Here is a 144179-nt window from a genome sequence, read left to right as displayed (position 1 = left end):
TTTATTCTGATGTTTGTGGTCCTATGAAGACAAAAACCTTGGGTGGGGCATTGTATTTTGTCACTTTTATAGATGATGCATCTAGGAGGGTTTGAGTTTATACTTTGAAATCCAAGGATGAGGTATTTGGTGTGTTTAAATTGTTTCATGATATGGTTGAGAGAGAGAGACAGGTAGATCACTGAAGTGCATCCGCACTGACAATGGTAGTGAATACATCGGTGACTTTCATGAGTATTGCAAGTCCCCGGGTATACGGCATGAACAGACGGTTTCTAAGATCCCCCAGCATAATGGTGTGGTTGAGCGAATGAATCGCACCATTATAGAGAGAATCAGATACATGTTATCCCATGTGAAGTTGCCCAAGACGTTATGAGGAGAAGCAATGTACACGGTAGTGTATTTGATAAACAGGTCTCCATCAGCCCCGTTGAATGGAGGACCTGAGAAGGTGTGGACTGGACATGATTCATCGTACAGTCATCTCAGGGTGTTTGGATGCAGGGCATCCGTTCACATACCAAAGGATGAGAGGTCTAAGCTCGATATAAAGATCAGGCAGTGTGTGTTCTTGGGGTACGGTGATGAAAAATTCAGTTATAGATTGTGGGATCTGACTGAGAGGAAGCTCGTCAGGAGCAGAGATATGGTTTTCTTTGAATATAAGTGTATAAAAGACATTGGTAAGCTAGAGAAGAACTAGCCTAATTCAGGTAAGCTAAAAGACATGAATCCAGTTATTCCTCCCGTAGTACCTGATGACGGGGAGTACAGTAAGGTGCAGAGGACGGGGAGTTCTTACAGAAGATGGACCAGGAGAGCAGCCCCCACTTGATCCACCTGTTGAGCCACAAGTGAGGAGGTCATCTAGGGACAGACAACCGTCCAAGAGGTACTCACTTCATGAGTACATTATGTTGACTGATGGGGGAGAGTTAGAAGATTATTCTAAGGCCCTAGCCGACGAGCGTAAGGGGGAGTGGTTGAAAGCTTTGCAAGAGGAGATGAAATCTTTGCATAAGAACTATACCTATGATATGATGAAATTGCCTAAGGACAAGAAAGTTTTGAGAAACAAGTGGGTGTTCAGAAAGAAGGTTGAGTAGAAGAATTCACAGACGAGGTTTAAGGCCAGACTTGTGGTGAAAGGGTTTAGTCAGAGGAAAGGCATAGACTTCGAGGAGATATTCTCACCAGTGGTGAAGATGATATCCATACGGGTGTTGCTTGGGTTGGCGGCTAGTATGGATCTGGAGATAGAACAGTTAGATGTTAAAACTGCCTTTCTCCATGGTGACCTGGAAGAAGAGATCTACATACACTAACCAGAGGGGTTCGAAGTCAAGGGCAATGAGCATATAGTGTGTAGGTTGAGGAAGAGCTTGTATGGGCTGAAACATGCTCCACGACAATGGTACAAGAAGTTCGACTCGTTTATTTTGAAGCATGGGTATGACAGAATGGAGTCGGACCACTGTGTGTTCACGCGCAAGTTCTCAGATAGTGATTTCTTGGTTCTGCTGTTATACGTTGATGACATGTTCATCATGGGAAAAGACATCAAGAAGATCGACAGGCTGAAACAGGAGTTGGGCAAGTTGTTTGCGATAAAAGACTTGGGCCGACTAAACAGATCCTATGAATAGATAACCCGTGACAGAAGCAGTAAGAAGCTTTGACTGTCACAAGAGTGGTATATTAGAAAGTCCTAGAGCGGTTCAATATGAATGCAGCGAAGCCGGTCAGTACTCCACTGGATAGTCACTTCAGATTGAGCAACAGGCAGTGTCCCAAGACGCAGGCAGAGGTGAAAGAGATGCAGAAGATACCCTACGCGTCAGCTGAAGGAAGTTTGATGTATGCTATGGTATGTACATGCCCAGACATAGCATATAAGGTTGGTATTGTCAACCGGTATCTTGCCAATCTTGGCAAAGAGCATTGGGGCAGCGGTAAAATGGATACTGCGGTATGTAGGAAGCTCATCCAAGTTGAGCCTATCCTATGGTGAAGGAAAATCTTTGTTAGAGGGCTACACAAATGCAGATATGGCAGGCGACATAGACTCCAGGAAGTCTACATCGGGGTTCATGTTCACATTTGAAGGGGGAGCGGTTTCTTTGCAAAGCAAGCTACAGAAGGTCGTAGCATTGTAAACGACAGAGGCCGAGTATATTGCAGTCATAGATGCATGTAAAGAGATGCTTTGGATAAAAAGGTTCATACAGAAACTTAGCCTGAAGTAGGAGCAGCACGTGGTCTATTGCGATAGTCAAAGTACTATACACTTGAGCAAGAATCCAAGTCAGCACTCCAAGTCGAAGCACATAAAGATTCGGTATCACTGGATCAGGGATACTTTGGAATAGAAGGTGTTACAGCTTGAGAAGGTCCACATAGACGATAATGGGTCAGACATGATGACTAAGGCTTTGGTCAAGGGCAAGTTTGAGGTTTGTAGAAACTGGGGTGACTTGAAGATGGCGGATTTCTCCTGTGTCAAAAAGGGAGAGATTTGATAGGTTTTTTCCCCAGGCTCGACCGGTTGTGAGCTTCACTCGACCGGTCGAGGGCTGGTGCACGACCAGTCATGGACTGGTTCGACTCGTTGTCCAGCGAGTTGTGGTTTTAGATTTCTGAGGTGCTCGACCAGTCGAGGGAGGTGCTTGACCGGTTGAGTGGGCCGCTCGACCGGTTGAGGACCCTTCTCGACCAGTCAAGCTTACGCAGATTTGAGTCCGGATCTTGTGCGGACTAAGGAAATTTGAGGCGATTTTACAAGATGTGCGAAAGGGAGTTGCCTAAACTATAAATATGGGTCCCTAGGGCTTTTTTAGAGTATGCAAGAGGTAATTCAAGAGGGTTTCCTAAAGTTTTACAAGGGTTTGCTAAAGGGTTTAGGGCTATCAAAGGTGTGAGAGAGAGGAAAAGCTTGTAGAAGGGAGGTTATGCTCGTAGAGGTGATTTACTATGCAATTAACATCTCAGTATTTCTACGTCCTCGTGATCCGTGAGATCTCTCTATTTTTCTTTTATTATTTATCCACTCCTACGTGAGTGAAGAAGGTTGTAACGTTCTACTTCATAGTGGATTGTTGATCTAGATGAGGTCCCATGGTTTTTACCTCATTGAGGGTTTTCCACGTAAAAATCTCTTGTGTGGTGTGGTTTATGCTTTGATTTATTTCATTGCTTTATTATCTCATAATTCTGGTTCGTTTTGAGAGGTTAGATCCTCAGGTTTTGTACAAGGCCCCCAACACAACCGTCTTAACGAAGCTGGTCGATCGAAGTTGGACCGAGCATAGGGGTGCACACGAGTCAGTTTGGTCTGGTTCTAGGGTGAAACCGGAACCGAACCGTTCGTAACGGTTTTACGATTTTCGGAACCGGAACTGGACCGTTAGCACCCTAGAACTGAACCGGAACCGGACTATGAAAAACGGTTCGGTTCCAGATCAGTTCCACGATTCCAGATAAAGACAACGAGAGAGAGAGAGAGAGAGAGAGAGAGAGAGAGAGAGATGGTGTCTTCATCGCTGGTGGTGAATACATACCCTCTGTCAAGCTATACCTTCGGAACGAAGGAGCCGAAGATGGAAAAAGAAACTTCTGTTGTAGATCGTCTTGCTCGAATGAAAGTCAAGTAAGCTTTTGTCTCTTTTGAGAGAGAGAGAGAGAGAGAGAGAGAGAGAGAGAATCCCGACCGTCAATTCTTCTTTTGAAGACGTAGCGCTCCATCTGGAAATCGCAGTTCTTGGTAGAGCTGGGCATTGGACCGAGTCAGATCGGATTGGGTCCAACTCGATCCTATCCGAAATCTCATTGGCTTGACCGAACTCAATCCGTTCCAGGACCGAGTTTGAGCCACCTAAGTCAAACCGTTCCGAATTGTACATGGCCTGATCCGATTCGAGTCGGATCGGATTGGGCACAGTATGGATCGGTCTAGATTTAAATTTTTTGTCGATAACTCTCCTTGTTATCTCTCGGGTTTCGCATGTGGCCCACACGGCATGCAGGACATCGGACGAATATTGATTTGCTGGGTTAATCACAGCCACTCAATCGATGGATTTTTCTGTACATACATTAGGTTTCGGTGCTCCCGAGGAGCACATGAGATCTAGGCTAAAAACCGCTTTTGAAGAGAAACCTGTGGGCGGTATTTATTACTGAAGACACGTTGGATTGAGAAATGATCAAGATACAATGGCTGTATCGTAACCTAAGATACATCCATCTTTTCGTCGTCAACTGATTACTGATATAAATATCAAATCTGTACAAAAAATGGGAAACAATACGATGATTTTCTCCTCGGAAAATCAGAACTATATATGTATTGGGTACACCTCATCAGTACATGAAATGATATCAATGGTCTGCACTAATAATGTGTTCCACCGTAACTTTCTATCAGATTACTGTACAATGGACTAACGATGATAATGTGGCCCGCCTTTTATACGAATAGGATAGTCTGTATATAAGACATATTGGCAAAAAATAATGGCTTTATCATATCTTATGGTACAGTCACTGCACCTGCTAGATTTGGGGGACGGTGCTGGACACGAATTTCCTGCGAAAGCCTTCCGCAAGAAGTTCCTGCGCAAGGAATCTAGGTGGGGACCACTGCGATGTTTGTGAGAAAGCCACACCGTCCATCCGTTTTTAGAGATCATTTTAGGATATGTAGCAAAAAATAAGGTATATTCAAAACTCGAATCGACGACACGAGAGGAAACAATAGAGATTTAGTTACCACCGTTAAAACATTTATATGGCCACAAAGGTTCTGTCTCAGTCTAATTTTTGGTATTTTCACTTCATCCCAGTGAAAATGACCTTGTAAACGGCTTGGATGGAATATAAACATCAAGGTGGAGCCTAGGAAGGTTTCAATGGTGGGCATTCCTTTCCCATTGTTTCATCTCGTATGGCCCACTTAAGTCTTATATCCTCCTAATTTTTAGTCGTATTTACTAAAATGAGCTAAAAAAATGGATGGATGGGTTAGATTTCTCATAAACATCACAGTGGCCCCCACCATGCATCCCGGCGCAGGAACTTCCTGCGAAAGACTTTCGCTTAGATCCTCGTCCGACGGTGCTGCTTCCGCAGTTGGAGCTTCCGAATTTAAGTAGAGAGATAAAAGGTCCTTACAAAAGCTCTTTTCAACGGATCGTCGTCGATGCGAGGATAGAGAATGAGATCGAACATCCTAGATGACGACATGTAGCCGATTCTCGGGTTTGGAGTTTTGGGAGGAATTGGCGCGAGATATCGACAAAATCGCGACACGGCTAAGAGACACAGCCAGAAGAGGAGAGGAAGAAGATCAGGTAGGCAGGGCAGCATTCGATCGTCCGGCACGAGAGAGGGTAGGGTAAGAAAAGAGGGAGGGGTAAAAACGATTTGAGTGGGTTAGGGTTTAGGGTAAAAATAATATTTACACTACCCAACTACTTGCTTCGGGTCAGGTCAGGTCAGATCAGTCCAGATCATTTCGGTTCAGGTTTTTGGATCGGATCTGTCCGAATTGACCACTATCCGAACCCGACCCGAAAAACGATTGGATCTGGATGGACAGACTCGATCAGGCCCGATCTAGGCCGTCGGTTCTATTCGGAAAGGGTCAGATCCACCTGATTGGGTCAGACATGCCCACCTCTAGTTCTTGGTGCCCAGATGCACGTCCACCGGGAGCATCATCTGTATATCTGCCTCTGTTTACGACAATCCCTTCTCAGCCATCTCTCTCTCTCTCTCTCTCTCTCTCTCTCTCTCTCTCTCTCTCACAAACCCTAGCCGCAGCGAGAGAGAGGGCAGAGGCAAGGGTGGCAGTCAGCGAGAGAGACGACAGGGGCAGGGCAAGGGCGGGGGTAGCAGCACAACAGTCGGGTTTTAGATATTTAGTTTTTTTTTTTTTAAGTGAAGGTTCGGATCCACGGTTCGGATCAACGGTTCAAATCAATGGTTCGGTTCACGGTTCGGTTCGGTTTTACAGGGCCCTAAATTGGAACCGGTCTGTATCCAACGTTCTCGAACTTTTGGAACTGGAACCGGTCTGTATCCAACGTTCTCGAACTTTTGGAACCGGAACCGGTCCTATCTAGAACCAGACCAAACCGGACTGATCCAACGGTTCCGGTCCAGTTACACGGTTCCACCTGTTCGATGTGCACCCCTAACCGAGCATAGTGTCGAGCAAAGCTCTCTTCAGTCAGGCTTAGACTATGTCGAGTTGGCTGTGGGTAGCCCAACGTTGGGGTCGGCAAGGCTAATTACTTAAGAACGGTTTGGATTGATTCGTCCGAGCTCGTACCTTTCCATGCTACAGTTCAGACCTATCTTGCTTGTTGGTCCTATTCGATGAAGTATCCCTGAAGCTGCCGCTTGTCTGATTAAGTCGACCTTGAAGGAAGTTCGGCTGATATGTCCGGAGACGTGACTGGGCTGAGCTGACCTTAATTATGGTTGGATTATGTTTTCTCACGACAGTTGTCCTATATTTTAGCTTCTTTGTTTAGAAAAACTAACTTTTTTTTTTATGATAAATAAACACACACACACACATATATAATAAAATTTTAGGTACAAAAAATAGGACACGCGTTGAAAATATAATAAACTAATGTAATAACGAAAATATTAGCATATATTTACTAACCAATTGACTGAGCCCACTTGGGTTGAGAATTCCCAACCCAAGGTTGGGTTTGAGTTGATTAGAGTTGGGGTACAGGAACTTTGGATTGGGCTAGGGTTATGCACCAGATCTCCTGACTTTCGACCCTACGGCTTACAATAAGGGATATTTAACATATTTAGCTGTCAACTACTGGAAAGTCAAGTAACCTTTGTTGACTGTAGATATTACTTGCCTCCACTTGTTTTAGCCGCTTCTTCAATTATATGAATGTCATTACGTGAGACACATATGTGTTGCCATAAGGAAAACTCCCTTTAGTTCTTAAAAGCTATGAGCAGTTCCCAGAAATAGTTTAAAATCTAAAGGTTTACGTCCTATAACCGGAAAGATCTGCGGCATACGGAAAAATCATTTATGTTTTTTAATACATTACAGCCGGCATTGTAACAGTAATTCGGTCGCCGTTACTGTTATGACACGTACCTTGTCTAACCTGATAGACAACTTGAATGTCATAGACGTGCCAGGTTGGCAGATGTAGCCGCACGTAAAAGTATAGGTTGGCCTACTGATGTAGATTGTGCCACCTCCTTGTGGCGTGTTGACGTGGTAAACTTCTATGGCCCCCACCATGATGTATGTGTTATATCTACACCGTCCATCCATTTTTCGAGATCATTTTAGGGCATGACCACGTGAGCCCAAAAATAAAGCAGATCAAGACCTCAAGTGGACCACACCACAGAAAGCAGTGGGGATAGAACACCTACCACTGATATAACGCACGTCATGGTGCGGCTCACCACTTAATCTGCTTCCGGGGCAATCAACCTCAAAACAAAATAGCAAATACGTTCTACACGTACGAGTCATGCTGAGTTTTTCTTTCAACGGGTAATGCATTTTCAAGGGACCCACAAATCAGGAAAAGCTTTGTCAGGGAAATGATTCAAAGAGCCATGGCTTTCATTAGGGAGACTCTCAATCCAATAATCCAGTCATGTTCTTTGCCTTGATTTGATGGCTCTTGCACATTTATTTCTTACTACTGTTAGTAACTAAGGTCCAACCATCCATTCCTTGGACAAAGGGTCTAAATGGGCAAGGCCCAGTTGGGCCTAAGCTTGTCAAAGGCCAGTCTGTGAGATAAATTCCTTTACAGGCCTGGCCCACTAGATAATCATTTATGCAAAGTCCATCTCGCTTGCAAGCCAGGCCTGGCCACTATTTAATGGGCCTCAAAGCTCGTGCCTGACCCAGCTGTAGGCTTTTTGCCTCAGCCCAAATCCAGCCCAGAGCGGGACATGGACCAGGCCGAGGCCACACCACATCACTTTCACCACTACGTACGACTTGGATATTTAAGGGTCTATCTAATCTTTGATCTGAGGATATCCATAGAATCTTTGGGTATTCCGCCAGAGCTCGGATTCGGCAGTGATCCATTCAGTACGTCGGTGCGGGAAAAAACCATGTGGACCCCACCATGATGTATGTGCTTTATCCATGCCGTCCATCCATTTTTCCAGATCATTTTAGTACATGATACAAAAATAACGCCCGATCAAAATCTCATATGGACCACACCATAAGATGCAGTGGTGTTTGAATGCCCCCCATTGAAAATTTATCGGGGACCACAAAAGTTTTGGACCAAGCTGATATTTGTGTTTTCCCTTCATCCAGGTATGTGTAACCTAATTAACGTGTTGGTTGCCAAATAAACATTACAGTGGGCCCTAGGAAGATTTTAATGGTGAGTATTCAATCACCACTGTTTCCTGTGGTGTGGTCCACCTGAAATTTGTATCTGCCTCATTTTTGGGATCGTGCCCTAAAATGAGCTGGGAAAATGGATGAACGGCACATATAAAATACGCATAAATCAAGGTGGGGCTCATAGAGCTTTTCCACCACCAAGGGGTCACTACCGAAGCTGAGTCGTCAGCCATGGTGCAGCTGTCTAGAGATTGATGTGATGGGCTCCACTGGATGGACCATGCCCCAAAATATCTCCTGGATTGGAAGATCCTAGCCATTCAATCCTTCACTTCTTTTTTCTGTTTAAACGTGGATAATTGATGTGTTTCTTTCCTTGACTGCTTACTCGCATTAAAATAATCAAAGGGTTAGAATTTTCCCAGTTCTTCGAACATCATCCATCCAATGGAACCATCAGATCAACAGTCCAGATCATCGAACTGTGGCCCCACTGATACTTGAGGAGCGGTCCTAGGGACCATCTTATGCTTTAGTATAAGGAAGAAGAGAGAGATATCTTTGACTGGAAAAACGAGGCGTCTAAGTAAGATAAAAGCAGAGACGATGATGCTGACTTATTCAATTTGCTAGCCGTGTGAAGTTTGAAGAATACGTGCCTTGATAGAGATGTTGCTTCTGTGACTTTTCAATATGTCTAGAAGGACTTTTCCTCCTTTTGAAAGTTTATGGGCAGCCTGAGCATTTGAATGTAAATATTTTATAAGGTGGACCTAATTGATCAACGCTCTACATCTATTTAAGGGTTGGATATTATAATCGGGCATACTAGTGGGCCTTAATAAAGTTGTGATTAGTCTCAAATTCGTGTAGGGATGGTATGCTTGACTTATGGTATATGCATGCACGTTCTCATTTGATGGATTTGAAGTGTTGGCAAACCTAGCTATTCTAATTTCTATCCACGTGCTTCTTCAATATCTTTTCAACTTGGCATTATTTTAATTTAGATTATTAAATCCTCATGACTGATGCACCAAAGCAGGTTATGAAGAGCTACAAAATCAAGATATTTTTGAAGGGCATGGGAAAGTCTGCTGTAATGACTGGGGACTTTGAACACATTAAAACCAAGTGGAAATTAGTGAAAATCTACTGCTAGGATGATACATGGGTCTTCAAGAATTACAATGGTATATGCAGATCTAATGATTTCATAACAAATCTCCATTGTTTCACTATCAGCGCAGTAGATGGTGTCCAATCCCAAAAACAAAAAATAAAAAATAATAAAAATCACTACAAAAGCTTGTCATTGATTCATTATGGATGGATTCAGCTTATGCAGCGGCTGAGTTGGAAAAACCGTAAATACAGCATGATAAGTGATACACTAGAACTATGTAATTGTGAAATAGATCTAAACCCACTCTTGTCGTGTTACATAGATGAATACAGACCTGCCATATAAGAATACTTAGAATTAATTTTACTAAAGATTAAGTTCTTAGAGATCTAGTTGAATTGAATTGAAGGTCTGACCTTCAATTCATTGGGATAAGGCTTACCTGATAATAATGAAAGAAAGAAGAAAGAAGTGAAGAAAACTGGTTAGGCAATTGGGGCAAGAGACGGAAGAGGAAACATGCCAAGGCCCAAAAGGATCTAGTAGGTAGATGGCATGTGACCCATGAGACTGTTGCTCAACCTTCTTTCAACTGTCCATTTTTCTCATACTAGTGCAGCCCCTGAATAAACTAAGTTCACAGGCCTGATTCTTGGCCAGGCATGTTGACAGTGGGCCACACCTGATAAATGACATGGATCTATAATTCAAGTGCCAATTGGACAAGTGTACTGAAAATTGCCTCTTCAATATCTCCTTGCACGAGTCATAGCACTTCTCTAGAATGGATGGTAAAAAACAGAAGAAGGAAGATAGATGGTACTAACTAAAAGAACTACATAAAAAAGGCTTGGATGACTGGGATCTTTGAATCCGGACAACTTTAAGGCCACAAAGGTGGGGCTCATCAGATCAATGGTCAAGTATAAGGAACCATGGCCCACCTGTGCAAACTAAGGACATGAGGATACCATGCGTAATTCAATATCTTCAGGTCTAAGATTGTATAGTTCCTTTGTAAGCCTGGTAAAAGGTCAGGCCTGGCCTTGGATTTTGAACTGGTGGGCTGGCCCTGAAATTTTGATTTTGCTTAGCCTAGGCTCAGCCCATTGCCAGACTCACTCTTCTATTCAAAATTGCATACCAAATGTTTAAGTAAGAGTCCTTGTAGGGTCAGGCTCAAGCCCTCAAACTTGGCCCAAGCTGTACCAGTCTGATGAATGGACCGGATGGTCCAATTATCAAGCGAGTCACTGTTATACAAAAGGAATAAATGATTTAAAGTCACATGTGGGCAATTTCCACTGTGACATATATACAGGAATGATCACATGCGCACCTTCCTACTTGAACACCCGTGAGCACCTTTTCACACGTGTCATGGACACAGAATCTGAATAGTCCACATGATGCGGCACCCCTGGAAACCTTGTAAGAGTTTTGTATCGGGCTGAAAATTGGGCCCATAAAATTTCAAGGACTGCTGCATCACGTGTACTGTTCAGATTCTGTGTCCATGACACGTGTACAAAGGTGTGTATGGGTGCTCACGTAAGAAAGTACGCAGATATATATATATATATATATATATATATATATATATATATATATATATATATATATATATATATATATATATATATATATAAAGCACTTTTGGATTTGGGCCAATGTTTTTACAGACAAAATCACATGAAACTTATCATAGATGAAAGGGGTGTCCTAAAACTTTTGGATTTGGGCTAAATGTTTTTATAGACAAAATCACATGAAACTTATCATAGATGGAAGGGATGTCTTAAAAAATTTCCTAAATTTGAACCGTTAGATGATTGAATCTCTTACTAAAAAAGGTGAGCCTTGGCCCGGTCTTATCTCGAGCCAGGCCCAGTACCTTTTTACCACGATTAGAGCTGGGTCCAAACTTTGGCACCAACCTGACCTGGGCCATCTGCTAAAAACATTGTGCATGATTGACACCTCAATTTGTTTATTCCAGTGTAATTTCTTGTACCACCTATGCATATTGGCACCTTCAGGGTACTATAATGCTGGGTTGGATACTATCCAATAAGTAACTTTACAACTTAATTTTAACTTAACTAAGTTAATAATTTTTTTCTCTAAGTTAGTTTGGTAAATAGTAAAGTAACTTACCTGATGAAAGTTACTTACGATGGACAATTCACATGGAAGGTTAAAGGTGGGGCCACACAATGGACGGTCCACATCAAAGGTAGACCTCACATGATAGATGACCCATATATAAGGTGGGCCTACATAATATAATTTCCATGTCAAAAGTCGGCTCCTAATAATGAATGGCCGGCATCTGAGATGAGCTGTGCATGATGAACAACTCACATGAAGGTAGGCTCAAACGATGACGGTACACATCAAAGGTGGGTTCCATGAAATGGGGCAGTGGACATTGAAGTGGGCCCCACCTGATGGATGACCCACATCAAGGTGACCCCATATGATGAACAATCCACATCAAACGTTGGCCTCTCATGATCAATGGCACGCATGCAAGGTGGGCCCATATGATTAAAAACTGACATCAAAGGTGGGGCCCACACGATGTACGGTCCACATCAAAGGTGGGTTCCACGTGAGAAGTTTTTAATGGTGGGTATTCAATCACAACTATTTCTTGTGGCATGGTCCACCTAATATTTGAATTGATGTAGCGTGGGTTGCGGATACTTTCTTGTCCAGGAAGGACCAGAGAAGGCCCGATCGGAGGTAGAGGCTATTCAAATGGTCAGAACCTTACATCAGACATCTCGCAAATCAGAATAAGTTATTCAACGTACCATATATGATTTTGGGTAAATAGAAGCTACTTTAGCCAACAAACTAACCCTGCTATACCGGGTTGTCCACGCTGAATTTGAGGGATTTCATCATATTGACGGTCAAAAATTCATTTTATTTTCGTTTTTATTATTTATATAGTAAGTTTTAGTTTGATTATAACTATTCATCCTTTAAGCTTTGGGAGTTGTGTCCAAATATGAAAAGTGCTTAGAAAAATTAGGAGAATAATGTGTTTAAGTCAAATAGAATACTTACTATAAATAATAAATTTACTATTTAGATTAAATTATGAATTTTAGGAAGTTTAAGTTGGAGTTTGATTCTGATTCAAGCTTTGAATTCGCAATCCCACTAGGGAGTGTGTTAAAAAAAAAAAAGCTTTAGTATAACTATTTAAAAGATTGTAAATTCATTTTTATTATCTATCCATAAAATTCTAAATTTATTAGAATTTATTTATATTTTTTACTATTTTTCTTTATAAATTCGAGATACCTTTACGAGGAGTCCAGCTCAATGAATTCGGAGTACTTATCCTTTGACCAGGATGGTCTTCAACCTCATCACGCCCATCCTGGCGTCATGAATCTGCTTCAATTTTTTGTGACCTTGCGGATGGACGGCGTGGATGTAAGTCGCATAAGCAGCGCACAGCGCCGGGTTTCCGTTAGCTCTGAGGAGTTGCGGACAAGCGTGCCATCAAACCATTGCCACTTGGGACATGTGCAAGTTATGGCATACGTTCATCCAACGGGCCCCAACGCTTATTATAGCATACTTTCATCCAGCGGCCCCCAACGCTTATTTCCATCTGGCCCGAAATAAACGGTCCACTTAACAGCCAAGCACATGCGTTTGGGAAAAATGAATAGCGTGGAGTTGAACAACTGTCTAAGCAGTAGTAAAAGTGTGGTCAGCCTGATTAGTGGAACCGCCTCCTTTTTTTTTTTTTTACAGTGCGAGGCCGGTCTATGAAATGGCAGAATTTCTCATACGTGTGAAATACTGACGTGTTATGCCTGCTGGTTGCCTAAAATACATCTGGACGTATTGCTGTCGGATAGGTAGGGACTTTAGCTTTTGGATCTTGCGGTTATCTTTAAATGATCCAAATCGTTTTATATGATGGGCCTCACCTTAGTTGGGGCACAAAAAATAAAAATAAATAAATAAGGGACCTGTTAGATTGGAATATTTAAACTATTTAGTCTTTCCTGCACATAGGATGATTTTTTAAAGTAGAATGATCTTTTAAAGCCTTAGATTATTCAAAGGGATGAAATATTTCAATCTCAGAGTTACTCTAGGTATCCCCCATTCAAAGGGTTATTACTCAGAATTAAGGCTGTACATCAAGCCGAGTCGAGATGAGCCAAGATTAGCTTGACTCGTCTGTGCTCTCATCGAGCTCAAATTTACCATTGGAGCTTGGCTTGTTTGCCAAACCTTTCGAGTTGAGGACGAAGTGAACTTAACTCGAATTGAGTTGAGCTTGCTCCCAACCCGACCTAACCTAGCAACCCGATGCAACCCACACTCGATTAACCGAGCCACTAGACCCAACTTCCAAATCAAATATTATATATATATATATTAGATAAAGCCATAGAGGTACCTTATCGTTAGTGCTGAAAGAGAGAGAGAGAGAGAGAGAGAGAGAGAGAGACTGTGAAGCTTGGTCGTGGTGAGTTAGGTAATTAAGGAAGGGAAATGGTAAGGAAGAGATGGATGGATATAATTTAAGTTTTAACTTTTTTATTTTTAAATATAATATATATTCGAGTCGAGTCAAGTGGAGTTCAAGTCGAGTCGAGTCAAGATCTACAATGATTAAACTCGGCTTGTTTTTAAAGCGAGCAGGGTTACAAAAAGCTCAGCTTGCCTTAAGTCGTCGTTCAAGCCAAGCCAGATCGAGTCAAGTTGAGCAAACTTTTCAAGATAGCTTGGCTCGCTCAACTCAAAAGCTTGAACTATTAGAGTATGACGAATTAATCCATTTATCTCATAGCCCAGGCCCCACATCTCATGGGTTAGGACGTCAGCCGAACCCTCTTCGTGGGCCCCAAATCACATAGGCCGCCCACCCCGAGTGTGTCCCCGCATCCCACGGGCTACCCTACTCAAGCCCGACATAAAATGCGCATTAATCACCCCTGGTAATGAGTCTCAAATACGAGACCTCCCCCATGGGCCCTAAATCGCATGGATCACCCACTCCGAGTGTGCACCCACATCCAACAGACGATCCCACTCGAGCCTAATGTGAAAATGCCCATACATCAAATTTTATACTGAAAGTACAATCCTAACTAAGAATAGACGGTAGAAAGGAAAAGCAAGTAATGGTCCAAAATCAACACAAAAATTTCCATTGATCAGAGATAATAATGGTCACCAATCGGAAATGGGTCCCACTCTTTGGACGGTTCGGAGTTGAACTGTCTCCTAGCTCCAGCGCGATGGACGGCGCCCTATCAAGAAAGGAGGAGCGGCGAGTCCAGTCGCTCGTATGCGATGGACGCAGCGCTACCTGCACACTCATAATTGAAATCGTACACCAGATCTGGGACATTCACGAAATGAGGCCCACCATGAACCTTCTATTTTCAAAACTCAAGATACTTAGATCATATGGTGGGCTAATCGTATGTGTTGGATAATGTCGGTGAGATTCTTCTAAGCGTTAATCTCTTTTGCAAACGTGTGACCCTTATAATACACATAAATGACTGAAGATAGGGCCAAGGAATTAAAAAAGTGGGACTCACCTGATGAACAGCTTGGATTTCTGTAAAGCATATCATGTTGCCACGTGCTGGGGGCTAGTGCTAAAATGTGAACTCGCTAGAATCACTTGGCATCGTTGAAGAGGGGAAAAGAAAATGGAGTTATTTGGTGGGCTATGCGGAGGTGGTAAACGTTTCAGAGATATGGGCTGAGGGCACACGTGTTGAGATCTGCACCATTCATCATTTAAGGTACACTGAACAATCGATGGACAATAAATAATATTAGTTCCATTTTGTACGGCATTGATATGATGGCCAAGTTCCTCTAGAAGTGTGATTTTTCATCTTATGAAAAATGGCGCGGAAGTAATGGACCATCCAAATTGGTAAGCACCACCCAAATAGGACGTGAATCAACTACTGAAGCTGATAGTGCTATGTGGGCGCCACCATGATATATGTGTTTTATCCGCATTGTTCATATATTTTAAGAACTAAGACAAAAAATGAGATAGATCCAGATCTAAAGTGAATCACTTCACAAGAAAACAATGTTGATTGAAAGCCCATCATTAAAAACTTAATAGGGCCCACTGAAATATTTACTTGCTATCGAACGGGCTGATTAAATTACACAAACCTGAATGAAGGAAAATAAAAAATCAAAAACTATCTTCATCTAAAACTCTTGTGTCTCCAAAGTTTTTAATGGTGGCCATTCAAACACCATTATTTCCTGTTGATGCAAAAAACTTGGTGTGCCCTCTTCCCACATCCTACCACCTGCACAAGAGGGAGACCCTAGCTCAAGCCAGGAAAATTCTGATGGTTAAGTCAGTGACTGGACAAGAAAGGTTTTTTTGAGGTGTTTTCTGCGTACTTTTGATCCTGGAGACGTCCTTCTTTTATAGGAGTGAGAGATCCCGACGTGCAGGAATTCTCTTCCCAATTTTTAGGAGATTTGATTTGATTTGTTTACGGGTTTCACCCGATCTCGAGATTCTTGGGATCGGAGATCCTTATACTGGATTTTCGGAACGGTACTTTAAGTTCACACCGTCTCCTCCTTGCTCGGCTCAGCCTTAACCGACTCCAGTAAAAGATGAGTCTCGGCTGGCTGCAAGAATATGGCTTTTTGCCTTTTGTCGGATGAAATAGAGTCGGTTTGTAACCGATTCCCCTTCTTACTCCGATAGCTGATACTATAACCAACCTATTATGAATCGGTTTTATGGTCGGTCAGGTGACTTCTAGCCTTCGGACCTTAATTGGTCCTCTTTAAACGTTGCTGGCTCGTAATCCGAGTCAACTTTATGTGTCTTATATATTATGTCTATAGCTCTTGACTCTTTAAGTCTCGGTCGGGATTCATTTCCTGCAATCCGAACTAAGTCTCTCCTTTAGGCTTCATCTTGTCTCAGTCCGACCTATTGCCCCAGACCCTCGGGCAGTGTCAGTAGAGTTAGTCCATTCTATAATTGGGTCTCTGGACTTGTCATATTTTCCCCTAATAGTAAGCCCCCTTACTCCTTGTGTTAACCGTGTTGACGCTGAGGAGTAACAAATCTCTATGTTGGTTTGCACTGGAGACCGAGGTTATGATGGAGCATTTAATACTCTTTAAGTCATCCTTAACGCGCGTCGGTCCGTTGCTCAAGGTCGCACGAGTGAACAATCGTCAGAGCATTTTTTCCGTTTATCAGCGCTGGACGCGTGGCAAGAGCAATGATGGCGTCAGTCGGCATGCAACACGTATCGGGTGGGGGAGTCGAAACAAGGGTCGATTCGACTCTTCCTTAAATGCCTCTGCCACGTGGCGGGGCTATAAAAGGAGGAGAGGGACGCCTCTTCCCCATTTTCACGCATTAGCTCCTTCATTTTCAATTTCTCTTCTTCGCTGTCGCCATTTTCCCCACTGTTTTCGTCTTTCTTTTCCTTTTTTGTTTCCCCGTCTGTGTACTTTTCGCCTCTCCGGTGAGTTTTCTCTCACTCCCTTTCCTTTTCAATCTTAATAGCAATGCATTCTTCAAGTCCCCGGGAGGGGATTTCCAGTGATGAGGACGAAACGAGACATCTCTAGAATGTCTCGGAATCGCCCTCATTGTTGACAGAGATGGCGATCGGCGCTAATAAAGCTTTACAGTTCTCTGAAAGAGTGTCTGGGACTTCAGCGGAACGTCCTGCTTCGACAGGTCCTTCTGGGGGTGGCGTGTCACTAACGACTGCCCCTAGGAGGCCTAACCCTCCTGGGGAAGACTTAGAGGAAGAGGATGAGGAGTTTGAAGAAATTACTGAGTCGGTTCCTCTTAGAAGATCGGCACGGGCCGTTGAATCGGCAGATGAGGAAGGGGAGGCTACCAAGGGAGGGGAGGCCGGAGATGAGCAGAGGGGTCCGGTCCCTTCGGTCTTGACTAAGGCGGACTTGGAGAGAATTCGAGTCGGGTAGCATGTCCCCGACTCAATTATTCTTCGTCTCCCCCTCCTGAGTGAATTACCCGACCATCCTCCTGCTGAGATGGTCGTGATTTTCCAAGTTACTATGCAATGTGGCTTGCGTCTGCCCCTTCAACCCGTTACTCAAATTTTCTTTCCCGACTCTGAATCGCTCCCAAGCAAATAGTTTCAAATGGGTGGAGGAACTTGTTCGGATGTTCAGTGTTGTGGGTTGAGACAGAGCAACCCCCACTGACTATTGACGAATTCCTCTATCTGTACCAAGTACAACCAAACCCTCAACAGCCCGGCTGGTACTTCTTGTGCGCTTGGCGGAACAAGGGCGGTCCTTTGATAACCGACCCCCTACCTCCAACAAATACTAGAGAAAGAGAGAGATGGTTCTAGGCTTGTGGTCGCTGGGAGCTGCCGAGTCTGGGCTCTTCGAACCTCGTGTTCCTCGGGCGTTCTCTGAAGCAGGTGACTCAGTGTGTCCTTTCTCTATATTTTCTTGCTATGATATTTCTAAGCATGACTGAATGTGTTTTGCAGATACTCCCAAGAAAAGGTGAAAGCTAGAAGCCAGTGCTCTAGCTCGGATCAAGGATCTGAAGGCGCTAAGTCCGGAGGATCGGTCTTGGAAGACACTTCTTTAGCCAGAGCGTCTTTTTCTCTCCGGCTTAGACTCGGCCATGACAGGTATCCCCTGGTTGTTCTGACGCATTCTTCCTGGATTTTATTTAACTCTGTGCCTTGTCTGATACAGAGATGGCTGAAGCTCAGCCCCTTCTGAAACCAGCTTCTAAGATGAAGGATCCTCCGAGGTCAGCGCTTCTGTCGTAGACTCGGTCTTTGAAGAAGCCGAAGACGGCTCCAAAGGCTAAGGGACCATCCGCCCCGGTCGCCCCTGCCCTGGTCATCCCGACCATAGTCGTACTCTCTGACCCAGAAGAGAGGGCGGAAGAGGTGGACACGGTTCTTGCCGAGGCCCAGGTGGCTCCTGAGCAAGGACCCGTTGCAAAGCAGGTCTTGGAGCAGAGGGAGGAGCAGCGAGGGGAGACCTCTAGAGGGGAGATGACTCAACAAGAGTCTTCACTCTTCCAACGGGCTGTGTCGGACATGGTCCCCTGGGTCATCTCTTATGGGGGTGAGAAAGACTTCGCTGGCCTCTTCACCACCCCCTCGAGGTGGACTCTCGCTCATGTGGTGAAGGTGCTACTCGAGGTAATTTTTTTGATCTCGTGCTTCATCTTGAGCTTTGCACTTGTCTCGGCGATCAAATTCTGACCTCAAATTTTTCTTTCGCAGTTTGCCCCTTGTATGCTTAGGGGTAGCTCAGACCTTGCCGACACTGAGAAGCAGGTTGCGGAATTGGAGGCGCAGCTCGAAACTTCCATGGCTCGGGTTAGCTTGCTATCGAGTAACTTGGGGCTCGCCAGGAAGGCCGCTGATGATGCCAAGGCCGAGTGCGCCCATGTAGCCTCGCTGATGAAAGAGGCCTAGGAAGAGAGTCGGCAGAATCATTTGGCTTGTACCTCTTCTGAGGAAAAACTGGCTCAGCTTAAGGCCGAGAAAGCCAAAGAAGATGCCAATGACCAAGCCAAGAATGCTTTCCTTGAGTCCCGAGAGTTCTCGGAAGAGAGGGATCGCTTGTATCAGGAAGGGTACGCCAAATGTATCCGAGTGATGAAGCAATCCTTTCCCTACCTTGATCTATCGGGATTCGATGATGATGCTGCTGGTTCTGAGGCCTCGGGGGCTGAAGCTATCGGGTCTGCTGATGTTGCAGCTGGTATCGAGGTCGAGTCCAAGGCAGCTCCAGAGGTTGCTCCAAGTGGTGGTAGTAGCGGAGTCTGAGCCACCTCCTGAGTTAGCTCCTGATGAACCTTGGAGCTTGATTTTTGGCACTCACACCAGCACTTTAAGCAGACCAAACTTCAGGGGCAGGCTCGAGAGTATCTATAGCTGAGGGAGAAGCTCGCACGTCACGGTCAATCCTTCTTTTGCCTTTAACCCTTTTACTCCATCAATGTAATGTCGAAGCAAGATGTAACTCGATGTAACAAGCGTACTGATGAATGAATATACTTTGGTTTCCTTTTATTCATTTTGACTCAGTTTACATGCTTGTCATCTTTGAGTCTTCTTACATATTCAATTGGTTAACCTAAGGATAATATATCTTTAAATTCCTAGCATTCCAAGGGTGAGGTAGCAATCGCCCGGTTAGGTCTTCAAATTGATACGTTCCAGGTCGGATAGTGCTTGAGACGACATAGGGTCCTTCCCAATTGGGTCCCAGTGTGCCCGCGCCAACTTCCTTGGTATTGAGGAACGTTTTTCGGAGGACTATGTCCCCGACTTGAAAACTCATAACCTTGACTCGGGCATTGTAGAACCGAGCTACTTGTTACTGCCGAGCCACCATTCGTAGCCGAGCTCTTTCCCTTTGTTCGTCCACAAGATTGAGTCTTAGGGCTAAGAGTTCTTCATTATCCTTTTCATTAAACGAACTGACTCGGGCTGAAGGCAACCTGATCTCTCGACTGGGGTGACGGCTTCCGAGACATAAGCTCTGGAGAAAGGAGTTTCTCCCATAGCGGTTCGAACTGTGGTTCGATATGCCCACAGTATCTTCGGGAGTTCTTCATCTCATGCTCCTTTGGCTCAATCGAGCTTGGTTCGAAGATGCTGTTTAATGATCTTATTGACCTCCTCAACCAGTCCGTTCATCTGAGGATAATGGGGCGATGAGTACACATTTCTGATCCCGAGATTATCGCACATTTTTCGATAACACCTATTGTCGAACTACTTTCCATTGCCAGTAATAATAGTTCAGGGTATCCCGAATCGACAGACAATATTTTTCCATATAAAGTCCGTGATTTTCTGTTCGGTTATCTTCACCAATGGCTCTGCCTCGACCCATTTTGTGAAGTAGTCCACTGCTACGACAGCAAACTTGGTTTGGCCTTTCCTCATATGGAGCGATCCAATGATGTCAATTCCTCATTGCGCAAAGGGCCAAAGACCGGTCATAGGAGTCATCTCCTCCAGGGGTTACCTCGGAATGGCCGCGAACCGTTGGCATTTGTCGCATCTTTGGACGACCTTACGAGCGTCGTGCTGGAAGGTCGGCCAGTAGTATTTTTGATGTAAGACCTTGTGCGCGAGTGATTGCCCTCCTGAGTGGTTTCCACAGATCCCTTCATGGATCTCTCGTAGTACGTAGTTGGCTTCATCGGGATTTAGGCATCGTAATAACAGAGCATAGAAACCTTTTTTATATAGCATCCCGTTAAGAATGGTGTAGCAGAAAGCTCGGATCTTCAATCGTCGAGCCTCGACACGATCTTCGGGCAACTCTCTATTGTCGAGATATCGGACGATCGGGTCGAGCCAAGTAGGTTCCGAATCAATTGTGTGTACGATCGAGTTAACCAGGTCAGTGATACCCGGCTTAGCGATGTATTTGATTGGAACTGACTTGGGTATGTCGTCTTCGTCGACAGAAGTGAGTTTTGCTAGTAGATCGGCTTTGGCATTTTCTATCTGAGGGATCCGAGTAACCATACACTGTTGAAATCCATCGATTAACTCTTTGACTTTCTCCATGTATGCTTTCAATTGTTCTTTACGTGTCTGATACACACCGGTGACTTGATTGACGACCAATTATGAATCGTTGAAGACGTTGAGATGAGTCACACCCAAACTGGCTAAGAGTCGAAGGCCCAGCAATAAAGCTTCATATTCCAATATATTGTTCGATGCTTGAAATCCAAGTCTTAAGGCATACTGTATGTAGGTTTGATCGGGAGTTTCCAGGATGACTCCTGCCCCACTTGCCTTAGAGTTAGAGGAGCCGTCGACATACAGCTTCCAGGGGATTGGGTCGGGCGCTGACTCAAGAGAAGCGGTCGTCGATTCCTCAATAGGCTCGGTAGCATGCTCAGCTATTGGATCGGCTTGTGGTGTTACTTCAGCAATGAAGTTGGCCGTGGCTTGCCCTTTGATTGCTGCTCTCAGCTTATATTGAATGTCGAATTCGCTGAGTTCGATTGCCCACTTTGTAAGTCGGCCAGATGCTTCTGGTTTCTGAAGGATCTGACGCAATGGGAGGTCGGTCATAACAACAATGGCATGAGCTTGAAAGTATGGCCAAAGTCGTCGTGAAGAGACTGCCAAGACTAGGGCCACTTTTTCCAGGAGTGGATATCTTGTCTCTACCGGTAAAAGTGTTTTGCTGACGTAATAGACCGACAGTTGCTTTCCTTCATGCTGTCGTATCAGAGCCGAGCTAACCGTTGCGTCGGACACAGCAAGATACAACAGCAAATCTTTCCCTTACTCAGGTTTCAATAAGAGAGGTAGAGATCCAAGATAAGACTTTGATTGCTGGAACACTGCTTAGCACTCTTCCGTCCAATCCACCACTTGTCGTCCTTTCAGTTGTTTAAAGAATGGGAGACATTTATCAGTAGCTCGGGAGATGAAGCGGTTGAGTGCGGCTACTCGTCCGGTTTGCCTTTGTATGTCTTAGATTGTTTTCGGAGACTCCATGTCGAGCAATGCCTTGATCTTCTCCGGATTTACCTCGATCCCTCGTTGGCTAACCAGGAATCCGAGGAACTTTCCTGAGCTCACGCCAAAGGCACACTTGTTCAAATTCAACTCATTTGGAACTTGCGTAAGATCATGAACATTTCTTCTAGGTCGGATATATGGTCGGTCGCATGTATGTTTTTTACGAGCATGTCGTCAATGTATACTTCCATGGTTCGGCCAATTTGCCGAGCAAATATTTTGTTCACTAATCTTTGATAAGTCGCCCCAGCATTTTTCAAACTAAATGGTATCACACGGTAACAATAAAGACCTTTGTCGGTGACAAAGGTGATCTTAGATTTATCAGATTGATGAATTACAATTTGATTGTATCCTAAATAAGTATCCATAAAGCTAAGGAGTTCATGCTCTGTCATGCTATCCACTAGCTGATCAATTCTCGGAAGAGGGAAACTATCCTTCGGGCAGGCTTTATTTAGGTCAGTATAATTAATGCAAACTCGCCACTTTTCGTTGGCCTTTTTTACAAGTACGACATTAGCTACCTATTCCGGGTAGTATTCTTTTCTATGAATTTGGCCTTAAGGAGCTTGCTGACCTCTTCTTCAATGATAGCATACCTTTCAGAGTCGAGCGGGCGTCACTTCTGTCGAATTGGCCGATAGGTCAGATCGATGTGGAGTCGGTGCGTTATCACTGAAGGATCAATCTCTGGCATATCCTCATGACTTCATGCAAATACATCAACGTATCGTCGGAGCAAGGCTACCAATTGTCTTTTAGGAGTGATTGCAGAGACAAGCCAATTTGCACCATTTTGGATTCATTTGTCTTGACCAAAGGTATCGAGATAAGGTCTTCCACCGGTTGTCCTCGTTCATGAGTTTCGACCTGAGGATCCAGTGACTCGATCATGGATACCTCGGTTGGAGCTTTTACGGATGTCGCATAGCAACGTCTTGCGTCTTGTTGATCTCTTTTGACGACTCCTATTCGCGACTCAGTCGGAAATTTTATGGAGATGTGGTAAGTAGATACAACGGCTTGGAGGAGACTCAGAGAGGGTTGGCCAAGTATAGCATTGTAAACTAATGACTGATCGACTATCAGAAAGTCGACCATTACTGTCATCTGATACGGAGGGTTGCCGACAGTAAGAGGCAACAAGATGACTCCTTCGGGGAGCGTCTGTCTACCTGAGAATCCGATCAATGGGGTACGAACCGGACGTAATGCCGATCGTTCAACTCCCATTTTGTCGAACACTTGAGTAAATAACACGTCAGCAGACGATCCTGTGTTGACGAGTATGCGGAATACCTTTCGGTTCACAATGGTGAGAGTGATGACTAATGCATCATCATGGGGATGGTGAATGCCTCGAGCATCTTCATCGGTAAACGAGATACAGTATCTTTCTCTTTTCATTTCTTTTGAAGGCCGAGCTATGATCAGGATCTCGGACTCGGGTCGACTGATACTCCTGGAGTGATTTTTTCAAGCATCGTTTGAGTCGCCTCTGCCTCGGGGACCACCGACAATTGTTCGAATCTCTTACATGGGTCAATTATCACCCGGGTGTTCTTCTACTGTCCCGGTTCTTTCAATGTGTTCTCTAAGTCGGCCTTCTCGGATGAGCCTTTCGATCTCTTCTCTCAGATGAAAACAATCACTTGTATTATGCTCATGATCGCGATGATAGTGACAATACTTGTTCTTACTCCATCGGTTGGGATTGCCTCGGAGGTTATCTGGCCAGTTGACGAATCCCTCACTTTTAATCTCCATCAGCACATGCTCTTGGGGTTTATTAACCGGGGTGTATGTAAAAAACTTTCGGTTGGGTCGCTTACCTGACTTGCGCTCATCACACGTTCGGTCGTCCTTGCACTTTTTCCCTTCAGCCGAGTCAACTTCCTTTTTGGCTGACTCTTTGGCTGGGGCTTATGCGTTCTGGGTGGCCTCGTGCATAATTCACGTTTCCCCGGCATCCGCGTACTTATTCGATCTAGTCATAAACTCAGCCAGAGTCATAGGCGGATTCTTGTCCAGGGATACCAGAAACGGCTTATCCCTAACACCTTGCATGATTGAATTAAGTGTTCTCTCCTCTGAATGTTTCTGAACTTGGAGTGACTCAAAATTAAAACGCTTAATGTAATCTTTTAGTAGCTCTCTCTTTCTGAACTATGTTGTTCAGATGTGCAGGGGGCTTCAACTTCTTCTTCCCACCAATGAAGTTAGTGAGGAACGCATCATTGAGCTCCGCAAATGAGCTAATGAACTTTGGTTTCAGCTGCTTGAATCAAAGTCGATTTACGTCGGCTAAGGTGAGGGAGAAAGCTTGGCATATCACGGCATCCCAGGCATCGTGTAATTCTATATATGTTCGAAAGCATTCGATGTGTTCAGTTGGTCAGTTTTACTAGTGAAAGGTGTAATCTGTGGAAGACAAAACCGTTCCGATAGCCGAGCCTGCATTACCTCCTCCACAAATGGGGATGCCTTTGTTTCGGGCTTGTTTTGATGTGCATCCCGACTTTACTTCATGTTCGCAATCTCTTCCCGTACTTCTTTCCTGAAGTCCTAGAAGTCGGCTTTCCAGGGATCGTCGCTTTCTGTCATTCCCTCAACCGGAGGCCGGCTGCGCTTCTGCCGATCTATCTCATGTCGGAGATCAGTGGGGGGCAGCACGACAGTTGCAAAATGAGTGGGCGCTAGTTCGGATGGACCGTGGGGCTAACTTCGCTGAGGGACCGATCGCGGAGCGATAGGCTCAGGGTCGGCGACCTGTCGTTGGACGTTCGTTGCCTGACCATAGGGCTGAACTTGCTGCCGATGTATCTACTTCAACATTTGTTTCATGACGTTTATGTCGAATCTGAGTTCCTATACCTCTTTATCCAATCGCTCATTGTCTCGATTCCACTAGGTATTTCTTGTCGCAGTAGAGGCTGCTGGACGAGCAGCGAAATCCTGGTGATTGTCGGGTTGATTTTGAGCTCCTTAGGCTACGCTCGCACCCGGTGGTCCAGTGACAGCGGCCTCATTCGGCTATTCTTGGATCGTTCTTCCAATTCTCGCCATTAGAACACGTTTACAGCTTTTGGATAGAGCGTAGGAAATGACTTTTTGTACCGTTTTCCACAGACGGCACAATCTGTTGATGCAAAAAACCTGGTGCGCCCTCTTCCCACGTCCTACTACCACAAGAGGGAGACAAGGGAGACCCTAGCTCAAGCCGGGGAACCTCCGATGGTTAAGTCAGTGACAGGACAAGAAAGAAGGTCTTTTTGAGGTGTTTTCTGTGTACCTTTGATCTTGGAGATGTCCTTCTTTTATAAGAGTGAGAGGTCCCGACGTGCAGGAATTCTCTTCCCAATTTTTAGGAGATTTGATTTGATTTGTTTACGGGTTTCACCTGATACCGAGATTCTTGGGATCGGAGATCCTTATACTGGATTTTCGGAACGGTTTTTTAAGTTCACACCGTCTCCTCCTTACTCGGCTCGGCCTTAACCGACTCCAGTAAAAGATGAGTCTCAGCTGGCTGCAAGGATAGGGCTTTTTGCCTTTTGTCGAATGAAACAGAGTCGGTTTGTAACCGATTCCCCTTCTTACTCCAATAGCCGATACTATAACTGACCTAATATGAGTCGGTTTTACGGTCGGTCAGGTGACTTCTAGCCTTCGAACCTTAATTGGTCCCCTTTAGACGTTGCTGGCTCGTAATCCGAGTCAACTTTATGCGTCTTATATATTTTGTCAATGGCTCTTGACTCTTTAAGTCTCGGTCAAAATTCATTTCCTGCAATCCGAGCTAAGTCTCTCCTTTAGGCTTTGTCTTGTCTCGGTCCAACCTGTTGTCCCAAACCCTTGAGCAGTGTCAGTAGAGTTGGTCCATTCCATAACCGGATCTCCAAACTTGTCATATTTTTCCCCAACATTTCCTTTGGTGTGGTTCACATGTGATTTGGATCTACCTTTTTTTAAGGTTTGTTGTGTAAATTGAGATATCAAAATGAATCACAGGCATGCATGAAACACACACATTATGCTGGAACCCACAAAGTACTGCCCAATAGCTACTAGCTACTCAGGTGCTAATAGCAGCCACGTCCACCTGGACATATATTACGTGAAAGAAAAACTGTTCCCTTCTTATGAACCCATTAATCCAAACATGACTTCATGGTATGAGACAGATTCTCTCATGGAATGCATCTAATGCTTAAAAAGTATAATTGAAAAAGTACCACTTGCGTTGTCAAAAAAATTATGACTGTGCTCATCAATCAAACTCATGTTGGGGAAAGAAGATTCACCTCTTCATTCAAGAATCTCTTCCCATGCCATACAGTACTTTTTCATTGGTGCTGAATGGGATGGGTTACTTATCCTTGTGATATAAGTATTAAGAGTTTTGTGCATGCATTTGGGATGAAAAAGTGGACCATCTAAATCGATAATCTGCTCCCCCAAAAATGGATAACCTCATAGGGAAACCTTACCCTTTTCATGAAAACCGTCTATCCAAATATAGCCTCGTGGTGTGAGACATAAATTGCCTCTGGCATAGCATCCAAGGCTAACTCATGATAAAGAAAGAAAGATTCAACTTTCCACGGAGAGAATCTTTCTTTCTGAATCCCATTCGGTACGATGGTTTTTCATTGGTGCTGAATGAGATGGGATACTTTCACCCAGATGAAGCCATCCGTGTCCTTATATATATATATATATATATATATATATATATATATATATATATATATATATATATATATATATATAAACACACACACACACACACACAGAGTTTGGTGCATGCATCAGGGCTGCATCTCTGGTTAAGTTAGATTGGGTCAAACGCCAATCTAAGCCGGCCCAACCTCAAGATGAGTCAGCCCAAGGCCAAACTCAATCAGCTACCCAACTTGAGTCATTGGATATTTTAACCAAAACACAACTTGAATTGGGTAAAAACTGCCCTTTTATTAGCCCACTAAGGGCATGTTTGGTTACTCTTCTTTTTTTTTTTTTTTTTTACACACACTCACTGGCACCCACACACCACATGAGTTCATGAACCCATGTTTGAATTTAGGATTTTCGGCCAACACCCATTGAACTTGAATCCAACTCAACATCATCCAACTTGGATAGATTGAGTAAACTGTGTGGGCCCACCGTGATGTATGTGTCTTATTCACATGGTCCATCCATTTTGCCAACTTATTCTAGGGCAGAAGCCCAAAATTGAAGTATAGCCAAAGCTCAAGTTTGCTAGGCCATAAAAAAATTGTCGAAAATGAAAAGCCTACTGTTGAAAACTTCTTGGCACCACAGAAGTTCCGGATCAAGTTAATATATTTGTTTTTTGTTTTTTCCTTTATTCACGTCCATGTGACCTTATAAATAGGTTGGATGACAAATAAACATCCATATGGGCCCTAGCAAGGTTTTAGCCACGGATGTTATTATCACCACCGTTCCTCCAGTGTGGTGTGAGCGCAGAATGAGCTGATAAAATGGATGGACGGTGTGGATAAGATATATACATCATAGTGGGTCCTGTAGAGTTTACTCAGTACACTAGGCAATCAACGTCCCAACCGGCCTAAGGCTCAGGTTGGGCTAGTTGGGGTCGGACCGAGACCGACCCACGCTGCAAACCCCGGCATGTGTACCATCATCTACACGGTGGGCATCCAGCAATCATTTCAAAGTGGGAATCTTAAAAGATTAGATTTTGAAATGCATGTTACGACTCCAGCCCACTATGATTGGATGGTTGGAGATAAGTGCGCACCTAATTCTCTGCGCACGGTGCGCACACAAGCTCTCTCAATATTTTGAACATTGTTGTTCTATATTATACTTTCTCAAGTTTAAATCAAGGGTGCGTTTGGTTATACAAAATATTACTATCCGCCTAATTTGGTGCAAAAGTAGATAGTTTTTATGATCTTTGGTTCAACCGAACACACCCAAAACTAAAATGACATGAGTTATTGTTAAAATATCTTTCCAAAATGTCACTAAAATCTGCTGATAGTTTTGCTTATACTTTGATGAGGTTTGCTACGTCCACACGTGTGTCTGATCGTCGCCATCCACAGGTATGCACATGTGGCAGTATGGCACATGTGTGTCTGATCAGAGTTTTTTTTTTTTTTTTTGTTAGCTTGTTAGTACACCCACTGTCAGATCACACTTCACTGTTAGCGACCCCCACTAGGGAATCGATGCCAAGACCTCGCTGTTGAAACAAGGTTTCTTTCACTCAGTCTACTACTTGAGCTATGCATCTGGGTGTTATTAACACGTATACCTGTGTGTAGATGATGGTACACATGCCGGGGTTTGCAGCGTGGGTCGGTCCAAGAACAAGCCCATGTCCAGGAACCAGGACCGTCCATTCATCAAGTGTGTCACCCGTGTTCCAGAGGAAAAAAAAGACCAACAACGTGCATGTTAGATGGGTTGTACCACTGATTAAAGAGGTAGGCAATTTGAACCACAGCGGCCCACCTGATGAATGGCCCAGATCTTAACACGTGTGCTGCGTGGGCACTTGAAATGCAAGTCGCCGTTGAGAGATCCTTACTCTTCAAGAAAACAAGAAAAAAGATGCACGACTGAGGAAAGCATATCACGTGAGCATAACCCATGCCACAGAATCTAAGGTTGTCTGTAAGCGGTCGATCTTTTCCGTTTGGACACATCTGATCATCCCTATTCGGCATTTTCTGTGCTTTTCCAACACTATAAGCATGTCTCTTCAACTAATAACATACAAAAAAGAAAAAGAAAAAAAAGAGTATTTATCTAACTCTAACCTTAGGTTTTGACCTGAACCTTCCAATCCATGTCAAACCCTAACTCCAATAGATGTCTTCTTCCCTTCCTTCAAAACCCACATAAATATCAGAAATGCTTATATCCAACCGTTAGGATGGCTAATTTACCATCCAACCATTGGATTATTTTTCATCCTATCATCTTTCTATGGCATCCAACCCGTCTACAAGGTTGGCCTACTGTAAGAATCATCATATGCAAAAAATTATCCTGATCACCCATTAGGTGGGCCATATCAATATTTTTTATCACAAAAACATGTATCTCTACAGTGTGGCCCACCTAATGATTTAATAGTTTATTTTAGCATTGATTTATCCCTCTGGTGGTCCAAACATATTGGATGGGTTAGATTTAACATAGACATAAAAGGTTCGAAATTATCCACTAGTGGACGGTAGTTTATGTTCCAAGCAGTTGGATTGTGAGAATTTGCCTGTAAATAAAAACCATATGCCCGTACAAGTTTGCAAACTCCCTCGCATTCACATGCAGCAAATGAGATTGTAATAATATGGAACACGTGTGCAATATCTGATCTTTTCATCAGGTGGCCTACCTGTTTAGATATCTGATATAAAAATAGAGACCATTTCCAATATCAGACAGGCCACGGCTTAGAAAACAAATGGATGGCAAGGAATCATTTTAGCTGTCGGTTTACTTAGTACATCGTGGCCCGCATGAGGAAATGGCCTGATTTTTTATGCAGAGAAGATCGTTGCATTGCTTCCAACTAGATGGAAAGCTAGGATCTACTACACAGGTTCTATATTAGCACGTGTACGTGCGTACCATGAGAGGGGACCCACACGCGTGTGGAATTAACAAACCTCTCTTTATATATATATACACACCTTAGACTTTTGCACTTATTTTAACGTATGAAGACAGCAAGTTAATGACATGGGCACATAAAATATGTGCACTAGTTGGCCGTGAGATCAGTTTCTAAAGAAGCCATTTGTCATGCCCACGTTTGAAGATTTCATCTCAGCCTTGGAAACGGATTGGCTACTCCCCCTGCCACCAGCCATTGGCTGGTGGTCGGTGCTCTGTGGGCCCCACCATGATGTATGTGTTTCATCCATGCTGTTCATCTATTTTTGTAGATCATTTTATGCTATGAAAGAAAAAATGAGTTATATATCAATCTCAAGTGGACCACATTACAGGAAACAGTGTTGAATGAACATTGACCATTAAAAACGTTTTGGGAGCCATAAAAGTTTTGGATCAAGTTGAAATTTATTTTTCCTTCATCTGGGTCTTTATGACCTAATCAACGGATTGGATGTCAAATAAACAGCAGTGGGCCATAGAGGATTTTAACGGTGGAAATCCAATCATTATCGTTTTCCTGTGGTGTGGTCCACCTAAGATTTATATCCCTATCATTTTTTGTTTCAATCTCTAAAAAAGATCTGTAAAAATGGATGAAATGCATACATCATGGTGGGCCCCAGAGCACCGACCACCAGCCACGGGTGTCGGGGTGAGTAGCCAATCCGTCTCCCTCAGCCTTTGTTTTAGTACACCTGCTCACCCCTCCCGAACGTGTCTTCACATGCCACCGTGGAAGGCCTAGACGACATCCGAGCCGTCCATCACGTAGGCCCCACTTCGTAGAGGCCTCGTCTCGAAAATTGGGCCTCTACTATTCCGATGGTGGACACATGCATGAAACAAACAAACGGCTAAACTAAGTTCTTTTAACCATCTGTTTGTTCGGAGTGCTGTTGCACATCTGGCGGGTGGACCACCCCAATTTTGCGCCGGGCATATAAATACGACGGGTCCACCTGAGGTACCGGTCGGATGCCCTGTTCGTATGCTGTTGCTTCATGTACGGGGCAAGATTACGCACGTGCATGATTAACTGTCCTCTTGTTTCGGATTGACGGTGATTTTAAAACGAGTACTTGGAGGTAGTTGTAGCGTTCCACCCATCTCCTAATGAGCTTTGCTAGGCGCTCACGCGTGTACAATAAAGATCATGCATAAGCCACACGTGCCAGCATGGCATATTATTACGAGATCCAGTCCATCCATCCATCAGGTCGGTCCGTCCTTACACATGTTTTCCAGTGAATCTAGTCCACTTTTAGCATCTGAGCTCCAATAAAAATGAACAAAGTGGAAGGGTTAGAAAACTCCAGAAAAGTCTTTCAGAGTCTTTCAATTGTTTTGCAAGGTATGGCCCATCTGAAAAGTGGACCAACCTGATTCTTGGGTTAGTGAATCAATACAGTGGTGCCGTTATGACAGATGGATTGGATCTTGGACTTATGATGCAATGTTGGTACGTGTGGCGTGTACATGAGCTTTATCATACACGCGTATGGGCTAAGCAAAGATACTGAGATTGATATTCTTTTGTTTCATGGATGTGATGGAGAGAATCATGGAGAGACGGAACAAGCAAAAGGAGAGGGTGATAGGCATCTTCGCCGCCTCCTTTTTCTGCCCTTTTATAATTGTTGAAGATACCTTTGTTGGTTTGCATCCTTTCATGAAAATGGACGGTTTAGATTAATAGAGATCAATGCACTTAAAACTCGCATCAGATCCACAACAATTCTACACCATTAAACATGGTCTGAAGGCCTTTGAGCCAGATATTCAGACCAGGTGTTGACCCAAGCTTAACTCGGTCAGTGACTGAGCTGACTCGGCGAGTTTACCGAGTTTTTAAAAATGACGGAGTGTAAGACTAGCAGCTGTTGGGATACGCATATATATCATATACCGGTTATGAGTGAGGCCCACTTTTAAAAAATAAAAAATAAATTATTTTTTGTGGGCCCATCCAAGTGGGCTCCATTTGGAGCAGGTGGAAGGTCGTACTCTTCATCCGTTGGTGAATAATATGCACTGAACATCACTGCACCATCTTTGAGCCAACATGCCACTCGTGTAGGACATCAGTACCATGAAAATTTTGGCCTACGTACCATGAAGGTCAGAAGGCGAAAAATCAATCCAGTCTGCTCATCCGGTGGACCACACCATTGAATCAATGTACAAGTGACAGTCTGACTGATCAACATAGAGCTATGGCCCACCTAGTGTGTGGATCAACCTAACTCCAGAGAAGGGTTATCTTCATGGTGAGGTGTATGGTTTTCATAGTACTGATTTTATAAACGAGGGCATGTAGGCAATAACGATGGTATGGCACCACTAGTTGTGGTGTGGATGCCTGCAGGTGATCAGTTCTCTAATTAAGGGCGACCCAAGTGGGAATACCACCAAACACGCAAATGAAGCTGGTCCACTCATCAGGTGGGTCACACCTGGTACCAATCTTTGGATGATTTAAATAGAATTGCCAACAGTCAACAATCAAAGTCAATGTGTGGCCTGCCTAGTAAGTGAACGGTCCTGATTTTTGTATATGGCATTGTTCACTGTAATGGCCTCCTTAAGCACCATGCAGCTGTGACGGACGCTTGCGAGGTTGACACGTGCTGCGTGTGGAGAAGGGTGAAATTTGGGTAGTAAACTTCAATTTTCAAATCCTGGTCATTTAGTGGCGATACAAGCTGTTGATTTCCCTTCCTCAACTTCGAGTCTCTGACTCAATACGACTCGGCGTGCTAACCCGCTCCCTCGTCGAGTCAACGGTTTTTGAAGCACGCTCTTGACTTTTGACCAAATGCGTATAATGGTAATTTAGGGACTATTTCAGGACTGTGGCCACCTCTCTCTCTCTAATATTCCAAGAAGTAAATGCAACTTCATTAGCAACGGTTCTTGTAATTAGAAAGCGATTATCTATTGTATTATGTCTCCATCAAACCGTCTTTCCATCTCTCTCTCTCTCTCTCTCTCTCTCTCTCTCTCTCTCTCTCTCTCTCTCTCTCTCCACACATACACACACCTTATAAACTCAACCCTCTTGCAGTACGCAATACCATCTTCTCTTACATTTTCTTCTCTTATCTTCTCCTTCCTCCATACGCTCCCCACCTCCATGACTGGAAGAAGGCATCAAATCAGCCCGGTGGGGACCCCACCCTCCGACAACGAGTCTGGTGCAATTGCCGGGACAGGCGCTGATGCCTCTACCAAAGAGCAAGACCGGTTCCTCCCCATCGCCAACGTAAGCCGAATCATGAAGAAATCCCTCCCTGCGAACGCAAAGATATCAAAGGAAGCCAAGGAGACCGTCCAAGAGTGCGTGTCAGAGTTCATCAGCTTCATCACAGGCGAGGCATCTGACAAGTGCCAGCGAGAGAAGAGGAAGACCATCAACGGTGATGATCTCTTGTGGGCCATGACGACCCTGGGGTTTGAGAACTATGTGGGCCCCCTCAAAGTCTATCTGAACAAGTATAGAGAGACTGAGGGGGAGAAGAACTCCATGGCTAGACAAGGAGACCAATCACCTAAAGAAGAAAGTAATAACAACACTAATCATGCTGTTAATCCAATCACTAATCACAGCACGAATAACGTGGGGTTATCGACTTTTAACAGTGGGTTTTATTCGGTAGTCCCACAGAACTTCGGAGGGGAAGGAGGAAGGGTTATGAGCTACGGCGGGAACTCAAAAACAGGCGGTTTTCACATGGGTGGGATGAGTGAGAATGGAGATGGGAATGGTGTTAGGAGTATAGCTAATCATCATCATGGAATTCAATGGCAGTAGTAACAGATGAGGATAATGGTTTTTTTTTTTCGTAATTTTCTTGAATTCTTTGACTTTTTATTAATAGACTAGAACTTGAAATTCTCTATCTTATAGTGTGAAAATGTCATCTTGATGGAATGCATGGAGAGTTCAATGGTGGTAGGATTATTGCTGATCATCATTATCATAATGGATTAATGCTAATCATCATCGTAATGGAGTTTTAATCTTTTATTATACTCTCTCTCTCTCTCTCTCTCTCTCTCTCTCTCTCTCTCTCTCTCTCTCTCTCTCTCTCTCTCTCTCTCTCTCTCTCTCTCTCTCTCTCTCTCTCGGTATACCGGTGTGCCCCACTAAATAGTGGACCTGCCTGATATTTGTTCCAGGTGATCTTGGTGATGGGGCCTACCATTTGCATGGTATTGATGTTCTACACAAGTAGTATGTTGGCGGGAAAGATGTCCTAGTATGCAAATGTAATAAATACGGCCATCTAAGCTGATTGGTATTACGGGAAAAAACTTCAAAAACCCTACACACCAGTGCTTCTTTTCCCAAAAAAAAACCCAACACATCTGGCAATCACCGGCCTCACGGCGACAAGCCATAACGATCGGCAATAGCTTCTTTTCGGGCCTACACTCCAAACAGACAGCAGAGGGAGATTTTGTAGTAGAGATTGATTTTATTTTATGTTAATGCATTGAGGATGATATTTCGGGTCTGGATGGTGCCGCCCTTACCGTCGGGCCCACCTTGATGTATGTACATGCTGTCCATCCGTTTCTCCGGGTCATTTGAGGCTATGATCACAAAAATGAAGCAGATCCAAATCTCAGGTGGACCATACTATAGGAAACAGTGGTGATTGAATGCACCACCATTAAAAACTTCATAAGGACCAACCTAATGTTTCTTTAATGTTTATTTGCCATCAAACCTGTTGATAAGGTCACAAAAACCTTGATGAAAGGTAAAAACAAATAACAGCTTATTTTTAACGGTCAATTGCCGCTGTTTCTGATGGTATGGTACACCTAAGATTTGGGTCTGGTTCATTTTTAGGCTCATGCCCTAAAATGATTTAAAAAAGAGGATGGACGGTTGGATATAGAATAAATACATCAAGGTGGGCCCCACGTAAGTAGGGTACCTAATCCGCCCCCTACCTAGTGCCCCCATTCACAGCTACCAAGTGAGGCCTCTTTTAGCTTGTGCCAACTGTGAGCCTGCCCTGGACCCAAAAATATATAATATCGGTTCGCTGATAATACATATAACATTTGAATGAAGAAAGTGGAGGGTTAGACAGAATCCAACGTACATAGATGAGTTGGTGGACGAGTATACTGCCTTTATTTTTGTCTCATTTAAGGAGTATACTGTCCTGCTATTTGTACGCGGAATGTTCAAAGTGAGCACTACCCCAGCACTACTAGATGCACTTCCTCTAGAGCCACTGAAAAAGCGCTTTATCTATCGTGCACCGGTACGCGGATTTCCTGCCAAGCCTTTCGCACGAATTTACTTGCTGGAAACTTAGGTTGAGCTCACCGTGATGTTTGTTAGAAATCCAACACGTCCATCCGTTTATTTAGATCATTTTAATACTTGAGACCAAAATTGAGAAGGATCTAAGACTCAAGTTGGCCACATTAAAGGAAAAGGTGGGCAGGGAAATTCCTACAGTTAAAACCTCTCTATTGTCGACAGTGACGTTTACATGCCATACATACTATTGTGATGAACTAAAAACACAGATACTATCCTCATTCAAATCTTCCTTGGCACCATGAATGTTTCAATTGTAAATGTTCAATCCTCACATTTATAGCTCACTTGAGTATTACATTCCGTTACTGTTGTCTTTGCGTTCTGAAATGAGCTCACATAATGAATGGACAGGGTAAATTTCTCAAAAACCTCACGGTGGCCCCACCTAAGTTTCCAGCAACTTCCTAGCTTTCACAGTAAATCCGCGTGCCGTGCACTATGGAAAAAATGCGTCATGGGGCAATCATGTGTGAAACGAACGGTGAAAAAGTAAAGATTCTTCGCATAAAATAACAATTTTACCATTTTCAGTGCGGGTTCCGCGTTTATACAACCGTTCAGTGTACTTCTTCTTCTTCTTTTTTTTTGTCTTTTAACGAAAAGGATTTATAACCGTTCATTGTACTTTTTCACTAGCGGTGGATGGAGTTGTATCCGGATGCCATTTGCCTTGCACCAGCCATGGGAAGTTCTTGGGGAGTGGATTATGTGAGACCCCGGATCCACCTATGTGGGTGGGACTCCATACCGTGGGGCTCAAAGAGTGATGTATGTGCCTTAAATCCACACTGTCCAAACATTTTGAAAGCTCATTTTAAGGCCTGATCCTAAAAATAAATCTGACTAAAATCTTAGGTGGACCACTCCACAGGAAATAGTCGTGATTAAATACCCACCATTAAAAGCTTCATAGATTCCACTGGAATATTTATTTACCATCTAACCTGTTGATAAGGTCACAAAAACCTATATGAAGAGACCACACAAATATCATCTTGATCCAAAGCTTTTGTGGCCCATAAGAAGTATTTAATGGTCAATCACCACTGTTTTCTATACCATGGTTCATGTGGGATTTGGAACTGCTTTAATTTTTGGATCATGCCCTAAAATGAGCTTTCAATACGGATGGACGGAGTGGATATCGTCACATACATCACAGTGGGCCCCACATGGGTCCCACCCACCTGGGTGGATCCGGGGTCTCACGATCCACCCAATCCATCAGCTTCTTTATCTTATCTTAGGGCATGATTCACCGGCTCACCATGGAAACCTTTATGAGGCAAAGAACTTTTGTATAAGGCTAATGTCTGTGTTTTACGCTCATCCCAATCAGATTGATCACCTTGTGAACGGTTTGGATGGCATATAAACATCATGGTCGGCCGTGGGCGTTCCATTTTCCTGTAGTGTGGTCCACTTGAGTTTTGAATCTAAGATTTCAAGTGGGCCACAAGTGGGAGAAACTGATGGATGGGTAAATTTCTCACTGGCATCTCAGTGGACAGCATATTTTCCTTGCCATGCACGGGTGAAGTTCATGTGGACGGAAGCAATATGCGGCCACTGTGATGTTTGTGAGAAATTTATCTCGTATATTTGTTTCACCAACTTATGTTAGGATATAAGCCCAAAAATAATGTAAATCCAAAATTCAGGTGGGCCAACGACATGAAACAGTGGGAAAGGCATGTCTACCATTGCAACTTTCCTAAGGTCCATCTTGATGTTCATATACCATCTAAACCCTTCGTAAGGTCATTCCCACTGGGTTGAAATGAAAACACAATACATTAGCCTAATTCAAAACTTTTGAAGCCTTAGAATTGTTTCAATTGTGGTGTTTAATATCTGTTGTTTTTTATGTTAAGGTTTATTTATTTTGGATCTGCTTTATTTTTGGGCTCATTTCCTAACATAAGTAGATGAAATGAATTTTACTCAAAAAATAAATTTTATAAAATGATATCTTTTCTTTCATCTATGTGCATGATCTTTACAACGGATTTGCAATTATAAAGCACCTCAGCATTGATTGTTACTTCATTTGTCAATCCTAATTAGCATCCATTAGCTATGGTATTATAACCATTACTACTATATTATAATCTAATCCATTCTTAAATCTACCACATAGTCATTCATGGAGTATAATTTATACACCAGATGCACGTGCTTTGATTAACCATTGTCCTAACTGTTGAGAACTCTGAAGAAGTCGGTTGCAGGCCAGTCTTCCGCCTCCTCTATGTACATCTATATACGTTCTCCAATGGGAAGAAAGATGCCCATATCAAGTGTAAGGATTTATGGACCGAATGCACTTTATATAGTTGGAGTAGCTATGGGAGAAAGTCAACTCATTATAGGACTCTTCCACTTGCCTACGACTCCATAATCCTTCACATCTTAGGAGAGAAGTCATTTTCCAATACAACTTGATCATAAATTGTTTACAATACTTTATGCTTATAAAACTGTGTACACCCATCAACTCTATGGGTCCCACCTTGATGGTCATGTGATTAATTTAAAGCGATCATTACATTGCCAAATGGAATTATGCTACACATAACCCACAATTCCAATATTCTCTCACTTGTGACATTTATAGTAATATTTAACATGCAATATATTATTTAATATTTTCTTAATGAACTCGAGACTTTACTAGATAACTTAATAGATCATGTGAAGTACCGTGAATTATCTGGTCTATTGGAACCACTGACATTGGACCATGACAGTCATCACCTCATTTATCGAAGCACGACAATGCTTAATCACAATGCTAGTATTCCCAACAACATGGATATCCTAAATAGTAAAAGTCACAACTTACTACAAATAATAAATTTTATCTTAAAACTCAAAATTAAGCCCTAAAAAGAACTTTATTTAAAAAAAAAAAAAAAACCATTCACAATGCCATATTATACATATGAAACGGATAACCATTCACAAAGTTATGGTCGTGTCGGAAACTATAGTGTGCGCTAGACTCTTGTATCATAGTTTCTAACCCAACCATCTATGAGATTGACCTTTATATTGTCCATCATTAAGCTATGTTAGAGATAAGTCGATCAGATAGGTCCAAGTCATGGGTGACTCATGGTATCATTCACTATTGAAACTATACCAACTCACCCTAGTGGTAGATGAGTCGTTGAACCATACTATCACATCATTGAATACATACTTGAATTGCATAAGAGAGGTGAAGTAAGCATTTAAGTTCACAAGTTTTTTTTCCTAGATGGTGAAATTGAAATTGAGATTTTTTTTAAAAACAAAATCTTGTTGAAAATAATTGTGGAAAATACCCTTTCATTTCTCATTATTTTCTAGAAATGGCATTTTTCAAAAAAAAAAAAATCATTTTAAAAATTCCATGAATCGAAACTGGTCCTAAATATTAAGTATAGAAAGTGTTAGCTAAGAACTCACATGTGCCTAGCATTTCATCTACCATATGATTAACAATGCAAATGTCCAATCCATCCATTAGGTGGGTCTACCTAATTAGATGTTATTATTGGGCTCGAAAGCAACCTTAGATCAAATCAAAGAAGCAATAGAAAATGAAAAGTTCAAGTAAATACAGAACACATGTGATTACATTGAAAACCCTTACGAGAAAAAACCACGGCCCAAAACAACAATCAATCCACTATAATCAAAAGAAGTTTACAAGAGATGGAACAACTTAAGGTAGAAACTATAGCTTTCTCTTTGCTACGCACCAAACCCCTTGTTTCTATAGGCAAACTCTCTAGCCCTTTTTTTTACTAACCCTAATCACAACTAAGAGTTTTTATATGCACTCCCATGCAAGATTAGGAAATAAAATCTGCACTTGCACATTCCATTAGTCAAACTAATGGGACCTTCGGGTTGATCAAAAGGAACTAACTCACACACATTCGGTCAAACCAAAAACGTGTGAAAGTGGACAGCGTGGAACCCGAGAATCCACCTCTAATTTGGTTGGTTCGAAGAAGACACCAGTCAAACCGAGATAGGGCTTCTCTGCACCAGGTTAAAGGCACTCGATGATCAATATTCTCTACCGTGGCTTTAATCCTCCATCTTCACTACTCGAAGCTACTAACACCATCTTTAATCATCTTCAAAGTAACGTCATCATCACTTCTTCGTGCACATTCTGTCTTCATTTCTTCTTTGCCAAGCCTAGAGAAGTTGAGTAAAACTTAAACTTCTTTATAATAACAACTTTCGTAAGTATGTCTGTCAGATTACTACTAGTGTGAATCTTTTCAAGAGTGATACTTCCTTACCTCAGCAACTACCGGATAAAATGATAACAAACATCAATATGTTCAATCCGGGAATAATACACCAAGTTATTTTTCAAATTGATTGAACTTTTGCTATCACAATGCACGGGCACAGCTTCCTGTTGAAGCCCAAACTCATCCATCATCCCTTTTAACTAAATAACTTCTTTGAATGTTTTCATCATTGCCATATATTCAACTTCAGTTCTGAAAAGTGCAACCATATACTTAAGCTTCAACATCTAATTAATAGCTCCACCCACTAACACAAAAAAATAACTAGAAGTCAACATTTTATTATTCATATTCTATACATAATCTGCATCCACATAACCTACGAGTTTCTCCTCAAATTTTTTGAAAACCAAAACATGATCCGTCATACCTCATATGTACCTAAGTTTCATTGTTTCCCAACATTGCTTACTGTGATTTGACATATATTTGCTACCAAGCCCCTATGCTTTCCCTAGGTCCAGGCTTGAAATCTAGGTCTAGTTCTATGGCAAATGAAAAATGGTCTAGCTGCCCTAGAATCATAGTAATCCTTATAATGGGATTCCAACTCAACCTCTTGTGATCTTTTGTGAAAGTGTACAATCATGAAGTGGGCAACTATCATGCAAACCAATCGACCATCTAATGACACTTGTTCTAATCATGCACGTGTAATTTAAAAGCACTTTTAGATTCAAGGTTATATTGCAATAAACAAAACCATTTATACAATGTGATTCACTGCGGATGGAGGGAATTTAACAAAAATAAATTAATTAAAAAATCTAAATTTAAACCATATTTCAAACCTCTAATCATATCACTTTTTTCATTACAAGGCCAAGTTGGCCTAGTGAGCCCTTTAGGGCCAGGGCCAGGACCCAGTCCTTTTTAGCCCAATTAGGCCTAGGGCTATTGCAAAAGCCTTTTAAGCCCAGTTGGGCTAATTCTGACATCCCACGGAGTATAAAATAAAAGAGTATGACATTTTTTGTCAATATGAGTGAGCCTGAGTGGCCCAGCCCGTTTAAAATTTCAACGGCATTTTTGTTAAAACCGTGGATTTTTTTTTAATCCTCACTTTTCATTTATTATTATTATTATTTAAAATGCATCACGCAAAGTCCCATTGAGTAATGGCATTTGAGTTTGAGAACGAAACGTGGACCACATTTCAGGTAATGAAATCACGGCTGCAATGTATCAAGAGGGGTTTTAAGACAGCAACAGCTAGGGCTGTCAACGGACCGAGTTGGGAATGGGTTGAGGTCCTGTCGAAGCCCATCCCGCAAACTAAAACCTACGCCTAAAGCCCGGTAACACCACGTGGTGGGTGAAAAGAAATGGGACCGAGCCTGGCCATCCTCTTTCGTGCAAGATCTGCGGTGGATCAACCCAAGATGGTGCGGCCCTTAACGTGGGGCCAACTTGATGTATCTATTCTATATCCATGTCATCCATTCGTTTTACCGGATCATTTTGGGGCATGAGATCAAAATCGAAACAGATCCAAATCTCATACCTGTAGCCCACCTGATGACTGGATCAGCATGAACTATAGCAGATGGGCCCACCAGAAGAACGGCCCAAGATCGCATGTACATGACACATTGGCACGTTTGGGTAAGATTCGGATGCTCTCACGTGTACCACGCCTCGTTGGTAATTTATCAGATATGGCATTTTCTGTAAAAAGAAAAAGGTGGAAAAAAAAAAAACTCAATCGTAGTTTCTAACAATTGCAAACACCTACCTTCTCCGGTTAGAATTAGTGCAAGTGCCACCCCTGTGGTTTTTAGAATTTAGATTCACTGCAAATTTCCTACGGGTCCATTAGCATCGCTTTCTTTTGAGAAATTGACCATCTTACCCCCGTCAGGTAAGTAATTAGTTGAGGACGTCTGGGCTTGCCATATTACACGAGTGTCGTACAGCCCATTTAGTGTGGTGTGGTCACTCCACCCCCTGAAATTCAGGTTGATCCAACCATCAGGTGGCCCACCCACTTGGATTTTTACGGTCTGTATTGCTCACCCGATCCTGATTCTTGGGGTAACAACTTAGTGGGCGTCACCGTTACCGTGGGGCCCACCTCGATGATGTGTCGGGTATCCATGCTGTCCATCCGTTCTCCAGCTCATTTTAGGACGTGGTCTCAAAAATTAAGCAGATCCAAATCTCAGGTGGACCACGCCAAGGAAACAGTGCTGATTCATCGCTCACCATTAAAAACTTTCCGGAGCCAACCGTAAAGTTTATTTTCCATCCAACCCGTTGATAAGGTCAAACAGAACTGGATGGAGCGAAAATAAAACGAACGACTTGATGCAAAACTTCTGAAGCCTTTAAAAAAAAAAATGGTCATTCACCACTATTTCCAGTGGTGTGTTCCACATGAGATTTGGATATGCTTATGTATTGGAATGACGTCCTAAGATGAGCTTAAAAGACAGATGGACGGTGTGGATACACAACACATTCATCAAGGTGGGCCCTGCATCCACCAACATGGGTGGGATCCCCGACCATAGGTCCACCGTGATGTATATGCTTTATATCCACGCCATCCATCCATTTTGAAAACTCATTTTAAGTCATGATCCAAAATATAAGCAGATGCATATATCACGTGTATATTGATATAGGAAACAAAGGTAATCAATTATTAAAAACTTCTCATTGGCTACAAAAGTTTTGGATCAAGCTGATATCATGTGTAGTCTCTCCATCCAAGTCTTTGTTATTTAATCATCAAGTTGGATGGCAAATAAAAATCCTGCATCAAGTTTTTAGTGGTAGGAATTTGATCAAAACTGTGAGTTACTGGTCCATTTAAATTTCGACCAGTTTTATTTTTGAAATAATGCTCTAAAATTATCTCTAAAAATAGATAGGCATTCATCTATTAGAACATATATCCATTAAATATTCATTTATTCTAACATTCATCACATTCATCCATTATAATATTCTTCCACACCCTCCTCCCTTTCATAATCTCTGATTATCATTTATATTATAATTTAAAAATAAAAAATAAAAAATACAAAGCTAACCATCACGCCCTCTTTCCTTTCATAAATTCCCACCATTCATACAAAATAAAAATAAAAACAAACAAAATATATAAACAAATCTACCTTTGGCCGCCATAACTTCTACGTTAAATAGTGTGGATATTATAAAACTTTGAAAAAAAAAAAAGAAAAAAACAAACAAACCCTCGTTTTCGACCCAAAGAGTGTATTAAGTTTCATCAAAATTTCATCGAAGATTTTCGTGGTCTCCCAAAGAGTGTGTTGCTATGGTCCCATCCCATTAAAAGAAAATTAATAATAATAATCAAATGGCTTTCTTACTGCCAAGGCCCCACCTTAAGAACTCATCTCACATCTTATGTAGGGCTTATTGGCTTGTCGTAAAACAAATCTAACCCATCCGTATAAAATAAGTTTTAATTGTGTGAGCCCGTATCCTAGCCCGTACTATTTCGGAGGCTTCCGCAGTCCTCCCGGTCGAATTCCGGTGACTCGCGATCTATAATCGGAATTTGCGCGCAACCCTGAGTTGCATCCTATCAATCTGAGTCGGCTCAGCCCAAGACTTGTATCATTACGACCGTGTCATCGCTGCGATTCCGATGCCGCATCTCGTGTGCCGAGACGATACACAGGCCAGGAGATGTGGGTCTGCGTTCATTACGAGAAAATACTGTGCATTTGCTAACCCGAGAGAACATGTCCCATCAGTCACATTAATCATGTCAAGTACCTATCCCATCCCCAAGTACAACCACCCTCCTCAAAAGTCAACTCTCTCTTACAACCAAGTACACATCCATTACCCATTACCCATATCACCCCATCACTCACCCATCCCTCTCTCTCTCTTACAACCCCTCTCTCTCTTTCATCTCTCTCTCACTTCACTTCCAAGCAACCCCATGAGAGGAGCAAACGTCCAAGCTCCATGAGAAAGCTAGGTGTGGCCCACCTTCCCACCACCCAATCTCACCATCCAAAACCAATCTCAACCGTTGAATCTCATCCATTGGAGCTCTAGAATGCATTGATGGAAGGAGAAGTTTAAGATCTAATGGTGAGTGTTTATAGCGTTTGAATTTGAGGTAGGGTCCACATGATTGGGACCTACTTGATGTATGTATTGTATAGGAAGGGCCCATAGTGGCGGGGTTCCTCCCCTCCACGTTTCTCCCTCTCTTTTTCTCTCTCTCTCTCTTTCTTTTATGGTAAAGATGAGGTTTGTGGCCCACATGTGGACCCACCTTAGCATGTATATTTGATCCACATCGTCCATTTGCATGGACCCCACAGGCTGTGTAGGCTAGCATGATGTATGTGAGACCCACACCGCCCAACATTTTTTTTTGGACGGTGGAGCCCACTGCCACGTGTGACCTGCACACCGTCCAGATCAGGTGGGGTGTGATATATCCCAGCCGCCCCTCTGATGGATGGCCCTGCACCAGCAGTAGCGTGCTGCAATGCTTGGCGTCAACAAACGGTGGGACCCACTGCTCTATTGGCGTCAGCAGGACCGTGGGTCCGGGCATGAGGTATGTGTTTTATCCTTACCGTCCAGATAAGCTGGACGGTGAGGCCCGCTGATATGTATCTATGGCATCCACCTGCCACGTGTGTAGGGACCACCATGATATATGTGATATCTCCACCGTCCGTTGACTAGACGATGGACACCACCAGATGTACGTATATGTTTATCTCCACCGTCCAGCCTATTGGACGGTGGGCACCAGCCCTTTAGGTGCCGACTGACGTCATCAAGATAGGTGGGCCACCTTAATGTATCTGTTTCTCCACGCCGTCCATCTGCCAAGGATGTGGGGCCCCCTGATGTATTTGTTGCATCAACACCGTCCGTCTATTTTGGCGGCGGATGGGGCCACCTGGTTTGTATGTATTCTATATCCATACCATCCATTCAGCTTCATCAGGCGTGTGGGGCCCACCCACACGTGTTGCATGTGTGGCATGGGACCCACCTTGCTGTGTGTATTCTAACATCCACACCGTCCATATCTGGACGGTGTAGAGAGAGGTTTGCCATGATCTATGTATTCTATACACTGACCATCTAAGGGACCCACCTGACGTATGTGATTCATCCACATCGTCTAACATTTTCAAACGGTGGGACCCACCTTGATGAATCTACTATATATCCAACACCGTCCAGCACACGGATGGTGCTGGAAGCACCTTAATACATGTGTTTTCCATCCAGGCCGTTCGTTCAGGCCTGGATGCTGGTCATTGTTTTCAAATAAAAATATAAAATATGATATATATATTATTATATTATATAACACACACACACACAAACACATATGGATGGCAGGTCCCACATGGGACCGACCTTAATGCATGTATTTCTTTTTATCCCAGCCGTCCATCTCTTTCTAGATGCTAGAGACGAGATATATATATATATGGTGGACCACGTGTGTGGACACCACCACGATGCTATGTCATATCTACACCGTCCATTCATTAATGGGACAGGCAGGAGCTTTGAGGAGCCACTCTGATGTGTGGTTTACATCCGCACCGTCCAGAGGTCTGGAAAGTGGGGCCCACCTGGATATTCATGTTTTACCTTGCTATCCACCTCTAGCGGATGGGACCCACCTCAGAGGTAAGTGTTCTATCCAAGCTGTCCACTCGTTTTGCTAGCGTGGACACGACCATGATATATTTATTTCATCCACACCGTCCAGATTGAGCTGGACGATGTCAGACAATGTTTGGATGGTGCTGATTTACCTTGGCAATGCTTGGACAGTACCGATCATCATTAGTAGGCCATGTGCCCCATGGAATGACAGTGTACAGTGATACACATGTTACACCTACAATTAGCGAAATGATTTTTTTGGTGTAGTCTAAGCCCATTTGAGGCCCACCTGTGATGTATATTTAAGGCCCACCTGTAATGTATATTTGAGGCCCATGTGATAAGGCCCACCTGTCTTGTATTTAAGGCCCATATGATGGGACCCACCGACTTGAATCTAAGGCCCATGAGCAAACCCATTATGATGTATTCTTGGCCTATGGGCAAGGCCCATTGTGATATGTATTAGGCCCATATGTAAGGCCCACCTATTGTGTGTTTGAAGCCCATGGGTTGTGACCCATTGTGATGTATTCGAGACCCATGGGCAAGGCCTGATGTGATGAACTTATGGCTCAGGTGTCGAGGCCCATTATGATGTATTTCCAGCCCATGGATGTGGCTCATTGTGATGTATTTCCAACCCATTGTAATGTGTGTGGTAATATATATCAGGTCCGATGTAATGTATATGTGGCCCCTTGAGTGAGGCCCATTGTGATATATGTGGCCCTTGTGTATGGCCATGGACCTACTATATATGTTTGGTTTGGCCCTATGAGAGCCACTCCTTGGGGATAATGTTGGTTAAATGTCCATATTGATGGGCAATGATGGCTAAATGACCACATTATGACCTTCCCTTAGGCTTTGTTCGGCCGATTCCGATTATCGATTTCGATTATCGAGGCCGAGTCCAATTGACGAGGCCGATTCTGTTTGTCGAGACTGATTCGGATTGTCGATTCCGATTGTCGAGGCTAAGTCCGATTGACGAGGCCGATTCCGTTAGTTGATGCCGATTCTGATTATCGAGGCCGATTCCGATTGTCGATTTTGATTATCGAGGCCGATTGTCGAGGCCGATTCCGATTATCGAAACCGATTCCGAATGTCGATTCTGATTGTCGAGACCGATTGTATAGGCCGATTATCGAGGCCAATTCTGATTGTCGAGGCCAATTCTGATTGTCGAAGCCTAATGTGATGTATATGCGGTCCGTATTTGAGGCACATTGTGATATGTATTCAAGCCCGTGTTTAAGGCATAATGTGATGTATATTAGGCCTATGTGATGAGGCCCATTGTGGTGCATTTGAGGGCCAGGCAATGGAGCTCATTGTGATATATTTTAAACCCATATGAGAGGCCCATCGTAATGTGTATTGAGCTCTCGAGGAAGGCCCATGGTGTTGTATATTAGGCCCTTGTGCGAAGCCATGGGTCCACTATATGTTAGGCTCTATGTGGGCCATTCTTTGGGGCAATGTTGGTTAAATGTCCACAATGTCGAGACCGATTGTTGATGTCGATTATTGATACCGATTATGAGTATGTGACAGCATAGCATCATGATACATGCCTATACACATCATCTGCATGTTTGTTATGAGATGTAGTTGACCATTGCATATGTCATTGGGCAGGTTGTTATGAGACTCCCTGATAGGTGGAGGTTATCTTACGTGAGCGCACGGTATGCGCAGGATTGATGCATGACTGGATTGTATGACTCACGCATCTTGCATTGTATATTGTGACTATTGTACGCCCTAGCGATATCAGGGCCATAGCCTCCACGGGCATATCGTGGATGGCCAGATGGGACACCGGCAATGTTTGATTCTAGCATACGGGCGTCATATATATCCCTGGGTGAAAATCCCTAAACCTCCGTAGCTAGGAGACACCTCAACGTCGAGACCGAATGGATATATATGAGCGCATGAGAGTCGAATACTAGGAGGTCACATCTCTCACTGTGTTGTGTTCGGTTGGGAGGGGGTGTGGCCTTACCCGCCCAAGGGTAGGGGGCATTGCTAGGCTGAGTTTAACCAGCTCGTGAATGGGTCCGCTATCAACGTGCCAGGTAGATATTGGCTAACTACTGACCAGGCGGATGGTGAGGTCTCTTATACTTGCATGATCGTGCGCCAGTGGGCGGCATTTGCATGTAGAGTGTACTAGACCCCGGTGATGATCCCAAAGATGAACAGTACTGATATTTGGACTTATTAAGAAGGAGTTGCATACTCATTCATTCATTCATTCACTATCCACTCGGGCTGATGGTGCGCAACTATTTGTTACATGTACCTTTGCAATAGCCAGGATTTCGGTTGGGGCGCGTGACTAACCTGAGATCAAGAGTCTACTATATTGAGTCTGGTTATCCAAATTTAGGTATGGGACTGGTTTGGATAGAAGACTCTTGTGATGGACCTCATAGCCTGCGATACTACATACTATCATCCCGACTTCACTCCAGCTTAGTCATTTCATTCGCACCGCATATTGCATTGCATCATCAGCATCTGATATTTGGCTTATTGTCCTCACATTGCATAACTGATCTACATTGCTTCATCAGTATATGATATTATTTTTATTATATTTTTGCATCGCATAGCCTAAATAAGGCTGATGGTATTTATGGGCCTATCAGTATGTTTTCGCATTACTCTGATATCGTATGATTTATGATCTTGCCAGTATTTCTGAATTTGTATGATTTATGGGCTTATCAATATTTTCGCTTACTCTGATTACTCTGATATTGCTTATTTGGCACTTACCTTGTGTACACATTTTCACCACCCTCTAAGCTTTTTATAAGCTTATGCACGATAGATACGTGCAGGTGGCGTTAGGTTACAGCAGCGTTGAGCTTGGAGCGTGCAGCAGACTTCTGGAGCTTTGGTTTTAACATATGTATTTCTCTTTCAGCTATGTACTCAAATATTTATATTAGTGGATATGTGATGATGATGTTGCCTTTGTGATTTAGGCATACTTGTGGTTATACTTCTTACGAGATAAATGTACGTTGGAAAATCCTCCTTATAGCATTTTAGGATCGGAACCTGGCGTATAAGCGCTAGGAGCCGAGAATGGAGTACTATGAAGGTTGTCAGCACCGGATTTGGTGATCGGGATTCATATGAGTCCGATTTCCGAATTTGAAGCGTGACAAATTGTGTCATCGTTCCAAGTTTGAGGGCAAAAATCATCATAAATGAAACATGTTGAAGAAAACAATTCAGAATTTATGAAAAACGTTAATGCCATTATGAGTTATAGAGAGCTTTTCAGAAACTAAAAAATATTATTTTGTGGTTCATGGCTAACCAATCAAAATGAACGGCTCAAATCGACAAAGAGGTAAGCTTATTCATGGTTTAATGCAACTAATCATCTCTTTTTTAAAAAGCCATTTCATCTTCTAAGTCAATTTAACATAGTATGAAGCAGCAAGCATGGGAGCAGTTTTGTCCCGCAAAAAGGTAAAAATTAATCTCTACAACTTGCAAAAAAACCTAAGTTTCAAAGAGTGGAGGCTGAAGCCTTAATTACCTCCTTCCATGAGGCCATTGTTCTAAAAAAAAATAAAAAATTTAATCTCTACGACTTGAAAAAAAAAACTAAGCTTCAAAGAGTGGAGGCTGAAGCCTTAATTACCTCATGGAGGAGGCCATTGTTCTAAAAAAAAAAATTTAATAATAATAATAATAATAATAAAACCACCCCACCTCAACGTAAGCGTGGGGCTCACAACACTCAGCTCCATAGCTCAAGCGGTAGACTGAGGGAAAGATACCACGTTTTAACAATGAGGTTTTGGTATCGATTCTCCGGTGGGCCGTGGCTAACAGTGATGTGTGAACTGACCATCGGTGTACTACAAAGCTAACAAAAAAAAAAGGTGCAGGGCTTACAATGTTACATGTGCCTTAAATTCACAGTCCAACTAATTTGAAAGTTAATTTCAGGGCATGAATCCAAATCTCATGTGGGCCGTACCACAGGAAATAGTAGTGATTGAATCCCCACCATTAAAAACTTCATAGGGCCACTGGGTTGTTTATTTGCCATCCAGTCTCTTAATAAGGTTACTAAGATCTGGACGAAGAGACCACACAAATATCAGCTTGATCCAAAAATTTTGTGGCCCACGAGAGGTTTTTAATGGTAGATTACCATTGTATTCTGTATTATAGTTTACCTGAGATTTAGATCTGCTTCATTTTTTTTTAATATGTTTTAAAATAAGCTTTCAATACGGATGGACGGTGTGGATGTAGTCACATACATCACAGCAGCCCAACAGTAAGGGGTCCTACCTACCTTGGTGGATCCGGGGTCGCACAAAATCCGGTCCATTTATTCTGAAAAATCTACGGTGATATCGGCGTGACGAGTAAGTAAATGCGGACGCGGCTTCGGTGGATCCCCGATCCACCAAGATCGGTGAACCCTGAGAGTGGTAGCCACCTAAATATACATGACTTACATCCATGCGGTCCATACGTTTTCAAAGATCAGTTTAGGACATGATGTCAAAAATGAAGCAGATCTAAATCTTAGGTCGACCATAACACACGAAACAGAGGTGATTGTCCATTAAAAACTTCCTGTGAGATACAAGATTATTGGATCAAGCTCATATTTATGTGGTCTCTTCATCCAGGTCTTTCTTACCTTATTAACAAGTTCGATGGCAGATAAACATTCCGTTGGCATCCATGAAGTTTTCAATGGCGTAGTTATTCAATCACCACTGTTTCCAGTGGTGTGGCAACATTAGATTTGCATCTACATCATTTTAGGATCTTGCTTAAATGAGCTGTCAAACGGATGGACGGCGTGAATGTAAGGTACATACATCAAGGTGCCCTCTTTGCGCGAATCTCTTTCCAACTCCATCACGTACGCGACTTTCTTGTAGCCCCAGCCTACAGAAAGCCCCGCTCGGCGGAGGAAGCGGATTGGCTGGTGTACCCGACACCAACTATCTAACTGATGTATTGATGTCAGCAAGTTCTGTGGGTCCCATCATGAGGTATGCGTCATATCCAAACCGTTCATACATTTTTTGAACTCGTCGTAAGGCTTGAGATGAAAAATAAAACAAATATAACAATCAATGGACCACACTGAAAAAACAAGTGGGAGATTGAACGTCTGCCATTGAAACCCTTTTGGGGTTCACAGAAGTTTTGGATCAATATGAAATTTGCTTGTGCTCTTCATTCAGATCTTTGTGACGTTGGGAACAGATTGGATGGAAAATAAACATTATGGTGGGCCCTACAAAATTTTTAACGGTGAAAATCATTATCTCAGATGTTATTTGTAGTGTGGTCCAGTTGATCTTTGTATATGATTCATTTTTTAGATATATTCTAAAATTATCTCGAAAAATGAACGAACAGTGTGGATATAATAAATACATCATCGTGGGGTCATAAAACTTTGATCTCCTTTGAACCGTCCGTACAACTCGGCGCTCCAGGAGTGTCGGTGCTCGTCTCGGCGGGCGCGGATTGGATACCCACAAGGTCAGTAGCCAAATCGCTGATGAAGCCACGTCACCAAGCTCCGTAGACCCTTCCATGATGCGTGTGTCGTATTGCTACCATACAATCATTTGTAGAGATCATTTTACGGTATTACAAAGAAAACGAGGTAGATCTAAATTTCAAGTGGACCCACCACAGAAAACCGTGGAAGCCGTCACACCCACCGTTGAAACATTTATAGGGCTTACAATAATATATTTTTGAAATCCACCTTATTCATAAGTTAACATAGAGATAGATGAAGTGAAAACAAAAATATCAGCTTCATTGGAAACTGCTATAGCCCATAAAAAGTTTTGAACGTTGGATGTCACCATCCCCACTATTTTCTATGGATGGATCCACTTGAACTTTAGATCTATCCCATTGTCTTTGTAATGTCGTAAAATGATTGCTAAAAATAGTTGGACGGCATGAATATAACACATGCATCACGGTGAGTCAACGAAGCTTGGTAACGTGACGTCACTTCAGTAGCGATTTGGCTACTGACCTTGTCAGTATCCAACCCACGCCCCGTCTTGGCACAACACGTACCTACACCGGCTATAGCTGATGTGTGGTACACCAGCCAATCCGCTTCCCTCGGGGGAAGCTCTATGTGGTCCACCGCAATGTCCGTGAGAAATCCACACTATCCATCGGTTTCTCCAGCTCCCTTTAGGGCATCATCGCAACAATGAGGTAGACTCAAACCTCAAGTGGACCATTCGACAGGAATCAGTGGGGATGGAAAAGCCCACCGATAAAACCTCCCCAGTGCCTACCGTGACATTTATGTGCCAACCGGTAAGTTCATTCAAACTGGGATGAATTGAAAAACACAAATATTAGCCAAATACAAAACTACTGTGGCCCCACAAAGGTTTCAATGGTGATTATTCAATCCCCACTGTTTCATGTGGCATGCCTCACTTGAGTACTGCGTCTGCCACATTTTTGGATTCATGACCTAACATGACCCGGAGAAACTGATGAACGGATCGGATATCACACAGACATCTCGGTGGGCCCTACAAAGCTTCTCCCTACAGTAACTTCCTGTTGGCGGGGCACAAGCCAATTCGCGTCCCTTCCTAACTCACGTGCGCTGCACGTGCAATGCCCCATGTCCTCTCTATATGTATACAAAACCTATGAGCGGAAAATATACAATATCATTAGCATTTTAAGCTAGCCGTTGCTATAAGTGATTTTTATTTGAATTAAGGAATATAGGTGTAATGGAAATCCTCCCTTCCGGCTTAGTTAGTGTCACCAACATTTCAAACATTTCATCGTCTCCCGACAGTGGGCAGATCCCCGCCGTTGGATCCCAGAAGCTCTCCTTCTTTGATCACTTCTATGTCCTCGCTCCGCCGTCCAAACAGCTACTATTCTACCGCACCGAGGCAGCCCACCTCCCAGACGTAGTAGAGAAGCTTAAAAGCGCACTGTCATTGACTCTACACCATTTTTACCCACTCACTGGGATGCTCACATGGTCACCAGAATCGTCAGTGTTGGAGATCCATTACAGTGAGGATTCTCATGGTGTGGTGTTCGTAGAAGCCGAATGTGGGGCCGACTTTGAGCGATTAGTCGGTGAAGATGTGCACGACAAGGATGTTTTTGCGGACCTTGTGCCGGCTTTGAACTTCACAGAGTTCCCGGCACCAATGATATCGCTACAGGTCACTACGTTCGCTGGTAGTGGCATTTCCATAGGTATCACTATCAATCACATGGCTGTCGACGGTCAGGCATATTGGAATTTTGTCAAGTCATGGGCGGAGCTCTGTCGAACGGGTGAACTTGTCGAGCGCCCTTGGCTAGACCGTTCGATCATTAAGGACCCTTGTCATCTCTCCAGCCTCTACCTACGGACCTTTGCCCCCACTTTGCCAAAGGTATATCTAAAAACCTTAAAAAATACTAAACTCTGGTTCTTTGTTTGCTGAAATGAATACTAATGTCACATAGTTTTAAAACTCGCCGAATCAACTCGAAACTCTGTTGAGTCACCTGGACTCGGAAGGATTTTGGAGCAATCCTTAGGAAACTCGGCACAGCTCGTGGGGAGTCGAGCCAAGAGTAGGGAATTATCGAGTCGACTAGCAAACTCAGTTGGCTCGACGCAAATGACTCAGCCGGTGACTCAAGTCACTCGACCCCAACTACATGAAATGATGTCCTCTACCACTGGGCTACGAAGCTCCTTTGCTATTATGTCTTATTTTATGATACTTACATGAGAGGGAACTGTTTTAATCTTCTTTATCATTATAATTTTATTTTTTTTTTGTAATTATGAAATATCGAGTCGACCTGGGTCTGGCCTTCCAAGTCTGCCCAACCAGGATGAACATCCAGTCGCAAGTCGTTGAGTCGACCTGACCAGGATGAACAATTGAGTCGAGTTTTTGGGTTTTGAACTATGCTCTGTTACAGAATACTAATATCGGTAAAATCAACCCCCGCAGTTGATCAGATCAGGGTCACTTGCATCGAGGGCATCTGATCTTGTCCGTAGAAATTTCATTCTCACGTCCAAGGACATAAAATCACTGAAAGAGCGATTGATGAATCACACAACCAAAGGTTTAGTCGCGGTCTCATCATTCGTGGCTGTGTGCGCTCATGCATGGGCATGCACAGCTCAGGCCCGAGGCGTAAAAGATGATGAAACCACCATCTTCAGTTTCCTAGCCGATTGCAGAACGCGTCTGAACCCTCCGTTGCCTCAAAGCTATTTCGGAAACGCCATAAAGCCTTGCCTTGTAGAAGCCAAGGGAATTGAATTGTCCAACCAGGAGGATGGGCTCATGTTCGCGGCTACAGCTATTCAAAAGGCCGTCCGTAAGGCTCTGGAAGACCCCCTCAGCAATTGCAATACTTGGCCCGTTTGGGTTAGCAAGGCCTTTGGACCTCCTTCGGCAACGATCGTGAACGTCTACTCATCGCCAAGATTACAGGTCTACGGTGCAGACTTCGGGTGGGGAAGGGCTGAAAGAGTTGAACTGCTCCCCACAAGCAGATGTGGTATAATGATTTTCTCGGATGCAAGAGATGAAGGGAACGTGCAGGTGTCCATGGCTCTTCCACCATCTGACATGGTTAGGTTTTTCTCACTCTTCATGGATGGCATGGAAGCGTCTTCCAACAAAAACTAGGGCTACCATTCAAGGGTGTGTTCGACAACATGGTAATGGAGCATGTGGAAGCATTTTCATGCAAAAATACTAATACTACAATAGAAACCATTTCACGTCAATAATACAATTCACTTGTGTTTGAAGAGGAATGATACCTGTGCCTATTCATCCGTACGTCGATTGGGACATATGTGCCAATATGACACGAATGCTATATTCCAGATGTTCATCAGGTGGTCACGCTCGCAAAATGTATCCTAGCCATAAAATCACACCAGTTCAATCATAGGGGTGGCAATTGGCTAGGGTGGGACCGGGCCGTAGTTGGCCCTAGCCCAACGCCAATTCCTTGAGATCTGGCCCTAGCCAAGCCCAAGCCTAACTGTTGAAAATTCCTTGGCCCTAGCCCAGCTCAAGCCTAAAAGGGTCAGACCTGGGCCAGCCATATGAAGGAGTCAAGTGATCAAAGGCTTTTAATAGGCCCAATTTCACTTCTTTTTTGGGCCATCAACAATAAATCCTACATAAAATTTGTTTGTATAATTGAAACATGGAACCCAGATCCAATGATTATGATCACATTTAAACTACACGTCTGTAGATGAAAAACCCCTCACAAGCGTCTTCAAATCATTATAATTGTAGCCCACTTGATGATTGAATCAAACCAACAGGCAAGGCCAGGCCAGGAATATTCATTATTAGGCCAGGCCCATCCCTTGCATTGGGCCTAGATACCAGGCCCGGGGCCAGATCTCAGGCCCAGTTTAGAAGCCCATAGCCTAACACTGCAGGGCCAGGTAGCCCGGGTTTGGTCAGGCTGCCTGGCCTATCGACCCCAGCCCGTAGCATGTGGGGCCACGTCGTTTACTGCAGATCACTGGTCGTCCTATTTTTGAAAGGAATATTCGCTGTGGGCTGACCTGCTCAACTGTCCATGTTTGGCGCACTCCATTGCACACACCGCATGTGTTGAGAGGAAGGGTATCATGAAGAAAACCAAGGAAGAGTGCAAATGCAGCTGACAGTAGAAAGGCTGAAGGTAGAGCAGATAGCAAATTCAAAAGACATAAAAATGTGAGCAGAAGGTAAGATTGAATTCATATTGCGAACACTCAAAGCATAAGCTTGACTAGAAATACACATAGATCTTAGATCCTACAGGAATAAAGGTATTGCTTACGTAAGAAACATTTGCAAATGTAATGGAAATTGCCAGCTTCCAGAAGTTTTATTATGTCCAAACAGCCCCTACAATGGTATGAGGAATTATCAGGTCCCACTCATCAACTAATATACAGTTTACTGGAGCACAAGATTCACTAAATATAGGCAATGAACCATAGTTCGATGATCAAGGTTACTGATCTGATGGACATGGCTTTGGGGAAGGCATTCCCTACAAAATGCCCAGATTAGGTGATTCCATCCATTTGATTGTTGATATTCTCTTCTGAACAAATATAAATTCTCCTTAATCACCCCCCATCCACAGCAATGACCATGGAATCAATGGTTTAGATCACCATCTATGGCCCCACATGTACAAAATCCAGCAGGTCAGAACCTGTGAGTCAGCTGATGAGCAGGATCCTATAATTTCTTTTTTCTTTTTAAGAATCGAATCAATAATTCCTCATGCTATTATAGATTCTGTACTCTTGCATCGGGGACAAAAATAAATGTAATTTTACCGGCATTTATAGATGATATCATTGAACTGAAACTATTGTAGAGCAAAAGGGGTAGGTTGGTTCCTCTACAAGTCCTTGTAGAATAAGCCTCATAGTGCTGGGCATGGGGCCTACCAGGGCACGCATATGGAATAAAACCCATGCATCACTTCAGCCCCATCATGAAAGTAGGGTGCCCAAAAAAAGTCAACCCAATCTAACCATCATGTGCCAGGTTGTCCAATGCTTTCTTGGGTCAAACCAACTGTGATGTGTACATGCCATCCAATCTTTGCATTACATGATCCTCACCATGATGATGGGATGCCGCAAAAAAATCAGGCTTATGCAATCATTAGGCAGGCTAAACCATTGAAAACAATGGACAACCATCCAAAAGCCTCCAAAATCATGTGGTGCCTGCATGATGGTTAAATCAGCCTGATTATTGGTGCACAAAACTTTGACAGTGGAGCAACCCTGCAGGAGAGGTTGGATGCCACATGCACACACAATAGGCCTCATGAACAGTCCATGTACAATAACTTATTCTACAAGGAATAACTTATTCTACAAGGACCTGTAGAAGAACTGGCCTCATAAAAAGGATTGAGATAAAGATGTTACATGATGTTGATTGAGCCTTTATATATAGAGTTATTTAGCTAAAAGTTCCCTTAGCATAATTGAAAACCAAGCCTGCTATGATTGAAGATTCTGAAATTTCATAATATAAGTTTATCACAATGTGTTCCCTCACAAAAGAAGGCTCATAAGATACTACACATTAAGAAGTAAACCAGAATTTTATTTATCCGAAAGTGCTAACTGCTGAAATTTTGGAATACCTTCTCAACGAAAAAAACCAGTAGACTAGCAAACAAATAAAATGAAATAACTGTTCTAATTGCTTCATCTCTCTAATGTTCCGTACAATAGACCCAAACAAAGGAGAATTTAAATCCAAATAAAAGAAACAAAGATCATACCTACTCTTAAGGCAGAGAAAATTCTAAGTTCATCTTGAACTCTGATTATGCATCTCAAAATTTTCATTTCTGAATAGAAGAAGACCCAAAAGAAACCGCTTCTTTGAATTTGGAAGCATAAGAAGCAGTACCTTTGAGATTCTTAAGTATACCTTTCTCAAAATTATACATTAGAAGCAAGATCCATGGCAGCCCCCACTTGTAGTATCTTCAAGTAATTGAGACAGCCGTGTGCCTTGTGATCTTTCAAGATAAGTATCTTTGCTTCTGAGTCTTTTACGAAAATGCAGGGGAGCATTTCTGAGGAAAACCCCATGATGTCGTGAACTGAGCCTTGGTTTTCCTCACAAGACCTTGTGAGCCTTGCCATAATACCTATTTATGAAAGGGACCTGCTTGCCAAAACCAGCAGAACACCAGATGTAGAAATATTAAAATTATACAACCCCGCCAAAAAAAAGGCTACAAAAGAAATTTTATTAACAAGAGTGCTATAGTGAAAAATAAGGCTGCAACTTGGGTTCAGGTAAACCCGAACCCCACTGACCCAAGCTGAGTTTGGACTTTGGATCAGGTTGCCAAGGTCAATGTGTTGGGTTCAGGTTGAAAGACGCCAACCCAATTTGAATTTGGATTGGGTTGAGCATAGAGTCATAGACAACTTCGGGTTGGTTTGGGATGGGCACATCAGGTGGGAATTCTGGTTGGGATGGGTTGCAGGTAGGATCCTCTTGGGAGTGGGTTGGGCTCGGGTTGACGCCCAACCCGACCCAACCTGCCCTGCACCCCTAGTGACACAATTCTCTGCTATTTTTTAACAAAAAAGATATTTCCCGGTATATTCAGAAAACGATAGGTTCAGCAATCCTGATGGCATGATAATTTCCAAAGGTCTTCAAAACCCCCGATAAAATCACAAATATTTCCAAAAAAAAAAACTACTTTACCCTCTCCTAAAACTTTCCAATCTAGCATGTTTAAAAGGCCTTCACTGTCACACACACACACACACACACACACACACACACACACACACACACACACACAGGATCTTGTGTGCACATGCCATGGACCCACCCAATCAATGTCTTGGATCTTGTGTGCACATGCCATGGACCCACCCAATCAATGTCTTGGATCTTGTGTGCACATGCCATGTATGGGGGCATCGGATTCGAGAACCTACTCTCGCGTAGCCATGGCAGGGCTACTTCTAACTAACATGGAGCTCAAGTCCTTGGTCACCAGGAACAAGAGAGAATCAATCACATGATTTAACCTTCCCTCAGAGTTAAGGATATACAACACTAGTAATGAAGCCTCACCTTCACTTGGGATATGTCAGGTGCATCCGGTGTCTGCACTGGATAGAACTTGTAAAACCTCATGTTCTCATATGCAGCTTTCGTTTCCTCATCCATTTCTTCAACAGCCTTTTTGCGAGCTTCCCTTGCCTATGGGCAGGAACCATATTGGAATTCAAAACTTAGGAATGTGAACAGGTCCGTAAACTGTCCAATCAAAACTAAAAGCTGTGTTGTAGTTTAAATACCTCCCGCTGTGCTTTCTTTGCTTCCCTGACCTTTTCTTTGATGAAATCCTGCAGAAACAGATTATGTTTTCTATAGTTGGTAACAAGACATGGAAGGAACAGAAGGAACACACTCCTAAATCGCATAGAAATACCTTGAAGGCATCTTTCTGATCTTCTGCCAATACCTCATCCTTAATTTTATCACTTACAAACTCCTAAACATTGCAAAATCAAATTTTAACATCAATGCTGGAAAGAAACAAAACTTTATGCACACAAAAGCATAGGAAACACATACTGATGTTCTTGGATCAGTGCACCAATGTAAATGTAAATCAATGATGATTACAGTCATCGATCAGCAGAGTTTTAAATTTATTAGGTCAGAAAATATTACAAAGATTTCTCTATTTCTCAATTCTATTGAATCCAGGGTATCTGGATATGGAGCCAGAGAAAGCTTCCAGCACCATTCTATTGGAAGTTTCAGCAGCATTACCAAAACTGCAACAGTTTTCTGCTAGGTGATGGAGCCGAACATACAATAGAACCATTTATTTATAGTTACAGTGGAGCTGAATAGCAGCACAAGAAGAACCAGATAGCAGGATGAATGTAGGCAATGCGCTATTGTGGGTTACACCAAAGATAGGAACAAGAGGAAAGAAGTGTAGATTAATTGGTACCTCAAGTTCATCAAGTTCCCAATCAAAATCACAGACAATCTGCACAAGAGGAAAATGAAATCTAAAATCAGAAGAGACATTACGGCCCACTATCAATAAAAGAGCAGTTGCCCAGAGGGCCATTAGAAAATGAATTGGTTCAATTGAAAAGTCATTCTGGAAAGCCAGCTCAGACCACTCCTATTCAACAAGTTTAAAAATCGGTACGTTACTCAACCAAGGTTTAAAGAAACACCATAATACCCATTATAACAACCGTTATTGTGAGAACAGTTTCCCTACATTGTGTTATGTAACAAAAAAAATGCTTGAAAATAGTGGCTGTTATTATCTAAAGCCATTATATGGCAAAAATAACACTCATTATCTACCTAGGACACGTTAAAATATAAAATGGTGTTAGGTAATGAAGTACAATGCACTTTTTTTGTAGAAATGGCTGCTATTTTTTCGTAGGACAGAAATGTTTCATTCTTGTTTTCCTCTTTAGTGTGTTATTAGGTCATAACACCAGTTGTTAGACCTTTAGTACACAATATAGTGGCACACAAGCCATTGAGATGATAGATCACCTGCCTCTAGCATCTTCACCAAAATGTTGCACATGGCTAGTGGCCCAGCACAATCAAAACATTTGATCTAGTGAGCCATCATCAGACATGCCATAGCCCAGATGTTTGATGATTTGACTATCCTAGAATCTGATCAATGCAATTTCCGGACCATTGCGCATAATTTTGCTCAAGCTTTATTCTAAGCCATCCATTTGCAAGCCCCTAGTATGACCACTAAGAGAGTCCAATCGTGTAATTTGAGCTATAACCCCTATACAAGGTAGCCCATCAGAATAATCATTCTGATAGGCCCATGGTGCAGATGCTGGATATGAGAGACTCCATCTCCACTGCAGCTTGAGGGCCAACCTAGCAGACCTCTATAAGTTAAATTAGTTGCAAGTCTTGAAAATTTTGCCAATGAAGCACAACATGCTCCCTTGGAGACTGAGGCAGTTCCGTAAGTATCATGAGGTGTCATCTTGCCCAAGTTCTTGGTCTTGATTGAATCCTTGTTCATTTGCAAGTGTTTCGTGTCTATAAAATATCTCATTGTACACAGAAGAGAATTCAACAGCAGATAACTTGGCCCTTCTTTTTCTTTTTTTTGAAAACTAACTTGGCATATAATTCATAGAGAGAGAGAGAGAGAGAGCTCGGATACAGACCGGAGGTTCTGTAGGATACATGATTTGAACAACTGTATCTTGTTCTAGTTCGTCCTCCTTCATAGGATGGTAAAAATCTGCCAGAAGAGTGAAACTCAGTGTCAAAAAAATACTCAGCGGCATTTAGTAGCAGAGAGGATCACAATATTACAGATAGCTACTTCCACAACTGTTTGAACCCATTATGCCATGAGATGCAGTTCATGAAACAATCTCATGACGGTGGAGCATACAAAATAAGCATACAAATTTGCAATATCAAGTTGAAGAATTTTACACAAAAGCCCAGATTTTCTAAATAACCAGAACTTATGCCATAAATATCAAATAGATGCAGCAATCCAGCAAAAGAAAAGGAGATGAATTACAACACTAAACGATTAAGAAGTACAGCATGAAACAAAGACACTGAAAAAAAAATAGCACCACTGCATCAAAAAGATGTGTCAAGCACACTGATGCTTGCAAGAAGGGGAAAAAAAAAATGGTTTACCTTCCACTGATTTCTTTTTGGTACCATTTATATGCCACTTACATCGTTATTGTCTATTTATCAAGATTCCAGATACATTTTCTGCATCTCATGCTTTTACAAACCAAAAACATGAGAAATATATTATCCAATATTAACACATTTTGCCAGGCTTTTCTGTATCGGTGTCTCGGTTACATGCAAGTAAATAATAAATTTGCAACCACTTAAGACTTAGCTTCAGAGTAGTTTTATTATGTCAAAGACCAGATGTCAATCAAACCCTAAATTTGTGTCCTATAACTCGCTAAAAATAATTTGATTTGTGTCTTAAACAAGATCTAACATGCAGCAATGATAAAGACTCATCGTAGTCATAGCCCTATCCCAGCTATTTGGAGTTGGCAACTTGGCATCATGAATCATGTGTCAATCCTAGATTGACAAAAACTGTACCAGCTGTCCACCTGACATCAACCCAACTACTTTACATGGGTTTGGGACCAGCCAGAACATTGCTTTGAATGCATAGATGTACTCGAGCCTTCAATCACAAAGATGCCTAAATGGGGTCCCCTATGCCTCCTCTAACTCGCAAAAAAGAAAAAATCCAAATTTTTACTCTAAACATATCTAACAAGCAAGAATGAAATGTGCCAAGGCCTCTCAAGATCAATGTTGTCAAATCGCATATGTCACATACGCCTATGCGTATATGTGATCGCACAATTACAGATGCAATTACATAGTTTATATATATATATATAAATGAAAAATAAGAGATTTTTTTATCACATAAAGTGTAAAATAAATGGCATCTCTTCTCTATAAGAAGGCGGCCGACAGCTATATATGAGGCTGCATTGTCTGTGATTGCCTAGACAACATATTCATCTCCTACTTCCTTCACTACACTATCTAATAATTTAAACAAATAATTGATCATACAGGAATTGCCCGATGCACCAAGAGACTTCAAGAACATTTTCTCAACTGGACAATTCACTAAAAAGTTTATTAGAGTCCAACTAGATTTATTGGTCTATTCGTTGGACATGAAAGTACAATCCAGATTTTCCATGATTCTTTATATTTGGCTATGAAACTTCTTGTATAATCAACTTTGATTTTGACACATGTCTCCCTCACTTCGTGTTAAGAAATGGGCTTAAGCCCAGGTCCAAATTGTCATATTGCCTCAATCATAACATTGAAGCTTTTCAACTTAACGGTGTTGAAAGCAACACTGGCTTGGTATAACCACTTATTGAAATATTAAATCATGATTTCCTTATCTTTTTGCTTGTATCGGTTTTCTAATGTGGTTTGCAAGGGCCCGTTGAGGATGTGGTCTACAACACCTATCCATAGGCTCATGCCCATGAGATCTTTTCGAGGCCAATAGCCTAGACCGGCCAATCGACGTTGGAAAGATAGGGTTAGGTTCATCCACATCTATATTCTCATAAGCTTATTGTACCATACATTCCTCTCAAAATACAGCATTATCATATTTTTTTTTCTTAATTGTTTATTCATGTACTCAATGATTTCCTTTCGAATTTCTGAAATAATATTAAGACATGCTCTTATATTTGATCCTAGTGTATGTACAAGGAATTACTTGTGGCGTACAATGCTACTTACAAACCGGCATAATTCACACACTATATGAGTCTTTTCAGTAGCACTACGATAGTGCCCATACTTCCAACCCCAATCATTTAACTTGGGTTTCAAAGAAAAAGATTGGAAAAAAGACATGATTCTTATACACTTGTAAGTTATAAAGATAGAGAGAGAGAGAGGTGCACACCTACACGTGTAGAGACTAGAGTTGGGACTGACAGAGAGGGAGGGGGAGGGAGAGGGAGAGGGAGAGGGAGAGGGAGGGAGGGAGAGAGAGGTTACACACTTACACTTGTAGTTGTAGAGACCAGTGTTCGTAATATTGATACTATCGGCCAATATTATCGTTATCGATGGCCGTCAACATGAAACCCCTAAGAAGTCTCTCAAAAATACAAAAAGTCCTCGGAATCCTATGCATCGTGCGATATATCGCCCAAATATCCTAAAATATTGTGCGATATCGCCGACATCGAATATATATCGGCATTTATCGTGATTTTTTTCCTTGATTGTATACACGATATTGTCGATATTTGTCAATATCTTCCTATAGCCAACAACCATTCCACAAATTTGAAAAAAAATAATAATAATAAAAATAATAAAAAATAAAAAAAATAAAAAAAATAAAAAAAAATTCTTACCTCAAATCTGCTTGAAAAGATGGCCTTCAACTGGAGTGGGTCAACAATGCCGAATAAGCCTAAAACCCTTTTTTTTTCCTTCCGAAGAGAATCAATTTGAAAGAAACTAGATTTTAGTCGAGATTTTTGGAATTCGGATACGGATTTTGAAAAAGAAAGAAAGAAAGAAAGAAGTAACAGAGATTTTTTGGGGATTTTGAATGGGATTTTGAATGGATTCCAAATCGCAAAGCTCGCGGGGCTACGCCTTCAACGGAAAAGAAGACGGTTTTCATCTTTTTGATTCGAGTCCCTCTTAGATTCAGTGCAACTCGGGTTACAGTTAAGACCGGCCCTTACGGTGGGGCTCACCTTGATGTAATATTTTATATCCATTCCGTACATTTAGGGCACGAGACAAAGAACTATGCATATCCAAAGCTCAAATGGACCCATCATAGAAAATAGTGGGTATTGAACGCCTACCATTAAAAACTTCCTAACGGCCATAGAAGTTTTTAATCTCTGATATTTGTTTTTTCCCTTAGTCCATATCTCCATGAACTTATGAACGGGTTGGATCTCAAATGAAAGGGTTGGATCTCAAATAAACATCATGGTGGGTCCCACCGTAAGTTGTCAAATTTCAACGGCGGACGTCACTTTCCCTACTGTTTTCTGTAGTGGGGTCCACTTAAGCTTTGGATCTGCCTCATTTTTTGGTTCATGGCCTAAAATAATCTCTCCAAATGGATGGACGGTGTGGATGCAACAAGTATATCATGGTGGGGCCCACAGTCAGGGTACCACCCACGACGCTAATTCCATGTGTAGCGCAGATTAGGGAGTACCCAACTCACTCCGAGCGTGGTTTTGATGGATCCCTACTATGGGGCCCACTGTAATGTATGTGTCTTACATCTACACCATTCATTTATTTTATCCTATAATTTTATGGCTTGAGCTAAAAAAATCATATATAAAGATCTAGTGAACCACACCACATGAAACAGGGTGAATTAAATGTCTACCATTGAAAAATTCTTAGGGGCCACTAGTTTTCAATCAAGTTGATATTTGTTTTTCCCTTCATCCAGGTCTCTGTGACCTTATGAACAAGTTGGATCTCAAATAAATATCATGGTAGGCCCTAGGAAGGTTTTAACAGTGGGCGTCACTGTCCCATTGTTTTCTGTGGTGGGGTCCACTTGAGCTTTGGATCAGCATAATTCTTTGGTTCATGCCCTAAAATGATCTCTCCAAATTTATGGATGGTTTGGATACAACATATTCATCATGGTAGGTCCCACAGTCAAGGTCCCACCCACGTACGCGGATTGCCTACTGATGCTAGCTACTAGACAGTACTATGTGGGCCCCACTATGATGTATGTGTTATATCCATGCCATTTATCTATTTTTCCGTATTATTTTAGAGCATGATCCTAAAAATGAGGCAAATCCAAATCTCAAGTGGACCACACAAGAATAAATAAGTTGTGATTGAACAACCACCATTAAAAACTTCTTGGGGCCCACTGTAATTTTTATTTGTCATCCAACTTGTTGATTAGGTCACAAAGATCTTGATAAGTGAAAACACAAATATCAGCTTCATCTAAGGACTTGCCATTCAACGGTTGTGGCCCCAAGAAGTTTTTAATGGTAGGCGTTCAATTTCCACTGTTTCCGGTGGTGTGGTGCATATGAGATTTTAATCTCCCTCATTTTTGGCATTATGGTCTAAATTTATTTGGAAAAATGGATGGACATAGTAGATAAAAAACATGCATTATGGTGGGCGCCATAGAGCACTATCCAGTAGATACTGGATGTTGACAATGTCAATAGGTAATCCGTGTTCCGCTAGGAACTAGTTGGAGACTAATGGTCCTATGGGGCTTGTGGTGAGGCCCACTATGATGTTTATAAGAAATTTAGTCCATCCATCCATTTTTCTATAGTATATTAGGGCATGTGCCAAAAAATCAAGAAGATCCAAAGCTCAAGTGGGCCGCACAACATGAAACAGTGAGGATTAAACGTCCATCTTGCCTCACTGTTTCTTGTGGTGTGGTCCACCTGAGAAATTGATCTGCTTCATTTTTAGGCCCATGCCCCAAAATGAATTGGCAAGAAGGATGGAGGGCATAGATATACAACACATACATCAAAGTGGGACCCACATAATAGTAATTGTGTCCAATAGTCTTTTTTTAACAATTAAGTGTCCTTAGAGGTTAGAATTTTTTTTTTCAACCAATTACATATCCACTAGCTAGATGTAAAATTTCTAACTGCCCACGGATTTAGTTGCATTAATTCAGTCAGACTGCACATAGCTTAGGACCCTATACAAAGGAAACATATTACGTGTACTTCTTTTTTGAGATTTTATGATTTAAATGTATTAATGTATTTTTTAATAATCTCTGAAGTTTCATTGAAAAATTTAACTATTTTCTCAATGTTTCTCCATGTTTCCCAAAAAGTGCAATAAATTACGTGATACAAATGATATATCCCATGCGATAACCGATATGTATCTGTATCCCTCAGGTGCGATACATTACGCGATACTGATATTTCGAACATTGGTAGAGACTAGATAGGAGGGAGGGAGGGAGAGAGGGAGTTACGCACTTACACTGGTAGTTCTAGAGAGTAATGGAGAATGAAGAGATTATAGAATCTTGTAGTTTGTACTTGAATCTTGTATCTTAATTCTTGTCTTGAGTCTTGATCCTTAAATCTTGTAGTTTGTACTTTAAGCCTACACTTGTAGATTCTTGAATCGTGTAGCTTATAGCCTTGCACACTTGTAGTGTTGTTTGATTTGTACACTTGAGTTTTAAAAAATAAAAATAAAACACACACTAAAGAAAGAAGGTTAGTAATAGAGAATGAAGAGATTATAGAATGTGTGTGTGTGTGTGTGTGAGAGAGAGAGAGAGAGAGAAATGTAGAGAATGAATGTAGAATGTTACAAATGAATGCAGAGAATAGAGAATATATATATATATATAGAGAGAGAGAGAGAGAGAATAGAGAATGTAAGGGAGAGAAATGTAGAGAATATACGTAGAGATTAGAGAATGGCGAGTGAGAGAGAGAGAGAGAATAGAGAATGTAAGGGAGAGAAATGTAGAGAATATACATAGAGATTAGAGAACGGCGAGTGAGAGAGAGAGAGAGAGAGAGAGAGAGAGAGGATTAAAGGAATGTAGAGAATGTAAATTAAGTATAGGAGATTAGAGAATGTAGAGGGAGAAGAATGTAGAGAATGTAAAGAAGTATAGGAGATTAGAGAATGTAGAGACTAGATATTAGACTATGATTATCTAGTAAATGAAATGAATAAGAAATGAAAGTTGGGAGGAATGATTATGTATGATTGTTTGTACTAGAGAATGTAGAGAGTTCTTAAGAGCTTGAATCTTGCTCTTTAAAATTGTATGCTCTTGACAAAAGAATTGTTTTCTTCTTGGGAGCTTGTAGACTTGTAGACAACAATGATCAAGATGACTTAAGCCAAGCCATGAATTCAAAAGGTTCTCTTAGTCAATCACATTCCACAGTGCGTAAAATAGTCGGAAGCAGTTGCCAAATGAAAGACACGCCCAAAACTGAAATCCAAGTATTGTGAGGATCATATTACTTCCCAAAGGGATGCAAATTTTTGCGAGCTTCAAATTTTTATAATTAAGCGTCCAGAAACTGACCAAAACAAAACACTTTGGCTATTCCAACAGAATATCTGAAAAGTTAAATGTTGCGGTGATGGGCAAGAAACTCTGGAGGATCAAAGGCCAAACACCTAATCCAGCTCCGTGCATACATGGTGATGAGGTCATAAGATAGTTTAATATATAAACCAATGCGTAACATGAGAGAGATACAGCATTATCTTGCCCACAATCAAGACACAAGCACTTTTAACACAATAGAACAAAGAACAAGATCACAAGTTTAATAGAACTCACATGGTAGACAATATTCATATTTCTTGATACGGTCTATCTTCAAATGTCTTAAAGCAGCCCTGCATTTAAATAGATCTAATATCATTTTCACAAGACAGTTATATTAAAAAGGTAACGGAAAAAAACATGAGCTCACAGACCAAGATTTAGAATGAAAAAAGAAACTCCAAATAGGATGGATCCAAATAGAACCTGCATAACCATTTCAGCAATTCCATCCTCTAAACGATAAAACTACAGGCGTGCTGTTGAAATTGTTTGAAACTATGAAGCCCAAAAATGCTTGACAAACTATAAAACACACAAGACCACAATAACCAAGGGTTCTCTCATTCAGATGATACCACAAAATGGAAACTATAAGCATCAAGCCCATTCGAGCAGATCAGAAACTACTACTCTGCCAGGTTTCTTCCGCTCAGTTCAAGTAATGATCTTAGTGATGGTGGATAACTTGGAAGATCAGTTAGAAAAACACTCACGGAGAGCAAAGCATCACTTTCATTACTGCAGATATGTTCCTTCAGCCTTCAGGTGCTCCCAACCAACTCCACATGAACACAAAGTAGAATAGGAGACAGGATCATCTTGTCAGGTGACAAAGAAACTGCCCTAAATTTTATGTGGGAAAAGAGCCTCATTCTCGAAGTCTATCATAGAATAATATCCCTCCATAATATCTCAAATTCATTTCATACAAAATTCTTAATAAAATAGCCACAAGAGACTAAACATGTTTACAGGATTTTATTTTATTTTTCTTTTTGAGAGATGAAATAAACTTTATTAAGGCCACAGCCAAAAAAACAAAAAACAAAACTAAAAGATGGGGGGGAAAAAAAACCATACAACCTGCACCCAACCCACAAAAGACACAACCCCACAAAGAAGAAAAAAAAAAAACCACCCACAACCACTACATGGGCCTCAAAGAAACAAAGAAATGCCCAACTAAGAACACTCAAGGCTGGATGCTTCTTGTTTATAAAGGTCCAGTTATCTCCTTTGAACCAAACCGACCAAAGAAACGCCAACAATGCAATCCTCCATCTGCAGGTACACAAGGAACCCCCAACTTCCCCATGCCAGGCTCCAAACATGTTTACAAGATCTTGCTCCTCAAATTAAAAGTCAATCGAGCACCTAGAAATTTCACAAACAAAAATAATAAGAGAAGCAAAGAAAGCATAAGAAAGTAATTTTAGTGTCCGCCAATTAAGGTTAATGGAAACTTATGTATGGAGATGGTTTTAAATTTTGGAGAGCAAAAAAACAGGTTTGGGTGGAATGCAAACTTCTCACCTTAATGGAAAGGCCAAAGGCTAGAAATTACTCTATGTTAAGTGTTAACAACTGTCAAGTGTCAACATACTGAAAGTGCAATGCGAAACCGAGTTGAATAATTATGATTTAAACTGCCATCCCAAGAGAGAGAGAGAGAGTCGAAAGTTGCTCTAAAGATTTGCTTCCACCTAAGGACATAAAAAAAATAGGGTTGTCAACAAGTCAGGTTCAAACAGTGACACAAGACAATTAACGACTTGCTCTAAAAGCTCGAACTGTTAGAGTATGGTGAATTAATCCATTTATCTCATAGCCCAGGCCCCACATCTCATGGGTTAGGACCTCGGCCGAACCCCCTTCGTGGGCCCCAAATCACATGGGCCGCCCACCCCGAGTGTGTCCCCGCATCCCACAGGCTACCCCACTCGAGCCCGATGTGAAAATGCACATTAATCATCCCTAGTAAAGAGTCTCGAACACGAGACCTCCCCCGTGGGCCCCAAATCACATGGGTCACCCACCCCAAGTGTGCCCCAGCATCCAACAGGTGACCCCACTCGAGCCCAATGTGAAAATGCCCCTGCATTAATCACCCCCGGTGAGGAGTCTCGAACACGATCGAAAGTAGTTCAATTATTGAGCACTTCAAGTAGGTCTAGTAATACCTTCTTGAAAAGGGAAAAAAAGTGACTAAAAGCTCAAATTGTTAGAGTATGGCGAATTAATCCATTTATCTCATAGCTCAGGCCTCACATCTCATGGGTTAGGACCTCGGCCGAACCCCCTTCGTGGGCCCCAAATCACATGGGCCGCCCACCCCGAGTGTGTCCCCGCATCCCACGAGCTACCCCACTCGAGCCCGATGTGAAATGCGCATTAATCACCCCTGGTAAGGAGTCTCGAACACAAGACCTCCCCCGTGAGCCCCAAATCGCATGGGTCACCCAGCCCAAGTGTGCCCCTGCATCCAACAGACAACCCCACTCGAGCCCAATGTGAAAATGCCCCTGCATTAGACAGGGTCCTAGAATATGCATACCCTGTTGATCGTATTCGGGTCTTAATGCGCCGAGGTCTTTCGAACTTGGTCTGGAGTTGGGGTAGGGTCCAAGCCAAATAAGGGCATTTACATGGTTGGGCCTACCCAACAAATTAAGTACACCACATTTGCGATGTGTAAATGGGCTCTCTTACATGCGTGTGACTAAGCTTAGCACACGCATGTGCAAAACCACACACACACACACACACAGAATATTACTATTAAAATTAACTGGTTGAGCCTTACTTTAATCAGTTCCATAATGTTCAACCCAACCCAAATGCAACTAGACCCTCTTTTGGAGGTGGTCACCAAGACAAGTTTAAATTGAGTTGGGTCCAAGAGGTACCTGCTGATCTGGGTACCCATTGACGGTCCTAGCAAAGAATATTGTTTCAGTAATGATGGTCACTAGAGATTTAATCTCTCGTTGGCTATATGGTTTTGGAAGGTAAGCAGATTTTCAGTAAAAGCTTTCCACCTAGTGTCTAATATGGCAGACCAAGAGAAATTTCTCTAAGGAAATTTAGGTGCAAGATTAACAAAAATCAAATTTTACAAACCAACCAGGGGCAAAAGGGCCTAACATGCACTACAGTTTCCAACGATCGTACCTTTACGACTGGTTATTGGATTCATGTGCAATATGTCACTGAAAAGTTATTGGTGAGCTCTACATCCTAGCCAATTTCGTTGGCTCCCCCAACCGCTCTCCAAAATCCAATCATTTCAAGGGTCAAATTTGAGTCCAATGTTAAATTTTACTATTTTAGTGACTTATGCTTTTGCTATTTTTGGGGAAGCTTTTTATTTGAGTCAAATGAGGAGTCTAAGCTTATTTAAGCATATGAACTGCATTGTAAAAGACATCTCAATAAAATTCTCAGTTTTCGATATTTTTTACTTTATAGATTCAAGGATTATCTTAGAGGAAGAAGGTAATCTTTTCCTACCATTTTCTTAACGCAATCATTACTTTATGCTCTTAACACACTTTAAATGAATTTGGATCCATTTTCAGACCCATTTGAAATTTGGGTCAGGTTTGGCTCCAGCATTTTAGAGCAATTCTAAAAGTCTTTGTGTGAGCCACTGACACGAGTGTGTACGTGTACAATTACTGGTGAGCCTATAGAAAACCTTGTAAAAGTCTTGGTGTGAGCCACCAACGGGTGTGTACGTAAAGGTTACTGGTGAACCTACAGAAAACCTCATTAGAGTCTCTGTGTGAGCCACCAACGGGTGTGTACGTAAAGGTTACTGGTGAACCTACAGAAAACCTCATTAGAGTCTCTGTGTGAGCCACTAGCGGGTGTGTATGTGGATCCTAATGTAGGATTGTAAAGGTTAATAGTGAACCTATAGAAAACCATTGAGATAGTGAAATTTGAAATGCTCGAGTTTGATTTCATCATTCAAGAGTGGAGTAGGGATTTAGTCGAACCACTATATATCACTATGTTTGAGATTGTTATTGTGTATGTGATTCTATCTATGCTTGTGATTGGATTTATTTATTTCATATGAATGCATGAATAAATCGTATACTAGAAATTTAATTCACAACACACTAAATATAACTATCTCACATCATAAACTACTTGCACAATTAGTTGTATCTTTTATTGTCTATGATCTTAGACCTATTTTCTTTAAATTAGTAAATATTTTTAAAATGTCCTATTCACCACCCTCTAAGACTTAGCCATAATTCTAAGCTTCTCCATCGTAATATCATATTAGATTACCGCGCAATTTCAAAAACAAGTTGCAAGACATGAAGAAGATTGGAGATTACATATCCGAACCCAAACTTCTTCCCATCCAAACGTTGACCAAAGCTCCAACTTCTAAATACTTCTAACTTTGTCATCCTGAATCAAGTTGTAGGACATGAAGAAGTTATCTGCCGGTGGTTGTGAGCTAATTGAGGCTAAGGCATGATCATCGTTAAAGATTTTAATTGCCACATCATCGTCTTCTAAGTTACAATTTTGGTTTAGCCATTCTTTGAGAACCGCAACTGTTGTCCCTAGCTTAATGGATAGCACAAAACTGAATTCTAGTTCTTCTAGCGAACCTTCAACCACATTTTGGTGGATTGAAATTACTAGACCTTCGGTCGATTCCACCCTCCATATCATTTGTCCAGTTTGGATTTTGATGATTCCCCTTTTTCATGGTGGTGGGTATGGAAGTTACATCCCTACCTAAGATTGTCGTTGGGAGCATCATTGTTAGATCGGTTATCCCTAGACACAATTGTCTACTTCCCCACTGCCCTTTCTTTAGAGAAAGCTTTGGATACATTCCCATATGCCGGTGGTTTTTCACTAGTCAGGCCATTTACTCCTCACCTTGAAGCCTCTTTGTTCTTAATATCTGACCCAAATCAAGCTTTCTGGACACCCAATTGCAAGCCCCCAAACCTTTCACCATGGAGGAGTTTTACAGCCTTCTTTGCCTTGTCATCCCGACTCATCTGGATGAGGGCAAAACCACGGCTTTCGAAAGAGTTTCAAGCTCGTGGGATTACGACCTCCATCACTTTTAAGGCCCGCCCAAAAACTCTTTCAAAGTTTATCAGGAGCCACCCGTGACCCAGCCGGAAACCCAACTACAAATAGCGTCAAGAGCTCGATGAGGTGGGATGCAGCCCAGGACTTCATCTTCCTCAAGTCTAATGTCTTCTTGCAAACTACCGTACATCCTTTTGGGTTTTCCTCTTCCGTGAATTTTGCATCTGGTACAAATTCCAATAGTATGTATTTCCCTTTTGCTTTAGCGAGTATAGCTGCATCTTCCAATCGATCACCTCCGCTTTCTTGCTTCTCTCACCAAACCTCCGTCACCTTCGATTGCTTCATGGAGTTCATAATTCATCTCCCTAAATCATACAAATGTGAAAGAAATGCAAACATCTTGCCATCAGACCCCATAAACGACCCCTTCCCACTGATCTTGAGAGCTTTGCTGGTCATTGACATTTGCTAAGCAATCATAAGAATTCCTGCTTCAAATGATCAGCAACGCAGGATTGGAAAAGACAGCCCCAAATAACTTGAACTAGGCAGCAGCAGCAACAACAACAATGCTGGAACATTTAGCTGACTCAACCATTTGAAAATACAAGTACATGAGGGGTGTTGTGTGCCAAGCTAGCAAATACTTCACACAAAATAAAATTTTCTATTAGAAAGCACTCAAAACAGAATATATTCACATAGAAGCATACTATATAGGTTAAAACCCGATCCGTTTCCTTCTTTCGAGCAAGCTACTATCCTCCAAAGTAATTAACATCAACAAACGTCGCATGAAAGAATGCAAAGCTCAACAAAAGAAGGCTCCAATACCTTCTTTGGGTGCAGCTCATTGTAAAAATCTGAGACTTCAACCTATCTACTTGACTATCTCTGAAAAAATACAGTAGAGAGTAAATAATGGTTAAGTACTGACAAAAGCTCATCTACAGTAAAATTCGAATCCCACTGTAGCAAAAGGAAAGGAAAGAAAATACCTATCTTCTAACGGGATGTATGGAACCCAAGCCATTTTCATTTCCTTCATTGGTAGTATTTCTTCAGACTCCCTTTGAACTGATTTTACACCAATCTTATCAGAAGGTGGGAATGGGGACACAACCTGCTCAAGAAAATGCATTAACAATTTATTGGACATTTGACTAAAAATGCAGCATACAAAGTGATTGCTTAGCAAAATGAAACCATTTTGTTCCAAGAAAACCAGCATTCGATGGCAAATGAAGAAAGCAGAAAATAAATTAGGTGTGAGGAAACCGACATGTCATGCACATGGTCCACGTCGATTAGGTCCCCACATATCAGAACAATCAAATATATAGAACATAAAATCAAGTGTATCTAATAGAAAGGTATATTCTTACAATATATATATATATATATATATATATATATATATATATATATATATATATATATATATATATATATATATAAAGGACCTTTACTCATAACTTGGTATGTATTCAATCTCCTGGCGAGATTGACAAGTTAACTTGAGAATGTAGATCAAATCCAATAGGTATAAGAAAAACAAAACGGATGAATAAGATAAGTGTATTGCATGATTCAGCTAGATAACAAGCGATCTGTGACTAAAGCCTGCCAACTCTACATTCTCTAACAGGTTGTCAGATGCTTGTGTTGGACACAAATCAACTGCTTTTCGGAAAAAGAAAAAAAAAAAAAACCACAAAAATAGGTTACTTTACCAATTATTCATACGCCTTTAGTAGTATTATACCAAAGCACACATCATTGCATCCATGCCCAGCACCAATGCACGTGTTTGGGTCCAAGTTACATAGGAATGAATACAGAAAATTCAGTAGCAGTTGAGCACTTGAGCATGAACCGAACAATCTAGCCAAATCAATTTTTAAACTTGATCATTTGATTTAGCATGTGAATTTCACAATCAATTTGAGACACCTTATATTAACTTGAGAGATGTAACACAAAAGATAATGCCAACGAGCGAACATACCGCCACCACGACAGGGATACATATCACTTTCCCTTCACCATTTTTGAAGAAAACCAATTGAGCTGCAAAAACAGAAAAACAAGAACATGAATAAATAATATGAAAAACTAGCAATCCAGAAATATTTCAATTTTCATATAAAGCATATGAATGCACATGAATTGTATTGGCTTCTTGCAATAGCACCATCCAAAGCCAAATATGAACAACAAATAATGAAGATAAAAGACATATTACAGAAGCCATTATGTATCAATTGGAGTGTAAAATATGGATCTAAACTCAAAAGATACAAAATTATATAGAGTTTTTTAAGGAAACAGCTAGAAACCATGTAAAGTCTAAGTTGTAGTAGCATGTCTGGAATGAATTGAATAGTTTACTGCTCAGTCTATTGACATGAACTACGATATAGGAAGAATAATAAGTGGAAATTAGAGAAGCTACTCACGTTCTGTGCAGCCAAAGAGGTAAACCTTCTTCCCATAAAGTTCTCCCCCTTCCTCGAAAGCATTCTGTCCAATGACCAAACAAATTTACAGCACCACACCAAATACAAATGTTTCTGGCTATCTTAGATGTCCATTCAAACTTATTACATACACTTGCTCCATGTGTGGAGCATTAAATAAATATTAAAAAAAAGAACATCTAAATTGCAGAACACTCAAGAATACAAACATGGAGGCACAAGGACATGTAACAAACCTCTAAATTTGAGAAGTCCCAGTTGAATTTATAGACTGAATCCAGTTGATCCCACTGCAACCGATATATCATACTTGGTAAGAGGGCAAAAGTAACAACTAAAGAACAAGAAAATTGATAAAATATATTGTTGACAACATAGGAACTCATAACATCACTCAACATGCGCAAGTGTCTTTCTTTAATAGTAAGAATAACGTTATTAGTACCTAACAAAAAGCAAAAAGGGAGAGGGGATGGTGAGGGTCCACTACTCCCTAACCCAACTGCATCAAACTAGCCCAATCACCCATGATAGCTTCCCTTTTATAACTCACAAACAGCTTATGACCCAGACACTCATGAAATACATATCCATATATGCTAAGGCACATATGGTTGCACATACTCGTGCATCCTCATGTATCTACTGATGAGAAGCAAAGTAACAAAACCTATTACAGTAATTCCATAACTAAAAATATCTGTTGAAGTCATGCACATAGTGGATTGAACTCTAGCAAGGTTTGATATCACATTGAAAATCAGATGTAATGATTGAAGAAGAAAAAAGAATTGAAACAAACCTCTGTGCCAACCGGAAATGCAGCCTGCCATAAATCTTCCTGCAAAACAGAAACAGTCATTTTTAAACAGCAAAAGGAAAAAAGAAAAAACAGCATACAACTATTAGAGGACATGTAATGCTGGTACAAGTTGAAGACAGCTAGGTTACTAGTAGAATAAGCACTCTCTCCACTACAAGAAGGAAATTCATAAAATACTTTGGTAGATATATAATTACATATGGGGAAGCTAGCCTCAGCGCAATGTACTAATTTCCTTATCTGACACTGCACTGAACTGGATGCAGGTGCAATGGTCCATGACCAAGACCATCCATCTGGTGGGTTTCACAAATCAGATTATGATCTCAGGTGACCTTTTAACGGTAGGTACAAGACAATATTGGCAACAGACAGCATTGAAATTCAAGAGGTCCACCAATTGGATTGGTGAGATTGTCCAATCCGTGCAATTTGAAGACAGTGGGGCGTCCATGGTGGGACCCACCAACAACCATGCAAATCGTGTCCAATTAGGTAATGTGTCCAATTGCAATGCAAGTTATGCAACACACCAAAAGGGAAATGGAAGTGCCGCCTGCCATTATAAAGAGGGCTAGACTACTACGCAAGTTTTCCATACCATATAACAGTTACACGTGCATCGATACAGACTGCCCAAAGTGGGGTCCCATTGTAGATGAAGCACACCAAAAATCACACTGATTAGTCAATCTCAACCATCAGATTCTGCATGTTGAAGCTGAGACATTGACACAGTGACACCACACACGCAATGCGGATACTGACTTGTAAAATAAATGGAGAAGAAATCGAATGTGATTCAAGGAGAACGTAAAAAAAAAATCAGGAGATAAGATTAGACGGGATTCAAAACCCTAGAACGAAATCGCGCGCGGATATTAACAGATCTGGGAAGGGAGAATCTCACCAGATTCCTCTTTTCGGGGAAGAATTCGGGTTCCTGAGATGGTGGGGCTTTGACTCGTTTTCCCCTGCTGGTGGACCCTTTGGAGGGCTGCTTTTGAGATGTTGTGCTGCTCCCTTCTTTCTTCCTCTTCGATGAGGATGATGATCCTCTCTTAGGTTTTCGCATGCTAGCAGTTGGAAAGAGAGAGAGAGAGAGAGGGAGGGAGGGTTTTGGAGCGTAGAGAGAACGCGGTTGAAAATCAAAATGAAATGAAATCGATGATAGAGAGGGAAAAAAGCTATTTATAGGGGTAGATGCAAGCTGGGTTTTTGGTCGCTGATTGCGTCCTGCCCTACCTGCAGTGACTCGGTCCAGGCAGGGGCTCTGTGGGACCCACCATGATGTATTTGTTTCATCCACGTCGTCCATACACTTTTAAAGATCATTTTAGGATGTAATCCCCAAAAAATAATCACATCCAAGGATCAATTGGACCAAAAATAGTGGTTTGAATTTCCACTGTTGAAAACTTCTTGGGAACTGTAGAAGTTTTTATCAAGCCGATATTTTTGTTTTCCCTTCATCCAGGTCTATGCGACCTTATGAACAGGTCGGATGGAAATTAAACATCTCGGTGAGCCCTAGGAGCTTTTCAACGTTGGGCGTCACTATCACTGCTACTTCATGTGGTGTGGCCCAGTTGAGCTTGGATCTGGTTCATTTTTGGAATCAAAACTTAAAATATTCTGGAGAAATGAATGGACGGTTTGGATAAAGCATATACATCACTTTGCGCCCCACATAGTCCTTGACTGGACCGAGTCTGTCCTGGCAGCGGCAGGACGCTATCTGAATCCGGGATTTTTGAAAACAAAGAAACGTACGGACAGGGGGTGAGGGAGAGGCGGGTAAAACGGAAAGGTGCATTTTAGATTTCAGAGGTGTGGATTTTACAACGGAGCCCTTGCTGCCGTAGGCTTTTGACAGTTGTGTGATCCCGACCGTTGGCTTGTGGGATCCGCTTTCCGTGTTTTGGGTCCGTGCGGTCATCGGGTGGGATGTCTTCAAGTCTGATGTGGATCCCGTGTCCTTTTCTTACTCATCATGTACCGGCTGGCTTATGCTGGCGGGCCTTATTTATGGGCCCAAGCACATTCAGAGGCCCGCCTGATGAGTTCCACGTCTTACACAATTGCCACATTTTTCACATGGGTCCAGAGGATCCATATAGGCCATATCATTTCTTTATGTTTACGTTCAGCGAGTCAGTATGGATCCAGACCATCCATCTAGTGGATTACTCACATGGATGGACCATGGTTGATTAGACAACCCTAGCCATCCAACAAGTGACCTTCAAATGGAAACTAAACATTGAGAGATGTTACCCACTACATGAAAGGTCTGGATCAATTGCGCAGGGGTGCAGTTGGGTTGGGCTGGCCCGGTCCAGCCCGTTTAGGGCTACCATGGGTTGGTCTTCCATGAGCCCGCTGATCATGACCGTCAATCAAACTCTTGCTGTGGACGTGCCCTACCCTAAAGATCAAGTTGACGTACTCATCCGGTGGGCCACATACCCTGAGTCTACATTCGACAGCTTTATTGAGTTTATTTCTCACCGTAAGTATGCCCATCTTCATAGCCCACGTGGTGGATGACTTGATGCAGTGCAATCACACGCATAAATGAACCAAACCATTCATCAGCTGGGGCCCACTACGAACTTAGCCTGCAGCAAACCAAAATCCGGCTGGTCTGCTCATCAAGCTGGCCAGACTCGTATTACAAAGGGAACGAACGGTTAGAAAATGACCAGTGCACAAAGAAGCCCCACCTTATGGACAACCTGGATCTTTCCCACGCATCCCAAGCCATTACTCAACACTAACCACACGTATCACTCATTTCAAGTCTCACATTTCAACTCAATAGATCAATGGTCAGGCTATTAAGGTCAGATTTGCAGCATGGCTATTGGATCATAGGCCATTCCAAATAGCGGTAAGATGGATGCCTGTGTTTATCAAACCATCTTCGCATGTGAGCACAATGGGCCCACATACCTGATGATCCTGAGATTGATGCCTATGTTTATCAAACCATCTTCGCATGAAAGCCCGATGGGCCCACATACCTGATGATACTGAGTTGGGTGAGCGGACAAAATAAGACTACGTACACATGAGTATGCAAACTTGTCATACAACCACATCTTCTCTGATAAAATGCCACTTGCATAAGGAATCCGTGCCTTGGAGAAGGTAGGCCCTACTACCAAATCGCTTGGTACAAAAACCAGGCTACTGAGCTTAGTTGGACCGTGCTTGCATGTTGAGCCAGACCATGGTGCTGCTGATGCGCTGTGGGCGACCTACCTGGTTTTTTTACCAGCTGGTTTTCATGATAGTACCTGCCCTTTGGATAGTGCGGGTTTCCTAAACAAGTGGTATGATGGTGGGTAAATGAGGCTGGATGAGAAGTGAGTGTACATTCAGACGTGTGGCCAATCCATCATACATGGTAACATGGGGCATATGAGAGATATGGACGGTTCATCTACCGCGCGCTAGCATGGAATCACCCCCAATTTTTGGGGGGTGGTCTTAAAACCTCCTCCCTTGGAATCCTACTCTCCTGGGCGCAAGATCCTGGCCGTTGTTGGGTCTAATCTCAATCTTATGCCTGGATCAATTCGTGGCTCACGTGTTGATGGGACCAATTTGATGCTTGATGGTGGGGCCCACCTACATAATACCCCAGGTCGTAGGAGACACGAATTGCCAGTAACCAGGGTTACTGGGATCCTGGTAGCCTTGACACGGAACAATGAAAACGTTATACTCATATCTCAAATATACTCTCCGTGAAAAGGCAAAAAACATAGTTTCATCCAAAGTATGTCGTTGGTGTGTCAAATCTTTCAGTAACAAGGTCCGTCAATATCATCTATATGTCATTTGATTCCATCAATAGATGTTCGATGCCATCAAAAAAATTCAAAAATCTCATGTTGGTTGCTGGACACTTTATGGTATGTTGCTCGATGCCATCAAATGAGTTCAATGTCATCGAAGATGCCATTAAAAAAAAATAGAAAATCCATGTTTAGTAGCTGAAACATTTTGACATTTTTCTTAATGATGCCGAGGGTGTTCGATGCAATCGACAATCTATCAATGTCATCGAAGTGCCATCGAAGGTATCATCGAGCGCACACACATAATTGTATAAGTGCGGAATTTGTTTCCTATTTCAATTGTGATTCTCATAAAAGCTCTATATATATATATATATATATATATATATATATATATATATATATATATATATATATATATATATATATATATATATATATAATCGGGATATGGGAGATCATAAAGTTCAAGAGAACTTTCTAATTCGTTGTTGAGTTTCAAGGGTATAGTTTGAAGAGATTCAAGGCTTGTTCGAATCAAGTAGTCTCTATTTTTTATAATTTTCTACTTTCATAGTGCATTATTGTTACTTTGTGTCGTGGTTTTTTGTACCGTGGTTTTTTCCTACAGTGGTGTTTCCACGTTAAATTTAAAATGTTTGTGATTGGACTTGATCGTGCAATTGGAATACTCTGCTTTATTCATCTCTGTGTGCTTTTGTGTTCCTCCAATAAAGTAATCTTTGCTTTTCAGAGGGGTTCCACCTCACATATGAGAGTTGCATGGGCCCTTGCTTGTATGAAGCTCCTATCTTCTGAAGTTACATGGAGCCTACCTAAATGTCTATGAGAAATCCACTCAGCTCATTAGTTTCTTTGGCTTATGTTAGGACGTGATCTCAAAACTTAGCCAAATCCAAAACTTAAGTGACTCACCATGGACTTAGTTCGTGTAGTCCACACAACACAAATGTGAGTGTTTTATGCTACTGGAAAAGCTCCTTGAGCAACCCCCAAGTGAGCGAACACACTCAACAGCTGAAATTGGTTAGGTTAAATTCGCATTTATTTGTCTGATTGTGCAATGTCACGAGGATGGCTTGAATATGTATATATTTTATAGCCACCACTAGTACAAACAAGTTTAAGATCTACAATTGGTTAGAAACCGCGTAACAATTTTGGATTCGGAAAATCAAGGGGTTCATTGTCCCAAGTACTCCTACAGTTTGATCCGCAACCATAGATCCCATGTATGAATCTTGATTATGGAAAAATGAAGGGGTTAGGCAATATTTTTTGTCAAGCTTAACATGCAGTTTTTACTTTATGAAATATACTATTTTTTAATATTTTTAATATAACCTCAGTTGTACCACATCTATACCTTATCGTGCACCCAACTAGACAGTAAAAATAAAAATAATAGGAGAATATGAGTGAGAGAAGAGTATTATGATAAACAAAAAGTGTGTGAGTTGTTGGCATCCTTTAGAATATGTAGAATGTGATGTAGGCTTACTTTGATACGTGCAGTGAAAAATAAAAATCAGACATTCTTTTTCTTTTCTTTTCTTTTTTTAAGGAATGATCGGATATCCCCAATTCCAACCATATTATTGTCCTTTTAGCAGATTTGATGATAGACATCTCCTAAGTCGGACAAAGTTTATGCACAATTAGAATCTCGATAGGGTGCTGCACGTGCAGCCCTCACGCCTGAAGCCCTTGCCTTCATGTTTTCTCTCCTCACATCCTTCTCACAAGCCCCGTATCAGCGACTAACCTCCCCTTGAGGCTCGTTGTGGTGTGGTTTATATAGGCATGGACGAGTGGTCCTCATGCCATAGGCTCACTTCTAGCTATTGTTAGCCCCCAACAGTCAAAGATTCAATAAAAGGCAACACGTGGGCGAGGGTAACTAAGTGGATAGGTGGTCCTTAAATGACCTCCTGTCGTATTCTACCTTTTTTTTTTTTTTTAAGCGGCAGTTGCCACGTGTGGTGGATTTATAAGGTTTTTGGATTATGGATGTATGATTGTGTTTTGCTTCCCTTGGGTTTAATGCCAGTTGATCGGATTTGGTAGTTGTCCCCAAGAGGTGCCAAGGATCATGTCATCATCTTAATCTGTTTAGGTTTTGCTACAATTGTAGTTTGGAAAAGTGTAGCTTTACTAAAGATTTTTAGGGTGAATTTTTTGAATAACTTGAACCATCGACTGTTATTTGATTTCAATGAGCTGTGGGGTTGCCGATCTGAACTGTTAATCATTATTGGGTCAGGCGAATGACCCTTTCCTACCAATCCAGCTGGGCTTTGAAGCCTCTCTATTGGCTGAAAATGATTTTATTGGAGTGGCGTACATTTCGAGTGTCTGAAGGGTTCAGATAGTTTGATCAAGATCGGATAGGTCGGGTTTCATATCTACTGATCTGGTATGTCAGTTGCTTCCGTGACCAGCCGAAGCATGTTCTGCCTAACTCATGTAGTATTCCAACGGGTCTCGGAATTTTCGGATATGTTTTTATCGAAGCATGGCTAAAGCCAAAGAATAATTTATTCTCATTTTGGGTGCGGTGTCTACAAGCTTTACAGATCTATAGATACTCCACCTAAATCTTGAAATACTACTCATGAATCAACTGGCAATTCTTTGATAAAATTGCACCTAAAACCCTCAATCACCATTGGATGCCCGACTGAATTTTAAAGGCGGAACAACAAACTTGTCCCATACCAAACTACATGACTTGATCAAGAAATTCCTAAATCCCTACACTTTGATCAAAACCATTGATCAACACTCACTAAATTTCACAACCCCGATTATATTGTGATAAAATTGCACTTACCTGTCAAAAGGAGCTTTGGAAGCCAAAAAAAGAAGAAGAAGAAGAAAACTCCAGGTTTAGACTCTCCTCCAAAGGTAGTGAATAGCAATAACCCGATACCCAACCATATAAACTTGAAATCAACCCTAGAAGAATGAAAGAAAGGGGAGAATGATGTGGAAACTTTATTGGACCGAATACATGATATTAGCATATCGTCGGCCTGTCACGAGCCGACGGGCACCTAATACTCTTTCCACCTATGATACGGATCCCTTCTTATAGTCTTGCATGTCTAAAATTTGATAATTGTCCACTGTCAACCCACCACAAAGTCAATTGTTTTGTTATATGATTTTGACCCTCACACTAAGGCCTAGATCGTGCTCAACCCAATGAAGATGATCTCAAAAAGTCAATTTAACAAAGAAAGTCAACTGATTCAAGAGTAGGGCAAAAATTAGGGATATCTAACTATCGCTTTAGATGAAAAAGAGCGTCTGATTTTCCTGTTACATTCTCACATCTCAATCAAGCTCAAATCACAGCTCATTTCTAACATAGGCATCATTATCTATTCTATATCCATACATCTCTTATTCATCTTATTCGCCAGCCCCGTGTCATTGATTTAGCATGGTAGGCTAGGATTTATTATATTTTGTAGAGAGTGCCTAATCCCTTCCTCTTCTATAACTGATACTCTTACATTTTTGTGATTGCAAGCCAATCACGCAAGTCATTTAACCCAATAAATTTCAAAATCTCCCCACCTCAGGACACATCTACATATTCTAGCCGACCGCGGATAAAAGTTGGCTAGTGGCAACTCTAAAACATTTACACACCCGTCTTCGGCCACCTTTAAAAAGAACTACATGACCGAGGAAACAAAGTAAAGTCAATTAAGACATAAACCCTCGTACCACGAAAAAGAGCGGCGAGCACTTGAGTTTTGTATGCAAGCTTCGGTTGAGATGTTGCAGTAGAAAATATTATATTGAGAGAAAGAGGAGATAGAGAAGGACAACAACCATGAGTGATTATAGGAGAGAGACAGAGAGAGATTTTAATCTTACAAAGGGAGGAAAATTTTAATCGCTGGGTTTTTTCCAAAATTTATGAAGGGGGAATTTTTGAGTTTAAAATTTAAAATTTTGAAAAAAAAACAATGGTCCTATTTGGGCTGATGGGCTTTGGACAACCAAGTCCAAGCCCGGCCCGACTGAAAACTGGGCTCCATGTCCAAACTCGGTACTAGGATCTGATGCTTCATCTCAAGCCCAGCCAATGTGAAGCCAAGAAAAACCATGGGGCCATCCTGGCCCATTAATAGCCCTAGTGCATTCCAGTGAAAAATATGGGTGTCAATGGGCCCGCGTGGGCCTTAAAAATCAGAATTTTGAATAGGCTTGGACTGACATTACCACTCGACGTATTTTAGGCCGGCCCATTGACAGCCGGAGTGAAAAATAAAGATTCACTTGTAAAAAAATGACAAGTATACTTAAAATGTGCATGCGATGCTTTTTTATTAGCACTACATTGGGATTGTGCTGGCCCTGCTGAACACAACCTGCATTCCGGCTTAAATTGTGCCATCAAGGCATGGATTGTAGACTTGGCAACTCGGACCATCTTTTATTATCCTCAGTCGAGTCAGGACTCACCTGAGTGAGGAGGTGGTCTGTCCAAGTCATATCTTCGGCCTGATGTATGGTGGCGAGCTGGATTGGAATTGACCGTTTCCCAATCAGCTTGGAATAAGTTGCTTTCATCATGGGACGAGTTGTTAACCCATGACTGTGACAGGTGTGGCCTGTAGTCTATACCGTTCGTCGATCGAGTTCCACATTGAACGGAACGTACACCATCAGTGACCAGACCTTTTGCAGTTGAATATGGACCCCCTTTTTCTTTTTGACTATTAACTGTTTGATGTGATTTTTGAGGCAGAGTCTACCCGAGGTGGGGCACAACAGACGAATGGTTTGGATTACCAAACAATGGTCCAATTCCCACGACTGAAAACACACGTGCACCACCAAAGAGGCAGGATCGTGGGCTACGTGTCATGTAACTATTCATTGTCCGAAACCTTCTATCTGTGGGCATGTGATTCCCATGATGATAGTTCGGTTCTCGTGATGCTTCCAGCAATCTTCCCCACACGAGATTCGTGCATTTTCTCTTTCTTGGGCTAATATCTTTTATTAGTTAGGAACGGGAGTCTTTTCTTTTACTATTTTCGATAAGCCTCGTGAAATGAAACTAGGAAGCTGGAGGAAGCTGGGAAGCTGATTGTGTACTAAGTAACTCAGTAAACTCTGCGGGGTTCACTGGCATGTATGTGTCTTATCCACACCGTCTCCACATTTTACCATTACCTTATATGGCATAACCCCAAAATTAAAGCATATCCAAATCTCAAGTGGACCACACCACAGAAAAAATGAATTGAATGCCTACTATTGAAAACTTCTCGAGGGTTACATAAGTTTTAGATCAAGCTGATATTTACGTTTTCCTCTTTCCATGTCCTTTTGTCCTTACGAACGTGTTGGATGACAAATAAACATTACTGCAGCCTTTACAAAGGTTTCAATGTTGGCTATTGTCCACTTGATCTTTAGACATCCTTTAATTTTTGCTTTTACCGTGAAATGAACTGGAAAAATAGTCTCCACATTTTACCATTACCTTATATGGCATAACCCCAAAATTAAAGCATATCCAAATCTCAAGTGGACCACACCACAGAAAACATGAATTGAATGCCTACTATTGAAAACTTCCCGAGGGTTACATAAGTTTTAGATCAAGCTGATATTTTCGTTTTCCTTCTTCCACGTCCTTTTATCCTTACGAACGTGTTGGATGACAAATAAACATTACTGCAGCCTTTACGAAGGTTTCAACATTGGCTATTGTCCACTTGATCTTTGGACATCCTTTAATTTTTGCTTTTACTGTGAAATGAACTGGAAAAATAGATAAACTAGGTGGATGAGACACATACATCTACAGTGGACCTCACAGAGTTTACTCAATATTCAGTTGGCGACCGAACAGGATTCACTAGTGTGGTTATATAGGCTTACAGGGTTCTACACGGTGGAGCTCATGGGAACTTCCCATAAGGTTGAGCTGTGTGGGCCCCACCATGATGTGTGTCGAACATCAATACCGTGCATTTGATGGGTCCTCTTTAAATTATGGGATATCCCAAAAATCAGCTATATACATAACTCAAGTACGTCATACCATCTAAAATCATGTGAAGAAATGTCTAAAAATATAAAAGCATTTGGTGGGGCCCACCTAAAATTTGGATATGTCTGAAACTTGGTCTGACCCCTCATCCAAGTGGGACAAACATAATGGATTGGTTGGATTTGTGAACTATATCTCGGTGAGCCTAATAAATGATTATGAATATTTTAATGGAGGGCAACCCATCTCAACTTTCGAATGTGGTGTGGCCCACAAAAGTCACAGGTTGACTTGATTTTTAAGCCCCAGGCTCACACAGGTTGACTTGATTTTTAAGCCCTAGGCCCACCATGGAATTGTGCATATGACTAATGGGGTAAATGTTCGGACACGCATCATGGTGGGGCCCACACAGCTCAACCTCATGGAAAGTTCCCATGAGCTCGACTTATTGAACCTTTTCCATATATATATGTGTCTGCGTGTGCGTGTGTGTGTGTGTTACTACTTCACACGGAACTCATGTAAGCTTTTTGAGAACTTATCACATATAATATGACTTCAAAATTAGGACGGTCCACATAAAATAACACCTCATGAAACTCCCAAGGATCAATTTTTACTTTGATCCAAAACTTTGGTGGGCTATGAAAATTTAAAACAGTTTCCTCCCTTTAATTTGCATTTATTTTTACCCACCAAAATTTTAGATTATATATGAAAATTTATCCCTTTAGGTTTCAACATCACATGGAAGGTTCAGATTAAACGCCCATAACACATGTGCAAAGGTGAGCATGACTCTCTCTCTCTCTCTCTCTCTCTCTCTCTCTCTCTCTCTCTCTCTCTCTCTCTCTCTCTCTCTCTCTCTATATATATATATATATATATTAGGGCTGAAGGTTGTAAGTCCAACCGTTTGGACTAGTTGCAGTCAAGAGGGGTAACTTCCAACCTTTCACGTGGTTGCGGCCTTCAACCTGCCTAATAAGTCGGACCCACCATGGGAATCACCGATTACAAAAATCATCCCTATATACTCAGTCATGTGGGCCACACCATGAAAACAATGTGCAGCTTTTGGTAAATAACAAAATATAAATGTAGTTCACCCGATAAGTGAATGTGTGCACACGGTGATCCTCGTAATAGGGCTAACTTATTGGAAGGTTTGTATTTCACGTGCACATAACAACTTAACAGCACTGAAGTTATCCGGTGGGTGACTGTACCAGTTGTCTGATTGGTTGGAATTGAGACCTTTCATGCGGCATATGATGCACTGAGTATCGTTTGGCCAAGTTTACCCCCGAAAGTAGTTTTTGTGTGTAGAAAATTGGAATTTATGTGCAAAAAGTAAGGAAACGGGAAAGTTTTTAGCCCCAAATGGCAGCACGTCTCCCTCCCCTCTCATCGGTTTCTCTGTCTCTGATGTCAATTTCATACAACTCCACTGACACTAGCTTTGTGGAGCCCACCTTGATATCTGTGTGACATCCACTCTATCCATCAGGTTTGCAAAATTATGCTACGGATGCGCTACCATTTATAACAAGACACAAAAATAATAGGATTGAATGCCCACCATTAGAACCTTTTAGCTGTCATAAAAGTTTTGATAAGGTTGATATCTTTGCTTTTCGTTCATCTCAGAAGTAATAATCTTCATGAATTGGATGGCATAAAAACACCGAAGCAGACCCCAAGAAAAGCTCCTACAGTGAGTAGTATATTAGTGTGGTTCACTTGAGTTTTGAATCTCTCTTATGTTTTTGGGGCCATAACCTACGGTAAGCTGGCAAATGCATGGAATAGATGTCATTCAGACATCATGGTGGGCCACACAAAACTTTCATCTTTAACGTATGCAGATGTTATAGGAAATTGGGGTCCTCTCTTCACCTTTCATCTTTCATCTCTCGTCTAATTATGTGACCCATTATATATAGGTCCACCCGAAATCATGATTCATCGGACAATAAACTCCGATTAATGGCCATCTATTTGATGAATTTAAACCTTGAGCTGCACACATTTTCATCATCCAATGGATGTCTACCAAATTGGCAAGTTAGGTTATTGATTCAATGCAGTTTTTGATTTATGAACCATTTTTAAATATGTGCCCATGGTGTGGACCATTTAACCTGAATTGAGTGTATGCATGAGGAACCACATCAGATATTTAAAAGATATAACATGGATTCTTGAGAACCATTGATTTATTGGGGGACTGGTATTGATGATCGCCGACCAGACTATAGAATGAGAACGTGCATCTGCCACTACTGATGGAAGTGGGATTCAAGTGGTCCATTTCATCTGTCTTTTGCTGTTGCAATTGACTTTCCAATGAAGAATCTACCTTTTATCTTGTCACTAGTGGTGTGAACTTGTGGTGCGTTTTGACCACTCAAGTGGGCCATCTGCTCGCTTCAATCATTCCTCCAGGTTAAAGGCCTATTTGGGCGACAACGGATACCAATCCAAATGCAATTCTGATACAAGTATTTTACTTGTTCCACCCAAGATACCCGATGCGATGATGATTTGGCGTACATCCAAACAGGTCTTTCTCTGTTCTGTGCATGCTAGTGGAGGATGGATGGTTGATCTCTCTGTTTTAAGTGGCCTTTTGCATGGCACGAATGGGACGATTGGGATTGTTTGATCAATGTCCGATGGCCCATCCAAAGTGGGACCCATTTAGGGCGTGTTTGTATTTGGTCCCTGTAATAAAATGGTATTGAATTGTATTAGATGAGATTAAAATCATTATTGTACAGTGATTGCATGTTTGGAAATACCATTGTATTTTAGTTTTGCAATCCCATGTTTAGGATAAAATTTTTGATACGGGGAAACACTAAATTAAGCAAAATTATGTTTGGTGGGCCATGGAATTGTAATCAACGGACCAAATTCACAACGATATCATTGACTTATACACGTATATAACCAGAATGTCACATGTAAATGGTGTATATGGATGGACGACATGTATAAACACATGCATCAATGTGGGGCCCACATGTGTAGTGGATTTCAAAATCCACGGAAATCCCACTTAGGACCAAATGCAATTTCATCCCAACCTTTGTCATCCTCCACAAATGACGGATGGATTTGCACGGGACAAGATGCAATTCTATCCCACCTAATCCATCTAATACCCTGCGCCAAACTTCCCCTTAATGATTGATGGCTTGGATCATCCTAAAAATGCACAATATAGGTGGAGGCCACCGGACGGAAATTAGGGCCGATGCATGCAACTTTCCCTTTTAGGTTTTTACTGTCATTATATAAAAAAATGACTAATTGTTCTAGTATGTAACTCTTGAAGTGCACTCTGCCGCATGAGATGGATGGTGGCTTTGCCACACACGTGTGAGATCTGGGCCGTGCACTGTGAGCATAACCTGGACTGAAAATCAGATCGGCCCATTCATTAGGAGGGGTGGACTTCATTGTAGATGGACAATAGAAAAACCAGTGATCCATATCGTCGTGACTTGACCAGCCCGATTTTTGGGTGTGTGCCTGGCAGATTTGTGCACTCAGGCTGGGCCACCATATCTGATGGATGGCCCAGATCTAACACACATGTGGCTGGCAGGTGTGCTGAGCAGCCCTATCGTCTATTTCACCCATTTACTTGGAAAGATTGGGACATGGATTGGGTACTGCCTTTGTTTGGACTAACTTATTTCCAAATATGCTTCAGTAGGATTTTGTCAAATCGCAGACTGCAGTCAATGATAGACCCACATAAAATATGTATAAAAGTTCTTCACATTAGACCGAGCTCTACTTCAGACTATAGCTTGCAGTCCAATTAAATTCCTCTATTTCAGTTTAGGAGGAAATTCCGTCCAATCCAAAGCAGCAACCAATCCACTAGAATCAGTTGGTAGCAGTATTTTATTGAAAAACATCCAGATTTTTGTACTTTAAAAATGCTAATACTTAACCAATCTGTCGGTGAACAAATCACATCACATGTGACTGTGCATAAGGGGGTTATTTGATACTCTGGCAGAATGCGATCCTCTATATGCAGCTACTTAGAAACTATACACATATTACATATTAACTCAATTTAAGCCGATTAAATTGTGGTCAATCAGATTAATTTAGCAATCCTACCCTTTGTTTCACGGACACTAGTTTGTTTAATTAGGCCATAGGATATTTTTTATTCTTGACCGTCAAAAAACCGTCCATTAATTCAATGGTCGGATAATCTAATAAGCATTGTTTTTTGTTCACTATCCATCTAAAATAGGACCCATAATTTGGACGGTTTAATTTGAATTACTTGTATGCCATGCATGCAAATTATAAGTAATTTTTAATTGCCTGGGTATCATCCATCAGAGTCTGCCAGAGTATCAACGTCTCCTCTTGTGCTTAATTGTTTACTCATCTTTTCAAAGGACAAAATTATTAAAAAGATACCTACTTAAGTATGGCAAAAGAGTAATACACATGGAATTTTATTTATTATTATTATTTTTTCAATACAGAGGGACTTTATCAGTCAGATAGAGGCGATGTTTCAACCATCCAAGCCGTTGATTGATGTGCCTCACCATAGATTGGGGTTATCTAAAAACGTATTCAAGATCAAACGGTCCTTTCGATGTCCCATGAAACAACGGTTTGAGGAGATTGTCACGCTAAAAAAAACAGAGTTAAATGATCGAAGGGTTGAAGTTATTATAATCTGGGATTCTAGGTGAAAAAAAGAAGAAGAGGAGGAGAGTTATTTGATACTCTGGCCAGTGTGATGGATGATACAAAAGGCGCTGGAAAATTGCACACGAGCCATGTACTAACTTAATTTAAGATGCCCTCGCAGTGGATCCAACCGTATATAATATTATCGGGATGATTGTAGCCTCTGTTTTTAAAACTTTTATTTGTAGAATTCCACTCATTGGTTATTTTTCGTGTTGAACATTGATTAGAATTCAGCTAATCAGCCATTCTGGGCTTCGTAATTTCCGTATAATTGTTGTTTTAAAAATAATCTCAATTTTCAGCTGGGTCCCACCATGTGGACCGTCTAATCTTAGTAAGACATCGACTTGCAGACAGATATTTTTTGTGATAGGTCATCAATCACACCCCATAGGACCTTTTCTGCCCTTTCAAGTGGTGGTATCTCTTTCATCATGCCACTTGCATGCACGCGCATCGATCTGCAATATCCAAATGGTGGGCCAGTTCCTACGTGAAATTCATACTCTCTTGATAATCCTGAAATCAAATTTGTTGCCCTCAAATTGACGTTGAAAATGGAACGGTTTGATCCAAATCCAACAGCCAATATCAAAGGGCCCGGATGTCTTGTGAAGGCTCCTTTTCATGGAATATACTCCCCATCCTTTTGGGGCTTTTGTTAAATAAAAAATTCTAAAAAAAAAAAAGAAAAAGAGAAGAAGGGCTGCTATTAAAGTTATTGTTTTGACCATGCTCCATCCGCAGTGGGGCCCATGACCTGAGCGTTCTGAATTTAATAAATTGTATGCAAGTTACAATAATGAAAGTAAACAACTTTCAACGGTAAGGTCAAGTTGGGCTTCATGTTGCCCTATCCCTACTCAAAATCATCAGGTTAGCTTAAGCTCAGCCTCTGTAAAAATCAATTCTATAAATTAAAAATAAATCAAAAGTGTTGCTCATACCCAACCCATATGATAGTTGATGCGTTCATGATCAACCCGGCCGGGCCCACAACCACTTATATAAAAGTAAAAATGGATAGATTAAAACTCAAATGTAAATCTCAATATCTTTTAGTCTAAGTTGAATAAAAAATATTTACTATTCCAATTCAAGTCATGAATCTTGTAACCCTTATGTATATCTTATAACATCTATGTTTGTTAGTACATACATGACAAAAAATTAAAAATTATTACTTCGAAATCGTAGTGATGCAAGAGCCTCTCTAGCTCCATGACTTTGTCCCACGTGCTTGTTTAATTGGTCATGCCATTTTATTATATTGACAATTCCAAAAGGTTGTTGATAAATGGACAAGTATATCCCTATCATCTAATGGTTCAGGGCATCTCTCATATTAGGTTGTTGTCGAGTGGTTAATAAGTCAAGCTACGTATAAATACGATGATGATATGTCTATGCTAGTTCAAATCCAACTAGGCTCAATAATTTAGTGATTCATGAGGTTGATATGAGCAATTTGTCTTCCAAAAATGAGTGTAATCTTCACAAATGGCAAAACTCTGTATTGGAAAGATTTTGTTTATAAGCCTCATCACTAATGTATAACATAGAGGGATTTATTGTCGATTTGGACTGTTCATTCTTTCGAACAATTAGGAGTTAGTCATGGTACAAAGATCTCGACAACCGGGTGATTTTAAGCTTCCAACAAGTGACATGAAAATGAGCAATTAAATTGATAGGAGAAACATAATAAGCTCGATCGTCATTCCGTAACATCTACAAAATAAATCTAACTTTGTATCTATTATAATAACAACATAACTCTTTGATATGATGATTCTATCCATATGATTTATGACTCGAAAATAACCAATGGTTAAAACAAACTGGCCATATTCAAAGGGTTAGTACTACCTAATTAGCTAAGTGTGACTTTTGCAACATGGTTTTGTCTTGATTGTATGAATGAATGAATGGTTTAATACACTACAAGAAGTCCTATGCGAATTTTTAAATGTTTAAGTACATTGCTAACTTTGACTAAAGGTGGGAACATTAGTAAAATTCAATAAGGGCCCGTTCGGCAGGGTGGATTGGAAGGGATTGAATGGTATTAGGGTGGATGGCATAGATTTCTAGGTAATGATGGTGTTGTCAGTGGATTGTCTTGAGATCCATGGGATTGCTATATCCCTGGATTGCTACATCCAGTTTGTTTGGCATGCCCGGCCAATCCCAGGATTAAACCTTCCCATCCCTTCCAATCCTTCGAACCAAACACGTCCCTGGTAAATTTTAACAGATTAGGGTGGATTGGATGGGATTTAAAGGTAATGATGGTGTTGTCAGTGGATTGTCTTAAGATCCATGGGATTGGGATCAGATCACCGACTCTGTTTGGCACACCTGGCCAATCCAAGGATTTAACTTCCAATCCCTTCCAATACCATCCAGTCCCTTCCAATCTGACCGGCCAAACGGGCCCTAAAAGTAATATATTGCATGCATAAACACACACAATTAGGTACGCATACAAGTCACATGTAATTCAAATAGGGTGGCTCAACTGGCAGATTGAGTGGAGATACCTCGTTTCAACACTTGAGGTCTTGGTATCGATCCCTAGTGGGGGTGGCTAACATGGAGTGTGTATACTGACATGGGTGTCTACTAACAAGCTAACCTTTAAAAAATAAAAAAATATTTAAAAAAAAAAGAATGGGTGGGAGGAGCCCAACCTTGCCTCAAAATTATTTGGGCTTTTTATATTTGAAGTGTAGTAAGCTAGGGTGGTGGAAGGGGGACACTGATGAAGTACTCATGACATCCATACCGTCATCAGGTGACTGGCTTCAACTTACCTTCTCTACACAAACTTCAGCCTGTTAAAGAACTCAGGTGGACCACTCTACAGGAACAAGTTGAGAGTGGATCGCCTATGATTTGTAGAGGAGCCCATCATATGCTATACCTGCAGTTCTAGCTATTCAGATCCTTCAGCTGACCTAGATGAAGTGTCGAACCCAGAACCAGGCTGTCTTGCAACTCAAGTGGCCCTCCGTGCAAACCAAGGGTTGGCACTTGCTCCCATGTTGTTCCCCGTTCTGTCGCCCAACTGAGCCTTGTATCGGAGCTGGATGCAATTACACAGTCACACTGTCCGATTAGATCGTAACAACCACAATTTTGCTGCTTGACGCAAACAGAAGACCGGTATTTCTTTTGATAACCTGATGCTATCGTGAGTTGGATGCCTGAAGTCATTGCCTGAGCCCCACATCAACTTGGTACCGCCGTAAGCTTAGGTAGTAATGGGACGCGGATTTCTTGAGAAAGCCTTTGCAGGAAGTTCCTGGGTTAGGATGCTAGTTGGGCCCCACTGTGATGTTTGTCAGAAATCTACAACGTCCATCCGTTTTTCGAACTCTTGTTAGGATATCTGATTAAAATTGAGTTGGATCCTAAATTCAAGTGGGCTGCATGAGAGGAAACTGTAGAGATTCATTGGCACCGTTGAAACATTTTTATAGCCATAAAAGTTTTGTATAAAGCTAAGTTTGCTGTGTTTTCGTTTCATCCAAGTGAGAATGACCTCCCAAACAGTTTGGATGACATATAAACATCAACGTAGAGCCCGGGAAGTTTTGAATGGTAGTAAACTCTTTCTCAATTTTCTCAATTTTCTCAATTTTTTCAGCCACTTAAGTTTTAAATCCAACCCAATGTCGGTTTCATGCATTATAAAATGATATCACAAAAAAGATCGAACGGGTGAGTTTCTCACAAACATGACAGTGGGTCCACCTTGCATCCCAGAGCAGCTGGAACTTCGTGCTTTCCGGGGTAATTTTTCGCATCCCAGTGCTAATTTTTTCGCTTTCAAGAGGAAATCGGCGTCCGTGGTCACGGTACCAGTGGAGCACACCTCACGATTAAAACCTTATTTTATGTAGCACGTGTATAGCTTTTGTCCACCGAGGAATCATATCTCAGCTTTAGTTGAAAATCGAATCGGCCATTTCAATTTATCGTAGAAAATCGGGCAACATTGTAATTTACCGTGGCATTTTCTCATTGAACGCGGTTCCCTCATAACTGGACACGTGGCGTATCAACACCATGACATTCATAACTAGACGATACGCCACGACACTGGGAAGCGGATTGCCTGTGACCCCGGGCATGGAGATAAACCTGTGCCGGGGGCTGTGTGGGGCCCACGTAGATGTCCATTACAAATCCACTCACTCCATATGTTTTGAAAGGACCATGGGACAGGATTCTAAAAAAAAAAAACCCAAAAAGTTAGATTCCGAAACTCGGGTAGGCCACGCCAACGAAACAGTGGTATCAGAAACGTCTAATGTCAACCGTTGAGCCTTCCTGGAGCTGGGCCATGATGTTTATATTCCATCCAAACCGTTCGTAGTATTATTACCACTCAGATAAACTGTAGGCACAAATATCGTCCTGATGCAAAACTTCTATGGCCCTAGGCGTTTAATCCCTACTGCTTCATGTGGCATGGCCCATATGAGTTTTGGGTATTGCTGATTTTTAGGCTCCTATCATACCGTCGCCTTTCAAAACCGATGGACAGAGTGGATTTGTTACACACATCCCCGTGTATCCCACACAGCTCCGGGCACAGGAATATATCTGTGCCCAGTTCACAGTCAGTATCGTCCTCGTCCAACAGCAAAAACTTGTCTAATCCATCTATATGGAAATGGCACCATGAGGTCGAGCTGTGTGGGCCCACCGTGATGTGTGTCCAATATGTACTCCCATCAGTCAGAAGCAACATTCCAAGTTGGGCCACGGGGTTAAAATTCAAGTCAATCCATGGCTTGTGTGGGCCACACCACATGCAACAGTTGATGAAAATTTGTTGGCCTCACCTAGATGTGGTTCACAAATCCAGCCCATCCATTGTATGTGTCCCACTTGGATGAGGGGTCAGCCGCATCCAAAACTCAGTTGGCCCCATCAAGTGTTTTTATATGTTTTAAGCATGTATTCACGTGGTTTTAGATTATATGGCCCACATGAGTTCCCTATATGGCTGATTTTTGGGATATCCCGTAGCCTAAAGTGGACCCATCAAATTCACGGTGTTGATGTTCGGCTTATATCATGGTAGGGCCTACACAGCTCGACCTTGTGGGAAGTTCCCATGAGGTGGACCGTGTGTGTGTGTGTGTTATGAAGGATATATCATTGTCCCTTTAGATGAAGGGTAGAGATCACATACGGTTGCACTGTGTGTAACAATTTTTGTGGGAGCTCACAAAGAGTGGCACATTGGTGCACCAATACACTCTCACGAGCAAATTATACATGGTCATATGTACAGTGGAAATGCGCCCGGCTTTCATGGCAACGTCCATTTTCATTTGTTGTGACTAGAGGTGGGAAGGATCCGACCTGACTCGTCGAATCCGACTTGACTGAACTGATCGGATCCAATCCGACCCGAACCAAAATCTAGTGTCGAGTCGCATCAAGTAGACCCACTCGGATCTGACACTAAACCGAGTCGAGTTCGGGTCATGTAGCAACTTGATCCGATCCAATCCGAACTAGAATCGGGTAGTATCAAGTCAGATTTTACTCTTTAAAAACAAAAACAAAAAAAAAATAAAAAAAATAAAAAACTTTACCCTTCTTCTACCCAAACCATAACCCCACCCAAGTTGGTGCCGCCAGATGAACCTATATGACAACGCAGCTTGAGCAAACTTTCTCTCCTTCCCTCCTTTATTTCCTCATTTCTCTCCCGATTTCCCTCCCCTCATTCTTTCTCTCCCTATTTCTCTCCCGATTTCTCTCATGTTTCCTTCCTAGTACTAGGGTCTCCGGCTCGACTTGACTCAGCCCAGGCCGAATTGACCGGACAGATTCAACTTGATCCAACTCGGTTTCCCTGACCGAGTCGAACTCGGTTCGGGTTAGGCCAGCAAGTAATCGGTTCAGATCAAGTCGGTCCTGCTGGACTCGGTTGAGTTCGGGTCAAGTACTTGCAAAAACCGGATTGAGTCGAGTTAGACCTAATCCGGTCTGACTCGACTTGATGCCCACCTCTAATTGTGACTCAGGATTGCCAGCATGAGTCGCCCTCTTTGGACCCCATGCGCTCAAATGGGCCTATGATTTGGAGCGTTTACCTTGCAATTATTATGAATAAGCCATGATCCCGTGACCATGTTTCAACGATGATCTGGATGTTTAATTTCTGAAGTGGAACATGGCCATTGAAAAGTCATCTTTTTTATGTTATAAGTTTCTCATGCATAATGATCTGTCCGTATCATCGTTCTGCACAAGTTTCTTCTAGTGGGCAATTTAGCAAAGATTCCAGCACATGGGTGGCTGCGATCATCAGACCATCATGCTTTCAGCATGTCGGCCCCAATTGAGCCAAAAAATGCTGGGATCCTGGTGGCATTCCCTCACCAGAAGAAAACTCTAAACAATAAATAAATAATTGAATAAATAATTTAAAATCAAGAGGGCATATGGTGGCCTTTGAGTATTACATATGTAGATAGATTTCAGGTCAACCAATGCATCAATCGAGGAAAATGGGAGGCAATACCATCATCATCACGTGATCCGATAATCATGCTCATCTACTCATTGAGTGGGCCAACCGGTTCAAACCGGTACCAATCATACAAAAGCGGATTAGGCGGGCTTGTTAACCACTTAGTGGTTGAGGCCCTAATAGTGGGGCCCACTTAAATGCATGTGTTGTATATCCACACCACTCTTGATAAGTTTTTCCAACTCATTTTTAGGCATGGTCCAAAAAATAAATAGATCCAAATCCCAAGTGGACGACGCATTAGGGATTGAATATCTATCATTAAAAACCTTTTTGGGGCCACAAAAGTTTTTAATCAAATGATATTTGTATTTTCCCATTATTGAGGTCTATGTGAGCTTGTTACCGGGTTGGATAGTGTGAATGCTTGAAAAACCTTCTCTTAGGCTACCCATTAAGCGTACGGGTTAGATCATCTAATAGTTGCATAAGTTGAATGATATACATACGCAAGTGCAATGATAGATATACGAATATTGTATGTTCAGTTGATACGGGCGATATCACATTTCAGATCCAGTGAAATCCATAACTAAGACATTCATATTCAAGCCTCGCGGAGAGGTTTAGAAGAGAGACTAGTGATTTTTGGGTGTTTAGTTGATACGGGCAATAGCGTATGAAAGCCCATATCCAGTAGAACCTATAATTAAGACCTCTATACCCGAAATTTGTAAAGGGATTAAAAAGATAAGCTAATAATTATACTTATACCATTCGTAACACTTAATGCAATATGCTCATATCTTGGACACTGAGCTCCGAGGGAGTGTTCACTTGGTTTGCAATGACTCAATACAGTTCTGGGTTGTACACTACCTTTCACAATATTGATAGAATGGCCCGACTGAGCACTGTTTTGGAGTCGTCAATAGGTAAAATAAGGGATATAGAATACGCAGTTGGATAAAATACGTATAGTCGCCTGTAGATCGAGAAAACTAGAGAATTCCCAACTCAAGTGACTCTTGGTTTGATCTACGTCATGGATTCTAGTTAAGGGCCTTAGTTACGAAAAATGAATAGGTTAGACACCCTTTCACCGCTTGTGTGAAATACCATCTTTACTTTGCTAGGCTGTACACTTTCAAATGAGATTCAAGGAACTTCCAATAAAATACTAATATTTAGTTGTGTAAACTATGAAATATAAACTGAAAATAGAATGAACATTGTGAAAAAAGGTTTTTCGATACATAAGATCCTCAAAAGAGCACAGGATGTTCGGTTACTCTTTTAAGGTACGTATTCTTATACAATACAGAAGATCCTCGAAAGAGGCAATCATATAACACATTGTTGAGATTCGTGATTAAAAAAAATAAATAAATTTCAAATTTCGAAATTTTGTCGCTAAAATGCTTATTGGGAATTTTGAATAAAAAAGTGCGGTGTGTGCTTTTATCCTACATCAAAAATTTAAATTTAAAAAAATCGTGGTTTATATGGGGATGTTTGTGTAGCATTCTTACTTGGAATTTTGGAGATTGTGACGCTCGGGTTGCATGTTCTAGTGCTACGCACTGGAACACACTCATGTGCGCTCGGGCGTGCTTGTGGGCATGGGAGAGGGCATGGGCAATGTTGCTGTAGTGGCACTAGTTGGCACACTCTGCACGTGTACACTGTGTCACAAAGGGGTTGCTCCCTCGTGACCTTACGCGAGATGGTGCAACCACGGTGTGAGTGGTTTAGTATGAGCGTAGGTGCGACGAGGTCTGAAATGAGCCAGGGCTTTATAGGCAATAAAGAAGGGTCGGATTATTAATCTGAAATGGTCAGTCGTTTCTGAAAATGGCTAGTTGCCTTGAAAGCCATGACGGTCCGAAAACGGACGAGCCATGATGATCCAACAATCAGATCTTCTGATCCGACGACCAGAAATGGCTTAAAATAATGATCAATAGTCAAAAAAAATTTCAAACATTTTGAACCATTGATGGCCACCTAGCAATGGTCCACTCCCTGATGCATATATAAATTGGACCATTCCGGTCCAAATTTTATCATCTCAAGTCTCCTCATCTATCATCATCCTAAGGATTGCATCTTCATTTTATAATACTGTTAACATATTCTCATTTTGATTCTGCCAGAAGATATGCTACATTAAAATTATTCCTAGGTGGACCTTTTGTTATTGTTGAACGCAAGAACCAAACAGGCTTATCTTATCTTGGAAGCAATTTGCCTGTAAGTCTGTAACCCATTAGCAACTCGATAAGGGGACGAATCACGCTTTAAGAACAACGTATATTTTACGTGATTCATCCTGGTGAAAAGAAAATAATTTAATTTAATTTAATTTATTTTTTAGTATTTCCAACACATTTTTTATATAATGTAAAGCAGAGCCTACTAGCTCATGTGTTCAAAATTGTAGATAAGAGAAAAAGTTTTGCGATAATGTATAAATTGGAAAGAATGATAGATCGAGAACGAGAAGAGGTTCTGAAGGACATGAGAAGTTGGGAGAACTCCTTGTCTTTTTTATCTCATGGGCATAACTAATCCTCATAACTAAATCCTAAGCTTCCTCCCGTGTAAAGTTTCTCCTCCCTATTTTTTAGATAGCCCCATTTAAATAGGTATACGGAGGGGGATATGTAAGCACATGTACACAAGTTCAGTTTCTTCGACCCTCTTCTTGGAGTGGTGAGTTGTTAGAAGTGGTTAGGCTTGGGAAACCGAAGTGAAACTGAAGCGAATCAAAACAAGGAGAATATTTTTTTTGGTGCAGAGACAGTGGTGTTGCCATCGCATCAATGCAGAGATTAGGGGTGTACACGGGTTAGGCCGAGTCGAACTGGCCTCAGCCCGTCCAGGCCTGTTCAATAGCCGCACCAAGCCCGAACCCGGCCCGGCCTGGTCACCAGGCCAACAACACCAGCCCAAACCCGGCCCGGCAACAATCGGGCAAGTTCGGGCCGAGTTTGGGCCAGTTTCGAACCTTCGAGTTCGAGCTAGTTTCGAACCTTATGACAAGTTTATAGGAATGACTTTAGTAGGTAATCCACGTCCCATTACAATTTACAAGTTCATGAGAGAGAGGATATATTATAATTTTACTACATTTACATACATTTGACAAAGCATAAAATAAAACATTTTATACAACCTGAATACAGTCATACACTACTAACTACTGTCGAGGAGATTCATCTGAGTCCGAGTTGCTACATAAATCTTCATATACGTACTCATTCACCTCTCCCTCTTTAGAAGGTGAAGATAGCTTTTTATCGCCCTCCTCTTGTATAGTTTGAATTAGATTTTTCAAACTATGTTTGTGAGAAGATTTATACGTAGTTCCCAACGTCCTGTAAAACACACCCAGACTGGAGAGAAACTTAGTTGAATTCTTACTATTTTTCTCTTTACCTGTGCAGCTTGAACCTGCTTCGACATCATGTGGTCTTGGAGGACATCGCTGATGTGTAAAAGTTTCTTCCAACTACGCTTTAAGACGAGTTGAAATTGTTCTTCTTCCAATGCTAATAGTTTATCTTCCTTCTCTGCCTCAGAAAGTTTGGATTGAGGAGTTGAAGCTTTTTTATTTGAATCAAGAACTGCTTGGAAAATAACTTGGATTTCTTTTGAGGCTTTAGGACATGGTCTTACATCTCCACCCCGACAGGATAAGTGTAATCTAAGCCGATTAGTTTTATTAACAAACTTGGCTCCATACAAATTACACAAAATCTTGAACTTTCCAGACTTTGGAGAATGGACTAAGGAACTATAGTCCCAAACGTTAACCGATGGTTCGCTTGAAGACATATCTACATATTGTGTTGGAAAAATATTTTAGGCTTTTTAACAATAATGAAATATCGATATAAGATAAAAGCAATTTATGGATTAAAAAATAATAAAAGTCAACATAACTGATAAATAAAAATAAAAGTCAGTAAACAGATGTAAAAATGCATTGCGTAGTTTGCATAACATCCATCAACATAACAGATAAATAAAAATAAAAGTCAGCAGACAGATGTAGAAATGCATTGCGCAGCTTGCATAATATCCTTCAACATAACAGATAAATAAAAATAAAAGTCAAAAGAGTACCCATTACAACATTTGCAAATTCAAATAAACTAACAAGATCATAACATCCATCCCAAAAATCCATCATATTGTTGTTGTTTCATGTGTTGCGGCTTCATTCACATTCTCCTCATCTTCCTCATCAAGATCACCTCCTAGACTCGGACGCAACCAATCTTGTGTACAAATTAATGCTTCTACCGTATCTGGTGCAAGAGAACTTTTAGTCTTGCTCACGATCCTGATCCCTGTGCTAAACGCAGATTCCGATGCCACTTTGAAATAGGAATTGATAAAATATCTTGTGCCATCATCGATCGTGTAAGATATTTTCCTTCACTAACTCGCAATTTCCACCATTCTAAAACATCAAACTCTGAATCTTGCCATAGTATGACTGACTCTTTGAGATACATGTCTAACTCTGATTCTTTCGTTCTTGTGTCTGTATTTTCTTTTTCTAAGAAAGACATGAAATCAGCATCGTCGAAGCTTGAAGCAACTTGCGATTTAACTTCAGAAGCACTTGGTATGGACACTGTGGTTATGTACGCGTTGTACAATGCTTCGATTGCGTCACGAACTTTCGAGGTTTTAGATATTGCCTTTTCAGTAGGATAAATCCTCGTGAAGATATACTTAACATAACTCATCTTGCGCCAAGGATCAAGAACAATAGCTAAAGACATTATCAGGTGACAATCATCCCAGTACTTATCGAACTTCATTTGCATACCACCTGTCATGATTTGGAGAAAAAATGGACCGTCGTCAACAGCTTTCTTCAGGGCATCCTTGATCCTCCACACAGATGGAAGAAACATATTTGCTGTAGGAAACTTATTGCCAGAAAATATTTTCGTACAATCATAAAAAACCTTCAAAAATTTGTGAACTTCTTTTGCTTTGCTCCAATTATCATCAGTAGGCAACCAAGCATATGTTCTATCACGCGCTGCATATTCTGGAAAGACATGTTTCAATTCCAGAGCTGAATCCAACATCTCAAAAGTAGAATTCCAACGCGTGCATACATCTAGCTTCAACGTTTTTGGAGACGTCAAATTCAAACGTTGGACGATGTCATTCCATATACTCAATCTTGACGGTGAGCCTCTTATATACTTCATACTCTCCCCACATTCTCTATAGTTTGGTCAATTGATCTCAACCCTTCTTGTACAATTAAGTTGAGAATGTGTGCACAACACCAAACATGAAATATTTTTCCCTCAAAAAATAAACTGTCGGTTACCAACTGGTTACATAAGAATCGTATGACACTGTCATTTGTCGAAGCATTATCTAAAGTTAATGAACTGACTTTTTTTTCAATGCCCTAATCTCGTAGATAGTTATAAATGTAATTTGAAATAATCAGACCGGAATGCGGAGGTGGAAGGTGGTGAAAGTTCAATATTCTTTTACAGAGTTTTCAATTTTCATCAACATAGTGTGCAGTCAATGAAATGTAACCCTTTCTTTAATTTTGCATCGTCCACATATCAGACGTCAAACTTACCCTTGAAACCGAATCTAAAACTGCTTTCAGCTTCATTTTCTCACTGGCATACATCTTCATGCACTCCCTCTTCACAGTAACACGGGAGACCTTCTCAAACTGAGGATTAAGGTATTTGCTGTATCCCATAAATATTTCACTCTCTACCATCTTAAATGGCTGCTCATCAATGATAATAAGCTTTGCAAACCACTCCTTTAGTTTTTCTTTTTCAAACTTATGAGTGGTAAGCATACCTTCAGAAGCAGATTCTTCGGACTTTGTAAATGATAGCAATTGTTGGCCTGAACGTGGAAGTCTAGGTCTCCTTATACAGCTTTGTCTATGTCTGTTTAAATGAGACGTCGACCTCCCGACACTTTTGGTATATAGACTTTTGCAGTGCATACATCTAATCTTGGGGACATTGTTAACTACTACTTCTTCAAAATCATCCCAGACAGATGACCGTTTCTTTCCTTTGTTTGCAGCTGAAGACCCCTCTCCCTCAACAACAAGTGGTGAAGTAGCTGACGCACCGGCACCGACACTAGGGTTAGGTTGGACTTCATCCTCACTAGCCATATCTAAAGATATGAAACAATTTCATTTATCCTTATACCTTAGTAAAGAATTTCGTAAGCAGATAAATCAGTTACCTATTCAATGCTGGATAGATAGTAATGCTTTCATTATTTAATTTAAATGCTACGCCAAAATTTCGGCACCATCTCCCCTTATCTCTCCAGAATATATTAATCTTGGATTTGATTCACACGTCAATTATCCACACAAAGTGTGGATATTTGATGAGGAAGTAAATGCAAGAAATATATCCAGAGAGAATTAGGAGAGACGAACCGAAACAAGCATGTGCATTTAAATTAGAATAAATGAAAACATTAATATCTATCCAATATTGAACTGTCCAAAAAGGGACAATTACGTAAGAATTTCTATGCATCCATGAACACACTCAATCTATGTCTGGCAACATAGAAATCCTCAAATGGGTAACTGATTATCCTATATTACAACAAAAATATAAAAAATAATTAAATCAGTTACCCATTCAATGTTGAATAGATAGTAATGCTTTCATTATTCAATTTAAATGCCATGCCAAAATTTCAGCAGCATCTCCCCTTATTTCTTCAGAATATATTAATCTTGGATTTGATTCACACGTCAACTATCCACATAAAGTGTAGATATTTGATGAGGAAGTAAATACAAGAAATATATTCAGAGAGAATTAGGAGAGACGAACCGAAACAAGCATGTGCATTTAAATTAGAATAAATGAAAACATTACTATCTATCCAACATTGAACTGTCCAAAAAGGGACAATTTGAGAATTTTTATGCATCCATGAATACACTCAATCTATGTCTAGTAATATAGAAATCCTCAAATAGGCAACTGATTATCCTATACTACAATAACAAGAACAAAAAAATAAAAATGTATCTAATAGGCAATTGGTATAAGCATAGATTAAGACTAACTAACAAAAACAGAAAACATTTGTGATAAAAGATTTCATGTGGAGCTTTCTAGTATATACTATATACTCATACATGAAATCCTATTTATAAGCAAAAGAAAGCCAAGCTACATTCCATCCAGCGTAGATCCAATTTTTTAAACGGTTTGGATTTAGGTACATGTGTGTGATGCATACAGAAGCTGAGTGCGTCTGTATGGTATAGAAGGTGTTTTTGGAACATCCATATGGCTGGCTCAGTTGGACGGTCCAGATTCACAAACTCGGATTCTCGACAATCACAAGTGGGACACATGGTTTTCTCACTGTGAATGGACTGTGCTATAGGAAAATCTTAACCTTTTGATTTATGGCCACCATTTAGACGATTAAGAAGAGAAATATAATAACGGTTCACATTCAACTCAACAAGATCCCGTATTGGTGGTTTGAGTCTTTCAACATAGATCAACGTTGGGGCATGCTCCGTCCTTTTCAGTTCTGGGACTTTCGGTGACAGGATTTGCGACAGATAAGGCAGTTGAGGGACTGCTACAAATAAAAAACAGTTGCTACAACAGAGTTTATGATACAACCATTATTTTTGTGTTAGCATGTCGTGTGTATGTAAAATCCAATCCGTGTAAAATGAATGATGCTTGTGAAAATCTAATAATATTCAAAATCAATATGATTCACTCATTCTGTGGACCGCACTACACCACTACACTGAGTTCTACAATTGGCTGTGGAGAGAATGCATGGTGCAATTATCTATTAGTGAATAAAGTAGGATTTTCAATACTTCCTTTTTAAGAGATTATCTCTCTTTCTCTCTTTCTTTTGCCTAATCAAATATTCCTGATTATTAATAATATGATATTAAATTACGTTCCTACAATATTTACTTTTATTTGATACTCTAGCATCATCATCATCCGACGTTTGATGCAGATGTAAGTCCACTGTGGAGATGCCCTGGCCCACTTATCAAGCAGGCTAAGTTCCCCTATTCTGCACATTTGCTTCTAACATTGTGGCCCATGGGTTCAGGTGGACCCGACTGATTTTAACAAGTATGGGTCCAGTTTTCACCCATTAAGAAAATATGGTCAGTCAGGTCTCACCTTTCTGACCTGCTAAAAATCGAGTCGAGTCAAGTTTGAGTTGGGTCAGTAATTTTAATAATATTATTATATTTATTAAATATGAAACATGCTAACATCCCCTCTTTAATCAGAGATTAACAATATCTTAATGTTTTTATGTGACATGTGTCATGATCAGTCATCAATTTCAACCATTTATTCATTCATTCATCTAGGACAAATGTTAGATTGTAAAAATCATGCTATACAATAGTCCTAGCGTCATGAAAAAATGGAGTCACTAGCAAGTAAAGAAACGAAATAGTTCCAATCATCATCTTGAAATGTCTATTCTATATATCAAAAGAAGCAAGATTTGATCATGCCATGCATCCGATCTATAACACCTAAAAATGGATGGTTGTAAAAGATGGTCCACTTCAAAAGGGTTAAGCTCATCCAATCAAGGTGATGTTTTACCATGGCTTTCGATGAACGGCCATGCCGTGTTTGGCATCTTAGATTCAGAATCTCCTATTATTATGAAATAAACACAAAAAAGAGAGAGATTTGGAATTCACAGAGAGAGAGAGAGAGAGAGAGAGAGAGAGAGAGAGAGAGAGATCATACTCGTTGCAGTTAGACGGAAAGACGAGCGAGCTCTGCTGGACGGATGACGAGAAGAGTAGAGAGGCGGAGGTCCTCTGGCGGTTGGACAGACGGACGAGCAGAGAGAGGCGGAGGTCCTCTGGTGGTTGGACGGACGGACGAGCAGAGAGAGGCGGAGGTCCTCTGGTGGTTGGACGGACGGACAAGCAGAGAGAGGCGGACGGCCTCTGGTGGTCGGACGAGCAGAGAGGCGGATGGCCTCTGCTGGTCGGACGATCAGAGAGAGCGGACAACCTCGCAAAAAGAGGCGGACGACTTCTGGTGGTCGGATGAGCAGAGAGATGTGGACGGCCTCTGTTGGTTCGACGATCAGAGAGAGGCGGACGACCTCGCAAAAAGAGGCGGACGACTTCTGGTGGTCGGACGAGCAGAGAGATGCAGACGGCCTCTGCTGGTCGGACGATCAGAGAGAGGTGGACGGCCTCTACTGGTCCGATGAGAGAGAGAGAGAGCTGAGAGAGAGAGATTTGGTGGGGTCGGGCAGGGAGAGAGCGAGCAGGGGAGAGGGTTTAGTGGGGACGGCTGGGGTCGGGCGTTTTCTCAAAAGGGAAAGGGAAAGCGACCTAGGGATTTTTTTAAGGGGTATATATACGTATGGCGAGTCGGGACGGGTCAGGACGGGTCGAGTCGGGTTTCGGACCGAGTCGGGCCGAACTTGGACGTATCCGAACTCAGTTTCGGGCTGTAGAAACTTGCCCGTCCTGACCTGAACTTAGTTCCGGGTCGAGCGAGTTAACTGGGCTAGCCCGGTTTGTGTACACCTCTAGCAGAGATGGTGGTAACACCACCGCATATGCGCAAAGATGGTGGTGCCCCAACCACATTTGCACAATAATTGCACCAGTTGCACATATGGACCATTAGTTGAACCATTTGGACAATTGGTTGTACACATGGACCACCTACACCATTGGTTGGACCATCTGGACCACTAGTTGCGCATCTGTTGCACGTTTGGACCACATTTGGACCACATAGACCATTGGTTGCCTCTCTTGTGTGTTTGTGAGCATGCTTTGATTAAGAGATATATCAAAGCCTACAGGGTCGGGCTTTTGATATTGGAGTGTCTACAGATGCCCCTCTTTGGTAGCGATTGGAGACAACCAAATACTGGAGCAAATGGACACCCCACCTAGATTAGATGGAGAGACTATTGGATCTTTTGTTAGTTAGAATGTCGTGATCGAGAAGCTTACTCGGTTAGAAGCTTAACCGAGACAATTCGTAAGGGTGAGGAAACTGTTACAATATTTGATTGCAATCCTTTCACACCATTGATTGACATACGCATCGAAGAAAACTATTGGGTAAAATGTTCGAGCGGTTAAAGCCCCTCCACATTTCGCAACCTTATGAGGATAGCACACATTAGATCTGGAAGAGTAGCTTTTCCGATGTTGTGAAATTCCCTAGGATCATTAGCATGTCTATTGTTGTAATGGGTAGTTGCCTGCGCGTTCTATGACTTTATGGATATCCTGCGTTACAATGTAATAATTTTGCAAGTGTCCCCGGACTAGAGTTGTCTGGATTATTCTTTAGCCCTCAAAGTTATGCATTTTTGTTATTATGGTTTATAAATGTTCTTTTTGCAAGTGGGAGTGTGGTTAGGCTAATCCAAGTATCAAAACAAAGTATTATGGATATATCCTTTTTTTGGGATGATCGGATTGACACCGTGAGTTTAGGCTGACCATCTTATGTTCGCTTATGATATCGGATAAAATAGAAAACTCAGTGAAAACCAAAATCGAATTTAATGCTGCATTGGCACCCAGTTAAGAAGTATGGAAGACTAATCAATGCATGGGATGCCGGACGCGTTGGTCTTTTTGGAATTTTTTAATATTTATTTTTTTATTTTTTATTTTTTATTTTTAGAATTTTTATTTTTTACTTTTTATTATTTTTTTAAAAGATCCCCACTTGTAAAATGTTGTTCCATAAGGTTTTATTGTAGGAATGTAAGAAAGCATACATCTTTTGGTTTTTGATATTTTTTGTTAAGCTGACATACTTGTAGTCTAGAATTCGCATGAAATTGATTTGTCATTTTTTTGAAGAATTTGGTCTTGTGGTATGGCTCGAGATAGATTTGATCAATCATACTATGTCCGGGAGTCTTGATCGGGGCTTTTAGTTGGTCAAGATCATATTACGTTATGGGCCGTAATGGATGATTCTAAGGTTTGATTTGACGCTTGATGTAGCGGGCTCATGGTAGCTCATGGGTGTCATTGATGTGGGGCCCACTTGGCTACTTATGGGGTTGTGTGGTTCTGGATGTGGGGCTACAATGGCTTAAAAGGGCGTGTGGTACAATTTGGGAGGGATGCTTTGGTTAAAGAGTGTGATTGCCTCCAGATTGAGGTGGATTTTTTGCAGAGAGAGAGAGAGAGAGAGAGAGAGAGAGAGAGAGAGAGAGAGAGAGATTCTTCATTTGTGGATGAAGCATAGTGTAGCCTTGGCTCAAGATTTTCTCTTGGCGAGCTGGCATGCCTTGGTCGGGAGTATTTGATCCATCAGATCCTTTCAGATCTACGAATTGAATAACTTGGTGACACAGGTGCGAAGATGGGTTGTACATACATTTTGGGTCAGGTATGTGTTAGTGGTATGCATACCTATATGTGGTTAATGATGGTGTACATGAATGTAAAAATGATCAAATGAAATAAAAGATTTTATTTTTATTTATTTATTTTTTCTATTTGTGCATGTGTATGCATTTGTGTAAAGCCATTGCATTCCTTTTTGCTAGCGGTTTGTACTATTGTGTTTTGGACATAGGGATCAGGCATGTGACTGTTCCAACATTTATCATTCATGAACTTTGAGATGATTCCTAAAGGCTTTGAAAGGCCTTTAGAAGTAAGTGCTTGAAAGTATCTCTTACAAAAGATTTTATTTTTATTTATTTTTTATATATGCATGTGTATGTATTTGTGTAAAGCCATTGCATTCCTCTTTGCTAGCTATTTGTACTATTGTGTTTTGGACATAGGGATCAGACATGTGATTGTTCTAGCATTTATTATTAATGAACTTTGAGATGATTCCTGAAGGCTTTGAAGAGCCTTTAGAAGTGCTTGAAAGTATCTCTTACATGAAATGATTGTTCTTAAGCATCAAGATTATCCCACCTCGACTTCAAGATGCGGGCATAGCCAAGGATCATGGTTATTTGACTACACATTTGAATTTTCTTTCTTTAAAAAAATAAAAATCATTGTGAATTATTTTCCCCATAATGCTCTTTTAAGTTTTCTTTGTATTTTTCCCGTCATTTTTGCCCGTACCTCCCTTTTAGATTTTTACTCTGTCCCGAGTATTTGATATTGCATCTCAAGTCCGCGGTGCATATGTTATTGTTACTCAAGGCATCTTTGTGAGTTTTCACTTTACCTTCCAAAATAACTTTGTTTCGTGGAGCAGGACTTCCACCATTGCCTTTTGGAGATAGCTTAGCTTCGCAGCGTAGTAGAGGGTTTTCGTGAGATAAGTCACACCAGATGTATAGAGCAGGTGGGAAGGAAATTGGGATTTTGCCCTTGATTTTTTATTTTTATTTTCTTAATTATATCTTCTCAATTATTTATTTAAGTATACATCTTTTCTGTTTTCCGAAATTTGGATGGTTTTATACATTACATTTTTGTACATTCTCTTTTCTTTTTTTGGCCGATGGCAGATAGATGGGAAAAATGTGGGATCCAACCTTGGGCAACTTGTGACGTAGTCAACTTGAATTATTGATCTCCATCATCTTTGGAACCATATCCCAAAATGAGCTGAAAAACTGATGAACGGTGTGGATATAATATACATTAAGGTGGGCTACAATTACGGTCAGGGTCTAACCTAATCTACTCCCTTTGTGCCATTGGCCGTCTATTGATTTAGACACTCTTGGTGTTGGGATCGGCCTGATTTTCCCACCAATCGAGCCATCAACGGGGGACGCGGATTGCGCGCTACCCCCGCCCGTCCCTAGCTCCGAACGGGCAGTTATGTGGGCGGGCCCACCGTGGTTTATCTGTACATCTAAAGTGTCTATCCCTTTTACCAGGTTATTTTAAGCATTAAAATGAAAATGAGGTAGATCCAACGGTCATATGGACCACACCATAGATGACTCTTGTATTTAATGCAGCTGATATTTAATGCTTTGTGCATTTTAACGCAACCAAGCTTTTATTATTTGGTGTGGTCTGCTTGATCGTTGGATCTGCCTTATTTTTATTTCGATGCCTTGAAATAATCTGAGAAAAGGGATAGACGGTTTGGATGTACAGATACATCACGGTGGGCCCGCCTAAAGAGCTGCCCGTTCGGAGTTAGGGACGGGCGGGGGTAGTACGCAATCCAAATACATATAGAAAGTAGCCACCGGCCACTGCTCCTAACCGTCCATTTTTCTTGTATAAACGTGGGCCACCTGACGAGTGGACCAGTTTGAATTTTGGGCCAGGGAAAGGTCTTGGTGCGACACACCTGATATATGGTCCGATCACCTCCTCACGTTCCAGGATGGCACAGTGAGACAAGGCTCTTCGTTCATGTCACGCGAGACGAGATATCCTGAGACAACGCACAAGTCGAATATTCGTTGACGAGAATTTCAGAACATAACTGCAATTCATTAGGGCCGGCGGAGAAAGAGCTTCCAAGGTTTATTCGAGAGAAACATGAACACGTGAGCCACGTCAGCGACGCTCCCTTCCGCAAAATATGACACATTTGAAGGCAGCGGATTGCGTCTGGAAGGGCTCTTTTGCATTATCTGATGGCCAGGATCTTCCGATGAATGTCGTTTTTTTTAAAGCTTTTCGACGGACTGGCAGTTTTGGAGGGAAAGTATACATAACGGACGGTTCCGATTGATACATCACCCTGCCACGTGTTCCAGGGAGAAGGCTCTACCATATTCCAGTTCTACCATCTCTGCCGGACCACCTCACCTTTCTTCTAGGGCTCCTGTTTGCGTGCGAGAGCTAAGGAGAAATGGGAGGGGGACTCGCGCGACGAGACATTTAAGAAGCGATACGCAGCCAGCCTGTCGCGTTGGATTACTTGTGAAAGATCCAAGCCACTCAGATGTCAACACCGCGAGCATACCGGACGCGGATTTCCTGCGAAAGGCCCTGCGCAAGAATCTGTGTGGGGGCCTAGTGAGAAAGCCACTCCTTCCATTCGTTTTTCGAGTTCATTTCAGGACATGCGACCAGGAGGATGATCAAAAACTAAGTGAACCATACGAGAGGAAATAACGGGGATTTAGTGACCACCGTTGAAACATTTATATGGCTATAAAAGTTTGTATCAGTTTAATTTTTTAGCTTTTTCACTTCATCTCAGTGAAAATGGCCTTATAAACAGTTTCGATGGAATATAAACATCAAGTGGATCCTGGGAAGGTTTCAACGGTAGGAAATCCTTTCCCCACTGTTTCATCTGGTATAGCCCACTTGAGTTTTAGATCCTAATAATTTTAGGTATGATGTCCTAAAATAATCTCAAAAAACGGATGGACGGGTTGGATTTCTAACAAACATCACAATGGGCCCATCCAGAATCCTTACGCAGGAACGTCCAAGCATACCTGGGAGAAAATGTAAAAAGTGACCGTCGACATGTGGAATACCACTGTAGACCGTTGGTCATCTTTTTATTACCCGTCCATTTTTCTCATAATATTGTCCCAAATGATCAATATAAAAAGTCTGATTTTTTATCATCGAACGTTTTCTGTGGTCCCATCCTGATGAATGGACCTGATCTATTGTATATTGCTCTTTGGTATGTCTGCTGCCAATAGCCTTTTTTAAATCCATCCTCGCGCGAATCGCCGAACATAGCTGTGCTGCTGCCCTGCTCGGTGGTGTTCCCAATTTGTGGCGGGGATGTAAAAAGATTCCTCCACCAGCCCGCAGACTAGTCTAAATAGTAGTCCTTGAGCCGGATCAGGCGGAAACTTCTCATCCGACGGGTCCCATATACAGCATTTTTTTTTTATACCTGACGGGTCCCAGCCATGACAGCCCCAAATGAGGTTGGAACAAATGGACGGCTTAAATCATCCTTGGAAATTTGCCCATATGATCAAATGCCATTCCCACTATATTCCAGAAGTACTGGGCCCCACGGCGGCCATGGGCAGTGGCACAATCCGTGAATCGGGACCACGATTTTGTACAGTCACGCGGACTACCTCTCGTCTTTCTTTTCTTCCGTATTAAAAATATCCCTCGCCTCTTCTCCGTCTGCCTCTAAATGGCGTCTGAAAATCCTAATTTCCTTCCGCTGCTTCCACCGCTGCTGCGAAATTACAGAAACCTAATTCTCTCCACTTCTATTGATTTCTCAGAGCTCAATCGTCTGTAAGTTTGTAGGATTCTGCTGAAATTTCTATGTTCTTCTCCCTTCACGAATTCTCGAAAATTTCGCCTCTCTCTCTCTCTCTCTCTCTCTCTCTCTCTCTCTCTCTCTCTTTTCGTGGAATCACCAAAACATCGATTACGGATCCAATTCCGTCGGAAAACTCCGTTGATTTCTTTTTAAATTTTTGGTTATTTTTTCACAGTGGGAATTTTCTATGAGGCTGAAGCTTTTGTGCCTTGGAATCGGTTTGCTTTGGTTTCGTTGAAGAATTATCGAAATCAGAACTGTTCGAAGAAACTCATTTATTTGGAGGGAATTTAAGAAAAATCATTTTTATCGGTTTTCTTCAATAATTAGGGGTCAAGACGAACACACCGCCATTCCCTTCTAGTCCTTTAATGGCGGAAGATGGGCTCAGGCTCAACGGGTTTTCTCCGGGGTTGGCTATTATTTTAAACGAGGAAGATAGGAGAGACAATTCCCAGAAAACCCACCTTGTTTCCTATCACGATGACATCCGCAACCCCTCTGTTGAACGTACCCTCGAGCATGTATTTGATCTCCCGTACAAGTCAATACATCCACCGACTTGTCCGATTGATGCCGATTTTGTTCGTTCGGTCTTGAAGAAAGAAATTCCAAAATTTCGGGGGAGCCCGAATTGGGCATGTAGTGATAGCGATAGAGATGGGATATGTGTCAGCGGTGTCGCGGATGGTGCTGTCGTAATAGATGAAGCTAGCATCTGCGGGGAGGTACGGAGTTTCAAGCAGCCGCTGCTCGTGGAAAGCCTTGCTGTGTTCAGCAGCGTCCGAGCCAATGCTTGCATGTGGAAAGGGAAATGGATGTACGAAGTGCTTCTAGAAACTTGTGGGATACAGCAACTCGGGTGGGCCACCCTTTCGTGCCCATTTACCGACCATAAGGTTGTGGGGGATGCCGAGGATTCATATGCTTTTGATGGGAAGAGGGTTAAGAAATGGAACAAGGATGCTGAGAAATATGGTCAGTCATGGGTTGTCGGAGATGTCATTGGCTGTTGTATTGATTTGGACTGCGGTGAGATTTTGTACTACAGAAATGGGGTTTCACTTGGGGTTGCTTTTGATAAAGTTCGGAAGATGGGGCCTGGACTTGGGTATTATCCTGCTATCTCTCTTTCTCAGGGTGAGCGTTGCAGCATGAATTTTGGGGCTCACCCGTTCAAGTACCCGGTTGATGGGTTCCTTCCTATTCAAGCTCCTCCTATGTTGAATTTCCATGTGAATTACTTGCTGCAATGCTTGTTGAGGCTGTTGGAGGTGCATAGCATAGACAAAGCAGATTCATCATCTGTCGAGAAATTGAGAAGATTGAAGAGGTTCGCGTCTCTTGAAGAACTCTTCTACCCAGTCTCTCGTGGGATATGTGAGGAATTGTTTTCTTTAATTGACGAGCAACCGAGAAGTGCTGAATACATCGGGTGGGGCCCACTCGTATCATTCTTGTTGGAAGTGTTCAGGATGCAGGCGCTGCATGATTATGCAAGCTTAGATAGGGTTGTGGATCTTTTTCTAGAGTTTTCTGGATCTCGTTCAGTGTTCCAGCATGTGATTAATGCTCTTTCTTGTAGTTGCAAAACAACACCTCTGGTACTTACAGAGTGTCCATATTCAGGATCATACCCTTATCTTGCATTGGCTTGTCATATCCTCAGGCATGAAGAGCTGATGATTCTATGGTGGAAGTCGGGGGATTTTGAGTCTTTGCTTGAAGGGTTTCTATCAAGAAAGGGTCCTAACAAGCAGGATTTGCAGCGCTTGATGCCTTCTGTTTGGTGGCCAGGATCATGCGAGGACATGTCCTCTGAAAGCAGTATGATACTGACAACGACAGCATTGTCCGGAGCAATCAATAAGGTAGTTCTCACTTTTATGAAAATGATATTTTCCTTTCTGTTACATTGGATTCCAAATTTGTGCAAGGTAGGTAAAAAGTTCACTACATTGGCTACATTCTTTGAGTATATCATTAGCTGGTAATGTGCTGATTCAGTGTTCCTGGATAAAAGGATATTTCAGTGACAGTGCATAAATTACTACTAACTCTGTTGCCTGCATTCTTACATTAACTCCTCTTGAAGTGCTTTTGCTTGCATAAGATATTAAAACTATTAGTGCTAAAAGGGAAACTGTGTGCACCTTCTAGCTTTCTTCCCCAGTCAGGCTTCTTTGGTTTAGACAAAACAGCTGAGTGGTTCTGGCTCCAAAATGGAATTTTCACCTGTGTGTATATCTAGTTCAAGCATTTATAAGTTCACCTTAGCTTCAATTTTGGGTTTCCAGTAACCTTAGCCAAAATCTGTCTTGGTTATCTGATAAAAATTACAGCTCAAAAACTCAGGGCGTGTTTGTTCTGGTGTGATTTCACTTGCTATAACTCAGTTCTCATGCTATTTTATAAATTTCGTCAAGCCGGGGGAATTGTATAAAGTGCCTAATCCAAAACCTTGAAACCCACACAATGGAAACTGAGACTTGTAACAGTACCTTGTACAAAATGAAATTTCTAAAATGAGTCCAATTAACCTGTCCAAATATTTGTACCAGTTCATATGTAATTTGAGAATGTTTATGTACCGACAACCATAGAACTTACAAAGATCTGGAAAACTAGCAGACCTTAGGACCTCAATGAGTACTATGAAAAACACTTGGAATTTCGTAGATCATCAGTACTTAGAAAAGAGAGGTCTGTGGATCATATTTTGGAAATGAAGCTCACAAATCCTCTGATTCTTTCTAATAAGATGATAAGACGAAACCACTCAGATGATGAAATTGAGGAGCTTCTTAATCTAATGCACTAGTGATCCTGATAGATGGAGATGATCCAAGGTCTGGAATGGAAGTTTCCCCGTCTGCTCCTTTACTGGGTAGGATGTTAGAAAGAAGGGAGCCCCTTCTGCCTTACTTTGGTCTAACCATAGTCTTCCTAGGGTGATCACCATTGGTTTGTTCGTGGGGGGAAATAAGGCTTTTACTATCAACCATTGGAGAAGCAAAAGGGTGATAATCACTAATGTGTGCATCCTTTGTCTTTGAAATGCGGCATTGGTGGATCATCTTGTTATTCATTTCGAGTTCTCTAGTTATGCATGGGGCAACATCTTCAAGCTCTTTGGAGTTGACTGGGTAATGCAGATCCACTGGATCCACTCAAGACGAGTGGGGAAGATTAGTTGCACGATCCTTCTAATGAGGCATTGTTCCCGCTTTGAATTGCATTTCGGATCTGTGATCCTGCTTCGTACCTGTTTATACCTGATAACATTTTGAAACAGACACTTCCTTACTCCCTATTCCCGTGCCTGAATCTGTTGGCTCTTTGCTTCATGCTTAGTGTAACTGTAGTGGCGAGGAAGCAGGTCAGGGGAAAAAGATCTATGTTGTGGTGATTGGTGCTGCTAGCTGGTATTTGGTCAATCAAGGAGTAAAATAGCATAATGTTTTGTAACAGTGGATTGTCAAAGGAAGAAGTCTTCAATTTGGCTCTCATTGCTTGGGTGGGAGCAAATTAGGAGTTCAAGGGTTGTCGTAGCGAGTGGTTTGCAAGCAGCTGGGTGATGGGTTTTGCTATATTCATGGACAGGCGACCTCTCACTGTTCTTCCGTAGCATCTCTTTTCTTTATCCATGTATCATTGTGCTTCTTTCATAAACCTACTTCCGTTTCACCAAATAAAATAAAATAAATAAATCTGATTCTTTGTAGCGTTTGTTTTATACTATCCTTTTAGGATGAGGCTTTCCCAGAAAATCTCAACTAGACCTATCTTACATTATTCACTGATTTTTCTTGACTGAGTTGCATTGGACATTCACCACTTTATAGTTATTGTTGTTTTTCAGTCTGTCTTGTGCAACCATGAATCTGCACAGACATGCACTTCAAAGTCATGTATATGCATACATGCAGACATGCATGAGCTCCTATTGAATAGAAGATCTTTCAAAAGTGAGATTGCCCTAATCAACGCTTAGGAGTTTTGCAATTCACTCTCGTGTAACTGTAACAATCAGAAGAACCATGCCTGATCCTTGGTAGACTCTCCCTTGAGGAGTTGTATCATACTATGCCAATTTCTCATACCACTCTCGTACAACTGTAACAATCAGCAGACCCATGTTTGATCATTCATAGGCTGTCTTGAGAATTATACCATACCCTACCGATATGTCATATTATATGCATGCACACATCCACTGTAAACATGACATGCATGTACTTCAATCCAAACCATCCAAGGCGTGGGCCTCACAGAGTGGATGGGTCCTGACCCAAAAATCTCACTAAATGGATGATGTGTAATAATCTGCTTGCAGGTCATTAAACGGATGTTTATAAAGAAAAATAATAAATGATTCATATTCAGCAAGGATTTTTTGTTACTTGGATGGTTAAGTTCGTCCAATCAATATGTTTTTTCCTTTTGGGTTTTTGGCCCACAAGTTGAATAGTTTGGATTGAGTTGTATGCATGCCACATTTACGGTAGGTGTGTGCATGTGTATGATATGCCATGCTATGGCAGAGGATGGTGTAATTCCTCCCTTTCTTTTCTTTAGATGGGAGATTTATTTTCCTTTAACCAGATGAGAAAATCAAAATGGGTGAAGTCAAGGTGCATCTTGGATTGACAACTTTTTGCCAAAACTAGGAAGAAGTAGTGGAGGAAGATCTCACGCCTGTTAGTATGTGATGACTCGAGCGGGCTGGGTTGGAGGCAATCAAGGTTGGCACAAATCATGTTCTAGATTCCTTTTAAGAGTTCCAATGCTTGGGTTTACAGTTTGAACTGTGGAACCATAGCTTTGTTATTAATGAGGTTATGTTTTGGTTTATTCCTTCTTTTAGGCATGTTCCAAGGAAGCAAATTCTTTAATGGACGTGGTTGTTAAGAAAGGCCTGTCTGCACAGCTGCTTTTTGTTTAAAATGTTCGTCCATTACCTCAATTGATAAATATCTTTCTTTCTTTTTAATAAAATGTTGTTGCTTATATAAGTATGGAAGGAGATCTTGTTCAATTTACTTTTAATAGATTTCAATTAATCTTCTGAACACTTTCTTTCCTTTGTTGTTAGAAACTTTGATGCATTGCCTGTGTTAATTTTTATTTATTTTATATGCCATGGACCTACCTATGATCACCTTTCAAAACACACACACACACACATACACACAAAATTGATCCATATATGACCTCCACTATGCCTATGTTCTCAGACTTGGGACTTTCGATGAACTTAAGTCTCCATTTGAGCCTTATTAGTCATTGCTTAACCTTGGGACTCGAGCGGAATTGGAAATCAGCAACACGTGACATAAATTGAGGAAAATAAGAACCAAGGAACTAATGAAGAATATTATGCCTCTTTCTCTCTGCACATACCCATGAATATATTGACCAAACAAACTTGCTGCTGGCACTAACTACCTGTATTATTGTTTTTCTTTTAAATATTCTGACATTTTTAGGTCACAAGAAATGTTAAGCACATCATGCTCTCTCCTCATTTCTGCACAGATTTTTGTGTTATTTGTTCGGAATGGTCTACTTGGTTCAAACGGAGTGATGATCGTCTTCTGCAGATTCTAAGTTGATTCATAATCAATACTGGCTTGTTTAACCTGCAGATCGAGGAGATGCATCGGGAACTTTGCTGCTTGGTCATACAGTTCACACCTCCCATCACACCCACTCAGTTACCGGGTTCATTGTTCAGGACATTTCTACAGAACCTCATTTTGAAGAACAGAGGTGCAGACCGCAACCTGTCACCTCCTGGGGTTTCAAGCAATTCTGTTCTTGTTTCTTTGTACACAGTGATCCTCCATTTCCTATCTGAAGGGTTTCCCATGGGTGATATATGTGGATGGATGAAGGGCTCCAGAACAAAAGCTGGAATTGATGAAGGTTTTCTTCACAGGGGTGGGCAGCAAAGTTTCCCTGTAGGCCTGTTTCTTAGAACTGATCCTCATCGCACTGACATTTCTAGGCTTGGGGGGTCATTTAATCATCTATTGAAGTCTCACCCTGTTAATGACAGGGAGACAGAAGTAGTTCAGTGGGAGGAAGGCTGTATGGATGATGAAAAAACAAAAATCACGCATTCTACAGAGAAGAAGCCTTGTTGTTGTTCAACTTCTGATGTTGATTTTGGTAGAACCTCAAAGGATCCAATCAGGTATATATCCAAAGGTTCTAGGGGCCACTGCAGTCCTATCCCAGAGAGATCTGCTCATGTTGCAGCTGAGTGCAGCACAGGAAGTTTGAATGATGAGATTGTGGATAAACCTAGTTCGAGTGACCAGTCGGAATCAGATTTTCGATATCGACCAGTTCAGACTCTGAGAAGTCTACCGAGCACGAGCCATTTGTCTAATGCTACACTAAGAGAGGAGGAGCTGCTAGATGCTATGCTATTGCTGTATCATTTGGGCCTTTCTCCAAATTTTAAGCAGGTGAATGATTCAAACTACTGTTTCTTTCCCTCCCCCCCCCCCCCCCCCTCCCCAAGGAATGACTTTATTTAAAAGATCATCCATTGTTTCTTGTGAGTTTATTTTCTTTTTATGGCAATAATTTATACTTTATTTAAAAGATCATTCATTGTTTCTTGTGAGTTTATTTTCTTTTTATGGCAATAATTTGTTGGGTCCTTAGCTGTTGTATCTTATTCACTGTTTTGTGATGGGAGCATGTGAGACTATCATCAAGTTTAAGCATCCAGGATACAACAGATCAAACTATGTAAGTGCCATGAAGCTGACTATTTATGGCACATGTTTAGAATTCCAGTCTTGAGAAGAAGCTAGGTCCATCCCACAATGTCATTAGACTGAATATGAATTCACCTGTCTCCAGACCAACTATCATCTTCCCACCAGTGGGATGTATGCAACTGCAACCACAGTACAGAAATGGGCATATTTTGTTGATACGGCATGCCTGTAGCAGCTTCTTCGATACCATCCTCTGTGCCTGCAATACTAAATATCATGTTCACCAGTGGGACATATGCAACCGCTACCATATTACCGAAGTTTGTGTATTTTGTTGATACTGCATGCCCGTAGCAGCTTCTGGCAAATATGATCATTTACCAGCTATGCATTTTATTGCATTCCTGTACCGTCCAATGAGAAATTGTGTTTTGCTCAAAACAATCATGTGTTGCAAATTTTCATCCCCATACAGCTAATCGTCCCTGTTGTGCCATTTGCTAGGAAAGATCCTGATGCTGGCTGCAAGAGGAGGTCATGCATTTGGCAGCAACATCAAAAGAAAAAAAATGTTGTACAATTGTGCATGTCAGAATTCCCCTTGCTATTACCGTGTGCATCTCATGAGCCCTTCATCCTTGGATAACCAATACTTTGTAGATGTTAAGTGCTTTTTGACTGGATGATTCTTGGAAATCTTTTGGCTATTACTAAACTATGCCTTTTAGGGGTACAGTTAAACATACTCACTGGAACCATGTTTGTCATGTGTTTAAATACTTGTATTTGCCTCTTGCAGTCACTGATGACTTTTGAGGATATACTTAGAAGTTGACACATTCATTTGAATTTTTTGTTTTTATTCTGTTCTTTCATGCATTGTGGAATTCTGGTTGTGCCCTATATATCGATAGAGGCACTACAAAAAAAGGAATTGTAAGAACACTTTCTTTTTCCAGCTCCTTAATATTTAAACTTTGGTGACATGGATTTGGGTTTTGGTTGTTTTGAATTGTATGGTGTAATATGTGACTATCATTTTGCGTATTCTATGCATTTACAAAAGTTTGAAATTTGTCGGGTGTAGGCGTCATACTACATGTCTCATCAGTCACAGTCAATCTCTCTTTTGGATGAAACCGACAAACAAATAAGAGAAAGATGTTGCACTGAAGAATTGAAACGCTTGAAGGAAGCTCGGAACTTTTATCGGGAAGAATTAATTGATTGTGTCCGACAGTGCTCATGGTAAGGTGAACAATTGAAAGTAAATTTCTTTGGCAAACTGCAACTTATCTGCACTTTTTAATGCCCTACAGCTTTACCCTGTTTCTTCAGCATTTATGCACCAAAGGTAATTGTTTCAATCTACATTAACTGGTATCAATAGCTGGTAAATCACGTGGGATGTGATTCTTCCCCCTTCTTTCCTTCTTTATGCATATTTTTCTCTCAGCTCGAAGCTTTTGTGTTTTGCTCATTGTCTTGGCCTAATACTATTTTGAGGGTTTATTTGAGAAGAGTAGATTTATTGTGTTAGTCTGTGTGTTTAGGTGACCATAGTGTCATTCCATTTCTTCATTAAGTTGCACCACATCTTATTTCTTTTGTGCTCTTTATATTTGTCTTTTTACTCTTTTTTTCTGGAAAGAGTGTTTGCTGAGGAATATTTTCCCAACCCTAGAGACAGACTAAGCGACCCTTAATAACTTTGAGGTCTCACATTACTTTTTAGTTTTGATACTGAAAGAAGGGCTGAAAATTATTTAAGGGTTAAAAACCCTTTTACTTCATCAGTAAAATTGAGTCAGGACATGCTTTTATGATGCTGGTTTTTTGTTTTCTTCATTGTGTTCTCTCTATCTTTTGATGACTGGTTGATTGATATCCATAAAAGAGAAACTTCGACGCTCCGGCAGATGTTGATGTTTCATACACATGCACTAAGCAATCGTTCATGTAGAAACCATGTGACTCAGAATCAGACAGTCCAAACTGTGAGTGCCACTTTAGATGTCATAAACAAAAAATGACACCGAATTGATGTCCTACCAGATGGTTGATTAAAATGAAAATCGTCAGTGGTTCAAATTCAACAAACAAATGTCCATTAATCAGTGACTAGGATTGTCAATCTATCTGAAATTGGGGTTATGACCTATCGACAGTGGGTCACTCAATTGGATGGTTTGTGTAGAATTTCTGAATGCATGCATTTGAACAATTACAGTCTGCTGTAGTCAGTATTTGAAGTATCGATGACCAGGGATAGGGAAACATGCATGGATATCGTTGGATACTTGGAAAAATATTTCTGACTGAGCATTGGGAAAAAAGGTGGATTTTCAGTGAAACTTTAGGAGATGTTAAAAGATACATATTTATGTATTTAGGAATCAAAATGTTGCAAAAAACAACGATACATAATTAGTGTCCATTTAGTAGGGGGCCTAAACCGTGTTGTCGGGAAAAAGTAGTCAAATTATACAAAATGAGTTGATATCATTCAAAGACTATGCAATGCAAGTAAATAAACATAAGCAATACATCTAGAAACTAAAAAGAGTGATCAATTTCTTTTTTTTTTTTTGAAAGATAACAAAGACTTTCATCGAAAAAGCACCGAGATAGTACCAAAAGGAACAACTACAACAGCAAAAAAGTACAGCGAAAGGAAAAAAAGAAAAAGAAAAGTTACACGTTTACCATCCAGCCCTTTCCTATGGCCTACCCACACAACACTCTGACTAACATTGCCGAAGCATCTGCCATTCCTCTCTCCCCAAATCGACCAAAGAACAGCAAGGACAAAGTCTCCAAACCGCACAACTAGTCTTTCGAATGGCAACCCTATGCTAAGCTAAAAAGAGATGTTTGATATCGTAGGGCATAGACCAAGCCGTGTTGAATCTAGCAAGAATGGAATGCCACACCGTGGATGTAGAGGAGCAATGAATGCGAAGATGGTTAACCGATTCCGCACTAGACATGCATAGGAGACAGATATTTGGGATAATCATTTTTCTCTTTTGAAGGTTATCGATTGTCAAAATTCTCTGTCTTCCTGCTAGCCAAGCGAAGGCCTCGATCTTCGGGGGTGCACGGGGTATTCTGTAATGGTAACGGTGGCCATAATGGCCACCATGGCTACCTTTACGATACGGGATGTAACGGTTGTTACGGTCTCTTTTTTATTTAAAAAACTCCCGAAGAACTTGTATCGACCCTGTAATGGGCTGTTACGGAGTCGTTATAGCCTTTACGGGGGGCGTAACAGGTAACGGGCCGTTACAGGGCTTGTAATGGCCTTTATGGGTCATTTTTTCTGTAATGGCTGTTACGACCTTTATAATCCCGTAACGTTTAATAGTTGCCACAGTTATCTTTATGTAACAACCTTTACAGCCTCGTAACGGCCTTTACGACATACCATGGGCGCACCATAGTGCTAAACACTGGAAGTGTTCCAAAAAATAACACCTTTTTTTTTCTTTTTTTTTGCGGATCATGAAGTAGAAAGATTTTATCGAAAAGCATCCAGACTTGCCCTCAGCCCACATCAAACTATCACACTCCTCGACCGATGGTTTACTGGGAATCAACCACTCCAATAGAGCAACATGCTCCTCAATCTTGCAATCTCGAAGGAGGCGACGACAAGGCGGAGCCCAAACAACCGCCTCTCCGCGAATCTTAAAGCACCTATCAATCTAGATATCTCGATCCGGGGTAAGGCTAGCAATAGCCGGGAATTCGACATGAAGAGGTGAGTCACCCCTCCACACATCTTTCCAAAAATGAATCGTGCTCTGTTCCCCAAGGAGAAGCCCAAACCTTCTAAGAACTTAGCTCTTGTACTTAAGATTCCTTTCCACCACGTGGAAGCTTTATAGTCTGAGATCTCCTTGGTCCACCATCCTTGAGGGGAGCACCCATATTTGCTAGCAACTACCTTGCTCCACAAAGCTCCCTTCTCCGTTCCAAACCGCCACCACCACTTGCCCAAAAGGGCAAAATTCATTACTTTGAGAGATCGGATATTGGCACCACCTTCACCGAAACGTCTGCTTACCTCAGCCCAATCCAAAAGATGGAATTTTTGATCAATTGTCATAACTCTCTCTGATATAGCTACCGTTTGATCAATTGTCATATCTCTCTCCGATATAGCTACCGTGTCATCAATTGTCATATATCTGTCTGATATAGCTACCATTTGATCAATTGCATACCTCAGCCCAATCCAAAAGAGAATGATAATTGTAGCTGCCATTTGATCAATTGTCATATATCTCTCTGATATAGCTACCATTTGATCAATTGTCACTTGCCTAACATTTAGGAATCTTCTTGTTTGACCTTTATGGTTCTCTGTTTTTTACTTTCCAATGGTAAATTTTTTTTTTTTTTTTTTTTTTTTTTTTTGAGACATTAGTTTATTACATCATCATATATTATTTTTTTGTCTCACACTTGTCTTTTTGGCTTATGTGTTTATTTTTCATGTGGCCAAAACCATATTTAAAAAACCCCAGTCATCTAAATAGTGTCTTTTTTAAAAAATGTTATTTGTTGCAGGTACCGCATCACTCTGTGTTCTCGCTGGAAGCAAAGGGGAATGTATGCAGCATGCATGTGGATTGTTCAATTGCTATTGGTTCTTAGCAAAGTAGACTCAGTGTTCATTTACATACCTGAATTTTATCTAGAAGCACTGGTAGGTTCTTCTTTCTTTTTGTGTATGAGAAACAATATTCGTAAATAAACATATGACAATGCATTATGAAGCTTCACTTGTTATCATTGTATTGGCACGCTATTATCTTTCATGGGGAATTTGATTGGCAATGATGAGAACTGTTTTGATTGGCATAAACAACTGAAGGTAAGGTTTCGTTTTGCTAGGCTTTTTAATAGTAATAGCTGGAAAATTGGGGGTATGTATTGTATGGACATGTTGGGAACCTTAAAAAATGTGATTGATCTACTGGTGTCATTTTTTCCTAAGGTTTTGATTAGCAATGATGAACTGGTTTGTAATTGATGCAATCCACGTGGGCCCCACTTATCTCGATAATCGAGATGGGCGGGAAGGACCACATATAGTCATCTTCATTTTGGTGGGATTTAGGGTTCTTTGTAATTTTGAGCTTTTGTATGGTTATTTTGGTCATTTCATTTTCTTTGTTAGTTTTTGTTAGGAGATTATAAGGTTGTTAGAGTGAGTTTTGATTACATGAGGGTTAGTTGTGATGAGCACACTAATCACCAAGATCAATTAGAGGTTAATTAGAGTTCTTGATGGGGACATCACGTGCACACGCACGGCCCCCTATGCACGTACGCAAGGAGGAGGGCCCCACTATCGATTTGGATTGATGACGACGTCCAAGAAGGGCCTCCTAGTTAGAGGATTGCGTTTTGGTTCGTTGGAGTGGACTCAATAGTCATGTGAATCCCACCATGGGTTCTCATGATCGTGACCCACTATTCTAATTAATCTAGTATTTTGGGTTTTGCTTATTATTATTATTATTAAGAATATCATGGATGGTTTATAGGGTTTTATTATAAATAGGCACCCCTTGCAGTCTTATTTCTCATTGAAGATGATTAATAAAATTCTGCGTTTTCCTGCTTCTCTGATTTTCTGAGTTGTGGAAACCTAATTGGGTGCAAAACTCTCCTTTTTTCGAAGGGCTAACTACCGTGGTGCGAAGTCACACTCACCCCAAATCGCCCCCATCTCCTACCCTCCATATTCATCATCTCCTACAGCAATCCCCTCATCAAATCCACCCACGGTTGCCCACGAGGAGGTGTCGCTTGGGAGGGCCTGCATATAGGGATAAACTGGTCCTTCCCCATCAGCTCTGGAGCTTTTGGTGCGCTGGTTGGTTGTCCGCTATCACTGCCCCGGTTTCTTTATGGCTAGGTGATCATTACATGGAGCCTAGTGGGTTGAATTTGAGTTCCTAGCCACGTTGAATACTCCACATGCATGATCGTGCATCTTTGAAGACCCCACACTAGGAAGATGCATGCGGGTTGCTTAGTTGAGTTTATTGGATTGTTGGATCGATTGGATATATCTATCAGACCATTGGATTTCGTACGATGGGCCATCTTGACCGTTGGATCATTTTGATTGTTGGGTCGTCATGATCATGAACTCATATTGGACATTGGTTTTAGTTATTTTGCTTAGTTAGTTTGATTATTTTGGTTTATTTTATTATTTAGTTGATATTAAGGGTGCTTTGGACATTTTATAATATTAATGGTATTTTTGTAAAAACACCCCCAAATAACTTGGACGTGTGAAGTCTAGGACATTATTGACTATTGAATTAAATTTTCTTCTTGCTTTGTTTTGGAGCAAAATTCCTCATGCGATTGGAGTTTGGTGTGAAGCCATGGAGTGATTCCAATTATCTTCTTTCTTTCATTCTCTTTCTAGGTAAATCATATTTTTGCTTTCTTCTCTTATCATCTTTATTTCCCCCCTTTTCTTTTGTTTCCAACCAAAGACCATCACCACTATCACCCAACCCTTTCAAACCTCACCCAAACCATCACCCTAGCTGTCCGGATCACTCCCAAGGTGTCACAACACCCAATCGTACGGACAACCCAGTCCATATGACCGTACAGACAACTCTACCTCCCCTTGCTTCTTCGTTTCCCATCTTTAAACCCTAATTCCCTAGATTCCCAAACCCTATTAAAAAAAAAAACTATAATTCTCAAAAACATAATTCCCAAATCCTAAAACCCCTACCCTTACTTACCCAAAACCCTAATAAAACCAAATGATTTCATTTGAATTAAGATTTATACCTATGCCATGGGCCTCTTTTGTAGAAGGATTTGTCGGTTTCGGGATAAATTGCAAACTCAAGCTTCTGAAAGATAAGATTAAATTGGCAGGAAGGATGTGCTCAGTGCTTGGGAGGCAGAATTTGATAAAATGTTGAAGGAGATCCATGATTTAGATTTATTAGAGGAGGTCGGTGGTTTATCGACGGAAGAAAGATAAGAGAGCAGCCTTATATTTGAGTTATGGTAATCATTCAAAGGAAGAGAAAATTAGGCGGCGTTAGAGATAAAGAGCAGCGTGACTTAAAGAAGGGGACGATAATACTCGCTTTTTTCACAACACGGTTGGTGCTCGGGCACGTGGAAACAAGATTAGCGGTTTGGTAATGGATGGATTGAAGTCATCGAATAAGGGGGAAATATGTGATTTTATTCTTCCATTCTACAAGAATTTGTTAACTTGTGATCAATGGAAGAGGCCATGACTAGATAATTTATATTTCCATAAGTTGTTGAGTATGGACGCATCTCCTCTTGAGGCGCCAATATTAGAGGAAATGTTAAAGCCACTTTAGACTTAATGTGTGGAGACAAGGCCCCAAGACGTGATGGTTTTCTAATGTTTTTCTTTTAGAAAATTTGGCAATCGATCAAAAGAAAGGTGATGGACAGTGTTGTTAAAATCTTATGATTTATGATTTACTATTTGAGTCGAATCTTAAGCAAAACGATTTGAATCCCACATGTGAATCCCTTTTTACATGAATCCTATGATTTACGATTCAAATTATACTTGTTTTCTTCTATTTTAAGCTTCACTCAGTTTTCATTTTATGGTTTTAAATTGGTGGGGGATCTAAGAATCATTTAGGAAAAAACTTTTAAAAAAGAATTGTTTAAAAAAGATAAATTATTTTATTTTGTTCTTTATAAGAGATTAAATGATATATATTCTCTTTAACATTAAATTGTAGAGCTTTTAAAAAAAAAAAAAAAAAACCTTATTAACTAGTCGAAACACGAAATTGATGTGTGACTTGTTTGGAATGTTTTATGGATGGTTACGATCATGTTGACTTATATGTATTGTGGAATGATGGTTAGAAATCGAAATAATCTTTTATTTTTTTTTTCGTCGGTCTACAAAATCAAATGTTGCTTTTCCAATGTGATTCTACATTCATGAAAGGTAACAAGAACATAAACTATTAAGATCCTTGTATGTTTTTTGAGGAAAATTCTTGAAAGACAAAAAAGGAAAAGATAAGAGTCCTTTAACTCTAATATGATATGGTATTACTTGGTGCATATTGATGGCAAAAGAATGATGTTTAGTTTTTTTTTTTTTTTTTTTCTTCTCATTTATTTATATTTTTAAGAAAATCATAAAAAATCGTACGATTTGCGATTTGATTCGATTCAACTCCTATTACAATTTACGACACGATAACGATTTTGACAACATTGGTGATGGATTTTATTTTAGAGTTTTTGGAGTGAAGCCATCTCTCAAGTTATGTCGGGGCATCATTTATTGCTCCTATTCCTAAAACCGAGGGGGCAAAACAATTAAAAGACTACATGCCTATCAATCTAATTGGGGGTTATTATAAAATTCTTGCCAAAGTTCTTGCAACAAGATTTTGGGGAGTTCTCTCAAGGATTATATCTGAGAATCAGGAAGCCTTTGTTGTGGGTGGACAGATTTGGACAGTGCTCTTATCGCCCACAAATGCATCGATTCTAGAAGTAGGGTGAGGAAAACTAGGATAGTTTGCAAGCTTGATATTGAAAAGGCTTACGATCACGTGGAGTTTTTAGACTATATGCTTGAAAGATTGGGGTGTGTTCGAAAGTGGAGGGGTTGGATCTGATCTGTGTGCAATCAGCCTATTTGTTTGTTTCTTTCTTTCTGATTAATCGGTTGCTGAAAGGTTTCTTTAAGGCATCCAGTGGTCTCAGACAGGGGAATCCTTTTTGTCCTTATATTTTGGTTGTTAGTAGGGAAGCGCTTAGCAAGATGCTTCATAAAGGGGAGGAGAATGGTTTGATTGCTGGATTCAAGGTGTGAGGCGATGAGATTCAAATAAGCCATCTTCAATATACGGATGATACTCTCGTATTTTGTGATGCGGATGTGGTTTCAATGGATAACATTTGGAAAATCATTGTTTGTTTTGAAGCAATTTTGGGGTTAGAGTAATGTGGTCAAAGTTGAAATGCTGGGAATTCATGTGATTGATGAGGACCTATCACATTTCGTGAATGTGTTCGGCTGTAAGACGGGGGTGTTCCCCTCAACGTATTTAGGGTTTCAAGTATGGATAACAGGTGGGACGTTGGTATATGAAGATCTCTCTCTATCGAGCCTCCAGTCTTTGGAAAGCGATAATGTCGACAACACGGTCTGTAGAGGGATCGCCTTTACGCTTGAGAATGGGCATCACATCTGCTTCTAGGTGGATGTTTGGTGCGGAGATCAAGCGCTTCAAGATCTTTTCCCAAGAGTGGCTCGCTTCGCTTCAAATCGATTTATAACTGTGGCCCAATGCCATTCTTATTGAGGGGCTTCCATTGTTGGGAATCCTCTTTACTGGAATATGGCGGATGAGGAGTTTGTTGAGTTTGCTAGGTTACTGGACTGCTTGAAGAGTGTAACTTCCTTATCTCAAGAAGAGGCCTCAAAGATTTGGATTGTGCATCACTTGGGCAGCTTTTCAGTTCACTTGTTATTCAGTCTGATTAGTGAGTTGCCTTGCAACACCCGCACTCATTCGTTTCAACATTGGTTTATGGAGCCCCCTCTCATGTGGTGGTCTTCGTTTGACTAGTAGGAATAAAGAGAGTTCTCACTACTGATAATATTCAAAGGAGATCCTTAGTACTCCCTAATATCTGTTTGATGTGTAAGGAGAATGCAAAGACGATTGATCACCTCTTCATTCATTGCCCTTTTGTTTGTTAAGTGTGAGTGTACTTTTTGTTATTTTTTTTTGTACCAATTGGGTGATGCCGAAGATAGTGGAAGACCTTCTGTGGGCTTGGCATGGGGGTGGGGTAGGGAAATATGAGAAACCCCACTAATTATCATGGCTTTATTTTGGTCTATATGGCGGGATCGGAATGGCCACTGGTTTGAAGGAGATATTTTCAGTGGAAGAGATTATTAGGAAAGTTAAGGTCTTGTTTCGGGTTAGGCCGTTTATGTAAATGTGGCAAAGGCTGCAAATCTTGTTTTTCTTTGAGTCTTAGTATTGGGTTGTATTCTTTTCTTGCCTTTCCGCGAGTGTTTTAATAAAATATCTGTTCTCTCTCTCTCTCAAAAAAAAAGAAAAAAAAAAAGAAAAAAAAGAAGAAGAAAACTTTGTTTTCTTATAACTTCTTGTATTGACACAGGACAGCTCATAAAGGCTAATCAGCTCTGATTTATTTACTTAAAGAAAGTCGTGTGTCTCTCTGAACTGCAGGATTTGTTTTCCAGTACATAGATTTTTCTTGCACTCCTCTTCCTGTAATGTCAATCAAAAAGATTATTGCTAACATGTAGTAGTTTGTTGTGTTGATACTTTGAAAATTTCTAACTAATTCCCAAGATCCCAACATAGTTTCCAAGTTCTTTGCGGATCATACATGTCTGACTCCACCTCACAGTGCATTTCACAGTGAGTTAAGAGGACTGTAATCTTCTACTTCTAAGCTTTAAAGTCTTTTTTTTTTTTTTTTCCTTTCATTTGCTCTCTGACTATATTTCATGATTCATTCCACCATTTGCCTGTATTCACCTGAATTTCTAAACAATCACAGGCCCCTTTTGTTAAGTTCTTTCTTGTTATTGCAGGTTGACTGCTTCCATGCATTGCGCAGGAGTGATCCTCCATTTGTTTCTTCTGCAATTTTTATCAAGCAAGGACTCGCTTCTTTTGTACGTCTTTACCGTGAAGTTTCACTTTCAATTTGATTCCCATTCTATTTCCAGCTATCTGTTGACTAACTGCTGCTTCAAGTGATAGTAGAATCATAATTTCTGATTCTCTCTCAAAATTTGCAATTTTGATACATTCCATCACTTGTGAACTTGTGCCTTGCAACATTGATTTCATTACATTGTAACATTTAAGCATCAATAGCATGTAAAGTTGGGCAATAGGCATATTAATGTTAACATGGCATCGTACACTGTCACCAAATTCTTACTTTTAGAATATTAACCAATTTTTATGCTCATTGTTCTTTCTTGGTTGTTTAATATGCATGTTTGTAACTCATAGAAACTTTAGCAGTTGGAGTTATATTCATTTTTATTTTTTAATTTTTTTTGAAATTGCCATCCAAAACCATGTATACATGTGTATGCAAGATGCGGAGTCAGTAAATCACTTATTTATCCACTGCCTGTTTGCTAGATTGGTGTATGAGAGGTTTTTTGGCCTCTTTAACGTGTCATGGGTGATGCTAGGAACCATCAAGGGCTTGTTCTTGGCATGACATGGGGGTGGAATTAGGGAAAAAGGTAAGACTTATGTGGAGGCTAGCTATGTTGGCTGGCTTATGGGCTATTTGGGGGGTATGGAACACCCGATGCTTTCAAAACCAAAGCACATGCAGTGGAGGTATTTAGAAGGGCAAAGTCAGAGGTTTTGGGATGGGGTGGGCTTCTAGTTTAAAAAGTCCTTGATGAATGTACTTTTCTATCTTCATTTGGGCTCCTGCCATTGCTCTATCTTTGCTGCCTTTTTGGTGCTTCTTTAATAAATTTCTTTACTCAAAAAAATAAAATAAAAAAAATGTCAACATTTCCCTGGCACCTATCTACTATAGAATAAATACTAGTGCACATATTTCTTTGAGGATTTAAGCAATGTTTTAGCAGTTACCATTTCATTTAAATTGATTTTTGAGATTAGAGTGTCTATATATGCATACAAGCGTCTTACCTGAACTCGTACCCAGTACAAACTATACAAACTAGGCTGAGGGTCACAATGCTGGTTTTGAGTTGTCTTGTGCTTATGATTATTGCATTGCACTGCTTGAACTAGCAGTTAACTAACAAACTTTTCCCATTGGATAATTGGATTCCTTATTTGATCCAATTGTGTGATCTTGATGGCTATCTAAGATATCAAGTCCTAATGCATGAAGAAAATTCTGTTACAACTATGGTCTCATACACACATCCATCACTCATATTACAGATTTTAATAAATCAGCCTCTTGTTTGGTGAATCCCTGCTGATGAATGTGTTGTGTTGTTGTAAGATAAGATATGGAAATTAAAAGTAACTTGATTTTTTTGCATATTATATTTCTCAGGTTACCTTTGTTGTTATGCATTTCAACGACCCACGGATATCTAGTGCAGATCTAAGAGATCTGCTTCTCCAATCAATATCAGTCCTGGTTCAATACAAGGACTACTTGGTTGCATTTGAGAGCAATGAAGCAGCTATTCAGCAAATGCCAAGAGCGCTACTGGCAGCATTTGATAACAGATCATGGATCCCAGTAACAAACATAATTCTGCGTCTGTGCAAAGGTTCTGGATCCGGTTCCTCAAAGCACGTGGAGGCATCATCATCTGCTCTATTCCAGGTGAGATGGCAACTCAACCTTAGGGAGTATATGTGGGGAGCCTTTTTCCTTTTCGCACATCCCTTACAGCTCATTCTTATCCTGCTTTTGTCTCCTTGCTCTTTGAAGGGTTTATTACGAGATGCATTTGTCCATGATGAAGGACTGTTCTCAGCTTTTCTCAATCGACTATTCAACACCCTCAGCTGGACGATGACTGAGTTCTCTGTTTCAATCAGAGAGATGCAAGAGAATTATCCGGTACTATTTAGTATTGAGATTTGCAACAAGTAAAGCACTTTGAAATTGTTCCACATTGACACGTGTTTGTGCCACGTGCCCAACACTTTTGCGCACACATGATGTAAAAACTAATATTCGTGTTACTGTTTGCATCTTTCATTTTAGTTTAGTATTTTTTTTTCTCATACACATCATTGAGTTTGGATTAATTGTTAGCATTCACTATCAGCATCAGCATCATAACCTTATCCCAGCTGTTTGTGGTTGGGTTTATGAATCTATTTCGCTTTACAATCCTATTTATGACCAAAATACCCCCTTTAGTTGCCTAATATCACCGAAACACTACCCCAAGTCTATAAAAAGCCCCGTTCCTCCAGTAGAGGGGTCTTTGGCTCCTTTTCTCCACAAAATATTCTCTTCCCTCCATCTCTGCTTCAACCCATCTCTCTCAAAAAATCCCTGCAAAGGAGAGTAAAAGGGAAGGAAACATCGAAATGTCAGATGGACAATGGTGGTAGGACCCAAAAACTCTTGAATCTTCCTACAAGTGAAACCGTGAGAACACCTCAACCAATTCAGGTTTCGAGAATGACTTTGGTAACCCATGCACAGGGATGATTCAAGTGATATATGTTAATTTTCCTTCTCAAGGCTCCTAGTCCCACTCTCATTTGGAGAACATTGCTAGTCAAGACCCTGCGTTGAATCAAGCAAGCTACATGAAAATGGAGTTGCTGGCTAGAGACTTGCCAGATTGTTATTTTTCTTGCAATTCTAAATCTCCTTATCTCTCTCTTTTATCTATCTGCTTTTATAATTCAAAGGCAATTCCGAAGACCTCATCTCAAACTAAGTAAAGGTGGTACATTGCATGGGCAGAGAAGATGCATCCCTTCCTGATGTGCTATTGAGACCCTTACCTGGATTTTGGGAATTGAGACCATTGTTGGAGATGAAAATTCTCAAACTTCCCACAAGGAATTGACTCAGTGTATTTTTCTGTCCATGGGAATTTGAGTCCCAAAATCCCGTTAGCGGCGATTCAGTTTGACTTTTATATGCCTTGTGTGATTTTCCAGCAGGTTTGTTGGTCGGTTTCATGGATAGAGAACACAGTTTTCTTTTATTTTCTTAGACCTTTTGTGAACCATTTGTTTATAGATATATATCTTTTGCAGGTCCTGGAGATGCAACAAAGAAAATGCTGTGTGATATTTGACCTTTCATGCAGTCTCGTGAGGGTACTGGAGCTCTGTACGTGTGAAATACCTCAAGCTTTTCTCCTGGGACCTGAAATGAACCTTCGAAGGCTAACAGAGTTGATAGTCTTTATTCTAAACCACATAGCCACGGCTGCAGATGCTGAGTTTTTCGATTTGTAAGTTCACATATTATGGATCCATTCTTTGGTTTTTGATCCTGAGTTCATTACAAATGCACAAGTAGGATCTGATCGGTTGGTTGTTAATAGCCGGATGGCTTCCGATGGCTCCTTTGGTTGATTTTTAGTTTTGTGGTTTGGTCTCCTACTGTTTATGTAGATTGCTCAGGCGACAATTTCAGGCTCCAGAGAAGATAAACCGAGCAATGATCTTAGCCCCTCTGGTCGGGATTATCTCAAACCTCATGGATGCAAGTGCTGATTTCGAATCTCGAGAGCATAATGATGTTGTGGGTGTGTTTGCAAGCATGGACTGTCCTGCAACTGTTTCTTGTGGGTTTCAGTATTTGTTGAGCTACAACAGGGTTAGATCTCATAAACTTCAATGCTAAATCTCCCTTTTCCTTTGCCCTTATATTAACATCTCATTCACTGCATGCCCAGTTCTCCAAGAATACGAATGATCGCTGTTTTATTGTGTGCTGTATTACTTGGCAGAGACATTCTCAAAGACACACCATTCTTGAAATTTTTAAATGCATCCTTGTGCTTTTAGAGACCTGAGCATTTGGATGAAGGTTGCAGGTTTGAGACATGCATGGGCCTTTTTATTGGCCTTACTGTCTTACTCATTGCAGATGGATGTGTACGAGGTGGTTTATGCAGCTGGTTATTGTCGTTGCATGCAATGTGGATGCTTATGTGACAGTTTTCTGAATGTAGAAAAAAACAGGAAAAAAAGAGACAAGGGCATGTCAATCATTGATCTGGACTGTTGTCAATTAGGTCCATTTTGCAATTCCTGGCCAACATGAAATAATCACTTTCTTATGATTTTTTTAACCATCTGATCATTGGCTCATATTTGTAAATTCCAGTTTTCCAAGCCATGCATGGGATAGTTATGATCCTTGGGTCAAGGTGAGGTGGGTAGTGCAAAATGGACAGTTCAAATTAGTGCTTGTTTTAGTTGTCATTTGTCAATGATCCAAATTGCCAGTTTCCAGAACTATCAAAACATTCAGATTCTCATTTATAACTGGGTTTTCCAATCCATGGATGGCATGGTTACGGTCATTCGATCAAAGTGGAGGTGGGGCCATACAATTGATGGTTCATATTTGTGATTCTCCTTTTATTTTTTATTTTTTAATTTTTGGCCATGAATGATCTGAAGAGTCTATTATGTAGGTGTCGAATTGGATGGAAAGGATCCTTTGATCATGTCTTTTTTTCAGTTGGCCCATGTTGAGAGGGCTGGACCTTTTAAATGCCTAGTCCACATATACAAAACTCTCGCTGTTCCCAATTCAGCATGGAAATGCTTATTAATCAAGAGGTTAGGATAGAGTTAAATTTGGATTTTGGATGATGATCTATTAAGTGGTTCACACAAGTTGGATGATTTGATTGATTGAGTTAATGTATCCCGTATTTATAATTTCAGAGTGCTTGAGTGTCTAACATCACATTTGACTAGACCATCAAATCACTCCTTACAATGAGAAAGCTTTTACAACTGCTTCTCCAGTCTCTCCTTGTAATGGTAATGTCACTGATTAGGCTCTTACCATTTGCAGGGTGTCATGAGAGGGGGTGATGCTTCGATTGTGAGAGTCAGGCTGTTGGAGACATTTGCGACGTGCCTTACAGAGGCATTGGAAAGGAGAGGGTCCAGCAATGGAGCTGAGGACAAAGAGGAGAGCTACTGCTGCATCTGCTACGCTTGCGATGCAGACGCTCAGTTCGAGCCTTGCCGCCATATTTCGTGCTTTGGATGCATAACTAGGCACCTCCTCAATAGCCAAAGGTGCTTCTTTTGTAACATGGCAGTCATCGAGGTGGTGAGATTTGATGGAAAAGAAGGCTAGAGGTCCACAGATGAATTGAGATGAGATGAGATCAAGTGGGGCTCCATTCTCCTATTTATTTCCACATTGGAATCAGCTGAGTATTGAAATGGCCTTTCTCGGAAGCAGGTGGTCATCTTGGGCATGTGTCAATGGATAACCCAACATTACTTGGGTGGGTTTTTTTTTTTTTTTTTTTTTTTAAAACATGCTGGAATTGAAACGTGTATGTATAAGAAAAAGTGGAAGAAAAGCTGTGAGTTTTTGAGGGTTGGTGGGATGTAACAGGGGAGTAGGGATAGGAGTACAATTGGATAGTATGAGTTAGTATAAAAGAATTTTGTAGAGTAAGTTGAGGTCATTACTTTGTAAATATGAGATGTAAATGGAAGGAAATGTTTTGGGTCTCTCCCTCTCTCTCAAATTGAAGTTCTCTCTCTCAAACTACAATTTTATTACAAAGAAAACAGAAACAAGATAAAGAAGATGATGGAATAGAAAGGAAAGCCCCTCTCAAGCAAACAGATGCTTGTTTTGGTTTCTCTGTCCAGATAGCATTGGGAGCCATCCAGCCTAGATTGGTTGAGATTGTCAGGCGATTATGATTTCCTACCTAATATGGTCCATCAAAAATGGTCCCACAATTTGAAGTGTCTGGACCGATGTGTGGCAGGCACACCTTGGATTAGTTGCCAAGTTACAATCGTGGCCCTAGGTAGAAAGAAGTGAGAAGGCCACTGGCCGGAGTGAGATTTGAATCCAGCTCTTGGTGTGGCACGCTTGCTAGCATGGCACGTGCAATCTTGGGTTTCCCAAGGTGGAACACCCCAAATCAGTAGTACCTAGGGCTGTTCACAAGTCAAGCTAGCTCGGAAAACTCGCTTGACTCGGCTCGAGTCAGCTCGGATTGACTCGGGGCGGAGTTAAGCCAATTATTTAAAGCTCGAGTTGAGTTCGAGCCGATTTCGACCAGAGGGCATTTCAACTTGACTCGATTCAAAGCTCAAACTCGAGCTCGACTCGGCTCGATTAATAAATATATTAAAGTTGTGGGGAATGTGGAGAAAGTTGAAGTGAGATCTCTTTGCTTTCACCCCAATAGCGAAGAGTTTGATATTGGTGTTGATGATTTCTTGAATCCAAAATGGTATATTGTATGGAGCAATCACATGAATAGACATATCCTTCCTGAATATGTTGTGAGCTACAAGTCCTCAAACCATCTGCGAGATAACGGAAACTGCGCTTTTGTCTGAGCGGCAACAATACAGGTGAGTCTCACTTTTTTGTGGTCTCAGGTCTGTTTAAAATTCTATTCATTGGAAAGTATGGCCTTGATGATGTGTAATTTAGAACATACAATTGAGGATGCTTTTGGCCCATGGTTCTTCTATCATAGGGCCCATACAGATGGATTTTCTGGATTGCTGAAGATGGACTACACTCTATTTCGATTGTTGGGCCAAACCAAAAATAAATTTTGCTTGGTGGAGTGTCATGTAAAATGCATCTTAAAATTTTTTTATATTTAGCTTGTCTTCTGAATCAATGGAGGAGCATCAAGAACAGAATCCATTACTCTCTCACCTAACAAGCTCGAGCTCGACTCAACTCGAATCACTAGCTCAACTTGAACTCGGCTCGACAACTTTGGCAAACAAGCCAAGCTTCCATGTTGAGTTCGAGCTCAAACTGGAGTATAGTATAGACAAGCCAAGCCGAGCCGAGCTTGGCCCACCTCGGCTCGACTCGGGTTGATGCACACCCTTATTAGTACCTGCCTCGTAGTACCTAATTATTCATACGGTGGTCTCATACGTAAGAAAAACTGAGAGGCGGCTAAAGTGTTGGCAATCAAGGTAGCTTCTTTGGCAAAATATGCCAATGACATGGGAGGAGATGCCTGATCAGGACCACTTATCAGGTCTTGCTTTGCCATGTAATTGAAAATCATGCTGGTCCCATGAAAAAGGCTTACTAATGCTTGTATCAAATACGATCCATTCATCATTTCTTCTCAATAGCTGATTTACAACACAAGAAAGCTCCATCACCTGATCACCCAAATTTTTGCAGCCAACGGTGTTAACGGTTTAGATCTAACTTATCATAAATAATAAAATAAAGGGATTTTCATACACATTTCTGCACTAAGTACGCTAATTGTTTATCAAAGGGGGGTTGAATTGTCACGAAGCATTTATTTGTCAACGGAAGCGGATTGCCTGTGTTCCCGGGCACATACATATATCTGTGACAGCGGCTGTGTGGGGTCCACAGAGATGTACGTGACAAATCCACTCCGTCCATCTGTTTTGAAAGATCAGAATTGGCTGGGATTTCAAAATCAGGCATATCCAAAACTCAAATGGACCACACCAACAAAATAGTTCGAATGGAAATTTCCACCGTTGAAACCTGCCTGGAGCTGACCATGATGTTTATATGCCATCCAAACCGTTCATAGGGTTTTAACCACTCAGATAAACTGTAGGCACAAATATCATCCTGATAAAAAAATGTCTGTCACCCCAGGCGTTCAATCCCTACTGTTTCGTGTGGTATGGCCCACATGAGTTTTGGATCTGCTTGATTTTAGAATCCTGTGCTATTGTGGTCTCGCAAAACAGATGGACGGAGTGGATTTGTCACAGACATCTCTGTGTGCCCCACACAGCCCCGGGCACAGGAATATTTCTATCCCCGGGTCACAGGCAATCTGCTTCCTTTATCCAACCCTTTTGTCCAGTCAAAACTCTTGTGGCCGCACATGACACGCGTAACGAAAACCACACCAGCTACGTATCATAGATACTTTTATTTATTTATTTATTTCTACGCGCATACTAAAAGTGTTTTGTGGGCATTTCTGTCATTTAGAAAAATACGCTAATTAATTAATTGAATGAAAAACCTTCTAAAAGAGGCATCGGGATGTAAATTTCGTTTTGTAAAAATGTCAAATAACAACTTGGTATTACAGGCAGATCCACGGTCGAGGGGTGAAGAGATCAGGATCATTCATCAAGTGGGTGCTTGTCATGTAGCTGAAGATCAGGGCGATGTGGACATCGAGCACAGTCCATTGATCAGTTTCTTAATGATCTGATCTCTCTTTGTGGCCACGCTCAGTACTTAACACGTGGCGGGTGGGGGCTTTCCTAGCTATAAGAATGGTCTCTAGAGGGTTTTTTTTTTTTTTTTTTTTTTTAAATTTTAAATTTTATTTTTGCACACGCGCACACACCCCCGCACACTCACGCTAGTGGAATTTCACATCACAACCTATGGATACCTGAACCCTTGACCGGGTGTGAAACTCCTGAGAGTCTACCACCCAAGCAAGAGTAAGGATCCTTTTCGGCACATGCCCTCCTCAATGTGCGTGGTACATTTGATTGGTGCATCACACGGTGGCCTTTACTTGGGACATCACCACACCATACAAAATAAAACGCTTGGATTCATCACACGTGACGCACGTGTAAGTTGAATGTAGCCTATTGATAACTTTTTACATGTTGGCTTTTACGTACCAAAGTAATGAATGAATCTGTGACTGAATTTGCGAGAGTATGATCATCTTTACATTAGTGCCACTTTAGTTGTAAGACTCAGGCGAGTCCCCTGCTACCCACACGAATCGATTCGGACTCGGTCAGAGCAGACCTGGTTCAACACTCCCTACCTCTCGAGACTAGACGAGTGGGTCCGAGTAGCAGAGTACAACAATCTAGACTCTCAAAATCGCTGACCCAGCCATCCAAATTTTCTAAATAGAAATGTCGTGGAAGGATTTTGGTTTATGCGGATGGATTGTGGAGGAAAGATTTTGGGAGGTAAAACCACCCCGAGAAACCAAAAGGTGGACATAGAAAATTCCATGAAATCCTCAGGCAATTGGAAACCGTGGAATCCAACGAGAATTACAATGTTTGGTTAGGGCCGGCTAGTTTAAGAGCTTGAAGGTAAATGAAAAATAGAATTAGAGGTAAAGAGTTGAGAGCTTGAAGGTAAAATGAAAAATAGAATTAGAGGTAAAGAATTGAGAGTAAATGATCTATTCAATTATGTTTGAAAGGAATAAATGAAATACATTTGAAATTCAAATATTCTGTTTGAATGGGAGTAAATGGGAGGAATTATAATGCATTGAAATTTTTCGGCAAATTTAAATTAATTTATATATGTGATATTTAATAGAATAACTGTAATGAATCCATTGAAATATATACCTTTTGTAAAAACATTGAGGTCTGGATATCGATTCCTTAGTGGGGGTGACAGTGAAGTGTCAACTGACAGTGGGTGTACTAACAAGCTAACAAAAAAAAAAAAAAAAATACTTTTGTAAAACATTTTGAAACTGTGAGTCTTAGGTGGGCCACAACCGTAGGGATCATAACCCAAGCAACTTGCTGATGGTTTTTACGCCTCTTTAAATGGCCGGCCTTTGGATGGTCTGAATTATTTTATTAGTATGATTTTAGTGATGTGGCCAATAATTGAATTGTTTTAGATTATCATCAGTGTTTCATGCATATGATGGACATGTGCATAGTGGCCACTTTGTTTACTTGTGCAACTCTCTAACAAAGCTCACAAAGGCATTTCACCTATATTTGCTTTCAAATATTTTCAAAATTAATTTACAAACCCATTTACTCTTCATATCATTTTATTTCCATACATCTACTTCCAATCAAGCACAACTCAAAATTTTCCACACACCCTACCTGCGCCTTTGCGTACTCACATCACAATGGGTGCATGAACCCATTACCTCATGTTGAAACTCTCGTGAGTCTGTAACTGTTAGCAGGCAAAAAATAAACTATTTAAAGAGTAAAAATTAATGTACAGGCATGACCATTCACCATGGATGGAGAATTTCAAGCAGATGATATCACACTTCCCATTAGGGATGCCACCCTGGTTTGTGTTTTAACCGGGGCCCAAAATTCGACTATTGAAAACTCAGGTGATCTACACCTGTGGGAATAGTTGGGAATAGTTGAGATGAGAAGTCCCATCATTAATGTTCGGTCTACCATGACATGTATATTTCATCACGAGGTGTGAGCCATAAATAACATAAGACCAGTTTGTTTCGATGTAATTATCTGTATTTATATTGTAAAAGTGTAATTATTAAGTCCTGTGTTTGAAAAGAATTCCATTCGTACAACAAATTCAATACAACATCATATCATTATTGAAAGACCGTGGCCCCCACAATGATGTATGTGTTGTATTAGCTCCCCCATTCGTTTTTTTAGATCATTTTTGAGCGTGAGCCTGAAGATGGGGCAAAGCTGAAATTCAAGTGGACCACACTAAAGAATACAGTGGTTTCAACGGTGACATCATTATTCCCACTTTGATCTATGGATCTGCCTCATTTTGAAGCTTAGGCCTTTAAATGATATTAAAAAAAAAATGAGGGTCTTTTTTGAGCCAAGACCTAAAAAAAGAAGAAGAAGATGTTAACATCATGAATTATTGTGCTGACATTTAACATTGTAATTAAAAAATGACAAAACCGAGATCGGTAATTACATCAAAACAAACAGACCCTGTTTCTAATGGTGCAGCTCATGGAAGGGTGAAAATTATAGACACGTCCTCAGCCCAGCGCAGGCTTTTAATGGTCAGAGCTGTCTGTCGTGAGCTTGGAAATGGACATTTATTCGAGTCCACATGATCTACATCTTTTCAAGAAATGGAAGTTAAATTCGATGGTTACTTTTCACACAAACAACAGCAAACTCAAAATCCAAGGAAATAGAAATCCCTATTCATTTCCATATACTCTCAATCCAAACACCCGCTAAAATAAAAAGGCACACGTGTGCATGCACACATCTACATAACACGATTACATGATACACATTCTCAACACACCAACAGCAATGAAATAACATTTCCTTTCTCTCTCTCTACATATCTCTAGTTGATCTGACCACCTCTCCCTGGTTCTATGACTGGCCTTTGAGGCCTTCTCAACAACATGGATGATGGATCATTTGGCATGGATGTATCATCTGGAAGCATGGATGGATCTACTGACGTGGATGTATCATCATTTGACATGGGTGGATCTGCTGATGTGGGTGTTACATCATTTGATACGGGTGGATCATTTGTCATGACTGCATCGACTGGAGTGGATGTGTCTTCCTGTGCATGGAAAATTCACCATTAGAGAGAGAGAGAGAGAGAGAGAGAGAGAGGCACATACAACGTTTTTCTGTGGCTCTTCTGGTGAAGAGAGTTTGAAGAAGAAATCAAGGCACAAGCACCCAAGTAAGGCCTTAGCTAAGTCAAGGCAATTGCACGGGTGGGATCTTCTCTTGACTGTTGGTTCTTCTGTTATTGTTGTTGAAGTTCCTTCCATCTCTCTCTCTCTCACTCTCTCTCTCTTTACCTCTCCCTCCTTACCTCACCACAACTTGATTGAGCTTGGGATTTGGCCGCGGGCGTTATTAAATGCCGAGGAGGGTGTTTTGCTACGGTAGGATCCATACCACAGTATGGTACGGTGTCTGGTTTTCACCGCCGGTTCGCATTTTAAATAATGATCAGAATCGTTCATGTTGGATTCTATGCTGTCTAGGCTATGTATAAAATTTTTATTGAATAGATGATTTTTTTATGAATACGACTATTATCTGATAAAAAAAGATTAATATTCAATGGGTCCTATTCAAATCCAAGAATTAAAGTCCAACATCATCAATGAAGCAAGATTCCATGATTATAGCTTCTATATAGTGGTATAGATAAAACGAACAGTTAAGATCAAGCTAAGGATGCAATCCACGAGTGGAAACTTGCCACTACTCCATGATTTAGTACGGAGCCACTGTACCCTACAAACCCCTTTGGTTGACAGGAATGAGGTCACAAGAATAAGATGAAAGGGCAAAAAAAGGTCTACCTAATACATCTCGACGAATTGTAATATGACATAAGCAACTTTAGCTTTTGGATCTGAGTAGTTTCTCAATGATCAAAGCCGTTTATTTGATGGTTCTCACCTTGGATAGAGGATATCAGACACATTTGGTAGTTTCAATCCGTTGATCATTTGATTATTTTCCTTTAAGTAGGGACGGTACTTTTTAACTATTTCAATTTGAAAATTCCGGATATCTTAGAAATAAGGTGGAAGACATCATATAAATGGTTAAGATCATTGAAAAAAGTACCCTAATCAAACGGATAAAGTACTGGCGTACATTACTTCAATCCATCGGCATGTATATGTATTATAGCAAACATCGTCGGCAATTACTCAACAGTCCAGACTTCCTGTTTCGAATTCACTCAAACCGTCCGGGAGTGGCTGAAACCCGTTAAATGCATGAATTGCCCTGAAATGACAAAAATACCTATGACTCGTGGCAGAAGTGGAAGCGGATTGGCTGGTGTACCATACACCAGCTATATAGCTATGTATTGTTGTCAGTAAGTTTTGTGGGTCTCATCCCGAGGTATATGTTATATCCAAACCGTCCACCCATTTGGCGAGCTCGTATTAAGGCTTGATGTGAAAAATAAGATAGATGTAATGATCAATTAGATCACACTCCAAAAAGCAGTGGGGGATTGAATGTCAACCATTAAAACTCTCTCAAGGTCACAAAAGTTTCAAATCAATATGGAATTTGTTCTTCTTCTTCATCTATGTATTTGTGACCTTATTAATAGATTGGATGGAAAATAAACATTATGGTGTCCGATAGATTTTTTAACGGTGAAAATCATTATCCTCGCTGCTATTTTTAATGTGATCCATTGGAGCTTTGGATATGATTAAATTTTTTTATTTTTATAGAGCTCTAAAATGATCTCAAAAAATGATTGAACGGTGTGTATTTATTATATAATAAATACATCATTTGAACGGAGACCATATAACTTTGAACTCCTTTGGACGTTCGTACAACTCGGAACGCGAGGAGCGTCGGCGCTCGTCTTCACACGACACGTATCTACACCAGCTGTAGAGCTGGTGTGTGGTGCACCAGCTAATCCGCTTCCGGTAGAAGTTAGCGAGCCCACAAGCACCTCAGCACGCCTGGACATCCGGTCCATTTATCAGACGGACCCCATATTTTTAGACGACTCTATAAAGAAAGCATGTGGCACCCACTTCAAACTTTGCGATTTTAGACGAACCTATTAAGAAAGCATGTGGCACCAACTTCAAACTTTGTGGTTTGCCGTCCGTTGGTGGTCCATCTGATGATTAGACCACCCTGGTTTATTCGGTAAAGGTCACTCGAACATTTAGGGACCCAGCTAGCGGACGGGCTTGATGGAATAAAGAAAAGACGATTTGGTGCGAAATAAAAACCATGTCGAAAGTTCAACGTGGGTGATCTTTCCTTATGATCTAATCAAAGATCCAACGGTCATACATAGTGGGCCCCCCTTATCCTCCCAAAACAGGAAGCAGATTGGCTGGTGTGTACCACAAACCAGCTATATAGCTGATGTATTGGCGTCAGTAAGTAATGTGGGTCACATCTTGAGGCATATGTTATATCCAAATAGCTCATTCGAATTGTGAGATCGTGTTAAGGCAGGTTTAAAGAACAAGTTGAACACGATATAAAAAGCAGCGAGGGATTTGACGTCTACCGTTGAAACTTAAAAAAAAAAAATGAAAGCTCTGAGTCAATATGAAATTTGTTTTTCCTGTATTGGTAATATTATAAACATATTAGATGGAAAATAAATGTTATGGTAGCCCTACAAATTTTTTAACAGTGAAAGTCATTGTCCTTGGATATTTTTGGTGTGGTCCGAGCTTTGGATTTAATTATTTTTTGTTAATGCTTTAAAATGATCTCAAAAAAATGTATGAACGGTGTGAATATAATAAATACATCATTGTGGGCCATGTAACTTTGATCTCCTTAGAACCGTCCGTACAACTTTAGCTCGAGGAGCGTCGGCGCTAGTCTTTGCACGACACGTACCTAAACCAGATGTGCGAATCCGCTTCCCCCGAAACAAAACCGGAGCATTCCAGCGAAGCACCTTGTCATTCATTCAGGTCAGAGGAGGCAATAACTGAGGGATCCCCCCTCAATCTACACCTACTCCCATTTAATACTCCTCCAACTCAGATATTCACGTCATCGTGGACATAATAAAATATTAAATATAAAAAGTCCTAGCAGTATGTGGTTATCCATACGCACGCAGATAGACTTCTCACACGTGGAATGTATTTACATAACATAGAACCGTCCAAACCGTGCATCCACTTTATTTAAATGTATTTTTAAAATATTTTTAGGAATTTGATGATGGATAGTTTTAACTAAAAAAAGTCTACAGTTAATTTCAGTATATAAATGGATATTATTCGGATATTTGGATTATCTAATAGCTATGATTTTTGGTTTCTTAACATAGAGGATATAACACTACTTCAACGGTTTAGATTTAGTAATTTTTGTTTACGTATACAATGTTTGAGTGCACGCGTATGGATAACATTCTCTGCCAGTGTATGGAAAAAGTCTATACTAAATAAAAGAGGAAAGAAGTATATTGAAATAAGATAAAATAAAATAAAATATAGAAGGTGAGTTATTTCTACTTTAAGAAAAGCAGGGAAGTTATGTATACTCTGTCATCTCTGGCGGGGCAAGAATCTTGATACTCGGGCACTTAGAAATTGTACACATGACTTGCATAATAACTCAAATTAAATTTACTAAACTGTGTATCCCACTATTATAAAAGAAATTGCCTCAAATCAGATTGTTTGAAAAAAATCCTTTCCTCTGATTAGTGGACACTTGTAATAGCGTCACTGGGTATTTTTATTTTCGACTGTCCAATAAACATTAGGACAAAAAATAAAGAAAAAGAAAAGAAAAACGGTCCAATGAATATCCAAAAATCTTACAGTCAGATGATTGAAAAAGCGTATTTTTTGGTTCGTAAGACATCTAAACACAGCATGCATGCCTCAGATTAAACTGACTAAAGTGTGGAGCCCACTATTCTAAAATGAGAGTCTAAAATCAGATGGTTTGAATAATCCTAACTTCTTATTCTTACACTTTTATTGAAATAGAATTATTGGATATTTTCATTTTTAACGGTCCAATAAACATCCACCAATCCTGTGTTCGGAATACGTGTACGTTTTATCAGTAATACATCTAAACTGGGAACTATAATTTGGACCGTTAATTTAAATTATTTATATGCCATGTATGCAGTGTTTAAAAAATTTCTAAGTGCCTGTGTATAAAAAATTGTACTCTGCCAGAGAATTAAAGTTTTTCTCTTAAAATGAAAGTTCCCTTATCTACAATGTCGAGAAAATTATCGCTGTAAACGCTGCCACCTTTTATCCAGCGTCCTTTATGAACAGCGCAAAACTTTCCTTCTCAATTTAGACCTTGTACATTCTCAATCCAAAC

At 41.1% G+C, this 144179-nt stretch overlaps 4 protein-coding genes and 1 long non-coding RNA gene across 6 annotated transcripts; 3 read left to right on the top strand and 2 right to left on the bottom strand.

The window, feature by feature from the left end:
* Window positions 1-32828: 32828 nt before the first annotated feature.
* Window positions 32829-33797, top strand: LOC131225933 (nuclear transcription factor Y subunit B-3-like). The gene has a single exon (XM_058221548.1). The coding sequence runs from the start codon at window positions 32904-32906 to the stop codon at window positions 33579-33581; it is 678 nt and encodes a 225-aa protein (XP_058077531.1). The 5' UTR covers window positions 32829-32903; the 3' UTR covers window positions 33582-33797.
* Window positions 33798-51876: 18079 nt separating this feature from the next.
* On the top strand, window positions 51877-53805 carry LOC131238004 (malonyl-CoA:anthocyanidin 5-O-glucoside-6''-O-malonyltransferase-like). The gene is made up of 2 exons (XM_058236134.1): window positions 51877-52542; window positions 53116-53805. Exons 1-2 carry the CDS (start codon window positions 51877-51879, stop codon window positions 53803-53805), a joined length of 1356 nt encoding a protein of 451 aa, XP_058092117.1.
* Window positions 53806-56247: 2442 nt separating this feature from the next.
* LOC131232305 (protein HEAT INTOLERANT 4) lies at window positions 56248-75917 on the bottom strand. Its single transcript, XM_058228545.1, has 14 exons — window positions 75663-75917; window positions 74732-74770; window positions 74166-74219; window positions 73909-73972; window positions 73458-73519; window positions 72448-72572; window positions 72284-72343; window positions 66602-66660; window positions 59892-59968; window positions 58670-58708; window positions 58136-58198; window positions 58002-58049; window positions 57775-57903; window positions 56248-56841 (listed from the first exon to the last, which is right to left on the bottom strand). Exons 1-14 carry the CDS (start codon window positions 75825-75827, stop codon window positions 56794-56796), a joined length of 1032 nt encoding a protein of 343 aa, XP_058084528.1. The 5' UTR covers window positions 75828-75917; the 3' UTR covers window positions 56248-56793.
* Window positions 75918-110937: 35020 nt separating this feature from the next.
* LOC131232290 (E3 ubiquitin-protein ligase RKP) lies at window positions 110938-134132 on the top strand. 2 transcript variants are annotated; one of them, XM_058228533.1, is made up of 11 exons: window positions 110938-111093; window positions 111297-112992; window positions 116770-117597; window positions 118946-119106; window positions 122437-122575; window positions 128516-128599; window positions 129991-130269; window positions 130378-130509; window positions 131673-131872; window positions 132036-132240; window positions 133456-134132. In XM_058228533.1, the coding sequence occupies exons 2-11, from the start codon at window positions 111493-111495 to the stop codon at window positions 133744-133746; spliced, it is 3819 nt and encodes a 1272-aa protein (XP_058084516.1). In that variant the 5' UTR covers window positions 110938-111093; window positions 111297-111492; the 3' UTR covers window positions 133747-134132. The 2 variants fall into 2 exon arrangements, with proteins under 2 accessions (XP_058084516.1, XP_058084521.1); XM_058228538.1 differs by having other exon boundaries at window positions 110966-111093; window positions 111452-112992.
* A 5368-nt stretch (window positions 134133-139500) lies between these two features.
* On the bottom strand, window positions 139501-140553 carry LOC131225927 (uncharacterized). The gene is made up of 2 exons (XR_009161620.1): window positions 139967-140553; window positions 139501-139905 (listed from the first exon to the last, which is right to left on the bottom strand). It is a non-coding gene; the product is annotated as an uncharacterized LOC131225927 (long non-coding RNA).
* Between the last annotated feature and the right edge of the window lie 3626 nt (window positions 140554-144179).

This window comes from Magnolia sinica, chromosome 2, assembly GCF_029962835.1.
Source record: "Magnolia sinica isolate HGM2019 chromosome 2, MsV1, whole genome shotgun sequence".
Taxonomy (NCBI): Eukaryota; Viridiplantae; Streptophyta; class Magnoliopsida; order Magnoliales; family Magnoliaceae; genus Magnolia; species Magnolia sinica.
This window is presented reverse-complemented; position numbering and strand designations above follow the sequence as displayed.

Excerpts from the sequence above, each read along its gene's own strand:
- LOC131225933 (XM_058221548.1), top strand. The coding sequence starts at position 32,904 with ATGACTGGAAGAAGGCATCAAATCAGCCCGGTGGGGACCCCACCCTCC.
- LOC131238004 (XM_058236134.1), top strand. The coding sequence starts at position 51,877 with ATGGAAATCCTCCCTTCCGGCTTAGTTAGTGTCACCAACATTTCAAAC. Across the intron at positions 52,543-53,115 it reads TTGCCCCCACTTTGCCAAAG|TTGATCAGATCAGGGTCACT; the intron begins GTATATCTAAAA and ends CAACCCCCGCAG.
- LOC131232305 (XM_058228545.1), bottom strand. The coding sequence starts at position 75,827 with ATGCGAAAACCTAAGAGAGGATCATCATCCTCATCGAAGAGGAAGAAA. Across the intron at positions 59,969-66,601 it reads ATATGAATATTGTCTACCAT|ATTTTTACCATCCTATGAAG; the intron begins GTGAGTTCTATT and ends CTCTTCTGGCAG. Across the intron at positions 58,709-59,891 it reads TGTATCCTACAGAACCTCCG|ATTGTCTGTGATTTTGATTG; the intron begins GTCTGTATCCGA and ends CCTCTTGTGCAG.
- LOC131232290 (XM_058228533.1), top strand. The coding sequence starts at position 111,493 with ATGGCGGAAGATGGGCTCAGGCTCAACGGGTTTTCTCCGGGGTTGGCT. Across the intron at positions 119,107-122,436 it reads TGTGTCCGACAGTGCTCATG|GTACCGCATCACTCTGTGTT; the intron begins GTAAGGTGAACA and ends TATTTGTTGCAG. Across the intron at positions 128,600-129,990 it reads AGCAAGGACTCGCTTCTTTT|GTTACCTTTGTTGTTATGCA; the intron begins GTACGTCTTTAC and ends TATATTTCTCAG.